Here is a 144,179-nt window from a genome sequence, read left to right on the forward strand (position 1 = left end):
CTCATTTTTACAAAGTAAACATTACTTGATGGATGCCGGCTATCTAAAACCAAATAGATACCTTAGACTATATAGGCGAGAACGCTACTATCTTTTTGATTTTATAAAATCAACTAGTTTTGCAAATAGCAATGAGGCCTTCAATTATTTTCATTCAATTTTACGATGCACAATAAAAAAAACATTTAAGTTCAGAAGAATAGGTTTTTAATTTTACACAATATGCCTAGCTTTAACTATGATATATCAGTTCAAATCATTATTACAACAATGACAATACATAGTTTCATTAGAAAACAATCTAATTCTAATTTTATGCGTTATAAAAGGGAAGATCAAATAGAACATAAGGAAAATTATCACGTTGATGAATGCTCGTCCTTACCATCGTCCACAATATCTTCATCAGATATGGCTTATATTTATAATGTCATTAGAAATTAACTTGTATATTATCAACCAAATCTTTAGTTATTGTAAAATTGATGTTTTGCATTTGAAAATTATATCTTTCTCTTTTATTAAATGTGTTTGAAATTAATATATTGATTTCTTTATTTACATAAATTAAATTATTAATATTAATATAATTTAAATTTATATACTTAATCATATATATAAGTTAAATAATATATTTTACTCGTTAAATAAAGTTTACCAAATTTAATAATATTATATATAACTTTATCAATAATTTAATTCTGAAAAGCAATGTTCTTTATGGTAATTTTTACATCTAAAATTATTTCTAACTAAATCATAAAACATATTCAATTTTATTAAAATTAATTTAAAAAATAATATCCAAATAAATTGCATTATAATTAAAATTAATCATATTAATTAATTAATTTTATAAATAATTATATTCAACTAAAACTCAAACAGGCATATTTAAATTAATTAAATCCCAACTCAAGAGAATCCCTTTCCCTTTCTCCCACTTTAATAGCTTACTCGATAGCTATTGCTTGTTTTTGCTCTGCCTTCTTCCCTTCAATGAGCACTATTCCTTACCTCCTCTTGCCACTGGAGACCTTGCATGCCAACAAGGCTACTGCAAATCCTGCTACTATTGAGAAATAATTGATGAAGGTGGCCAAGGGATCATTGAGGAATAATTGGTGGAGGTAGCCAAAGAAGGTTTAATTCCATAACCCCTTAGTCACTTAAAAAGCTTGATAGTCACCAAGCTATCTCAATCATACATGGATAAAAATAATTTATGTAGTAGTCTAAACTTCTAACCCCCAAACTTCTACAAGTGTTAGTTATTTATCAACAAGTATTTATTCAAATTTTAACAATAAGTCATTCATAATTAATAATAGTCCACTCAAGCTTTAAATAGTTAGAAAAACTGATAGAATATGTTTAATTGTACAAGTGTTAATCATTCATCAACAAATATTTATTCAAATTTTGACAAAATTTTATTCAAAATTAACAACAATCTATTCATGTTTTAATAAGTTAGGAAAACTGATAGGATAGGCTTAATTGTATAAGCGCTAGTTTTTTTTATTAACAAATATTCATTCAAATTTTAACACTAACATGTTTAAAATTAATAACAATCCATTCAGGTTTTAATGAGTTAGAAAAACTGATGGAATGTGCTTAATTTAACAAGTGTTAGTCATTTATCGATAAGTATTCATTCATGTTTTGATAACAACTTAACTAAAATTAACAATAATACATTTAAGTTTTAACAAGTTAGAAAAACTAATAGGATGATTTTAATTATAAAAGTATTAATCATTTATCAACAAGTATTTCAGGGTTTGACAATAAATTATTCAAAATTAACAATAATCCATTCATGTTTTAAGAAGTTAGAAAAATTAATAGAATGAGTTTAATTGTATAATTGCTATTTTTTTATCAATAAGTATATGTTTGAGCTTTAACAATAACAAATTTAAAATTAATAACAATCCATTCAGGCTTTAACAAGTGAGAAAAATTGACAAGAAACGTTTAATTGTACAAGCACTAGTTTTTAGCTTATTAAAACTCAAATGAATTATTGTTAATTTTGAATGAGTTGCTCAAAATTTGAATGGACACTTGTTAATAAATAATTAATACTTGCACAATTAAGTCATCCTTTTAGTTTTTCTAACTTGTTAAAGGTTGAATGGATTGTTATTAATTGTGAATGAGTTGTTGTTAAAACCTAAATGGATAATTGTTGACAAAGAACTAACGCTTATACTATTAAGCTCATCTTATTAGTTTTTCTAATTTGTTAAAACATGAATGAATTGTTATTAATTTTGAATAAGTTGTTGTCAAAACATGGACGAATACTTGTTGACGAATGACTGACACTTGTCCAGTTAAGCTTATCTTATTAGTTTTTCTAACATGTTAAAACTCAAATGAATTGTTATTAATTTCAAACGTGTTGTTATTAAAACTTAAATGAATGTCTATTGATGAAAAACAAACATTTATAGAAGCTTGGGCTATAAGTTTGAGTTACTATATATATATTATTTTTTGCCATACATGATTACCATAAAAGGATCATGGGATCAAACTCATATTTGGCTACCTTCACTAATTATTCCTCAATAAATTGTCACCAGTGCCAAAGTTCCGACAACCCACATGGCGATAGAGTCTCTAGCTATGGCCAATGTTAATGATAGTGGGGTGACCTTTTTAAAATTATTTTTAATTTTAGGAACAATTCAGTCATTTCATATAAAGATTAATGATCTATAATGCAGTTTTAAAATTTAAATGATATAATTTTTTTTCAACAGTCCTTAGTTGATATCTTTCCTTAAAAAAATCAAGATTACTATATTAAGCCAGAAACATCATGCTTGCAAAATCCTCGAAAGGTATAGTCATCAATTGCCCGTAATTATGCACATTTTCTCCGAATGGCGTCACCAAAAAGGTGCAAAATCCTCAACATGTAGAAGCCAACTCTGTTCTGATTGGTTAATAATCCAGAGCATGAATGTCTCGAAATGGAAATGACAACAAGCAGGGAAATGGAGAGGGAGAGAGAGAGAGTATACCGACGAGATGGGAAGATACGGAGAACCTCCTGACCCAACTGGGTCCTCCTCTGGTTAATACTAACGGACGTTTTCAGTATTCAGTGGCAGAGGCTAATTTGCCCTGTCTTAATTACTTTAAAAATAAAATTACTTCAATTAATAGTTTTGGGTAGAGGGTGTTCTTTCACAAATACTTTAACAATAAAAATAGGCCTATAATTTTTCTTTGGACAAGATGATTGGAGAATAGCCTGTATCTATTACAGGTCTATTTGATACATCTTTCCTTTTTATGTAAGGAACAGGAGTCATTATCATTCACAGAATCACAGTTCATAATTTTAGATTGTTTTATAATACCTCTGAAATGTAATCTGCTTTAGGTTTTTCTTTTCCAAAAAAAAATATATATATATGGCTTTTGGACCACATACCCAACTAGTTTGGGGAAATTTTTTTGTTACTCTTGAAAATATGTAGACAAATTTTACAGTTCAGCATTCCACTGTTAACTCTTCCAAGTTACACACACACTCTTCATAATTACTATGAATTTTACACCAAATAGGCAAATAATTGAATTGCAGCATCTCTGTTTCTGACCTGACCAGTCGCTCAGCAAGACAGCAAGTATAGTGGGACTTGAAGGGAATTGTTTCCCCCGTATTCAAACATAAGATTAAGAAAATTTGCATGTGACGGAGAAGAGCAGAAGAAAAGGGAATCAGGAAATTCTATTTCCCTCGCAAGTAGGACAGAGGCAAGGATTAATGGCAATAGGGTCGTACAAAGGCGACCATTCTATGGTGGAATTTCCTTTGCACAACTTGCCTCTACAAGCCATGCATGGCAATGCAACCTTTTTCCGTTTCTTCTCAGATACAAAACAAGATGAAGGGTCTCGAGAGTAACAGTACAAGCCAGGTTGAGAGTGACAATCCCATCCAAGACGACTCCACTTCCCATCACCTACGTTCGCAATGACCTATGATTCATATCTCTGGCAATTTCTCAAACGAAATAGACAATCCAAATCCCTGCGTATGTCAGCAATTGACTCTATTCTGCAGGGCTCAATGTCAAGTGCTCGCTTAAAAGAAATGATACGAAACCCAATTCAGCTCAATTTCTCCGGTTTTTGTCTGCTCTTGACAGCGTTCAATTTCTCTCCGCCCCGCCATTGGTCAACTGAGCACAAAACGACATTGTCGCATCTGAGCGGGTCCTCCTTTTCCCTCCTCGCCTTCCATGACCTGGCACTCATCTCAATCCCTTCTGCTTCCCCGCAAATGACAAAGCATTTATCAATTGTCACAATGCTGCAAATCTGAATTCCGCTTCTGCAAAATCGAGATTCTCAAATTTTTAACGCACAACTCTTCATAATTTTTGTGCCTAATCGAGTTCTGTGTTAAAAAATTTTCTTCCCGTGACGACATAGCACGAACGAGTGCTCCATTGCTCCGGCGACCTTCCCTTCTATCTTTCCTTCCCAACCAAATCTCTCCCTCCAATTTTTGTTACTCTTGTAAATACATCATAGTCGCAATAACGGTAATGACTTGTTCAAATTTTTTAAAAAAAAAAAACTTCAAAATTCTTGATTTTTACTCAAATTTTACTGTAACAAATTATGCATAATTTTAACTTAAAAACATTTTATTATATAAAATTTGTAAATGAAGAAAAAGTTAAACGAGCTGTCAACAATACTCGACCTAATGATGGATAGTTACATAAAAAATGAAGGGGAACGGTACTTGATGGCCATTGTTTTAACAAAGAAGAAATATCCCTCGTAGCTTGCAAGTGACTTTATGAATATAATATTATAAAAATGATCAATAAAGTAGGGTATAGAGCAATATTTAATATTAAAGATACATTAAAATCCAGAAGTGCACCAATGTAATTATTACTTTTATTATTAATTTAATGATAGATCTCCACAGGGTGCCCCATCTCAATGTTTTTTTTTTTTTAAAAATCTTTGGCAGAAAAATAATCACCACAGGAAAAAGGAAAAAGAAGAGCGCCCCACCCCACTCGTTCTGTTTTTTTTTTTTTGTTGACGTGATGAAAGGGAAAGCATATTCCATTGATGAGCTGGCCCTCGCAAACATGAAATCTTGCCCCCACCCCTTCTCATCTCATCCGCTCGTTATTAGCACTGCACATCACCCCAGCCTAATATCTGGCCACATCATTTAAAAAATATAATTATTATCATTTAAAATATATTTTTTATAAAATTAATTTTATAATTAAAAGTGATTAAAAAAATGAAAATGAAAATAGATCTGTTTTATATTTTTAGATACATTTTATTTTTTTAAATCTTTTTTCATATACTAAACATACAGTTAATTTGCTCACATCCCAGCCCCTGACATCCACTTTTCTCGTAATATCTCTTTTAAAATTCAATGCCAAAAATAATTTTAACTCCATCCTTTTAGTTTTCTCCCACATTCTTCCTTTATATGTACATATAGTTCGACTCTAATTTTTTTTTTTAAAAAAAAACTCTCCTTCGGTCCTTTCCTCCCTAATTTTAAAAACTTTGAATTGCATTGGACTTGAATGAGTGAAAACTGAAAATCATATAAGGTGCATATATAGGCTTACCTTTGTAGTAGTAGTATATGCTTTATCTCTTAAAAAATTTAAGACATTTTTAATTAAATCTTATCCTTAATAAAGTAATTATTTGTTTTCAAACTAATACTATCTTTCTATATTTGCTCTTATATAATAGAATATCTCACTTCAAAATAAATATAAAATGTCTTATATTTTTAAATGGATAAATTATATATGTGACGGATTATTCCATATGATATATAGGCTCATCTTTGCAGTAGTATTATATGCTTCACTGTTAAAAAATTTAAGTCATTCTTAATTAAATTTTATCTTTAATAAAGTAATTATTTATTTTCAAACTAATACTAGCTTTTCATATTTACTTCTATATAATATAATATTTTATTTTAAAATGAATATAAAATACTTCATGTTTTTAAACGAGGAAGTAAGTCTGTGACAGATTATTCCCGAAATGGGATACAACGTACTATAAAGTAGAAGCTGTAATGAATGTATGATGGATGTGATAATGGGTGGCTGCGAAGAGAAAAAGAGAAAAGAAATCTGCGAAGTGTTTGGTGGATTATATAATATAATGAGATGCAAGAAATGTATGCTTGTCATTCACACTCCTCCTGTCCACAAAATCCTTTATTATATATTGAAAATTGTCGTCATCTCCATTTGATATGCATACCTTTCATCGTCACCATGCTCCATTTATTTTTACGACTCCAATATCTTCACTTCTTGAACCCAAATATCCATATTTCTAGACGCAACTGTGCGTTGCAGATAACGTAACACGTGCTTTTCACTTTCTTATAATCCTCACTGGCTAACGTCTGCACTCTATTTCGTTTTATTTATTTATTTGAACGCTTTGCTTGCTCTTGATCATACTTGGTAATTAATCATGTGAATGTTTCTGCTACTTATCTTAAATTGAGGCTGTTACGTTGATGCCGTTTCTGTTTTGTTTCTCAATAAGTCATGCAACATGTTTCTTTGCGAGGTGTTGCAATTTCAATATTTGTCATCAGTCTGTGTAAGCATAGTGATTTATGCCTAATTTCTTATTATCAGAACAAACGTCACACGTAATGAACATGTTGAATTGTTCGTTTCATTTCATGACATTAACTATTAACAGCCGTCTCCACATTTTTGGAATATTATATCGTTGAATCTTCATCTGATCTTTTTTTTTTTTGGCATATGGAGTAGAAATTAAACTGTATACCCGGCCCCACTATATACATTATTGGCATAGACTCTATTCCATATTCATATTATGATTGGGCAATTTAGTAACACAGTCAATTACATCAGGTGACTCAATAAAGGCCCAATGAAAGCAAATAAGCACTGTGACGCCAACCACGTTAGAAAAATGAGAACAACACGATAGAGTACCTTTGACATGGCGCATGTTTTTTGACTTTTCCAAATCGATCAAGTGTTTTAATCAAGTACGTGCATGTTTCGCCGGGTCAAGTTTAATATTAACACCTCAAGAAATGATCAACTAACATTCAAACGCTGAGATTTTTTAGGGAGATTGATCTTATAGTTGCCAACTGTAAGTATATCTTGGGGGGGGGGGGAATGCACACGTATATTATCCATTACCAAAGAGCCTAATTATTGAAATATGAAACCTGAAATAAATCTCACGAGTCAGGGCTAACAAATCGGTGATAAACAAGATCATTCTATATCTTTTAATTCAATGACTCTTCATTAATATTCTCTTTATATTTAAGGAGAATATCAATGAAAGAACCTTAAAAGAATTTAATATTTAACGAGGATTTTGAATAGATTAGATATTGTTAAAATAGTAATTTCACTTGTTAATTTATTGATGTTTACTTGTTTGAAATTCTTATTAGATATTAAATTCTTTCAAGGTCCTTTATTGATATTCTCCCAATGATATATATATATTAACTTAATAAGTTCTGATATTTACATATTAGGTACAAATAAATTTCACCCGTTAAGGATTTTTCCTCTTCGAATTTTGTTTGGCGTGGCCGAAGTGAAACATATCTAAACGCTGTCATCATTTGTAAAATGAATTCTTTTTGGATCTTCAATATGCACCGATTTCGTAATGGAGTAATACAACATATATAAGCCAACGTAACCATGTGCTGAAAGTAATTACTTAATTAAGGACGTTATTCACTGCAAAAACCTCATGTTATCTTATCCCCAGAAAAAGAAACAAATCCAATATGAAAGTTATATATGACCAAAAATGAGTTAAAGTCACTAATTGATATATAGTTTCATAATATGATTAAGTTACTTGTTATGTCAATATGATGAAATAATTATCTAAGTTCTCCTAAAACATAAATTGCATGCTTCATAGAATTAACATTCAAATTCGATTGTCTTTCTCCATTGATTTGATGTTCTTGGTTATACATGACTGGTAGCTAGCTGTGTTAAGTCTGCAAATGAACCAGTAGGTAAGAGTCTATTCTTTGTTATAGTCAATACTTGCGCACGCTAAATTGATTAATTTTGGCAGAGAGACACTGGAATCAAAAATTAAAACCATGTCCGATCTTGCCATCCTCTTGTATATTTCCAGTAATTTGGATATATATTGGAGTTTCCGTGAACTTGTTGAACAGATACTTGAATAAGCTTGGGATCGATATAGGTAGATCATTAATTAAAAATTGTAAGTTATTCAAACAACACAGTACGTATTCATGTTAGAAATATTAATTTAATGTATTTTCCGGTTGAATAATATTGATATTATATTGAAATTAATAAGGACATTAGGATATTTTGTTGAGAAAAAACATTGAATCTAAATTGCAGATTGGGATATATTTTGTTATAATCATCATATCTAAGAAAGGAGAGAGTGCTATATAATTTCCAGCAGCTCGGTAATTGCGTGGATATGGTAATTAATTAATGTAATTAATTACCATGTGTAAGAAAATAATCATGTGTCCTTCACGTTTTATTTTATTAAAAAGGTTTAACGTTAATATTAATCAGCAGATTTCAGTTTTGTTTTGAAGTGAATGTATATAATACTATTTATAATAAGGGTGTAATTTCAATCTTAGTTTCCAGATCCAGGGCCAAGCCAGAAAATTTTATTAGGAAAGTCAAGATGACAAAACCTACGTAATAATCAAAGTGAAGTAATAGATGTAATATCATTAATATAGTATAAATATTTCGATGTTTGTATTTATATTCAACTTTACAAATATATAACAAAAATAAATATATACTTTCATTTTTAAATTTTGTTTATTGGTTTTTTATAGTATAAGAATAATTAATTATTATGTGTATGATAAACTTTTCAGCAATTTCCTTCTTGATATAAATATAAATTATATTATTAAATTGGTAAATATTTCAACTTCTCCATGGTCATTAAATGATTTAAATACATCATTGGAATTTAAAATTATACTCAATCTAATAAGCTCTATTAGTGAATACATATATTAACACAATAATGGTGCTCAATTGTTAGAAATTCTTTATTTCAATAAGATCTAATTATATTATAGTACAAATCATTCATATAATAAATTTTTATAGCTTAGTTTATTATAGAAAAAAGTAATTTATTTCTAAAAAAATATATCTTAACTATAACCTCAATATATCTTGAAATTTTTCTTGGAATGCTTGATAAAGTTTGTTAGTAATAATTTTAATAATTTATTTTATCAAATATAAAATAAGTGTAGCATTAACGCTTTAAGAGCAAATGTAATACTATCTTGTTGAGAATAAATGGATCTCATGACAAATATATCTCCAAGCTATTGAAACAGTTGGACTATATATATGTAAAAGACTACATATAAAATTGAAATGAGAATTTTATATAATGTTTTAAGGTTTTTATAATGTACTAATTTAGAAGGCTGAAGATATATAATTCCTACATCTTATTAAAAAAAATTAAAAAGTCAAGTGGGGTTGTGGCTCCTATTTATCCCCTTGTTTCTGCGCCTATAATGTAAGTTATTTGAAAAGGATAAATATTCTCTATGAAACTGGTGCGATAGAATTTTGTTCAACTAAATGAATTAATCAAAATTTGACGAAATTGATATTATATGAGTGATGTCAATACAAAATGATCAGTGACACGAGAAGCTAGCTAGTTAGTTAGGAAAGCAATGGGTCAGAACCAATAATTTAAAAACCGAACCAAACAATGAATCAAATAGAATAGTAAGTTATTAGTCTTATGGTTTAACTGATTAGATTGATAATTAAACCAATGACATAATAATTAAATAAAAATAATATATATATATATATATAAAAATGGGTCAAAATGATTTAACAGCTCTGGCTTTTCAAAAACTGCCAAGTTAAAGTGAATCAATTGCTAAAACGAATTAAAAAGTTAAAATAATTTCTTTTTTAGTGATAATTTGACTAGTCCAACCATTTGGGTCCAAAAACAATGGTGCGAAGAGCATTGATGCATGCATGGGGATATGTACAACATCATCAGCTTTTGGCATTACTCCAACACGCCTCGTACATATATAGAATCATAGAATAATCATATAAGGAAATCTTTATCTCAGAATAGTAATTTATAAATCACCAAAACTTGTATCTAATTAGATTAAATAGTTCGTCCAAAAAATAAATAGATTAAATAGTTTTTTTTAAAGAATTTTTTTAGGAACTCGAGATATGTACGTATGACTCGTATTTTGATTGGTTTTTCATGATGTTTGGAATAATAATAATCATGATAATAATTGGTGTCCTTGTATTGACCTTTTGCTCCCTTCTTCAAACCAAAAAAAAAAAAGAAAAATTAAAATAATGCGATATATATTGACTCTACGTCACCTAACATTCTAGGATGTTAATTTGTTGCTGAGACCAAGTCATGAATATAGCGGGGAGTTTGTCGTAGAGACTTGGAATCGTATTCGTGATCTTCCTTGGCTCATTGAATGTTATTATATATTAAAATATAGAGAGTGATCGATTCAAAAAGTCGATCACAATATATAATAATTAATTAGCCGATGAGCTTGGATATTCAGAATGATCAAATCAAAGACCGTTACATTGCATGCACTTCCATAAAGAAAAAATTAGAGACCTTCGCCGCCTCTTCCTCTTCCTCTTCCTCTATAAAACCCCGACCATATGCCTCAAACACGAACCCATAATAACGTAGCCATCTCCGTAATAACGACATGGCTTCATCGTCCTCAACCTCCCAAACCCTAACCAGCAAGACATTTACCGGACTAGGTAACCTCATCAAGCTCCTCCCCACCGGCACCGTCTTCCTCTTCCAGTTCTTCAATCCCGTTGTCACCGACGCCGGCCACTGCACCACCGCCACCAATAAGATTCTCACTACTGCCCTCTTAGTCGCCTGCGCCTTCAACTGCTGCTTCGCCTGCTTCACCGACAGCTACATGGGCTCCGACAAACAACGACACTACGGCATCGTCACCATCAAGGGGCTGTGGCCGGCGCCGGCGTCCGACAAGGTCGACATGGCCAAGTATAAGCTCAGGGTGGGGGACTTCGCGCATGCTTTATTGGGGTTGATCGTGTTCGCTGTTCTGGCGCTTCTGGACGCCAACACGGTGAGCTGCTTCTACCGGCGGTTTGAGTCGGCACAGAAGATTCTGATTCAGGTGATTCCGCCGGTGATCGGGGTGGCGGCCGGCGCTGTGTTCATGCTATTCCCTAACACTCGCCATGGAATTGGGTACCCTTTCACATCCGGTGTCGAGAATAACAATGATAATAGCAAGGACAAGAAAGAGACCACAAATAACACCAAGCGTGCTGGAGTATAGCAAAAATAAATTAATATTAGGGAACATTCGTATATTAGCTAGTTGTGTTCTGGGACACTTCATTAACAGTTGAGATTGAAGAATTCGTGTGTGACAAGTCCAATTAAGTGTTATGTTTAACCAGAGCCTATACGTACAGTATGCAGGAATTGATCATCGCGCTCGCGCATCAATTATTTATTTCTCTTGTTTATATTTTCTAGAACATTAATTAATTTGTCTATTGAAGTCAGATTTATCTGTTTCGTTTTCAAGTGTTGTTTTTCCTAGTTGATAGATATGGATGGTTCCCGCATTATGACATTAAATTTTTGACCCCATATATACATCTATATATGAAAAATAAGACTGCATAACTGCATGTGTCTATATATATGAGAGAGAAATTTAATTTGACGCAGAATCACCATAGATTTGCGATAAACATACGATTTTTGCATTAATGACTTTTCTATTATTGTTTATTACTAATTTTTAATTTAGGGACCTTCACCACCAATGAAGAGGTGATTAGTCCAATCCATTTACTAGTGGTGGTATTTCACGTATAAGCATGTTTTGCAAAAAAAAAAAAAAAGAATGGGGTAAAGTATGCAAATAGGTTGCTTAATCGCATCGAACATGCTATTTTTCAACCTATTATTTAGTAATAATCATGGTACCATATATTGGTTTTATAATGGTCCGTTTCCTCATGAAGTGTTCTTTTCCGAAATGTTGGATTTTACAAAAAAGAGAATCACATTCAAAGACCTCCCAAAAAGAATTATTTATAGACAAAGGTTAATGCAAAATTATTTATTATTAAAATAAAAATAGTGACTTGTTTAATTTTCACAAATGATGACATGTTATAAGTCATTTTTTGTGAATAATTCTCTCAAGAGTTGTTTGATTGTAATTTTATCTTTTACAAACTAGGTATTAATGTATACCAACTTAGTGAGATCATCTTAATAAAACCAACTCCTCAGCATATTTAATAGATTTTTTTATTTTAACAAGTGAATTCTTAACAACTTCATCCTTATCAAACGAAGTTGATGAACAAACATGTTTATGTAAAGGTGGTGCTCTTAACAAGTAGACCAATAGTCTAAGTCTATAACTCTTGCTATTTATTTAAAAATAAGATTCAAATTTGATTAACTTGATAGTAAGTAACAAATTTGGCACCTTCTTGATCCTATGCAACAGTAAACAATGAATTCTTTAATAGATTTTGAAATTAAGCTTCTTCAAATGAAGATCTCTTTTATAATTTTCAACCTAATATAAATAATTTGTCTTATAATGTTTTGGACACTAGATTATTAGGCATCCAGTTCAAATATGAATTGAGAACTTTATCAAAAGAATTCTAATAAAATATATTCAATGTCACCATACCTATAGGGTATAAGAAACAACCAGACATTAAAAACTCTTATTTGCAAAATTGTCAAATAAATGTCCAACTACCAACAATGGTAATCTTTCATTTACAGATAGGATCCTTAATCAATAGTATTTACAAATAATTTTAAAATTTTAAACACAAATTACATTAACAATGACATGTCTATGGGGTAAAATTTATTGTCAACAAAACATTTTCAAATATAATTACAAATGATACACTATCATAATTTGATCTACTATGGGTGAGCACGCAATTACTAAGTGTAAATGACTCTTTCAATATCCCAAAAATATATCACTAATTTATTTATAAATGTCCTTAGCATATGGATGAAAATGAAAATTCTAAATATCTGTAATTTATTCATTCATCTAATGAAGCTAGATTATTAATGGCAAAACATTATATATAGGGCTTACAATATAATAGATTTTACATGCTCAAATTATCAAGAGCTCATATAAGTTTAGAATTGTATAAGCCCATAAAAGGACAATAGTCTAGCAACTCCACTTAAATGAACCTTAACTTCTAAAGTTGTTCCAAAATTTGAAACATTTCATCCCTCAAATTAGAAGTTATCATGGGCTACTATTAATATTGCATAATCCTTTAATCTCTCCCCTTTCTTAGGTGAAGTAAGAAGATGTCAATAATTTATAATTAGGTTGTAATAATTTTATAAATCAAGAAATACTCCAAGGTCAACCCCATACAAGTTCAAGACATATCTCCTTTAACACCAAATGTCTCATTATAACTAAGTACTATCAAGCATCACATAATATATTTCACCAAAAATGTTGTCCCCAATTCCTTTCCTTAATGGCGAATTCAATCATCGTCAAAGAAATATGGTTAGACTTATACCGTTATTTATTATAGGCCTTGTTAAGAGCATTGGACTATAAAGAAAGATCCTCTGGTTTGGATTCTCTTAAAGCCAACTAATTCTCAAAGTGGTAAGGTACATATTTAAAGACTCTCTCAAATGATCACAATGAGTCCCATAAAGAGCCTTTTACAAAAAATGATTGCTCAAAACAAAAACTAAAATTGCAAAACAAAATATGAGAGATAATAATTATGCATACAAAACATAATTATAGTGTAGAATTTCCAACAAGCGAATTTTAATTATGCAACTATTATCATGCATTAAAAAGTCTCATAAAGGACCTTAACAAAAGATAGTTGCTCAAAATATAAAAATTGAAATTGCAAAACAGAATATGAAAAATAATAATTATACGTGCATAACATAATTATAGTATAGAATTTTCAACAAGCAAATTTTAGTTATGTAACTATTATCGTGCACCAAGAAGGCTCTCATAGCACACAAATTTGGCTCACACAGAAGTCCATATTGAAAAATGCATTAAATATTTTTATGCTTATGGGGTATAACAAAGATCTAATACATCAATATATCAAAAGGTGCTATCCTCAAATCCAACAATAAAAAACGCATTAATAATGTCACACTATGGAGCATATCTATTACTAATGTTACAAGATCTTAAGTGTCACCAATAATTCAAAAAATTATAAGGTTTATGACCTTAGGACAAAACAAAATAATTTCAAAAGTCATTAGGGCTTTTTAGGCATTAGAGAACAAATTTGAGACTTAACTGAAATTTTGAAAGTATCTAGAGGCAAATGGTAATTCTGGAAGAGATTTGGGTCTAGAATGCAGTTATGAAATTTAAGGGACCAACATATAATTTCCAGAAATTTCTTGGGGTCGCGACGAAATTTTATAAATTATGGGAAGTTACGGTGAATAAAACTAGGGTATTCTCTGCAATTTACGAAAACGAAGTTTTTTTTTTTTTTTCAGGGTCTAAAACCTTGGCCCACATCACTGATACACTCACTAGTCGGGTCCCTATGACTTTATTCGACTACCTTCTTGACCCAACTTGTTGGGCCTTCAAGTAGCTGCAAAACAGATGAAGGCGATATGAACGGGGACGACTTCTGGGGACTAACAGCTATGGCAAAGATAGCAGCTTCCAATAAACACACCAGTGGCCATCTCTGTCGACTCAATGCCAACAATCTCAGCAGAAACTGTGTTTGACAACACGACCACAACAACCGTATCAGGCAAATTTGCACCCTTCTTCGGCGTCCTCGACAATGAACAACGACAGCTGTTGTGACACTCTGAACCAAGGTTCTAATTGGCGGTCCCAATTACTGAATGTATTTTTCGATGATATAGGCAACTAAATACTTAGATGACGTCACCATCTTATGATTATAATATTCATTCAGTTAATCATGATTCACAAAGATGAAAATAAAAAAAAATATTCTTGATTTTACACATGTCTGGAATCGATTAGAAACATGATGATAGGAGACAAAACATTATTGGCATCAAAGACATTGTCACATTAATATAAATCATAAAGATATGGAAATTCAAGAAAATGTCAATAGAAGTCTAGATCATCAAATTTAAAACATCAAGGAACAAGTCAGTGACTACATAATTTACGCTCATCATACTAAAAATTGTGGTTATATTTTCATCTAACGCGTGGAATATATATTTAATTGAGATACTTTAAATTTAGTACCTGTAATCAAGCTTTGATGTCGCGTGTTAATATTAGTATCTTAATTCATATAAATCAAATAAGATTTAAGTAAAGTATTATGTGTACCTAAAGAATTTATAATTGATTATAATAACTCAATTACATCAAGTATAGATAGACACACAACCTATTAAACCTTTGTAGTTTTTCAATGAGTACAAAGATAATGAAAAAGATGGAAACGAATCGTATATATTAGTTATTGATTGATCACATTATATGGATCACATCAAAAAACTGCCTTAATAATTAATTAATTAAATAATAAAATTTTATATTATTCTTGACTCAATCAGTTATGAGATAAAAAATAATTGACGGTTATAAGGTTGTAGGTTGGGCCTTTGTCCATTTGACTCACTTGTATAATTTACCTATCACGATCCACACAAGATCATAAAGACCAATCTGTTTAAACTTAATTAATTAATGTAAATCCATAATATTTATAAATATTCCAACAAATAATTCTCTCGAGAGGTCTTTGAATTTACAAACTTCTCATTTTGTATATCCAATTATATTATGAATGTGTGATTTATATGAAGTTTAAGATAGTACGATTTTCTATAAATTTTATCAAATATAGACGATGACATAACAATTATATATATATATATATATATAAAAGAAGCATGTATTAAGCCTTAAAAGTAAATATAACAATTTTTTTATGAATTTAAAATGATAAAACTTAAATTAATAAATCTGAAGCTGGTAAATACACTGATACTAAATAAATTAAAGCCACACCCAAAAACACAGTTATTTTTGCGTATATTATATTAAAAAAAAAGAAAAAGAAAAACAATATATATATATATATATATATATCCCACTTTCCACATAAGATTCGACTTAGTTTATAATATTAAAGAGAACTTAAAGTCCAATTTGACTCCTTACCTTCGTCTGGTTAACAGTTTAATTATAGATATATAATTACATGCAGTCAGGTCACAAGTCCCACATTGAAGACTAAAAGAAGATAATTAAGGTCACGAGACAAACAGTATAAATGATTAGTAACATTGGGGTAAGCTCATCTTTTATTTCACTAATAATAATGATCAAATTACCAACTACCAAGAGGAATTAGATTTAACATAAAGAATTAGTTCCTCACAAATTAACTAATCAATGTTCGAGGTTTTTCTAAGAAATTGATCATACTTTGAATAGAATTACTTTCAATAAAAAAATATTTTTAAGTAACAAAAAAAAATGATGAAAGGGTGCATCGCGATTTAAATAATAAACTATTGTCTATAAATTTTCTCAATTATTAATAAACCATGTGCGCCAGGGATGTTGTACGGTACGTCATAATACAAAACGTTTAAGGGATCTTACTACACATTTAATTTTAATGCTAACTAGTTGCGTCAAGTTTAGATGTTCTCTACGATTCTCTCACTAATTGTTTGAATTGGTGTATGATGTATGCAATGAGTCGCGTTTGAAATTGTCATAGAAAGGGAACCACTAATTCTCACAATTACACCAAACATGGCCTCATTTATTGTACTACTTCGATGGAAATTCATTGCTTGAAGGCCAACTGGTGAAATAAGTTCTCTTGCATAACTAGAAATGAGAGTGAAGGAGACAGGAGGTAGGTGCAATTTTGAAATTTTAAAAGGGTATTGTGGACAATATCATTTTAAGAATATATAACCTTTCGTTAAGGAACTCTCTCGTTCAATGGAACGATTGTAATTAGAATCAATTCTGATAGCTAGCCGGGTTGAAAATAAGGGGCAGAATAATGAACCAAACATGTCATTGAAAGCCCCCATGCAAATTTGAACAGTAAATATCACTTTTTACAGAACGTGGCATGAAATTGACCCCGGTTATCGGAAATTTTGCTTTTATTATCTAACGTGGGTATGATTTTTAATTTACATCTAACAAAAATTTATTTAAAAAATTTAATTATTTATTGAATTTGATAAAAGTACATTCTAAATATAATTTAAATGTGCTTTTGAGGGTTATCTAAATAAGCCCTTAATGCAACCTTGATCCAAGCTTTTGACCAAAAAAAAAAAACTTGATCCAAGCTAGATATATTTGACCCTGGATACATATTGACTTTCAATATATATTTTGATTAAAAATTACTCTCCCCTACCAAGTTATTAACAATTTAATATAAGATTAAGCATACAAATACAGCTCAATAATGATCACACTTTACAAACTTATTTTTTTCAAAATAGATTTATAAACTTTAAAAAATGTCTCTATATAATTATATCTAATCATTATACTATAATATAATTTTAATTTTCTCTCTACTTAAAAGGTAATATTAAAAATATATTATTAATGAAACTTTATTTTTTTTAATTATTTTATATTTTAAAATAATAAATTTTTTTTAAAATTATCATATAATTTGAAATCGAGGGAGTAACTAATTAAAGAAGAACGACATTCATGTCTAAAAGTTTTTTATTTCGTTTTTCGACCAACTCTTAATCGTTAGTATACGTTTTCTCTGGCCAATAAATCATTAATGCACATTATAGTTTCATACAAACCTGCAACGAAGAAAATGTCAGAAGTACGATTTATATATATATATATATATTTATATAAATATAAAAGATACTATTGTATATTTTTTATATGTATGATGTGGCAAGCCTTTATCTGTCTTCAATGTTATCTCGCCGTAAACTAATCAATTAGCTAAACTACAGAATAAAGAGTTTAACGACTTAATTATACTAGCAATAACAAATTTTAGAAATCTCTAAGACCATGTCCAAGTAAAACCAAACTGAAAGGAACACATCACATTTTTTAAATAAAAATACGCATAAGCAACCGATATGTATCCTCTTCGAACTTTTCTTAACTAATATTTTTTTAAATTCAAAATATAAGACATTTTTTTACCAACTACTGTATATATGCTAGTCTAAAATGTAAAGCACTTTGTAAAAAATCAATAACATTAAATTATTCATTTTTACGAATGTTTTTATTGATATTGTAGTGTAGAGAGAGATTTTTTTTAAAAAGGTAATTAAGATAATGATTTTAATTGGAATATAATCTTAAAAAAGTAATGATATATTTTTTTTGCCTATTTAAAGATACAATCCACTTTCAACTATTTTTAAATTTTTTATAACAAAAAATTTAGTTTCTAATAGCTCACCAGGGGTATGATATACATTTAGATTTAGAGCGCTATTTTTTAATTTTTTGTAAATACAGATAATTAAAATCAAACTGTCTTAGCTTGTATTCCCTCCATCTCAAATTATATGACACTTTTGAAAGAGTTTCTCTATCTCAAAATATAAGATATTTTGAGTAGATTAAAGTTTTATTAAATGCACCAATTTTAATATTACTTTTTTCTCTATATAATTAATTTTTATTATTTTTTTAATATGTTAAATGATGAGTATTTTTAAAAATTTATATTTTTATTTTAAAAAGATAAATTATTAATTATATTTAATAAATTTTATTGATACGTGAAATTTTATTTAAAAATATTTTATAATTTGAGATAGAAAGAGTATTTTAAATGGGAGAATAATTGAATCATTTTAACTTTCGCGTATAAATAAGCAAACAAGAAGATTATTATCATACAATAAACCCATACCTGAAGGATAATGGAATCAAGCAGCTTATTGGGAAATATGAGTAACAACACGGAGAAGCAAAACAAGAACGCCACAGAAAGCTTATTCTCAGGACTCAGCAGCCTCATCAGTCTTCTCCCCACAGGCACCGTATTCCTCTTCCAATTCCTCAATCCCGTCGCCACCAACTCCGGCGTCTGCCAACCCTTCCACAAGTACCTCTCCGCCGCATTCCTCACCGTCTGCTCCTTTAACTGCTGCTTCGCCACATTCACAGACAGCTACACCGGCTCCGACGGCAGAAGGCACTACGGCGTCGCCACCACGAAAGGGCTTTGGCCGGCGCCTTCCTCCGAGTCGATGGACTTGTCGGCGTACAGGCTGCGAGTGAGGGACTTCGTGCATGCCTTGTTGTCGTTGGGCGTTTTTGGAGTGCTAGGGTTTCTGGACAAGAATACTGTGAATTGCTTGTACCCGGAGATGGATGCGTACAACGATATTCTGTTGAAGGCGTTGCCGCCGATCATGGGGCTGGTTTCTGGAACCTTCTTTTCCATCTTCCCGTGGAAGCGCCATGGAATTGGGTACTACCCTGTTACTGACACCTCCAAGAACGGCATCTCAGTTAGTTGAAAGATAATGTGAAAGTAAATATTACACAGAAAGTCAACATCAATGACTTGTTTCGCTTATTTTTCTGTGCATGATATGTACGATCTAATGTTTGGAAGGATTGTGCTTGTTTTCCCAAAAAAAAAAAAAAAAAAGACTGGCCTATATCTCGTTGTACGTTTGTGATTTCGTTCAAGTTATGTTGAATAAACTTGCTAATAAAAGGAATATATTTATTATGATTTAACTACTAATAGCCTGTTTGGTTACACACACACACACATATATATATATATATGTTGAATCTGGGCGCCACATGATTCGTTCTATGCTATATATATATATATATTATGTTGAATCTGGGCGCCACATGATTCGTTCTATGCTGCCTTTTGTGAGAAGCAAACCGATATATGTTAATTTATAATTATTATATTTGTCAAGTATTAAATTAAAATTTGATCCCTCGACATGTTAATGAAGATTTGGTCTGAAAGTTTGTTAGAGGGTTTTTTCTGAACCTCACTTTAACATATTGCATAACATGTGTACGTTGGGGATATTGGTTTGTTTTGTCCTTTTAAAAGGAACACGTATATTTACTGTATGTGACGGCCAAAAAGTAATTATTCGGGATTTGACCTTTTTCTCCACTGATTAAACATTGTAAATCTCTTGGTAAGAATTTATATAACTCAAACCAACAAGAAGCGTATTTGATATATATATATATATATATATCTTACTTAGAGGCGTAAGCATTAATGACATGAAATTATAAGTGAAATTCTACTTACACGAAATCTTTTATACTACTAAATCACAAGGGCATTATTGGCTTCACGTCGCGCTATTCTTGAGTGAAACTAAAAGAGGAAAGAATATGTTGCTCCGTGCTCACCCCACGGCTTCACGCTTTGATTATTCCGTGACCATATCCACCATGCACTCATGTTCGGTGTGGGACTTGATTGATCTTCGCTGTGTATGGGTAGCTCAGATCTAACTGAATTTAAAGGGATCGAATCTTCATTGTGCAGATTAATTAGTATATTACAAACCGCTCTAGCTTTAAGTACATAGTACCCAAGCCAAGTTATCCTCCAAAAATCAGCATCTCAAGCAGAAACAAACCCTTTCTCCATAACCTCGTTTTTAATAACTTGAATTAAATTGAGCAGAGTTCTGTCGAATAAGATTAAGGATAGCATAAGTTGATCTATCTCACAACTGCTTTGAATGGTTTACAATAATGAAGTTTAGAGCTTTATAATGCTCGCCACAGTCTAAGCATACTTGGTCTATATCATAATTTTGCATTATTAGTTCTTGCAAACAACTTCCTTACCCTGATGGAGAAGATCATTGAACAAAAGGGACAAGCTGAAGTCGCTATTAATTATTGGGCAGTACGAATATATGACAGTTAATAAGAGGAAGACCCCGTGGCCTAAACTTTTCTATATATCAAATACATCATATCATATTCTATAATATCAAATTTTTGGGAGGTGGGGTTAGTTCCCAGACATTTGATGCAGAACAAGGTGGAGCTATTCTCTTCACTTTCTGTTTCAGTTTCCTGCATCTTCTCATGACATTTTTCTGCGCAGCTTCTGCACCTTTTACTTTCACTACATCCACCTTCACTATGTGGTGATCTGAAGTGCCTTTAGAAGAAATGACTGAGTATGACCCGGGAACAAATTCATAGGGCGAGTCCGGTGAGCTCAAAATGTAGTCCACCCTCGTCCCATACTTGCAAGTCCCCTGTACATCTGATTTTAGAATTTTCATTATTTTCTCAACTGAAATAAAACAAGCAGAAATAACAAGTATGCTAGCTGAGGAGTAAATTTTGAGAACAATTTATAGTTACTTTGGCCTTTGGTCATGATGACTATGGGCTCGCATTCTCCAGCATAATCCTTTGCATCAACATAGTCTTTTGATTTCATGTAGTTCATCACTTCGGTCTTAGGCCTGGGCTTTCCCAGTTTCTCATAATACTGCAACAATGGCAAAGTGTCAGAGAAGTCCCAATGGCAAAATTATATTGACAGGCAAAATAAACTTGGGTCGACTGTTAGGCTTTTGCTTATGGGCTCAAGTTATTCCCCGACATTCAATAACGGGCCTAACTCCTGAGCCCAACAACTAAAAGCATGCATGACTTTTAGATTGGAGAAACATTATTGATTTCATGATTTGTTGTGTGAGAGAACTATACCTTAACAATGTCTGTCCATCTCTCTGCTGAGTAATCTGCTCCGTCCAGAGAATTGAGACCTCCTGCTAAGATGTGAGGAGGGTCAATGTGTCTGATTATTGCGTTGACCTGCTTCATTCTCCAATTCTCATCCAAATGATCAAGTTGAGTTGAGTGAAAATTAATCTCTCCTGCCCAAGGCACATCAATTGTGGCCTTCAAAACATTCCTGCATCACACAAAATGGATGTAATCGCATTCTAGCCACAGAAAATATAAGCTTCTGATTAATGGCTTTTGGATCGACAGAATAATTAATCTGATGCATCTTGATAGCTTATAACACCAGACATCCTGAATATCCGTGTGTGTACTGAACAGGCATTTTAGGTTTTTGGGAAGGTGAAAAGGCACCTGAAATCATCAACATCAGCAATTTTCTGAACCTTCCATCTCTTAATTGGCCATTTTGATAAAATAGCATTTCCATATTCTGGAGCCCAGCTCTCAGCAAACACAAATTTCATTCCCAAGGCAGCTGCCAAATCTGATAGAGGCTTCATACTCTTTTCTTCCTCTGCCTTCACATCCTGCAGCGCCAGCACATCAGCATCTATCTCCCTTAGAACTTCTAGGATGCTTCTGCTGTTCATAAATCTCTCGCTGCTTCCACAGTAGTAATTCATAATGGGAGAAAAGCATACTGGGGACCTTGCTGGGACTTGGCTTCTTCTTCTTGATGTGCCTCCTTCAACTTCATTATCATCCATGGAAGCAAGCAGCTTACTATTGGCTCTTGAAATCTCATTTTCAGGAAGATTGATGGAAACCTTCAAGTTGGATCGAGGGAGAATCTTGGAGTTAGAGAGATCCTGAACTTTACTTAAAGAGGCATGCAATGGAGAGTGCTTTAATATACTTTTGGGATAAGATACCTTCATAGAAGAACTCTTGTTATTACTGTAAGACCCCAATTCATCAGCTTCTGAAACAGCTGGCGCAAGGGAGAACATGGCAACATTGAAAGTAGCAATCCTAATAGGCTTCACAGAATCAGAATTACTTGCAGTTTTAATGAAGCCAGACTGTTGTGGTCTGGAGTGATCTTTGGGGCTCAACTTTCTGAACCTTCTGATCACAACTTTACACCTTGGTCGCTTCCATAGCAACCAACTTATCCTTGAATAGAGGAACCTGAGTTTTCTTCTGAGCAAACTCCACATCTTGTAACACAGAATCTAACAGGCTATTATTGTGGGGAAGAGTATATGTTGGGGGTATCTGGTTTTATGTGAAGCTCGAAGTTTATTTAATCACCATGATTTGTGATACAGGAAGAAAGGATACGAGTCAACGTAGGCAAATAATAGAGCCAAAGGTAGGTGCTAACTAATCCACGGAGTGAGTGAGACAGAGCTTGGACGATTGACAATGGAGCGATATTGTTGAGCCTCTTTGCCCACACAACAAAATAAAGGCCAACTGCTACCAATCCAATGACAGTATCAAGCATGATTCCTGCTTTTACTTTCTCTCTTCCTTATTTTTTTCCAGACTAAATCTCTATTCTGAACCATCTTAAAGTAATGTTTTTCCCCCGTATTTGCTGCATTTTAAATTTATTTCTCATATAATATACTTCTCAGAATTATTAAGCCAAAATTGATTTTTCTTAAAAAAAAAATAGCATTGTTTACAAATTAAACCTGTAAAAGTTGACTTCTTTTTGTTAATAATTACTAAAAAAATTAATTCTTTAAATATGATATTTCCTACCATGTCCATTATAGGATGCTTTTTTAAAAAATTATTTAATCATTATTATAAAATATTTGATGAGATTTTAATTACTTTTTTCAATATTATCTCTATTTAAATTCATTAACTATAAGATAGAATATAATATAAATTAAAAAAATTCATTTAAATAGAGATAAAACTGAAAATTTATTTTATTTTAAAACAAAATTAATGCCACTTTTCCTTAATTCCAGCGCAATAATAAAAAATGTGTTATGACAAAAACAAAATAGAGTACAGGTTATGTCATTGGGAAGTTGCCTGATACATATTTTAAAACACTTGAAATATTGCATCTTTTGTATTTTCAAGAGAAATAATTTAGTTGGCCATTTCTACCAGTGGTAGCTGTCGAAGCTAGGATTCCGAACATGATGAAGTCAACAATGTGGGCAGAGAAGGTAAGATATATATATATATATATATATATTTTTTTTCCAGATAAGATAAATTTAATAGATAACCGCAATAACACTAATGTGAAGGTAAGGGGCTAAAAAAGCATTATATCAGTTGATTTAACAATTAAGTATGAAGCCGATAGAATTGTGATCTGTTACAACAGTAGTTAATCCAGGAGAACTGGATTTGACTTCAAAATATGTCCCTCCGCCAAAGGTAGTTGCAACACTCTCAACTGGTAAACTGCAAGTTTACAATTACACCTAATGCAGGTCCAATCCTTCCTCAGCAAAAATGAGATCCTTTTTCGAAAGCTAGATATTAAATATAGCATTCTCCATCAACCACTTAGGTTGCTCTGGTTCCTGTTCCAAGGTGGCTCAAGAATTTAAGCCATCAAACCAGATTCTCAAAATCTGATGTGCCCAAAATGTCAAGGCATCTTCCATCATTCATTGACAAATAATGCATCCAGGAGGTTAGAAGATGCATTTCCATTCTCAGCCTCATCAAAGAAACCATTAGCAGCATTTTCCCTCCTTCCTTTACGCTCTTCCGCGATACTATCTTCTGTTTCAGCACAGTAGTTTCGCCGACCCTGTTTTATAGGTTTCTCAGCAACAATGAATTTGTTTCCATCACGAGATCTTTCTGCAAAACCTGCCCAGACTGATGAAATTCATAGATCAGAAATTACAGCTCCTTACAGATAGATAAATGACAATTCAAAACTAATTAACCAACAAAAGAAGAATGAATTGAGGTAGCATCATGGTGAAAATGAAATGCAGTTGCGAAAGCTTTATACCTGTCTTCACCATAAGCAAATGTTCGGAATTGAAATTTTTCAGAAAGAATTGTTAAAGTACAATTTTGCAAAGGCAGCTGAAACACGGGAACCATCAATAGGATACAACTTCTTTAAGCATCCAAGTAGAACGTAAAATACTATTGAGAAAAATGAATTGGAATAGATATGAAGATATCCTTCAGACTTGAAAACAGCCAGTGAGGCATGCATCTATTCTTCATTAACATAAGCTTCATGGCCCCATTAGGGTTACAAGCCTGCGTTACTCAACATAGATCTATTCTAATCTAATGCTTTTCCTAAGTTATGATGAGGCCAAAACGCATGAAAGAGAACAACCTTGGTTCACTTATATGCATATCCTACTAGAACTTAGATGATGACAGCAGGAGGTTAGAAAAAGGGTCAAAAGTAGCAACATGAGTGCCAGACAACAATAGATAAGGACACGTTTGTTGACTTCCCAGGAAGGATTTAAACTTCAGGATAAAGATATGCAATCATGAAAAAAATATCATTATCACATTAGCCCGCATGTAAATCGCATTCGAAATAGCATATTCTTGTAAAGGAGATATATATTTAATGTCAGGACTCAGGACCTAAGGGTAGCGTAAACTGCAACATTTCAAATTCAGTAATAGAATACCTCCAAAGTGATGAAGTACGATTGAAGCTGCTACAGTAACATTCAATGAAGCAGTGCCACCCCCATATTGTGGGATATAAACAAAAAAGTCACATATCTCACATTCCTTAGCGGAAAGGCCCGTACCCTACACAGAAATATTTGGAGGAATCACATAATTTAGCTCAATAGAAAAATAATCACGACTCTGGCTTTTAGTGAGCTTCATTTCAATGACAGAAGATTTCTAGGTGATACTCCTTGGTTGCTTTTAACGGTAATGAGTTTCTTTGTGATATTTCCTGAATCATCCATGACAAGCTCGATACCACCAACCCAGGGAAACTACTATTTGAATTAAGGAACTATTGAGTATAGCACCCATCATAGACAAGGTAATTTATACAATAGAATGTCAAACTCATCAGCTACTAGCCATAGACAGCAATTGTATGTCAAAGAAGGTAGATAAATCTCGCCTGAGCACTAGCAGAGTGTTAGAGCAAACACAAAGGTTCCCAATATATCTTTAAGCATCTATCAATTAACGGTTCAAATTCACTTGTCCAGATTACAGGCAAATAAATGATTGGTCTATCACTAAGGAAAACATATAATTTTCAGCTGGACTAGAAAAGATTCACAATATATGTAAAAAGCGTATGGAACAAAAAAAGGAAACAGCATTAATTATGATCAAAGCAAGTCAATCTGGAACTGGGCAACCTTACCGGAGAACAAGTCTCTGGACAACACCAAACGATACTTTAATATAAACCGAATGAAAATACCTCGTTCCCAAGAAGGAAAGCCGTGCTTCTCTTGAAGGGATGCTGATTGACGGGTTTGGCATCGTCCGTGATCTCCACGCCACAAATATCACAGTCCTTCTCCTGTGAGAGCAATCATTGACCCGAATTTACACTTTGGGGATGCACAATTTTAACGTCACGAGAGAAAGTATGCATAGAAAAACAAAGTCGAGACCTTTAGGAAGTGGCGAGCATCTTGGAGGGAGTGAAAGTGACGGAAACGGAGGTGAGAGGTGGAGCCATGGCTGCCGAATGAGTTAAAATCTCTGCGGCCAACGAGTATGAGCTCGGTTACTCCAAAAGCCGTGGCGCTTCGTGCAAGGGTCCCAACGTTGTGCCTTTTGGCTATATTATGAACTACCACGTAGCTCTCCAACCCCATTTCGCCTCAAGTTCGGAAACTGAAATTTTGGGGCCACCACACAGGTCGAGCATGAACCAGTAGGGGGTTTTGGGTTTTGCTCTTGAACCCACTTCTTGAGCAAGAGGCAGACTGCGTCGTGTGAATTCGATCTTCTTCGCGCAACAGTTACACAACGGCAAAAGCCGCAAGATCTCTCCAGAGAACTGAGAACTTCAGTGCAGTCTCAAGTCTCAAACTTTCCCTCTCTCCCAGCATAGGGTACTGCCTTTGGCCTGTCCCAAATCCCAGTTGGCAACTTCAGTCTTCTTTGATTAATTTATGAAATTAAGGTATTGGTTGGTTTTTTTTTCCCCTTTATATGGAATGGAATGGCTAAAATTTTTTATATTATTATTTGAGAAAATTTTAAAAAAAAAGTTTTAATGATTTGGAGTGGCTTTTCTAAGCCATTCGAAGCTCATTTATTGTACTTTTAATCTCGGGTTGAGGATAAAGTAATTTAATATAAATAATATTATTATAAAATTATTCTTATTTTTTTTATCCCTCCCACTCTTTCATTCTCTCTCACCCTAATATTAAAATCATAATTATATTTAATGATATATTAATTTTATAATAATTTTTAAAGAACTATTAAATAAAATATTGCATTCCTCTGATAGATTTTCAAATAATGAAATATTCCAACTTTTTTTTCTTTTATTGAAGAAGTTTTTGTTTTCATTATTTAGGTTAATCTCATTCTAAGTTTTAAATAGTGTGGCGCACAAGTTCAAAATGACTAGTTTCATTTTAAAATTTAAAATTGTGTACAATTATGCATTTTTTTAACATAGTCTTTTTTGGAACAGAAACTTCTCTTTTCTCAAATATGTGAGCCTACAAACAAGTAAAAAAATAAGATTATAGTTTTAGTCTTTATTTTACAAGAGTTATGCCTAAATTTTGAAAATAGCTAAGCCCGCACAATTTAACAAAGATCCATATAAGCTTCAAAATAAAGATAGAAAGTTCATAGTATATTTTTGCTAAAGTTAAGAAAAATATTAACTTTCAATGATTTCATTGGAGCAAAAAAGCACACTTTTTTTTTTGAGTATTTTCTATACAAACTAGAATCTAAAATCATGTGTTTAGGTATTTATAGTTCACAACGATTATAATTTTGTAATACTCGTGTCATATCTAATATAAGAGGAATTGCATGAAAGTTTGTCTGATTATTAAATCTATTATCTCTATTATCAGACAATTTTTGCTAGTAATGTAATGTTTGTTTAATCAATATCATCATCCTTTTGCCCAATATGTGTTTTTCTTCTAATCTTATCTGTCTATGGTTCGGTTCAAACATAATATTGAAGAATATAATATATACACATATACAAAAACAAACATTAAATATTTGCCAATTTCTCATCATTGCATACTTATTCCCACAAATGTGAAAAAAAAAACCAAAATAAAAACACGCAACATTATAATTTATAACTAAACAACAATTTTCTAGTTTTCCAAAACCTTACTGTGCTTAGACTTTAGACGAAGAAAACATCAACATTTTATCCAAAGGAGAATGAATGAATGAATATATGTATGTATGTACATCCAATAAATGTGACACTATTAACAATACACGGGAAAAAAGGAAAATGACAAGTAAGAACTCTTAAGAACATTAATCTCAATTAAAAACTATAAATATTCAAATCCAAAGGATAAAAAATGTATCTAACTTTATAAAATTGCCTTTTACTAAATACTAAAAGATAGTAGCTTATATTTGTGTTCTCTATTTTTCTTTTTAGGTGCAAGAAATCTGCTCTCATATGTGAAAAATCTAGACAAAAAATTAGTAAAAGGGATCATTATCTAGGTCATCACGTTCTCCCCTTTTGATCTTGATAATAGGTAATTATATGCATTACTTCTTTTACATTTTCTCCCACTCTCATGTGTAAAAAATCTATAGTTTTTTCTTCTTTATCTCTTACATCTCCTCTGTCATGCACAAAAGAATTTTTATATCTTTATAAATGTTACTTTACACCATTTCTCTTGTATAGCTAAGAAAAAAAGTAATTTTCTTAATAATTATATAAATTACACACACTTACACACAAAAGAAATATTTTATAAGACCGATAGTGTTGAAAAAATTTGAGTGAAAAAAAGAAAAGATATAACATGGATACTAAATTTTTTTTGTTTTGTAATAAAAAGTATGCTAATGTTTAAAAATGCAACATATATGCTGAATTATTGTGATTATGGTTGGGATTATAGGAAGCATAATTATGAAGTAATAAATTTTTATGTTACTTCTAGTTATTTTAGGTTTATCTTAATATTTGATCTCTATTTCATGCTTATGACAATTATTGGGTAAATACTGGTTAACACTCCACACTTACCCCTTCCTTGCTTCTCATCATGCTTTCCCCTCACTCCTTTCATCTAATTCTAGTGGAGGGTTAATGACCAAGTCATAATTGATGACCAGACTTCCATGGGTTCCCTGACATTAGAAGCTATACCTTCCCAAACTCTACTTCAATTCTGGATGTAGAAGCATAAATTTTTGATTTCTTTTCCTCCCATATTATTGCTTCCTTATTGCTTAATACTTGTTGATTATGATATGATTAGGATATGATTTGATTGTATACTATTAGGATTAATTGTACATTAATTAGAAAATAATTTTTTAATTATTAATCATTAATGCATTGTCTTTTATCCTCACTATAAATAAGATACTCATATAGATTAATACTCTCTCATTTTTTACCAGACATGTAAATTATTGGGAGCATGACAAGTAAAGACCTTAAAGAAGATAAATATGAAATTAATATTTCTTCAATACCAAAGCTCCTAAATTCAATATTGCTTCTCCTATGTTTTAGCATTGAACTGATATCGTCCTTAGATTTTAATACTCGATGGCTATACTTCTCTTGTTCTCTCTATCCCTTTTTCTTATGTCCTATATCCTCCTCTCCCTCTTAGTGATTGTCAAGTGAGATAAGCATGCATACGTTAGCATTGAAAATACTAGTATTGTGGATGTTAGGGGAAAGCTGATCTAAAAGGGAGAGTTTGAAAGATTTCAAATATGATGGTGTAGATATGGTTGGTTTGATGCATTTTCTAGAGATGATCTCAGTTTTGATCTTAGCACATATTTTCTAAGCAGTTCTTCCAATGAGTTTATATTTTTTCTTTTCTGTAGGCTTTGAGATTAATGTGTGTGTGTGTGTGTAGCTCTTGTGATTGACTCATTTTCTTAAAGTACTTGAATATTGAGCCTACAAGTATACAGTAATTTCAAATAAAATTTTCATGTGTCACAATTTTGCATCTTCTTTGTTTGTTAATTGACTTGCTCTAATTGTGTAGGGACAATTGAATAAAATGAGGGCTAGGCTATTGTATTGGCTGGTGACTCATCCACACAATAGAGTAGCCTCACAAATGATGACATCTATTTTAAATGTCAGGCATGGAGGACCAAAAAGATTGAAAGCATGGATTAGACAACTATGGTATGCACTTTCACGAGTTATGGTTTGGTTATATGTATGATGTAAATTAAAACTTTATGTACTTAAGCGTTTTTTGTGGCTCAATATATATGATACAACAGTTAACCCTAAGTATTTTTTGCTAAATGTACAAGAAATTAGACATGCCATTGGTTAATTATCTTGACTAATGTTAGTGAATTCTTAGGTCACGTTTGTGAAATCTCAATTTAGATAAGTCATTTTTTATTAAACAATCTAATCTTAAGTGAGTTTCATATTTTTACAGTATACGATAACAATATTTTCATGCAACGTTAATATATTCATAAGTGACCTTGTAACATTTCAAAAGTTTTCATATTGAAAAACAATTTATTCTTGAGTAGGGTTTTATATTTTTACAAGATACGATAGTAATATTCCTATGTCACATTAGTGAATTCCTAGTAGATCTAACTATTCATTGACAAGCATAAATTTTGACATGTCATTGGTGAATTATCTTGACTAATGTTAGTGAACTTTCAAGCCACTTTAATATATTCATAAGTGACATTGGAGCTTTTCAAAACTCAGTTTTTGAAATTATAGGAAATAATCTTTTTTCAAGTGGGATTTTATATTTTCATAATATATAATAGCAATATTCTCAAGCCACATTAATATATTCTTAACTGGTCTTAACTATATATTGACAAGCATAAAACTTGACAAGTCACTTTTGTATTCATATTCTTTACTGAAGTGAGTGAATTCTCAAATCATGTTTGTATTTTCATAAGTACCACTTGAAAAATTTGAAAAGTGAATTTTATGTTATGACAACTTTTTACACTTCAAAAGTCTGAAATATTAGGAAAAAAAATCTATTCCCAAGTAGGGTTTTAAGTTTTCACAATTTACAATAATAGTATTTCCATGCTACGTCAGTAATTTCAATAGTATTATATTATAACAACAATTACACTTGCACATATTTAAACCTGAAATAAACATCAGCATTATATTACATTTATTTCAATACATATATACCATATTTACATCCCTTCCTACACACAAAATATTTCATCTACTTAAATGATACTTTTATAGTCTACTTCTTAAAAAACAACATCGACTGCAAATCTATTTACATAACTTGTCACCACATCAGCATTGCATTTGAAAATCATTTTCTTAAGGCTATTTGTTACAAATATGTATCTAAATTTATGAGCAAGGTTGTACTTATATATAATGTTTTTATGAGTTGCATTGTTAAAGGTCTACCCAATCATATAAATAAATTTTTTATTTTACTGAATTAACCTCAGAGAGTGGTGCAAGGGCATTTTATGTTGAACATGACAAATAGAGTGATATACCTTCAAGCAAGGAAATCTTGATAGTGACCATGTTAAGAAATGCTCCATCTTACATTCACAATTACTCACAGGTTAATAGAAATTGTGATTAAATTAATTAAAACTATAAATAATTAAGAACAACAACTTACTTTATTGAATAATTTATGCTCCATATATTTCATTATTATTTTTCTTAATATACACATGTGCAAACTCATCATTATACTTTATCAAATGTTGTACTCCCTCATCATCTAACAGATCTATGTATGTAATCTCACTATACTTCACTATAAATTTCAAGTTAGCGACAATATTTCCAACTCCTATCATTAAGGATACCATTGTTAATGGCTCTTCATGATTTATACCTTCTACAATCAACTTAGAAATCGATCTCCCATTTCATAGGTCATCTTTCCTTGTAAATCTTTTACAAAATATCCTTTAACATGAAAATAGGAAAATATTTTTTTTGCTGAAATACTTACCATATGAGAAATAAACCTAAAACAACTAAAAGAAATATACAAATTTATTACTTTATAACTATCATTCCCATAATCTCAATCATGACTACAACAATTCAGCATTCATGTTGCATTTTTTAACATTAGCTCATTTTTCATCATAGAACAAAAAAATTCAACATTCATATTATATCTTTCTTTTTTTTGTTGAAGTTTTTTTCAATACTATCATTCTTATAAATCATTTCCTTTGTGTGTGTGTGTAATTTATATAATCATTAACAATGTTACTATTTTTCTTAGTTATAGTCCTCTGATGCTATTTATAAGTCACTTTCAATATATTTTATTAGTATCAAGAAAAATTTTAAAACTCATTAACTTTATCTTAAAATTTAATAAGTTTTTAACTTTACCCCTATTAAATATACATATTTTAATAATATATTTTCTCTATTCAATATTCAATGGAGGGTAAAAGAAGAAATTTATGATGAACATTTAATAATATGACTTATAAATAAGACCGAAAAAATTCTTCTTTCTCTACCCTATAAATAAGATCAGAGGGAGTAAAATACAAACGGTGTAAAATAACATTTATAAAGATATAAAAGTTTATCTTTCATACATGACAGATGAGAAGATGTCAAAGATAGAGAAGAGAAAAATATGAAATTATAGATTTTTCACACACGAGAGGGGAGAAGATGTAAAAGAAAAAATGCATATAATTACCTATTACTAATAAGGGAGAAGATGATGATCGACTTTACTAATTTTTCGCCCCAATTGTTTGCATATAACAACACATGAGAGCAGATTTTTCGCATTCAAAAATAACAGAGAACACAAACATAATCTGTCATTTATTAGTGTTTTTGTGAAGGGTAATTTTATAAAGTTAGGCATGTTTTTTATTCTAATTAGAATTTTAATATTTTATGATCCTTAATTGGGATTAATGCTCTTAAGAGGTCCTTAATTATCATTTTTCCAAAGTTATAAAGAGTAAATATTATAAGATAACATGGACATTTATAATTTAAGATAATAATAATTTAAAGAATTAATTTTCATTTTTACCTTTTCGTACAAGCACCTAGTGTCTTAAACTATTTTTTGTAATAATGTCACCTTATAGTAATTAAATTATAGCAATATTGCCTTTCAAAGTTATATGGGGAACATTGATGGTTAAGGTTGCCAACTCATAAATAAGTTTGACTTAAAATTTAGCATTTTTTTCCTTAAAGAAATTAAATCTTAGCAATATTGCCATTAATTTTAAGTCTGAGCAGCAAATTTAATGGCCAAAAATTTCCTATTTAACTTTAGGAATAACATTATTATGATGTAATTACTTCAAGAAAAACATTGCCATGGCAAAAAATTTAGAATACTTGGTGCTTCTAAATAAATAGTTCAAGGGAAAAAATAAACTTAATCCTAACTTAAAATATAATTCAAATATTCATTAAAAAATATATAAGTCAAATAGTTTTTTCCCATAGCAAGTAATATATATATATTTTGACATGAATGTTGATGTAGAAAACTAATCCGCAAGTCCTTATAGTTTTTCTTAAGTTTAAATTAGGATCCTATAATTTTTTTATTTTAATCAAGTTCTTATAGTTTGATATATTAAATATGTTAATCATTGAAAATTAAAATTAAAAATTAATTATTAAATTTCCAAAACAAAAATACATTTTGAGTTCATAAAAAATTTTAATTTGATATTTTTAGCCAAAATAAAAAAACAAAAGAAAATTTGATTTTATACACTATTACCATTTTTATTATTTTTGAAAAAATTAATCTTTTAGTCATTCAACTTTTAACTCACTTGTAACTCAATTTCTCAACTATAACTCACTGCGATTCAGTCTCTCATTTTTAACTCACCTATGAATTAGTCCTTTAGCTTTTGTTAGCTGTATTTTTTTATGTTGGCTTAAACCCCACATCAAAAAGCAAGATGAGGGTATTTTAGAACAAGATATAAGTATTTTTTTAGCCTTTTTATTTGATAAGAATAATCTTTTAAGAAAATTTAAAAAATAAGGATTAAGTTATAAGTGAGTCAAAAGTGAAGAGATTGAGTTGCAGAAAGTCATAGCTGAGAGATTGAGTTACAAGTGAGTTAAAAATTGAAGGACTAAAAAATTAATTTTTTATTATTTTTTATGAAAATTCTATAAGTGTTAAAACTATTTAAAAGTTAACCTAATTATATAAATTTTTTGTTATAAAAATTATGTAATTGATTCTAAACTTATATAATTCTTTAATAAAAATATAAAAGTTTTTAATTTTATTTTTAAATAAAAATTCAAGGATTTTGATTTTTAGGAATTAAAAAAATTATTTGATTAAACTATAAGAATTCAATTAAAATAAAATAAGTTGTAGAGACCTAATTCAAAATTATAAAAATTATAAGAACTTGCAAATATATTTTTTCATTAAAAATTAAATAATCACCATGCATTATATGAAATTCAAAAATTATATAGTTAACATGCAAAAATACCCTTGAAGTATCGGGTGATGGGCGTTTGGTATCCTTAAGAATGTAATTTTATATTTATGACTAATTTGATTTGCTATATGACACACATATCTATAATATGATTAATGTGATTTGTCGTAACACACACATACACATATAGTATAACTATAAAATTATAATACTTTTTTAATTGAAATATAAATTTTAAATGCATTCACGTAATTATTCTAGCTTAGAATTAAGTTTTAAATATGATTATTTTTAATAAGAATATACTTATGTTTCACACCAATAATTTATATGAGAATTAAACAAATTTTAAACTATAAGTGCATAGCACATGTAAGGATTCGACCAAACATGATTAGCCACTGAAAGCGTAGTCTAAAGATGCCATGAGTTAAAATTTTCAACCAGAGCCTTTCCTTAGACCGAGACCTATTGAGAGGAAAATGATAAAAAATTATTTAAGGTGATTTGAATATGTATAAAAAAGATTGTGAGAGACATAAATGAAAAGAGTTGAATAGATAATTTTATGTTCTATTAAAAAGAGTAAAGGAAAGTTAAAAAGAATACTTATAGAAGTTATTAATCGAGAACTCTAAATTAACAACATTCTTAAAAACTTGATAAATGATAGAGTATAATAGTGTAATAAATTCATATAACTGATCTCATTTAATGAGATAAAACTTATTGTTATTGCTCCTGTAGTTGTTAGCCTTCCATTAGACTAGCCCGGTCAGTCACCTTGAACTAGACGGAATCTATCATACAGCTCCAGAAAAATTCATGCATGAAATCCCAAATATACCCAAGGTAACTAGCATGAAGTTCCCTCGTTCGAAGGCAGCCATATTAAAATTTCAAGATTTTTTTTTTTTTGAGTGGTTGCAACGGAAAACCAAGCACCAACCTCCCCCTCTTCCTCACAAGATGCTCAATTTTTATGGAAAAGGATGATAACATATAGAATTCTCCATAGAGCTTTCCTTGGAATGATATAAATATAATGTAATGTATTACATGCAAAATTAACAATGAATTTTATGAGATATGGATATTATTAGATGATACATTCCATAACTGTATAGTGACATCCTATGTTTCATTTATAAAGACACGCTGATACCATGCAATATCAATCAATACACATAATCTTTTTCCTTTGTTTTTTTTCACCAAGATTTTGTATTAATCGGTGTGCTGTGTTATAATATGTATGTTAGTGGCCTTCCTTTGTCTGGCGTCCGAATAAGCTTCCGTATCTGATGTACAAGGGCTTGAGAACCACATTTATTTACAGCTGTACATAGCCATGCACTTCACAGAAGGTAGTCAATTCAATCTTCTCGAAGCAACATATTGTGTTTTAAACAGCAACTTGAGCTGCTGCGAGCCTAGCAATAGGAATCCTGCAAATGAACATTGAGATTCTCAGTTTTATAGCTAAAGTCATATGTCCTGAATCGCATTTTCACATGATATGAAATGCAAATGCGTTCAGGTCAAAAAAAAAAAAAAAAGCAAATGTTGACCTGAATGGCGAACAAGAAACGTAGTCAAGTCCAATGTGAGCGAAAAATGAAACAGAAGAAGGCTCCCCACCATGCTCTCCACATATTCCAACCTGTTCATCTTAGATATTAATTGCAGAAGCTATGGAGTAGAAGAAACTGATCTTTAGGACTCATATTTAATATAGTGCTATGACGTCTAATTTTTGGAACCTAGTAACTGATGAAAGCACTTCGGAGAAACATCAATATGGATTCTGCAAAAAGGTTTGAAGCTACTAATTGCAACCTTAAACATTTACATGCGCAGAAGTCCTTAGCAATACCTTTAGATGATCTTAACATCTTATCTGTGACCCAAAACCAATATTATCATGTTAAATAAATTTCCATTACTAAGTTACTCCTACCTTTAAGTTAGGTCTTGCAGCACGACCCTTTTCAGTGCAAATCCTGATGAGTTCACCAACACCTCTTTGGTCAAGAACCTATAGTTGTGTTCAACAATCCAAGTTTAGCAATCATTCTTGAGATTTCTTCAAAAAGAGAATGAACCTGAACACAAATAACCTCAAATGGATCGTTCTTTAGTATGCCATTTGATAGGTAAACGGGAAGGAATTTGCCAACATCATCTCTGCTGTATCCAAAAGTCATTTGCGTAAGGTCATTGGTTCCAAATGAAAAGAATTCTGCTTCCTTTGCAATCTGCCAAGTGAATAACAAAACTAATAGTTAGCAAGTGACGACTTCTACACTGCAAGAGGTAATGTTGCCCCAAATTTCAAACTGAATAAAAGATGAGTGAGATGGGATCAGGGAGAGGAGATTGGATGTTTCTTTTATATAGATTCTTAATACAATTTCATTTTATGCTAGAATCATAATATAATTCTTCATTACATTAGGAAATAATTGTACCTCATCTGCAACTAAAGCCGCTCTTGGAACTTCAATCATGGTTCCAACCTTATAGCTTAGGGAGGAACCCATCTCAGAGAAGACTTTCTCAGCAACACTTCTGATCAATCTCACTTGATGCCTTAATTCCTGGAGTTTAAACTGTCAGTACCTTAAATGGGAAAAACAAATCCCAGCCTATATCATATGATTGTTAGGTCAGAAAGGCTTCATCCATATGAACTGATAGAATCCTTGAAATTATATTTATTTTTAAGTGAATATAAGGCAGTGCCTTGAAAAGTGATATAAAACCAACATTCTTGTGCAAATATAATGCATATTTTGAAAAAAAAAAAAAAAACACAAACGACCGGAGAGAAGTAAGGGAGAAGGGGGTCATGCCTGAGGTGTACCGATAAGTGGAACCATGATCTCTGGAAGAACGGTAATACCATGGTTACTCATGGAAACAGCAGCCTGAAAAATTGCACGTGCTTGCATCTCTGTCAGTTCCGGGTATGAAATCCCAAGCCTGTTGACAGAGTTTCAACTTGCACATATTAGTAATTGTGGTCCAAATAGGATAGTTCAATTATTTAGCAATAACAAGAGGTTCAAATTGTCCTATAAAAAGGAATGGCAAAGAAAATGCGGTCAATCTCTGTGTACACTCTCACAAGAAGAGCATTTGAACCTGCAACCACGAAAACCGAGCATAGGATTCACTTCCGATAGTTTTTCAATTCTCGAGAAGATTTCTTCTTCCTTCATGCCTGTCTCAGAAGTCAGTTCACTGACAATTTGTTCAAGATCACCTTCTGGAAGAAATTCATGAAGTGGAGGATCTAGCAACCGGATTGTTACAGGAAAACCTGAAATTCCCAGGTTAAACAAAATAAAAGAAAAATAAATTTTCAATGAACATGCCAGCTCAAGGCACAACATGAATAGAAGGTATCATGTGATGATTTATGATTCTGATATCTGTTTAGCGTATGCAGAGAATTCATGTCTCAGCAATGATAAGTACCGTGCCATGACAAAGGCAAGCAATGATTCTCAAAGCATACAATTACGAGGTATGCAGAACAAGTGTCATGATGATTTAATAAAGTGTTGCACTTTTCGCCAAGAGCCTCTTGATTCAATGGCACCCCACACCCTATTAAAAGAGAGGTTTTGGGTTCTATACCTCATGTGGTTAAGGGGTGGGTGTTTGTGAGTGCGAGTGTGAGTGTCACTCTACCCTTTGAGGGAAGGGGGAGACGGGGGAGAAGGGTTAGATATGTAGGTGTGTGGGGGGTAAAAAAACAAAAAAAAAAGACTCGCACTCTTCCCGTTTACCAAAAAAAAATTATGTAACCAGCTGACTTTTGCCTTTGTGGTTCATTGCTTGACGGTGAAACACTTGGACATGGGTTCAAACGCCGGAAGCCAAAAGGAAAGGAAAAAACAAAACTATGTAAACTCTAAATTTTGCGACAGACAAAGAGAAGGTACCATCCATTGCACGGAATATTCCCTCAAAGTCAGATCTTTGATAAGGTAGTAACAGGTCAAGTGCGACTTTCCTTTGTTCAGGTGTAATTGCCATTATCATCTTTCTTACAGCCTTTATTCTCTCATCTGAAGCAAAAAACTGAAACATAACAAAACATGTAAATAATCATGAAAGCGTGCAATTTTTGCGTCAATCAATAACAGTGCGCGCATAAAAAACACAAGAGGGTTTAGGTGTTTCACTCACAAATGTAATATTATTTTTAATAAGTAACACAAATTAATTTTTCAAACCAATTCCAACCACAGGTTTTAAGAAATACGCTACATAAGAGTAATGCTTGCATGCCATAGTTATAACAAGGAGCCCGATAAAAATCAGTACCATGTGTTCTGTCCTACAAAGCCCAATTCCCTGGGCACCATTGTTTCTGGCTGCTATTGCATCTTCAGGTGTGTCAGCATTTGCCATAACCTGAATGATAATGACAATATAAGATATTTCCAAAAAAAATCATATTTTGATTCAGACCAACGAATATAATGCAACACATGCAGACCTTGAGATGCCTTATTTCATCAGCCCAAGACATGAAGGTTTCCAAATCATCACTCATAGCTGGAGGAGAAAGTGGCTGTTTTCCCAGAATCACCTCACCAGTGGATCCATTCAATGAGATCCATTCTCCTTCACTAATCATCTTATCCCCAGCTATAAGCACCTACATAATCAATTGAGATCATACACGTAGCAAGGTGGTCTTTACTGATATATCTGCAACACAAAAAGGGGAAAAGTTTTCTAGTTTACCTTCTCATGGTCATTTACAAAGATGTCAGAGCACCCAGATACACAACACTTCCCCCATCCACGGGCCACAACAGCAGCATGAGATGTCATACCACCCCTGGCTGTCAAGATCCCGGTGGCTGCATGCATACCCCCAACATCTTCGGGACTTGTCTCCGTCCTTACCTTCAACAATGTCCAATCAAAAGAAATAGTGGATTATTAGCATTGCATCCTTTTTGGAGTAAGATCACATGTAACAAATTACTTTCTTGAGTGCTAGGGGCATCATAATAAGGTATAAAAGAGAGTAAGTTAACACTTGAGGGACCCCTAAGGCATCACTTAACAGGCATCATGTTCATTTCCTGACAAAAATCACCCCTGTCCGGCACAAGCATTTCAGTTAAAGCACCCAGATTTTTCTTACTAAAACTGGATACGTTTATTCAGGTATGAATCAATAGGAGAATGAAAAAGATATAAATGAAATATTAGCTTAATTTTAACAAGCATACCAAGATGACATTTTTTCCTTGTGCATGCCATGCTTCAGCATCCTCAGCAGTGAACACAATCTGCCCTACTGCAGCTCCAGGGGATGCGGGCAAACCCATGGCAATTACATTGTCTTTATAAGCAGATGGATCCTCGAACTAGAGAGACAATAATCGACGAAGTTATTGACACATGCTCATCTTGCATGTGAGTTAGATAATTTGATGGACACATAAATGCCAAGACATTTACATGGTATTTTGAACACATTCTGATATTCAAATGATCAACATCAATGGAAATGAAAATGATCCAACCAAACTATGTTAATTTATAAAGCATATACTCCTATAAAAGCACTATTGCAGAAGGTTAGTAGTTTTATCTTCTTGCTGTTTTAGGTTTCAATACTTAAATGGTTACATTCCATTTTAAAGTTCACTTTATCTGGATATCTATATACAAATACTGCAAGGTACTTATTGCTTTAAGTCGCTCTGATCAATGCAGAAGCTTAGGGCACATCGCACAGTGAAGTGCATACCTGCGGATGGAGAAGTTGATCAAGATGTTGAGGCTCAACCATCTTGATTGCAGAACGAATATCAACAAGCCCCTCATTAACCATATCTACAGATATCTTGACTGCACTTTTGCCAGTACGCTTCCCACTCCTACATTGCAACATCCACAGTCTATTTTCTTGAACGGTGAACTCAATGTCCTGCACATTAATAATTTTGTTGGACAGTCTATCCATGGAGTGGTATTTTGTTTCGCGAAGGGGTGAAGAGATACAGAGAAATAGACTCTGGTCGATCTGTACAAATAATTTTTTTTAAGAATAAAAATTAAAAAATTCAACGAAAATTGAAATTTACCATCATATCCTTATAATGTTTCTCTAGAATTTCACAATTCTCCTCAAGTTCCTTGTAAGCTTCTGGCATGCATCTTTTCATAGCCTCCAAATCTTCAGGGGTCCTGATTCCAGCAACCACATCCTCTCCCTATATAAAGCCATTTCAGATCTTCTTAGAAACATCAATATAAAATACTAATTGCTAACCTGGTGAACATAATAAGGGCCCAGAAACTCAATTGCAATTAGTTTAAGTAACCTGAGCATTGATCAAGAACTCCCCGTAAAGTTTCTTTTCCCCAGTACTCGGATTTCTAGTGAACAAGACACCAGTTCCTGAAGTGCTTCCCATATTGCCAAATACCATGGTTTGAATGTTTACAGCGGTTCCCTTTAACCCAGTTATCTGATTAATGTCCCGATACTTAATAGCTCTTGGGCTGTCCCATGAATTGAAAACAGCTTTCACAGATAACTCCAACTGCTTCTTTGGATCTGTCAACATTCAAAGAACATATGTAGGAACCTTTTATTAGAAAAGAACAAAAGTAGAAACCTTTTATTTTCTGTCTTTTTTCTTTTTTGCTTGGATGAAAATGGAAACTTTTTCTTGTAACAATCTTGAAAACCATGGTGGGGATGGATTTAGGGTCAGGAGCATGAAAATTATAAGCAATAAATAGTTGGTGGATCCAGCACCTGAGGGAAAGGTTTCTCCACTAGCTTCCTGGTAGGCGTTCTCATACTGCTTAACAAGCTCTTTGAGGTCAGAGGCTGTTAAATCAGTGTCAAGTTCAACGCCTTTTGATGCTTTTAGCTTCTCTAACTTCTCCTCGAATAATGAGTGTGGAATGCCCATTACCTCCATATGACAAAAAGAGCATTCAGAACAGAAACAATGGCAATAATACTTTATTCCACATTCTGAGAAAGAGATTAAGGGTGTGTTTGGTTGGAGGGGAGGGGAGGGGAGCCCCCTCCCCTCTCCTGCCCTCCTTTGGTTAGGTGGAGGGGAGCCCCTCCCCTCCCCTCCCCTCCAAATTGGGGGTAGCCCCCCTCCCCTCCCCTTCCCCTCCTCCCCCTCCCCCTCCCTTCCCTCACCTCCCCTTCCCCTCCTCCCCCTCCCCCTCCCTTCCCTCACCTCCCCTCCCCTCCCCTCCCCTTGAACCAAATAGACCCTAACAGATTGCATCCAATAATTGAACCGAGCTTCGAATTGGACTCGTGTTGGATAGGAAAAGTCAACACTAAGCAACCAGGAATCAACTTAATGTATACAGGTTGTAAGATCTACTCACAACATCTCCAAACATGTCTAAGAAACGTCTGTATGAATCATAAGCAAAGCGTTCGCCACATTTTGCAGCCAGGCCAGCAACCACTTCATCGTTCAGTCCAAGGTTGAGAATCGTGTCCATCATGCCAGGCATTGAAATCTTGAAATATGAAGGCAAAAGATTAGTTTCTGTTATGAGCACTTTCAATGTTTGATGGCAGGGAGTCAAACTTAAACTGAAGCGAAAATATGATATAAATGCAGCAGCATGTTTTAATGACCATTAGTTATCCACAAGGAACTAAATTCATTACTTGAGTTTAAAAACCTTAGACTATATGCTTATCAAAGTAACTATAAAAGGTTAAAAGAAAGCATCATTGCTGTCAATCTAGCATCATCAACTTTCCTTCTATGCAAACAGACTTTTCACTTGCCATTTGTCATCCTTTCCTTTCCTAGTCCTAGGTATGCCCTATCATCATGTTTCCAGCAAGTCTATTTTCATATAAAAAGTGCCGTGCAATAATGGTAAAAACATTAAGCTTCGACCAAAATACAAAAACAAAAAACAAAAAAGTGACATAAAACAAAGAAAAATAAAAATTTAAAAAGTTCCATACCGCAGCACCAGATCGAACTGACAGGAGGAGAGGATTTGAAGGATTCCCAAGAAAGGCACCGATTTCCTTTTCCACAACGCGCAGGCCTTCCAGTATCTCCTCCCAAAGGTCATCTGGTAGCTTCTTTCCATTCAGTTGATACTCTTGACATGCTTCTGTTGATATTGTGAGTCCAGGAGGCACTGATAATCCAATGGTTGCCATTTCTGCCAGATTTGCCCCCTTTCCCCCCAACTGTAATGCAAATACATGCAGCCAGTTGTTCATCAATTTGAAAGCTGAATACCCATGACAATACAATCATATGCCCCTTTTCCCTTAACGTAGCTTTTTTACAAAGATCTTGTCATACCTTAATGACCACTTAAAATTAATAATCAATAAGAACCTTAAGAATGCTTACCAAGGACTTCATGCCCCTGTTGCCTTCACTTTTTCCTTTGCCAAAAGTAAACACACGCTGTTGGAGGAAAAAAAATAGAGAAGAGTTTCAGCAGAAATGTTAAGATTGAAAAAGCTTCCAGGAAGTGGTAGTTGCTCACCAATTTTACTTACCAGCAACACTCATGTCAACTTTTGAGGAGAGTTTGGCAAATTATTGAAAGTTGGACTGTGCTTGGTATTTAATGGCTTGGAAGTCGGGTGAAAAAAATGTAAAACACTGCGACCCAGGCTATCCCCCATGTACCTCAGCAGTAGATGTCATATCATATTTAAAAACAAAACAAAATTGCGAGTTTAATTTTCATCTAATTCTGTTGTTTAATTGGGTTAAGAAGTACTTTCTGATCCCATTTATAAATTATATTTTAAAAAATTTATTTAATTTTATTTATAAATTATGATATTATTTTTTAAATAATATTTAAAAAATATTTTTAAGATTATTTTTTATAAAAAATAATATAATATTATTTTTTAAATTTATTATGTAAGGATATATTTAAAATTTTATATTTTATATTTTTATTTTTTTAACATTGATATTGATGAAATTAATAAAAATAATTTATAAAAAAATTTAAAAAAATTATTTTAATGATTTGTTTGTAAAAAGTTATTTTTGGACACAAGTGACGTAACTTTTTTTTTTTTTTTCGGGTGGACTAGCGTCAGTACCATATATAGTCCACACCTGGCGCCTTTTATCAAATTCTACTACTTAGGTTTGTAATCAAACATTCCTTATGTTAAAGAAAAAAATATTCCTTTGCGTCGGGTCCCTTGGATTAGGTGTGTATTTGAATTAAAAAATTATAATTAAAATTAACAAATCAAGGTTAAAAAAATATTTGTAATTATAACATAATTTATGTTTAAATACATTTTTTATTTAAAAATCAGTTAGACCCTAAAATTTATTTAAATTATTTAATTCAAAAGCCAATTGAAATATGTAATTATAAAAATAAATGTGAATTTTGTTCTATATATTTTTATGTCTAATATAATATTTTTTAAAAAATTAAAATTAAAATTACAAGTATAAAATATTTAGTTATGGTACTTTTATGAATATTAATATATTTGTATGAGTATAACATTTTGTTCCAAACTTGTTGGTTAAAAAACATGAAAAGAAAATATAAATTTGGATCCTTGCATTTAACTCAAATTTTGTTATATATTCTTACATTTTTTTTTATATTTTAAGTTCCTCTATGAGCGATATTATATAGATCTAGAACACTTGAAACAATGTAAGAACATAGAATATTAAAAAAAAGTACAATAATCTATAACAAAATATAAATAAAGTACGGGATTTAAAGTTATATTTTCTTAAAAAATATATTAAACTAAATTATGAGTGATGCCATTTTATTTTAATTTATTGTCATATATAGTAAATGTGATTTGTATTGGGTTTTGTCAGCGTATTTATTTTCAATGTGCATCTTTTATCATCTGAAAAATGTTTTATTCAATGAATTAATTGTAAAAGATGAGAAAACTCATGGGGCATGTTAGAAGTGTTTGAACGGCAAAATCATCGTGGTGAGAAACAGGAGACACGTGCCAAATAGTAGATAAAAGTTGAAAAAAAATAGTCAAAAAAGGGAATGAAAAGCAATGAAGAGAGAGAAGATAAGATGATTGAAAGGGAAGACACTCATTTCTGTGAACGCTCGGTTAAAAAGTCACCTCATCTGGCTTTGTTGTAAACGCTCGTTCAATTTTTTTGTCAATCCAAAATTTATGAAGTTTTAACATCTTAACTTAAATTTGAATCACCCCAAGTTGAAAGATAATTCAAAAATACCCTAAGTCTCTACGCCATACTGTCTAGGTCGCGTTTTCGTTCCCCGCTCAATATTGGGCTCTGTAGAATAGTTGGGCTTCTAGTCAATGGCTCAGATGCGTTAGGAGTTGTTTTTGGTGAGATACATTTGGATTTAACTTCATCAGCAAAAACTAAAAAAATAAAAACATAAAATAAAACTTCACCAGCAAAAAGAAATTTGCTTCTGACCGAAAGAGTGTTGGCCGAAAATGAGCTATGCTCTTAAGAATGAGTCACGTGCTTACGTCTCAGAATGATATTACTTTATGATGAGTTATATAGTTAGTAAAGGTAAATAATTGTTTCGATGACATTTTTGATAATTTTGTGTTGGAGTTTCGAGATAAGATAGAAAATTCCATTCTTTTGATTTTGTAGGCGTATACTGTAACAAGAATTTAGCTGATAAAATAAGTCTCGAAATGCATCTTGAGATTCGTATAATTTTTTTTTTTAAACAATTAAGATGGATCGAATATATCAAATTCTCCCAGACATATCCAAAAATATGAAATTCAAGGCCCTTACTAGTATTTTCTGCTGATTGAGAGAGAAGAATATGAAAAGGAAGAAGGAAAGAGGGGCAATGTATGTGAAGAAAGGACGTACCTTTTTGGTGGCAGGTGTTGTGGGAGGGGTCAGGATGGCTTGACCCCGTACGAGAGCCTCATATCTCCTGCTTCTGTAATTCATGATCCTCTTTGATGTGTTGATGTTATGAACATGAAGCTTGATGCCTCCTCCAAGTCCGCCCCACTGCTCGCTCAACCACCCCCTGCAACGCTGCGTTTCTTGCTGCCCATTCAACACCCTCTGGTACTTATTACAAACATCTGGCGTGGTCCTTGTCAGCATCCCTTTCGCCATCGAAGACGACATTCCTGCTTTCCCCAGCGATCTTCTGCCACTTCAATGTCGATTTCCTCCTCTACACCCAACCCAAACTATCTCGTCAAAATTAACTCAACTCTTCTGCTTGTATTGTATATATATGTGCAATCATCGATTAAAACTGTGTCAGATTTGATAACTTTATGAAACGGTATAGGGATCAAAGGGGTTCAGTTTTCTATATCGATCGATACACAAGAAGGGAAGTTAGAAAGATCATCCAGTTCAGTAAGAAATCCGTCTTGCGTGACCCTGTGGGAAATATCCGCAAACACCTAGTAATCGAGAAACAGCAACTCAATCATAATTTTCACGTCATGATCGCGCACATACATACAGTTCAGCGTTCAAATTTGGCAAGAAAAGAGAAATCAAGTTTACGTACCCGGATCTTGAAAAAGGAACGTAAAGCTAAATGAAGGGAGACTTGCTTCTCAAAACAAAATAGATAGGCGCGGGAGTGATTTTCTCGCCTTATTTAATATTCAGTTTTTCTTATGCGTCTATCAGTTGTTTCCGTGCTTGAAATCAGAGTTTGGTTCCACAGACCTCAACAATAAAATAAAATAAAGTAAAGTAAATGGGTGCGATGAGATATGAGTGGACGAAATTACAATTAACGGAGCAGGGTGATACCTTTATCAACCAAAATTTGACTCCATCATCATAATATGCCAACGTCATGGGAATAATATGGGAAAGCTTTGGTTTTTTTTTTTTTTGCCCCCAAGTTATTACTTTCTGACGAGTTCTCTCTCCCTCACGAGGATAAGGGTTTGTGGCACACAATTTAATGCTCGCAAAACTTCTGAATCATATAACATATATTGAATACAACTTCACACATGACATTTCATCAGATTTTATTTTATTTTATTTTTTTGGTGCGAAAGGATGTGAAATCTGAATTAGTTTGAAGATATATAACAACATCTTCCCTTTGATTATCCCTCTTTGATGATAAAACTTCCATAATTTGGATGAGCAGGAAGAAAAAATGGTGCAAATTAGATATAGCAAAAGGCATTCAAATAGTAATTTAGTTTGAATTGAATTGGGGTGTGGATGAAAGAATCTCTCCAATCACTTCAGAAGTAGACGGGAGAATCTTCTAGATAGTTATCCTCTATTCGTTCCTTTGGATAATTTCCATCCACACACGTTCTTTTGTAATTTGATTATAATTTCTCACCAGCAAAACAAGACAAGCCAACCTAATTTTTGTTCGAATATGTGTATATATAAACTTTTAAAAAAATGTGCAAGGAATTATTTATGATAATTTTTAGATTATGTATTTAGGAATAATCACTTCATTTGAAATTTCGGAACAAATTATGATGAATCTGCGAAGTGCAAACCATCGGAATATACTTTGGATCCACCCAAACCATGACACGTGGCTTTATCATACACACGTAAATCAAGAATTATTGCCACCCATCATTTTCGTTCTATTATCACCATATTTTTGTTTCATTTATTTGTTGAATACTATCTCCATCTTATTTTCCACACATGGTCCATTTTCAATTACCAGAGTTAGTAAGAATGAAAATAAACAAATTTTAAATATAAAGTGTGTCGTCTATAAATAAGTAGTTTTAAAATTTTATCGATATCTCCAAAATTAATTTTTTTAATTATTTAATTTTAATTCACCTAGATTGATTTTACAGTGACTGAGTAAGAACATTTGATTAGCGGGAGAAAAAATAATTTCCTATATTTTTTAACATTTTATTAAAATTAATTTTATGATATATTTTAAATTTTTAGGTTAAGTAAAATAAAAAAAAATTCTTTGAATTTTGAACTATCTTCGAGAAGCCATGTGTTCAGTTCTTTAAGACTTCCAAGTGAATGAGAGATATATTTTTATTTATTTTCATCTCCTTCTAATGTTTCTATTAGTTTCATAATATAAATGAACAAATAGCTTGTGCTTTTTTTTCTCTCCCTGAAACGTGTGATTTTGTTTAAGTAAAAAAAAAAAAGGATAAGCTGGCCCAAAAAAAAATAAGAAGATAAAAACGGTTGATTTATTGATTGAAAAATAGAAATAGTACCCTTTTTTTTCCTTCAAAATTTTGCTTATATAAGTGGAGAGAAAATATTGCAGAGGTAAGATGCGAGAAGGGAAAAATTTAGGAAGAATGGCACTTGAGTTTAAATCATTTTATTTTAATAAAGTCCCGATGAATTTTTTCCACCTAAAAGGTTCCAAAGAATTTTAAAATGTAAATGAAGTTCCCTTAGATACTTAATTAATCTCTTAACAAGATTTTTAACTTGCAAATTTGCTACTCCATCTTCTTTGATGATTTGCAAATTTATAAAATTATTTATTCAACTCTAAATATTTGTAACTTACTCTCACAGATTTGCAGCTTTTATCTACTGTAATTTGCAACTCTATATCTCAATTTTATTTATGAATATAATTTTAATATTTATTTTTCTCACAATAAATTATTTGTTCAATTTCAAGAATTTGAAATTGATAAATTTTATTTATAAATTTATAAATAAAATTTCTAAAAATAAGATTAATATTGATATTTTGTGTTTATAAATAAAATTGGGATATAAAGTTACAAATCATGGCAAATGAAGTTGCAAATATAAGAAAATAAGTTGCAAACACCTATAGCTAACAAAATAATATCATAAATTCAAAGTTGAAATCCTGAATTTTTAAATAAAATTTGGAACTTGAGTTGCAAACTAAGGTAAACGGAATTACAAAATATAGAGAGTAACTTGCAAATTTTTGGAATTGAATAAGTAATTTTTCACGAGAAAAATAAATATTGAGATTATGTTCATAAATAAAATTGGGATACAAAGTTGGAAATCATAATAGATAAAGTTGCAAATATAAGAGAGTAAGCTGTACAATTCTAGGAGCCAAATAAATGATCTTATAGAATTCAATGTTAAAATTTTGTGTTTTTTATAAAAATATTGTGTTCTTAAATTAAATTAGGAAATGGAGTTGCAAATTTCAGAAAATAGGTTGTAAATTTATAAGTTTATAATTTTGTCAAAAGATCAATTAATAATCAAGAAATTTTATTTATATTTTGAAATTCATTGAGACTGTAACTAAGATGAAATGACTATTTTGAGACTTAAATGTCATTTTTCCAAATATTTATCATAGCGGCCAAAATAAAATATTAAAAATAGACACAATACGACGTAAAAGCCTAGTGGAGGAAGAAAGATAAGATTAATGGAAACAGGAAAGAATGAGTGAACAGAAAGGAGAGCATATATAAGAACAAGAAGAAAAAGAAAAACTATTTTGTAAAATTTGCAAAAAAAATATGAAAGAAGCAGAGTAAGTTGAATACAATTATAACTAAATAAAGGAATTTGTAATTGATTAATTTATTAAAAAAATGTCATCATAGTTATTTGCAGCAAGAGAAAAGTTGCTACAAGGCTGGATTAATCACGGCCACATTAAATGGGTTGTTAAACAAATTCTCAACAAGCCATTATATTCATAACTTTAAGGGAAACCAGAGCAAAAGAACATTGACCCTACAATTCTATTTCTTCTCATTAAACTTCTTCAAATATTTGAGAATAAACAAAAAGGTTTTTAGAATTGAAGAACCCATCCATGCTAGTTGCTCAAGCACTGGCACAGTTGGATTGACAACTGAATTTTAGTGTTGAGAGTTCACATGACTGTATCAAAAGGAAGAGGATGCTTGTTGCTTGAGTCATGAAGTTGGCACGTGTGGTTGGGTTTCTCATGTAACGCAAGCAAGGGCATTGTTCATGTTCTTTGAATAGTCCAGCTCTTGTTTAACTTAAGAACTACTACTTTGAAACTAGAAGCAGGAAATATATACTCTTGCTGTTCAACGAGGAGACAAGCATCATAACTCACAAACCAACCAGAGGGAACCTTAGAATATTTTTCAAGAGATTAAAGACCTATTTGATTTTTATTCTCATTTATTGTTTTTAAAAATTATTTTGTAATACAATTTTTAAAATTGTTTTTCAAAATAAAATGAAATAAAAATGCTTATGATTATGTTAATAAAAAAAAGTTATAAAATTAAAAAATAGACTGATAATGATTATTATAAATAGTTAATGGTGATGATTAATAATAGAAATTAATTAAGATAATTATAATTTTTAATGATCAAAGGTAATGTAATTTAAAAACATGAAAAATAAAACTAAAACAACTTGAATGTTTTTTATTTTTTATTTAAAAAAATGAAAACAGTTTTGCAAATAATTAAATAAAAAACACTAATTAAAATAAATTTTTAATTTTTTAAAAATAATTTTTTAAAATAAAAAACAAAGAGACTCTAAGATTTTCTATCATTGAATGAAGCTCGAAATTCTAGTCTAGTTCATTTGTTGAATTATAAAATAAAATAACGGGAGAGAGCTCAACTTTCAAGGAAGTTTTCCAAAGAATCACCATTACTTCTTCAATGCATGGTTTCTAAGTTGCAGATGGATCAAGAATAACTGCCTTGCCATTTGATAAGTTGCTTGTGCAAAAGGGTTTGCAACAAAATGTTTTGGAGCTTACTCAAGTACCAAGTTATATAAACTTGTGAACAAGAAACTGTCCCTCGAATGCTCGATTACTTCTACCATAACAGCAACTGTGTATATGTCCATTAAATATTATTCTGAAATTCATAGTTGTTCCTTTTGAGAAGTCAACATGATAGAATTTCAGTGTATGAGATCAAAAGAAGAAGGAAGGGGGGGGGGGCAGCCGGTGGCTAAGGAACACCCTTAGCATTGGAAACCACTTGAGTGTAACCAAACTCTGAGAATTTGGCCAAAATAAGTATAAAAAAGAAAAAAAACTGAGAGGGGCATGATTTTTTGGCCAGAGAGAGAGGCATGATTTAAATGCAGTATTCATTGCAAGGAGTCCCACGGGCATTATTCCGAACGAACGACTCACTCAAGTAAATATATTACTTGTGAAAGTAACGCACAGAAATACGCTGCTTGATGGGGCTCCTGCAAGAGGGGCAATCTTTCATACCCTGTTTTTCATGGAGCTCATTGCATGTTGTGCAAACCACCTGATGAGCACACGGAAGGAATACAATAGACATCTCCTCTGAAAGACACATTACACATTCTCGTTCACGTTTTACGCCTCCGACCACAGAGTAGTTATTTAAAGTTGTGACCACTTCTGACATGGAAAAGGTCCGTGATTCCTGCAGAGCAACACCATCTTTCTTGTTGTCCATACATCTGATGGCGTAGCTTCCATCAATGCCCCTCCTCAGTGCAGCAATTTTTGAAGAATCAGTCTTCTGTCTCAGTTGCGCAATTTCTTTCTCAAGTTTCTGTATATCATGTGTGTACCGCTGCAGATTCTTTTCTGCATTTGATTTGATCATGTCTTCCTCGGATTTTGCTAAAACTTCAATTTGTTCTCTTTCTTTTCTTATGGAACTAGCCTGTAGGAGGATTTCTTCCTTTGCCTTTACTTCTTGTTGCAATCTAGCCTGTGATAGTTTCCTTTACAATGAGAACAGACCCGGTAATAAAATTCATTTAGCCCCAATGGACAGAAGATGATTGCATGCGTGGAATTTCACAAGGGGTGCAAGGATACCAAGACCATTTTCACCTTTTAACTCTAACCATACTTAGCCGTTTCTGATTTAATAATTTACTTCAAGTACGTGTGTTGAAACCATCAAAATGAATAGAACCTTACAAAGTCAAAAGAAAAGAAAAAATGGCCAAAGAAGGAAGGTGAGCAAAAGTTTTGCAAGGCGCAGCAGCATAGTCTATCAGAATAAATAGTAACGCCATGAGATTAAGAAAATGTAATGTGTATTCACACCTCATGCGACCATAGAAACATAGCACATATAAACACAAAAACTCACACCTGAACTAGAAAACATTCAGCAATATATCAGTAACTTATTTTCTTACCTCTTTTTTTTTTTCAATTGAGGGGGTGTATGCCCCACGCAGGGGATCTTGACTATTAAAAAGGTAAAGCTGATGTTAAACATATATTATTATTGTGGCAATTTTACAATATTAACCACCCATTGTAAATGCTAAAGGTCATGTGATGCATAGAAATGGATAGCAAATAGTTCGGTTGGGTATTTAAGAAACTCAAGCAACATGAAATACGAATAACTTGGAATATGCAAGGCTCAAAGTAGCATACCTCAACTTGCTCCTGTTGCACTTTAGCTTGCTCTAATTCCTGCAGCAGCAGCGCCAATTTACGCTTTTCTGTCATTAGCTCTTCCTGAAATGAGGCTCTCTGCTTTTCCCATGACTGAAACTTCATAAGGGCATTCTTTTCCCTCCTTGAGACCTCTTGACAGCTTGCTGCTGATTCTGCAGCACGTAACTTAGCATCCTTCATTTCTCTCCTCAATGCTGCATTCTCCGCCTCAAGCTTCCGGACAGCAGCATTAGCTCGCTCCACCTGTCCACTAGCTTTACACAAGGCATTTTCCATCTCTGACAGCTTCTTCATAGTGTTTTCCTCAAGAGTTTTCTTCTCTTTCTTAAGACGTTCAACTTCCTCTTTCTCCTGCCTTAGTGTCTTAAGTTCAGCCTTGTCCTTACTCAGCCTACGAGCAGCCTGCATAACCTTTTGATTAGCCCACTCAGTCCATTCTTGAAGCTGATTTTGGAGCTCTTGTACCCGAGGAACCAATTTCAAAATCATCTCATCCTTTCTATCCTGGAGTGGCTGCCCCAAGGACTTCTCATAAGTTATCCCCATACAAGTATTATGCAATGCATCAGCATTGCAGTTGGCAGGCATTGTAAAAGATTCGCTTGTTGAAGACAACGAAAGAGAAAGATCAGGATCAGTAGCTAATAATGTAGTTGGGCTACCCGAGGCAGGTAAAATATTGACTGCTTGCTGCGATGAAGTATTGGACTTGGGGGAACCAGAAATGGCATCAGGAGAATCGACACTAAATGCAGTAGAGGTAGATGGTCCAGAATTAGGTGACAAATTAGGGCAAAGATTGTCTTGAGTCGCATCAACTACCATTGCCTTGCTTATCTTTAAAGATGCACTCTTCAAGCTAATGGTAGTAGAGTCTGACACAGATTTCAGTTTTCTATCCAAGATTAAACCACTCAACTTCCCTCCTCTTGAAGATGCTTTAGATCCATATGTACGATTACTTAATGATTTCTGTCGAAAAATGTAATCCCTTTTGATGCTACCAGAATGAACTTTTCTAATACTTCCTAACTTTTCTTCCACCATTGGAGATTGGGAAGATCCAGCACTACAGAGTCCCTTATCAATAGAATCAGACCTTGAATCAGTGCCCTCTTTCTCTGAGAATCCACCTAGATTTGAAGAATTCTTCAAGTTGTTCACACCAGGAACTCCTGCTACAAATAATGTCTCAGATTGAGAATTATGAGAACCTGATGAAACTGGATTACTGGGAGTCGGAAGACTCAATTGAGGGCATTTTATTTCAGATTTTAACTGTGAATCTGTTTGGATAGGGGTACACCCACAAGCAGTGCCATCACTAACAAAGATACTCAAAGGATCACCATCCATTGCACATGCATGTGACACATTCATGTCACAGATTAACAAACACCACAATGCATCCCCAGTACTGAAGAATGGCCTGACCTCTCGAAGAACACAAACCAATTCAGCCAAGATATACTTCTCAAGCTGCAGTAAATCTTCAAAACAGTGCTCTCTTGAAGGATCAATCTCTTGTTCATTCCTAAGAAATGCTAAAGTATTATCAACTACATTGGACACTGCATCTTTGCTTCCATAACAAATGCCAGACCTTAAAATGGACTTTGCAGCAACTTCTTCAGTGTAGCCACACGCAACAATTCTTTTTGTTGCACTCTTGAAAATGGTGTCCAAATTGCTCAAAGCAAGTTCTTCCAACTGAGCTTCTGTAAGATCACTCCAATCAGCCTCATGGAACTCCTCTGCCTCCAGTTCCTCCTTGGATTGGCCAGGCCCAGCATTAGATGAACCTACAGGACTAGACAATCCAAGGTCAAGTTTCAGTCCATCAGAAATCTTGATTCAATCTACACAGGCCACAAGCACTGACTTGCCCATGACCTTGGGTTATTTCAAGTTTCTCAGCTGAAAATTCATAATTGAGACATTCATTTTGAGGTGAGGGCATAATCTTATTTTGTTCCGCTAACGGTAGATCAGCCCTAAATTTTCTCTTATTCCTACTTCCCTTGTCTTGCATAGAAACTGAAGGGGAGATTTGATTGCTCCCAGTGGCAACCAATGATGCCATTTTAGCTGCAAAAAAGAAACAGAAAAATCTGTGAATAAATATATCAATTTTTATAACATCTATTCACAAGCACAAATTATTATTCAATACCCAAAACAAGTTCCCACATCCATGATTTTCAGTAGAAGGCCAAATTTTCATTTTTATGTTTGCTCAATAGAGCACAATAGTCGGCAAACTTTCGAATAGAATAGTTTGTCCTCTGCTTACTAGAAGAAAATAATCACAGGTGGCTTAATGGACGTTATTAGGCATCTGTATCGTCTGCATAGTTATGATTTGTCTTTTCTTAATCTTAAAATTGTAGGGACAACGATCTAATGGAAGATCAAACGAACAAAATTATAATAAATTAGCGAGACAAGATCAGTTGCACTGATTAATAAACTAGCAGAACAACATTGTTTTGATGCGCAAATGAGATGGAGCAAAACTGAAATTACGGCCAAAAAGAATAACAGGGTAATGAAGATTAACATTGATCGGTCCATTCAGAAGAAAGCCAACAACATTACCCAATATGATGAATAGAAGAAGTGAAAAACACTCAATTTAAGGGCATTGCATGCACCAAAGAAGACAAATCATTTTACCTTTAAATTTTAGTATTGAAATTTACGATATCCAGCTTCCTGAGGCGTTCAAATGAATAAAATAAATATTAAATCAGAGAACCAATAACAATAAGCCCACTAACCAGAACAGAAACATGTCCAGTAATTTAAGCGGTGAGAGCATACACAGTTTACACAAAATTAAGTTTAAGAGCATCAAAACGAATACAATTCCAGCACAGAATCCAAACTCCAAACGCAACCACAGATCAGAAAAGTGATCCAAGCAAAATATGTTTTCATTGATATCAGAACATACGCAGAAGATCCAATATAGGAGTGGAAGAAGCCGAGAGTTATGATCAGTATCAAACGATCGAAGCTATCCGATTACAGCGATTGTTTGAGCAATCAAAGAGGATCTATATTGCAAATTTAGAGCATCGGACGGTCAGATAATATATCTTTCTTGTGCAGTTGTGCTGAATTCCGGCTCTCAAGAGGCTGTGCCTGAATGAGGGGAAAAGATCCCTAAAGCGTCATTAGTAGAATGTCAGCCGTCAGATCAAACAAAACTAGAAGATCATGCCGCGTGTCAAACTCTGGCCGTTCATTTCTTTAATGAACCAGGGTACATTACAAAATCCCTATTCGAGTATTATAGTATTTTTAATTTTTATTTTTTGTCCACGTATTTTTTAAAATTATTTAATTAAAATTATTTTATATCTTTAATTATATATAATATTATTTTTATAAATGCTGTCATATTTTGACATCCACGGATTGACATATATATTGAGTTATTAATTAATAATCTTGCTTATACTTATTTACTTTGTCTTTCATTCATGAATCTAAGTATCAAAACATTTGCACCTACAAAATATATGCATTCTTTTGTTTAAAAGAATGCACATTATAATAAAAGAATGAGTACATTTAACTCTTTATTAAAGCATTTTACACGCATGTGAATTAAGAGTGAATTAAAAGTATCTTCCCATATTTCTCATATCTAAATTAATAATTTTATTACATATTTTTTTGTTACAATTGATTTATATTTATTTTAAAATAAAATATTATATTAAATAAGTGTAAATATAAAATATTATGTTAGTTTAAAAATAATTAAATATTTTATTAATAGGCGAGTTTGTACATGAATTGTACTGCAGGCTTTTTTGTTATACAATGTCCTTAAAGTTCATTGATTTGATATTTGATAATTTAATTTCATTAAAAGAAGTAATAAATTAAATGAGTTTTAAAATATAAAAGAGATCACATTACAAATTGCCATCATCAATATTACTCATTTAATATCAATATCAATATTATCACACACACAAGCATACACATATATACATTCTTATAACGTCACGCCCCTCATAATTTTTGTGTGTTCCATTATACTGGTTATAATTCATGTACAAACTCATTTCTGAGATGAAATGTAATATGCATAAAAAATTTATAAAAAGAAATGATGCTGTTTATAACAATAAATAGTACAATTCGTTCGGCATTTTTTGCATGAACTATAAAGCATGAAAAACTGTGTTTTGGTTGACTTGATCAGTCTATTTAAAAGAGAAATTATTTTCCTTCAATTTATCACGATTTAAAAATTTTAAAAATATAAATTACATTATTTTGATTGATTTCTCCTTCATAATAATTCATAATTTCACACATTGATCTTGGATGGTAAATTTAACATTAATTTAATATAATATACTCTCTCCATTTAAAAATATAAAATATTTTTAATTAAATCTCACATTTTAATAAAATAATTATTTATTTTTAAATTAAACATATTTTTTTATATTTATTTTTATTTAATAGAATATATTTTAACGTACTTATATCACGTATTCCGACCAAAAAAGGTATATCGGCGTTCATATCATACCGCACAAAGAAAGAAAATCACTTCGGGCTATCAATCGCTTTGGGCTGAAGGGCAGAGCCGGGCGGCGACATGGATCAAATTCAATCTGCACCAAACCGGGGAAAAGCCCCTCTGCCGCAACCACTTCACCAGAGTGATGCAGACGAAGAAGATGAGAACGTGAAGCAGCTGAATGACTGCGCTTCCTACTATCTTTCAATGCAGGTTCTCTGCAATCTCTTTTGATCATGTCTTCCCCCCCCCCCCTTTTTTGTTACTTTCCATAAAACCCTAAACCCTGATTTTGGGATCGATCAGACTGGTTTTTTGACAAAAATATCGTCCTTAATTCGCAGGAATGTCTCGTTAACTCAAACAGGGATTGGAAAGCCTGCCAAGCGGGTATCCCTTGCCGACTCTTTACGTTCGGTTGGCTGATTTTCGCAGCATCGCTTCGCTTGAATTCAGATAATATTAAATTATCATACGAAAATTATTTTTTAATCATTCCATAATGCCAAACTATTTGTGTCTATCACTGCGACCTGCCGAGCTTTTGATTCTTCTTGATAAAACACGAGCTTTTGATTCTCTTGACCTATTTTTCAGCTCCACTGCGTGGATAGTTTAGTCAACCGAAGAGTAAAGATAGATGCATTGATTTAATCAAATGTTTAACCATCTACACTTGAATCGCGGTTTATAGGATGTTTGTGTTTAAATCACATTTTTTTCCTGTAGAAAATCAGCCTGTCTTGCTCCCGGTACTTAAGTTTTATGAAGTTGTTGAATGTTTGTTCCCTCTCCACAGAAGTACAAGCTTTGAAGGCGTGCATAGAAAAGAGAGAGAATAACAAATAGAGATAAGAATTCTGCAGAGAAGGCATTCTGGCGGGCGTCATCTGCTCTGCGTCCTGGATAAACGTGGGAATAAAATGTGAAAAATGGAATCTTTGTACTTTTCAAAGATCTTGACCTCGTAATTGCATCCGTAACCTTGCCCTATTATTATGATTCAACAAAAGGCTGTTTCGCCTCGCATTTGATTGCTGCAAATGAGCTGTGCCCCCAGCCCACTGTGAAAATGAGACGAATCTAGAGACATTACCAAATTTTAGCGTCAGAGATGAGTCATTATGCATAATTCATTTATTGCTTTTATAAAAAATGAACAGATTGTTACTAGAGATGGATTTTTAAATTTATTTTAATCTTAAATATGACATCTTAATTTTTTTTTCTTGTTTCTCACCTTTTTTGTAGTGGTCCCCAAGTAGTGATTGTAGCAAGGAAGAAAAAGAATACTAAAATTTCTGAACATGGTTCAACTAATAAAAAAGGTGTGCTCTCAAATTCAAGTTTTAGAAATGTAGTAGTGTTGGTAGGAAAGTTTCCATCTAAGAAGATTCCGTCATTAGTCTAAGCTCTGGATTAAGTTCTGCCATAAAAAAGAAAAAAGCTGAAACATTGAGCGGCTGAGTGCCATCCCAAACATGTGTTTAGTGTCTTCTAAGTTGGAACGTGCATGCCTAGTCAAAAAATTCACATTGCGCACTCGTCTCTTTCTCGCCTCCATCGTAATTCAGAAGTAGAATAATTGTCATTTTGCTTTTACAACCCCCTGGGCTGTTGATATTATAATTACAGGCATCCTACACTTGATGATGGTCTGAATGAAGCCAAAACATTTCTCCCATACAACAACCCACATTGATACGAGAGAACCATGTAAAGATAACAAAATTACGAAAGATTACACGCAACGCGTCCCACTTGGAGTCACCCTGATCAACATGACACAAAAATAAGCAATTCACACCACCATCTTTACTTCTCAAGAAAAAAGACGAGAAAAAGAAAACCTAGCACCATTGTTCGAGAGACAATACAAATCCCTTAACCCTCTCTCATACAAGACTGGGAAAACCACAAACGTAGATCTTGAGAGGAATAAGGCTTCCATGAAGGAAGAGCGTGAAGTGGCTCAATGAGAGAGAAAGCGAGAAGAACGAGCGGCAAGGATTTGAATCAATAAACTAAGCCTTCTTAGATGGCCAGATATTCCCTATTATTGCGCATTACTGAATTCTAACCTGTGTTCTACACAATCCGGTCAAGGGAAAGGGAAAAAAAGACAACGACAGCTGAAAAACAGGTAGGTATCAGCACGATAATTGCCAAAAACCAACATGAAAAGGGAAATAATTACAATAAACAGTACAAGCACTACGGCGACCCTTATGACTTATTTTCGCATTTAACACTGCCACCAACGAGGAAGAGACTTCTTAGAAGCTAAATTGCTAGAGACATCGTCAAGAGGAGGTGCTGAGAAGCCCTGAGCAGAAATACGACCTAAACTTTCAGCATTTGCTGCTTCCATATTATACTCTCTGCTTTGATCAGCATTCAGCTGCAAAGTTGGTTAAAATACAGCAAGTAAGATCGAAGAAATACTCATCATAGTTTAAGAACCTGGAAGATAGCATTCGATGGGATGAGAACTGACTATTTGGTAGACAACTCGTTGACCATAGAATGGAGTTGAGTTGAATCCGGCAGGCTGGTTGGGCAACGTTCCCAAGCTTACACACTCAATATTCCCCCCTTCAGCCGCAGCGCTCTTCGCATATTTTTTATGGCCAGGCTCCCTACATGAGAGATAAGCAATATCTATTTCTATGTCTAAAATGAGCACAATATGACTGGTGAGTTGAGAGATAACATTTGAATGACGGCTTCAATGCAAATCTGGATGTTTGTTTGCCACCAGGTTTTCCAACAAAAAATGACACATGGATAATTTTTTATCGCTCATCAATATGATGACCACCTTTATCGGAGAAACTTATAACAAACATTTCACATTTTACTCAAAGTTTTGTGCATGTTTAAACTGTATGGCATGCAAACTTATTCATGAAACAATTAATTTGACATTTAATTAGAATTATGACGCATCATCCCGTCACAGAACAAGGAATCAGAAATATCAGCAAGTGAGGCCACTAAAACAAAGATAGCAGAGCATGAGCAAGAAAATAAATTGCAGCTTAAAAACTATAAGGAACCGCGCTAAAAAATTTTACCAACTAAAAGCTATGGATCAGATTTTTTTCCGTATGTACTATGCACAGAAGGACTACATACTAGATGTTACTTTATAATAATAACCAATTATGACGTTTACTAAAACACTGAATACAAGCATCATTGAGTTAGCTCCAGCTACAAAATCATCATGTGGTATTAATTCATGCCAGTTTAGCAGATAGGTTAGATTGAATGAGCACCGACAGACAGCAAAGCTTTCGCCAGAGATCATGTGACAAACCAATAACAATCAGGAGTTAAACGAAAAAATCACAATCACCTTTGAACTGGCAATCCCTTGGGAACACTATCAAGAGTTGAGTTGACTCCGGCCACCTCATAATTTGATGTTTCAAAATTAGCAGCATATTCAGCAGTCCCTTCAGCTAATGACTTCGCATATTCTTTACTGCCTTGCACCCTACGTGAAAGGCAGGCAAGGTAGTTCTATGATTTTATCTCTATATAGAGTACAGCATGACTGCTGACTTGCAATAGTCAATACAATATTTAGAGGACATAAATTTAGTGCAAACTTTAAGGTGTTTGTTTGCTATTGCATACTATGATAAATGTGATATTTCTTTTTAACAGCTCATAATCACATTTTCATCCACATGTATGGAATGCACATTTTGTCATGAAACAACTGGTGTGTTACTTCATAAGAACTATGCCACATCATCCTGTTACAGAGCATCATTGGAATACAAGAAATGGAAGTATTTCTAGAGGCATTATGCATAATTTATAAGATGAAGACTAAATAAGAAATCTAAGACAAAGAAGAAAGTGAAAAAAATATGGCAGAGGATGAGCAGGAAAATTAATGGTCATATAAGAGCTACGAGAATTGATTTATAGGGTGATACGCACGCATAAGAGTACCTCATTGATTATCACCATCCACTTTTCACGAGTTATTATTTTACAGCAGTTATGTTGTTCACTAAACCAGCCCAAAACAAGAATCTGTTTGATGGCAGATTCTGAACAATAAGCTGGATTCAAAAAATGCTATAAGTTATGTTTAGGTCTTGGACACAACATTTTCACAGCAACATCATGTGTAGATTCAAAATCATCATGTCATTCGAAGTTAGGGTGTTAGGGTTAACCAGCTGACCACTGTTAGACAGCAGAACTTTTTCCATATACTCTCTCCATTTCTAATTGTAAGAGAAACTATTACTTTTCACTTTTTTTTTATATAAGCAAAATCACTTATTTCAATAAACATTTATTATATATTTTTTAAATCATCCCTCATAATTTATATTAACGAAAAATAATTAATGCATGCTTATATGTTGATTAACATAAGACATTTCAGTCCAATTTTTTTATTTTCAAATATAATTATTATAGTAAATTAATTTTTTAAATTGTGTGATACAGTTTTCTCTTATGTATAGAAATAGAGGAAGCATCACGTAAGCAAGGTGATAACATTTAAAAGATGAGTTGAAAAAAATTATCAGAATTACCTTTGCACGAGCTCTCCCTTGGCAACATGATATAGTGAGACCAAGCTTGGAGTGAGAGCAATTGAATTAAATTCGTGACGAGTGTGGGTAACTCTAGTACGCCGCAATCTTTTTGTCCCTGTGTTATAACAAAGAACTTCTGAGTCGTTGTACAACATCAGGATTTCCCCATTGCCCATAAACTTTACCGGCTCATAAAAGTCAGAGTGGGATTTTCTAGGATATAAATTTTCAATCACAAACTGCTTGGTCCAAGACTCCTTCACCCCATACTCTTTCATAACCCAAATATCAAATTTTCTACTATCCCCGAAGACACATACAAAGAGACAACCTTCAACCACCCCCAACCTGAGATCATTAGAAATTTTCCTTTTAGTTCCATCAAGGCATGGAGGTGGAGGAACCGACCCAAATTCCTCAGTCTCAAAATTGAAAGAATATATATATTCAGAACTGCTACCTGCACTTGGAACCCAATGAAGAGAACCACGTAAGAAGGAATTAAAAGATGGCGCAACAAGAGCACAGGGTGCATACCCAATGCTTTTCCAAGTTCCTGTATCCATGTGATATATTTCAGCATCCAGATAGTCATTCCCTGACCACTTAACCTTCGGATGAAAAGTTTGTAGCACCTTATACCGATTTGTCACAGCACAAAATCCAAGTCCAATGAAAGAACCCATACTCCTACCTTCACTTGCTGGAGGAATAGTGACATACTCTCCCAAAATGGGATTGCATACCCAAATGGGGTCATCTTTTTCAACGCCAGATAAGCAGAGCAAGCCATTACATGAATTCAAGAGGCCGAATTTCGAGCAGGGCAGGTTAATCTTGGGAGTGAGCATCAATTTATCAAAGCGATAGGGATCGCGACCCCGTTGGTCGACATGGGTAAGGATGATTTTGCGCGATTCGGAGAGGGAAGGTATCGTTTTGATAAGTATGGAAGTGGAAGATCTTGCAAGTTGAAGTTCGACAAAGCGAGGATGCGAGATTAGACGAAGCCAAGCTTTGCAGGCCCGTTTGCAGCTGAGAATAGACTTAATTGGAAGTCTTGAGAGAATGTCGATGATAATGTTCGGAGGTAAAGTTTGGATTTTGCACTGACCCGTCCATAGCAGTACCGGTGCCGTCTCTTTCAAACTGCTGCTCCCTAAATTGCTCGCTCCTCTTTTCTTCTTGCGATTCATTGGGGTTTCTGCTCTTCGTCTTTCCACGAGGATGAGTTCAGTTGAGATTGTTAAAAACTCACCAAAAAATGATTATTATTAAGAGTAAATTAATATTATGCCCTAAAGTTTTATACTTTGCCACTTTATACCCCTTTTTTGATTTCAGTGAAAAAATATCAACCAATGATCATTGAAAAAAATTTATATTAATAAAAAATTATTTATTATTAAAATTTAAATGAATAATTATTAATTTAAGTTAATCTTTTATTAATAAATATTTATTTATATTTTAACGATAACTTATTTTAAATTAACAATAATTTATTTTAACATTTTTTATTTAAATTTTGATAACAATTAATTTTTGATTGATATAAATTTCTTTCAATAATCCTTCATCGCTATTTTTCCTTTAATGTTTCGCATTCTCTCTTTCAATTAGGGTGACTTTTTTTTTTCATAAAGTTCCATCCACTGTTGCTATTATTCTTTAAAAGCAAAATGAAGTAAAATTGGTTTTTTTAAGGGAAAATGACCATTAAGGACCCCCTAAAGTTGTTAATTTTAATTGAGGATCATAAAATATTAAAATATAATTAAGGACCATGGTCCTTCCTTGGAATTTAAAAGAATGTAAATTGTCTTAAATGTCCTCAGAGCCGGTAATTTGGACTAAACCCGACGAGCCAACCGAATTGCCTGAAAATATTAAGGCTTAGCCCGAATAAAAAAATATTTTTTTAATGTTCGAGCTTATTCGAGCAGCTCGAATGAGTCCAACAAAATTTGGGCCAAGCTTGAATAGGTTTGGGCTTAGCTCGAATACCCGCATCACCATCTTTTTTTTTTAGTTGCTCTTAATCAAACAGTCAGTCACTACTTAGTCAGCTCATTGCTGAAGACTCAAGTGCTCAGTGCCTCAGTCACACTCGCGGGAAAAGAAAAAAATAGAGAACTTGAGAAGTGAGAAGTACACATAGTCACACACAGCTAGCTAGAAGCACTGAAGCAGAGCAAGCACCAAGTAGAGACGAATGAGAGATTATAAACAATAGCACGACATAGACCCTCGGTGGCTTAGATTGAGTAACTTAGACGAATGAGTGATGTAGACGATCGAGACAGCTAAAGCCACCACCGCCAAGCCTCTCACTGTGACTCAGACACTCGGAGACGACACAAACTAGAGACAATGCAGATCTATCAATCGTGACTTTATGACTCTCCTCCTTTCATCTCAAAAGACTCGTCCCTCTCCAGTGAGTTCAGTGACTCTCCTTTCTCTCGACTTGTCTTGATCGCAATTCTCCTCGCATCATATTGTCACAAATCTCATATCCCCTTGCTTCGTTGTTGCCCTCTTTTCCTTCTAGTTTTGGCTTTGCACTCTTTCAAGCATATCTCCCTGACGTCACCGCCAGCTATCCTTGGGAGCACAGGTGAGCTTTCATTGTCTAATTTTTTAAATTTTTTTGTTTTCATCTCATGGATTGATCAGTCTGTGATTCTCGATAGGATTCAAACAACATAAAATCTTTTGATTAATCAATTATGATTAACTATTTCCTGCTACATTTAGTGTCCTTGGCAGATTAGAAATTTTAATCCTTACTGATGCTTTAATTTAAGTTGCAGTGACTTGACTTTTCCAACTAAGTTATAATTTGATGTTTGATTATCGAAAAAATGTGGATTGATAATAATTATGTTCTATATAAATTGATTACTAGTATAGAAATTGTAATTGTTTGTTGAGGTTAAGCTGTGATTAGATTGATGATAGGAATTTGAATGAAATGTTTTCTTTTCATGCTCTCTCTTTAACTTGTTTAATGGACTAATGGTGGCTAATTAATTTTATTTAATTGTCTTGTATGTCCCATTATACGTAGTAAACAATATCTTTTAGGCAAACGAAACATATTAAAATTGAGGGTTTTGCCAGTAATAGAAATGTGGCTGCTAGTGGTAGCAAGGTGGGTGATAATTTGCGTAATGTTGCGATTGTGTTTGCATCCCAGAATAAGAAGGAAAAATTTGTTTGTTCTAGTAAAAGAATAGCTTTTGAATAAGGAGGGAACCTTTCTGGAAGTAAAAAAGTTAAAACTTGCACGTTTGATATTTGAAAGTCTTTTTCTAAAATTATAATTGATGAAAAAATAAAGGCTAGATGTAATGGTTGCAATAAAGATTTAGCACGATCTAGAGCTGATAGCACATCTCATCTAGCACGGCATGCTAAGAATTGTCCTCAATTAGCTAAGTATCATGATGTAAGGCTAATATTGATGGATTAAAAAGGAAAATTGAGGTCTAGGAAACTTGATGAAAAGGAGGCGTGGCATTCTTTATCTATAATGATAATTGAACATGATTTGTCTTATTCTATTGTTGAATATAAATGGTTTAGTCATTATTCTACTATCTTGAATCCTAGTGTGAAGTGCATTACTAGAAAAACAGCAGTAAATAATGTCATGAAAGTATATGATGGGCACAAAGAAGCCTTGAAACAAAAATAGTTAAATAGCATTGGAAGAATTTCCTTGACATTTGATTGTTGGACAACTATAACCTTTGAAGGTTATTCATGTTTAACTGCTCATTTTGTTGATGAAAAGTAAATGTTAAATAGTAAAATATTTTCTTTTTGTCACATGGAACCCCTAGATTCTAGAGTAGAATTGGCTAGAAAAGTATATAATTGTTTGGTGGAGTGAGGGATCATAAGAAAGTATTTTCTATCACTTTAAATTTGCAGGAGAAATTGAAAGAAAGGCTAGCTTTACAAGATAGTGCAAACTTGATTTGTGAAGGGGAGTTTTTTCATATAAGGTGCTGTACCTATATCTTAAACTTGATAGTTCAAGAGGGTTTGAAAGTGATGAATATTACTTTAAACAAGGTTAGGGGCAGCATTAAGTATGTGAGAAATCATAGGCAAGGATAATTGCTTTCAAGCAATATGTTGGAGAAGTTAGTGGAATTGATTGCTCAATGGGCTTGCAAATGGACATGCCCACTAGATGGAATTTAACTTTTGCAATGCTTGAAAGTGCATTAAAATATTATCGTGCTTTTACTAACTTATTTTGCCATGATACAAGTTTCACATCTTACCCAACACATGAAGAGTGGACGAGAGGAGAGGAAATGTGCAATTTCTTGAGGCCATTTGATATTACGTCAAGGTTGATATCTGGGTTATCTTATCCCACTTCAAATTTGTATTTCTCTTAAGTGTTAAAAATTCGACTCTTGTTGGATGAAAATATGTTCAATGGTGATCTTGTGATTTGTGAAATGGCCAAAAGAATGAAAGACAAGTTTGATAAGTATTGAAATGATTATAGCAATATCCTTGCAATTGCAGCTGTGCTTGATCCACGAATGAAGCTTCAAATGATACAGTATATGTATGCCAAAATTGATAATATAAGTTGCCATGCCAAGATTGGGAATATCCAAAGCAAATTGAAATATATTTTTAATCAGTATAAAGAGATGACTTCTATTTCTAATGTTGGGGCTGGATCAAGTTCAACAATGCCAACACATAGATATCAAGCTCAATCCTCCATTACTTCTAATGTTTCAACAAAAACAAGTAATATTCAAGAGATTTTAGATGTAAGTTTTTTTTATTTTAATCTTATTTTAATTTTTTAAGACATATATTACTTAAAATTTTTGCATGATGCAGGATTAGATTAGTTATACAAGTATAAATTTTATGTCTGTTGGCAAGTCTGAGCTTGAATTTTATCTGGATGAAGCAATACTTCAGCCTCACGTATATTAAGAGTTAGATATCCTTAATTAGTGGAATACTAATAAAGGTAGATTTCCAATTCTTTCAAAGATGGTAGCTGATATACTTGGCATTTCAATCACTACAGTTGCAAGTGAATCTGTAGTCAACATTGGTTCACATGTTCTTACAAAATATCATAGCACTCTTCTTCCTGATAATTTTCATGCTCTTATTTGCACCTGTAACTAGTTGTATGGTTTCAAAATAATGGTAATATATGATTATTTTTATATATTTTTTCTTTCTTGATTAGAAGCAAATTTCACTAAATTATATTACTAAACTTGTTTATTTATTGCATATAATGAAATAGTGATTGAAAATGAGAGGAAATTATTTGAAGAAATTTCACCCATTAACATGCCCACTGAGAGTTCAAATGTAGCTTTGGATGATAATGACAATGTCAATTAAAAGAGTCAAGAGGAATAGGGAATAAGAGGAAATTGACAGTATGGTGTTTTAAGCATAATGTTTTGAATTTTATTGTGAAATTTTTATCTTTGTTGTGAAGGGATTATGCAATTATGTATTATTAAACTCTTATTTTCAAGTTATTTAAACCCTTACAAGCTTTATTAGTACTTAATAGCATGCCTTTGTTGTTAAATTAAGCAATTAACTTTTCAAATGTTGTTATTAATATTAATATTAATGTATTTTTTATGATTTATTACATGTATTTTACTAATCTAGAATGTGTTGTTATGTTTATATTATTTGGAAAAAAAATTAACTTGTAAATTTTAAATTTAAATTAGTTCAAAAAAAAGGTTAAAAAAATATTTTTTAAAAGTTTTAGGTATTTGAGCCAGCCCGAATAAGACTGAAGCCCAAAGATATTAAGGCTAAGCTTGACTATATGAGGTTTTTTAAAGGGTACGATACTTAAACCCTGATCGGAATAAGCTCAGTCCAAATTGAGCCTAGCTCATTCCCACTCTCTAAATGTCCCTGATGAAAACAATCACTAAGTGAACTTATTAAATTTCCAAGTCAATTTTATGTATTAATAAGTGACCTTAAAACGTTTTAAAAGTGAGTTTATTTCATATTGGAAAACAATTTATTCCTAAATATGGTTCCTTATTTTTCAACTGATATTAATAATATTATTATGCTATGATAGTGATTTCAACAATGCCATGTCTTTATTTTTAAGTAGTATACAAATAAGCATGAAATTTTCACAAGTCATTGGATTCATATTCTTAAGTGGAATTAATAAATTTTTGAGTTACTTTTGTATATTAATAAGTGATATTGAAACGTTTCAAAAATGAGTTTCTTTCGTATTAGGAAACAATATATTTTTGAGTGTGATGTCTTGTTTTTCCAACTAACGATAACAATATTCTCATACTACAATAATGATTGAAGCATTGTTATGTACATTTTAGTATTTAGTAGAAATTAATTTTGTAAGGTTATGTATGTTTTTTATTCTAAGTAAGGACCATGATCCTTAATGGAAATTAAAACCTTAATTGTCATTTTTCCCTTTTTAAAGTGAACTTAGCCATAGTAATACATACAAATCCAATCATCAATTTATTGGTATAAAAATTATTGTTTCTTTACAAAGTAATTGAAAGTTTTATTCTCTATTTTATAATAAAAAGTGATTATTATTTATCTTTTAAAATTAATTTTTACTATACAATTCTTAACGCAATATAATTTATTCATATTCTTTGCCTAATATTTTCTAAGAGAAAACACCTTAAATACCTTTTTTGGATAAAAGAGGAGTAGCCAACCTACCTAAATTCTCCTAATACAAGCCTAATTAACCCCATCAAAATCAATAATTCTAATGAGAGCATTCATGGGTTCAAGAATCAACTACAAACCAAGTCCTATAACAAGTCCTTGCTTAGCGAGGTAATCCGCTGCTCAATTTCATTCTCTATGAGTATGTTATAGATGGATCTCCCAATCAATTTAATAAATTGGTGCACCTTATGCAACAAAATATAGTCAAGGTAATCCACATTAGGTTCCATAATATCTAGTTCCAAGGCATTCGTAAAGTCAGTCTGAAGAATTATTTTTTTGAAACCCACATCCCACATTTTTTTAAGTCCAACTAAAATTGACCATAATTCTATATTCAGGCTATCACCTCCTTCAATTTGACATATGAACCTAGAGAAAAAGCTACTACTCTCATTTCGCAACAATCCCCTGTAAGCAGTGATGTTTTCAGTGAAAACATAGGCTCCATTAACATTGAGTTTCAACCACCCCTCCTCTAGCGAACTTCATCCCATCACATTTGTGATCATCAAGGAATTACCTAAAGAATGCTTAAGTACCTTTTGTCATGCCTTACTTGATGACACAATCATCACTTAAGCTCGTGAAATAATCTCATCTACAGTTACAAATTTGCCTTCAAAAATAAAAGTGTTCTGACATTTCTAAAGGCCATGGCAAATAATAATGAACAATGAACTCTAATCCACCTCAAAGTTTGTTGGTCTCTCAAAAACATTACTCATAATCCAATCCTTCAAGCTGAAGTTCATAAAATAATGCCAAGCAAAGCAAGAAAAAGCTTGCGCCATACTATTTGCCAATAAACACAATGTCGAAGGACATGCAAAACCTCTTTAAAGCCATCATGACACAATGGGCAATAATCATCAATACTTAACCCACGCATCTTTCTTATAGAGTTTGTAAGGAGGCTACCTCTATAAGTCAACTAAAGGAACGGGTGATAACATTAAGGAGCTTTCACCCCCTGGTCCCGCCCTCTTTTTGATTGCTACCCTATGTTCAAGAGCATATTATATGCCGATTTAATATACAATAATCCATCCTTTTTCCCCACACCATCTCACAATATCACTATTAGTTACATGCTCAAACCATTTTTTAACTTTCTCCCAAGTGGCTTTAATTCCTACCCAAACATGAGATCCTAAGTGCTTAGCAACAATCTTAAGAATCAAATCCTCACCACATCTGTACTTATCTCTTACCACCTAATTAACCCATTTGTCTTTTAATATCATAATGAAATAAGTTTTTTTTGGTACAATTTTTAAACTAATACGTACTCCCTGCGAACTACAAAGTTACCTAATATCCTTTGTTTTAAACTAAGCAAGGTTTCTAAAAGAAACCCTATATTGTGATCCAAAGTGATTACAACATTCAACTTATTAAAGATACCCATAATTAATTACTCAATAAAAGGTATAATTGGAAAAAATGTAAAGCATATCTAATGTCCTATATTTTGAATCAATCAAAACTTTAAAAAAAACAACTTATATTATTTTCTAAAGGGAGTATAAGTTAAATGATTCATATTCTTAGCCTTGATTTTTCAAAGAAAATACATATAATAGATAACATATAGATGACAAGAAAATGAACGACACAATTAACTACTGTTGTAACTAAAAGGAAACTATATATCTTTCAAAAGAAGCATCCCAGATTCCCCTAGCCAATATTTTGAAGGTTTGATTTCCTAAACAACTTTCTTCTACTTTATTATCAAGATTTCTTTTTCAAATATAAAGAGCTCAATCATTAATCTTTACAAGGCAGAGGAATATACTTTCATATAAGAAGAAAGAGGGTGAACACAGATGGAATATACTTCCATATAAGAAGAAAATGGCTAAATAAGAATAAAAACCTGCTCCTATATATTTGCATCAAATAACTCTACTTGGTTAAATATACTAGAACCTATAACTAACCCAGGAAAAGTGATAAAGCAAAAAGAAAAAAGAAAAAGAGAAAAAAAAATATAGCATTGGCTACAGTACTCATGCTTTTAATCCTTTGATCAGCATTCTGTTGTAAAATTGGACAATATGAAATGAGGATAAAGAAACTGAGCAATAAGAATATTAATTTTTTAAAAAATTAAACAAAGAACATAACATGAGATTAAACAAAAAACTTTGCACTTTCTTTACTAATTTGCACCCTCTTTATAGAGCATTACTGGTTTAAATGACATACCAGCTTCTAAATTGATCTATTTCATAATGATTAATCATATGTGATAAATTTATCATATTTTTTTAGATTAAAATAAAAAATGAAATCAAAATATGGACCCAATGGCATTTTTATGGCTTGGCTAATTAAAAATATAGGCTCAAACGCAAACTTGTTACTACTTAAGATAATCTTTACAGGAGAGAAAATTGTCCAAATTTATGATAATAATCTAGAGAATTATTGTAATCAATTATGAATGTCTGGAGAAAAAAATGTGGCTTAATTTCAAGTCAGAAATCAAAATCATTTAAGAAATCATATAAGACTAGTCAACTTAATTATTTTTCTAGCAAAAAAGAAACCTAATCATTCATTTCATCGGCTCAGTACAACTTCCTTTAATCCTTAACCCAAATAAAACAATATTAAAAAAATGACTACTTGGAAGTAAAAAAGTGGATTCATTAGCATCATCAAGTAGCATGTGTATACATGACAATTAAGGGCTTGTTTGGTAACATGTTCTGAGAATAATTTTTTTTTCTCTAAAACAAAAAAAATTGATAACATTTTCTTAGAAAGTGTTTTGAAAAACATAAAAACTAAATACTATTTTATAGAATAGAAAAATGGAAATATTTTTTAAGTGTTCTGAAATTATTATTTTGAAAAATAAGAGAGAATGTAAAAAAACACTTGTTTTCATTATTTTATATTTTCAAAACATAACAGACCATTCCTCAAAACAATAAAATAAAAGTAGTTTCAAACAACCCTTAAGTATGAACATATTGTAGAAACCCCAACATAATATATTGGAGCATTCTTTTAAAACTAAAATCTACTAATGTATCATAAGTTTAATGTGAACCATAAGCATTTGCTAGAACAAATTCAACAGAGATACTATTGACACAGTGGTGTTCATCAATGGGTGTCTTGAACCCTTTGCCTATAAAAACATGGCCCAATTACCTGTCATAGGCTGCCCATGTTATTGCAGTCCTCCCACCATCAGGGTTTAGCTAAAAATTTATATTTCAAGAATGCTAAAAATTTATATTTCAAGAATTACAATACAGTTATAACAAAGGGTGAAAAATAAATAGTAGGAAAAAAAAGGAAGAAGCAAGTGAGCAATAAATACTCACTGAGCGAATTATGAAACCAAGAAGACCCTCAAAGAAAGCAGGCCAACCTCAACTAGAATCCAATTTGGTAGTAGACTTGTAAGGACGAGTTCCACAACCAGCACAATTGTAAATTACTTCTTCATAAAACTTGTTATATTCTTTAATGCCCCTCAATCTGTAAACAATCAAAACTTAACAAGCTGCAATGCCTATGGTTATAAGATCTATAAACTTAAAGGTCTAGCCTATCAAAGGATACATCCATTGTAAATGTTTAAGTTGACAAAGATTCTATTTAAGTCCTCAATTGTCTTTATAGATGGTCTTGAAATCAAAGTCCAAGGCTAGTTATCTCAAAGATTTTTTTTATAAGACTTCAATTTTAAAGGAATTATGGTTATGGTAAACAAATTTCCAATAAGGAAACATTAAGTAGAGGCTAACAATTTTCAAAGAGTACCAGATGTTAAATATATTTTCAACTGATGTTTGCATATTGACTAGTTTGTTCCTAAGCCTCGATATTCCTAAGAAAAAATACATATGAGGGAGATACATCACTAGTAGATGCATATAGTGATAGTAAATCTCAAGTAGAGCAATAAACTTGGATTCCCTACCTATTGAACAATGTCATGGAATATTAGTACCAATATTAAAATAAATAGCTCACAGCAATGCATTATGCACTTTCTCTTTGTTCTTATTAAAAGCTATCAGCTTATAAAAAAACTTACCTAATTTTTTCACATAAAGGGAAAACCAAAAGCTTGGATAGCATACTATTATTTAGCTAAAGTGCAACCACCCCCTCCCATAGTTTTCTTTACACGAGCATGAAGACATGAGAAAGAAGATTCCAATTACTCAAGTAATAATGAGTTTAGATTTCAAACTATATGTCACTGTCAACGTGCAAGTGAACTAGCAGAAACTTAAATTGGGCATGTGTAAAATCAAGCAAACAAATTAAATTCAAATAAAAAAGAAATCTATTTAAAGAGAGTCAGTATCATATTTGATACAGTCAATAAGAGAGGGGATATACTCTGTTCCTTTCTAATAAAGGATCCTAAACTACTTTGGGAGAGGATGGCCCTCCATTCATCCGTTAATTTCAGGATCGATGATGGATCATCCATTGCTCAGTGTTCTCAAGACACACTTTGTTCGAAAAGTGGCCATCAAAGGTATGATATATCACTGCACTCGATTTACAATTGCGATTGCTCTAGGCCCACATATACTCTAATTTATAGGAAAAATGAACTTGGATAAAAAGTTGGCTTTAGAGTCATTTATTTCGGCCACACTATTGTGGTTATAAAATCAATACGTTGCCTTTTTTTAAGTCCATTTTTTCTTGTATTTTTATTTAAGGATAATTGAATATCTAGTACTAATAAGTGAATTTTTTTTTCCTAAATCATTTTTTAAAGAAGTAAAAGTTAGTTGTGAACTTAGATGTTATCTAATGACATGATAGTGAGAAGATCTGACTAACCCCATTTTTGGTTATAAGAGAAAACAAAATGCATGTTCCTTCTTTTTCTTGACCAAGAAAAAAATAGGGCATCGATTGTCTCTTGTTAAGAAAATCTTGATCCTCTTCTTGCCTTCACAAGAGTAAGGTTGGATAAAAAATGCTTTACCCTTGAGAGAGCAAGACAATGACTAGGACTTCTCACCAAAGAAGTGTCCATGTCCAAAAGATACATGTTCATTTTTTACCTCTTTAATAATAAAAATGTCTAGTATTAAAAATGAAATTATCTAAATGTGATAAATATAAAAGTAACAAAATCATAGAGAATAAACTAGTTATGAAATATTAAAATTAGAAAGATTGATTGAATAAAATAATTGTGGAATAAATATTTTTATCATATAAAGCATTGATTGAAGCACGTTAATATTGCTGAAGCCTTAAAGGTAAAAGAGTGGAATAATATATAGTTAAGGGGCAAAAATATCTAAAAAAATTTCCTAAAGGAGCACTCAACAATTAAAGTCTGGGTTTAGTTTTGAAAAAAAAATGAACCAAAACAAATCAATCAATTCATTAAAGCTTAAAACCTATTCAGTTTTTCTCTCTAATCAATTTAGTTTAGTTTTTTTGAACAGTTTGGTTCGACTTGGTTTAGGTTTGGTTCAAGTTTTTTTAATGAAATATTTTTTTCATAATCAATATATCTACATATTTACTGATAATTTTTAACTATTAATTACTATTTTCAACAAAAAAATTCTTAAGGATAATAGAACACTTATTTTAACAATTAATTAGCACATTTAACTATTGAAAGCTAATATATTATTTTTGAATACTTGATTATAAATTTAAAAAATTATCATATATATTTGGTTAATTGTAATAGATTTTTTTATTAATGATTTACAAATAACTAAACTTAAGAAAGAGAAAAAACTTAGACAAATTTATAAAAAATATAAAATAAATATAACAAAGTTTGGTTTAGTTTTATTCATGTTTCAAGAGATAAAAACTTGAATCAAACTAAACCAATTAGTTTTGTCAAAAGAAAAACTAAACCAAACCCTATCTATAATCGGTTTTGATCAATTTATGTTAGTTTGATTTGTTGTAATCAATTTGAATCAGTTGTAAATACCCTTACTCATTACCATTACCTTTTAGAAGGATTAATATTGCTTGGAAGTATTAAATTATAGCAATGATGCTTTTTTCCAACTTCTGATCAACGTTTGACTCTCGATTGAGTAAAAGACAACTAATGTGGTCATCATCTCACACTTAACCTCTCACAACTTGCTATTACTCTCAATCCATCCTAATAAAATGGCTCACGTTCCACTTTTTGTGGTCGAAAATTCTATGAGGCCACACCATCTTCTCCTACCTTTCTTGTTGAAAAAATTATTCACTTCCTTAACCATGTCCAAACAAGTATCTGTAATCGTTGTGCTCAACCACATCTTAATGTTGCCAATCTTAGTCGGTGTTGGAATCTTTTTGTCACCTCTTTTGAATTTTGGTGATGAAAGTGAGTCGTTGAGCTAATCGACCACATCTTTAAGAACATTTCTACAAACACTGAGGCGATCTGTATATTATGGTCTTTTACATTGCTTTTGAGCTTCATTAGGTAGCCTGTAAGCTTCAAAAGCTTGTCAATGGAAATTTGAATAGAGAGCTTAAAGAGCAATTCAAGGTCGATGGTTTTGGAGTATGTGGGGAAAGAGGAGATACATGAGTTAGGATACCAAGTCACGTCACAAATGGCTTTGATTAAAGTTTCTAAAGTTAACCTAGCAAATTGAAGTCATGTGGCAAAGCCAGGTGTTGTGTCATTATACTCAATTAGTCAATGTTAGTCAAGCATCAGAAAAGGATGACATTTCTCACCTTTTAACACTTATAAGGTAACATTACTCCTTTTAAAAAGTAAAGGTCTTGGGTGCTCATTTGAAAAATTTTTTAAGATATTTTTGCCCATTAACCTAATAATTATAATATAGTTCATAATGGAACGAAGTTAACTTGAACACGAGTGATTTGAGAGATGCTCAAAATAATAACATGAGGTGCCTAATAGATGCCACAAACACAGCGTCGCTTGCATGGATTAAAATCTTAGCAAGTTAACATAGTTTTATTTTTTTAAAATATAACGACTAACAATTTAAATGATTAAAATTGTGACAAAGCTATAGAGATTGAATAATATAGAATTATCAAAAGTCACAAACTGGATTTTAAGTTTAAACTAAGTTAAATTATGAAGACCAAACAATTAATTTTTTCTATTGGCATTCACAATTGGGTACATCAATATTATTTTCTACTCTTTGACATGTAAAATGATTATACTTATAGGCATAAATTTTATGTCTATACATATTGAGTTGAGGGAACTTTCTATTTCATATTTGAGTTATTTCCATTTAATATTAAAACATAATAATTAGTCAATGAAAAGAATATTCCATTAAAGAAATTATGACTTATTAGTTATAATAAACAAGTATGTGGTCGAATAACATCAAGTTCTTGAGATAGAATATTGAATTAGAAATATAATTGCACATGAAACTTTGATACATACACTGAGTGTAACAGGATGAGGATTAACCATTTACAATATTGTGTTGTGATCTTCTTTCTCATTTGACTAGAGGCTACCTACCTACCTTATAGTCATTCATCAATTAGTCACCCATTGAATTAAATCTACACCTTTACTCGAGCTGTCATTTCCTCAATAGGTTCTGTATCATTTAATGATTCATATGTCAGTTCAATTACCTAAAAATTGGGACCACTCAATACTCTACAGTTCAGAGAACCACATTCTCATGATGTTCCTCATAATTGGGATCATAATATCAAACTAGCAACTTTAGGCAGCCTAATAAAAGTTCCTCTGTTCTGATTCAGTGATCAATGAAGAGGGAGAGAGATAAGAATTTTTGTGCTTAACAAGTAAACAAATGATATAGTTTATGTGTTTGAGAATGTTAATTGAACAAGTTTAAAGAAAAAACCCAACCCAAAAGACTAGTCTATTAGATGAGAAAACCCTTTTGAACTTACATACCCTACTTATAAGGCTCCCTGATGTAGGACTCACAATTGGGTGAGAGAGAGGTTGAAAAGAAAGTAAATCGGGTCTCATACTCTCTTGTGTCCCTCAATCCTAAAGGTATGGTACATGGTAGAGAATATTGATTCAAGAATGACTAATAAGCCTACAATAACAATGTAAAGGGCTTAAAAAGAATAGATTAGAGAAAAGTACCCTTTAGGAGAAATTGCAAAGAGGCATGGTGAAGCTTCCATCGAGCCTCCCTCTTCATTTACTATTAAAGAAGAAAACCTCAATTTCATGACCATAAAATTCAAAAGAAAAATAGATTGAAAGGCCTACCCAGAGATGGGACTACTGTTGCTATACTTCTCATGGAGACTAGATGTTAACAAGTCATCTCCCACAAAATGATGAACATTAGATGTGGTTGGAGATATCTCAAGGGTTCCTTTCTTAGTCCTTGCTAAAGCACTAACATTGATCTCACTTGATGCCACACGTGTAATTGACTACAAGATCAAAATTAAAGACATTATAAATAGTTAATAAATAATGAACAAAATCAAATGATTAAGCTACCAGTATCAAGTAAGACATATATTGATGTTGGCAAAAAAAAGACATGTATTAATGAGATTTTGTATATTTAATTAATAGTTTTTTACTAGGTGAGTACATAATAATGGCAATCACAAGCAACCAAAGCTAACTAAAACTCATCATTTTAGAGACCCAATAAATGCATCAATATAAATGAAAATTAAAGTCAATAATTAATAATAATCATCGTATATATAGAATAAGCTTAAAATAACTCCCTGTTTGCCCTCCCCTTCGTCAAGGGTAAACCCCAAGTATCCTTAGTAGGGTGGAGAGTAGGACCCTCTCGAGCCCATTTGCTCAAGCAAGGGTACGTGATAGCACATTATCCTTATACCTTCCCAATGATCAAATTCCTAAGGACTTGGCGTAATATACACCCTTAGGGTTTGATCTCACAACCTCTTCTACTTAACGAAGAAGTAGGAAATATAATATTAGTACCACTGAGCTATAAAAAAATGACATTTGTGGTACTAATTTCATGTTACCCCCTTCAATCCCACAACGTCTCCTACTTAACGAAGAAAATGACACTTTGAGGATTACCCTTGAAGAAGGTGAAAGGCAAACACTCTACTTAGGTCATTTTCTTACCATCTAATAAGTTGTAAAAAAAATTGATTGCCTATTAATTTAAAATCCTTAAATAACAGGCCTTAATAAACAAGTTTTAAGAAAATAAATCCAAATAAATATCCTATTTATCCTTACATTAGACAAGCCTTTGATATGAACGATGATAATTGTAATATCATCTGTTCGGACATCATGATCTAACCATTGTTTATATGATTCTTCAATAATTGCAGCACATGCGTCACGGGGATCCGTATAGCTTGCTGCCTACATCATAATAGAAAACATAGAACTTATCAAGCGAAGGACAACATTCATAACATAATGGGTATTTTGCCCACTTTTACATTATGACCATAATAAGTTAGGTTCGATCTAACAGAATTAAAAGTATCAATTGCTCAAATAAGAAATGCTGATCTGTGCAAGAATTGTTACAAATAATAACCAAGAAGTAAGTTTCCAGATATCAATAACAATGCTACATACAGTAATACACCATGTTAGATATCATCAGTTGATTGAAAGTAATGAAAGATCATGTAAGAATATTATCAGATAGTATCCTACTGCTTGAACTACATAGAAATGTTGTTTAGAAGTTTATAGAATTGTAGCTAGTGGCACATTTAATAAGCAAATAGATATGCACATAAAAAAATCAAAGATAAGAAATTTATAGTAAACATTTTATCGTTTGAATTTTGATACGCCAATCTTACATAAGAAAAAATTGGCACATAAAAGTTTTAAATCTAAATAAGAGGAATTATCATTGAAGTCTAATGATGGAGACAATACATGCTAAAAAAATAGAATAATACTAATAAGAAAGACAGTTATGTATAGACATAACTGAGCATTAATTGATAAATGATATAAATAACAATTACAGTATGATTAAACATAGCAAAGAGAGATGTGCATTATGCCAAGCAAAATATATCACAATTTGAAATGGTAGTTTATATTTATGAAACAATAGTAATTTCAAACAACCTATGGTTGCTAAATTCCTTTAACAAGGGGCTATTGCCGTGAAAATCTAGTATTATTCTAAGAGTGTTTGTCCTAGTATACCTACTTCCTTCTATAGATAAGCATCTATAGAAATTTTGCAACACTATGGAGCCATTAACATGACCACCTATGAAAAGTATAGCATAGCTGTTCTAGTCAAAAATGAAAAAAATAGAGCATAAATCTTCATGTTTAAGTCTTTTATTATAAGGGATATATCTTTTTGTCAATAAAGAGAAAATTTAGAGATAAAAAAGATTTGCACAATAGGAGAAGATGTAATAAGTCAAAATCTAATGGTTAATCAAATTTTTCTTCCAACAAAAACAATGACTATATAATTAAATCAATACAAGTAGAGAAATCACTAAGAAAGTAAATGGAACAAGTGTCATACCACATCAATAACAGTTTGGCTAGATAGGAACTCAAACACACCATCACTTGCAATAACAAAAAATATATTATTAGGTGTAAGCCGAACCACTGACACTCTGGAATAGTGATGACACCAATAGTCTCTGCTAAACTATCCCCTACACTCCTTGTAAATGCAACTCCAGGATTCATGTTATCTGGAAGCCACAACCATGGAGGATCATCACACTTGATCTCTTCATCGCCCCAAGTCTGAATATTTGGATCCTTAAGCCCTTCCACTTGCCCAAAACTTAACACCCTGGCTCCACAAAGCTTTACTCTCTCATATTCATCTCTTCTAAATGGTGTTTGATCATAGGACAAATCCTCAGCAACAATGCGATTCCCATCCTTCACAGCTAGAACTGCTCGCGAATCACCAACATTAGCAACATATAAAATGTCTCCAATAATGAGCGCTGTAATTGCAGTAGTACCGCTCATGGAATCATCAATGTTAGAATTACGCAATTCTTGATTAGTTGATATAAAGGCTGAAGTATATGCTTTTACAGGGTCATCCAATAATGTGAGATCATTTGATAATGTCTCTATCAACTTATTTTTAGCAAAGTTCGAACATCGGCTACCATATTGGCCGTGCCCATCATAGACACCAAAGAAATGTATACTTGGGTTGCCTTGAATTTGTGTCCTAATGCAATAACTATCTTGGTTTTCTTTAGTTGGACTATCATGGTAATATCCTCTCTGTGTAAGAACTGAGTATTCCAAGGTGAAGTTGTGGGATGGAATGGGAATAGACTTCAATGATTTTTGGGTGAGTATGTGTTTCTGCTGGGAATAGGAAGGACTAAGTTCTTGATGGTTTATGGAGCCACCCTCTGATGGCGACCAATGGCGGCTACAATACTTGCCATGGACACAACCCATTTTGGGAAGAAGGGGAGCTATGATATTGGGAAGAAGACTTAAAGGAACCTTAAATAGCTTATCAACAACCTTCCTGTTTACATTAGCATTTATTGGTGGCGAGAGGTAGTAGCAAATAATGAATTATAGGTAGAAAAAGTAGAGTGGTTGCTTCTATAGCTTCACATTATGGCTACTAATGTACTACTCTTAGTTTTTCATGAAACAAAGGTTATGAGAAAGATGGGGAAACCTTAGAAGCAAAATCAATCGAAAACCAAGAGAGAATTGAAGATTCTAAATTGGAAATTGAAGGAGACCAATGTTATTTACCTTACGAAATGAACAATAGAAGAAACGAGTTGGAAGAAAGAACTCACAAATCAAAAGGTTGAGAAAACCTAAAGGGAATAGGCTCACAAATAGTAGAGAAAGAAAAGGCAGAAACATTTAAGGTGTAGAGGAAAGAGAAGGCTTCTTTTAGAATAGAAGGAGTATTAAGGTTGTCAAAAAGGAAAAAAGAATTGTACTTTTCTTTAGGCAATGAGTCTGAGCATAAAAGAAAACCCCAAATGAAAGAAGAGTCTAAAGGGAAGGGGTCACAAGAATGTGTTTGCTCTAAAAGGAATGAGAGAGACAAAGAAGTAGATTTAAGATTCTATGTGTGCATGATTGGTTTTATCTTTTATGAAGCCCTCGTCCCAAGAAAACACCATTATCCACAACACGCAATGCATTGAAATAGACAAGTCTAAGGTTAGAAGAAGTGAAAAAGAATTTTCTTGACATTTATAATTATTTACATGAAAAGATAAAACAATAGTAGTAATATGATTTCAAGATAAAAGAAAATCTATTTAATTATATGAAATTGAAAATAATTTTAAAGTTAAAAAACCAAACAATCAACTATGGTTAATAATAATAGTTTATGGTGATGGTTAATTATGACTGACGATAATTTTCAACTAATATAGTTGACAATAATCATAAATATTATTTAATAATTTTAATGGGGTTCTCAACAATGGTAACTAGAGCTGGCAAATAGTGATAACAATCAACAGTGATAATTAATAGTGGTTAGCAATAAGGAATAGTAGTTGCCAATGATAATTAGTTGATAACCGCTACTAGTACTAAACTAGTGGTAGTTGGAAGTAGCAGTAAGCTGATGGCAACATCAATGGTGGCAATTGGTGATGATGGGTGACAATTGAAGGTGATGGAAAATAGTAACAACCAACGAGAATTGGCAATGTTTGCTAATGACAGTGGTTCACAATAGAAATTAATATTGGTAAACAAATAATGTGTAGAGACAATATATACTATACTAGTGTAGTTGTCAACAGCTAAATATAATTTAAAAAAATAAGATGGAAACGACACTAAATGTTTCTTTATTTTTAAAATAAAAATATTTTAAAGAAAATAATTTAAATGCAAAACAAAAACAAGTTCTTATGTTTTCTATAATACTTTTTTGGTTTAAGGTGAAATAGTTGAGATATTTTATTCTTATAAATTTTGCTCTTTGTTGAGTCAACAAATATATAACTTACTAAAAAATTGCACTGCAACTCCTTTTGTAAGTTTAATTAAACTGCAAATCTATTCATGCAACAGTTAAAAGAGTATTGGATTGATAAGTTTATTACAAGATGATTGGGGTGACCTTAAGCTTTGTCCTACTAAGATTCTATAGTTTTTTCCTTCTTGCTCTTCACAATTACATGAGCAAGTTATTCATTGAGTGGTTTAGAAGATATTCCATTCTTGTATGGAATTTCTTTTACTTCTCTATCGCTTCTTCTTGTGTAAATCCTTACATTGTTTTTTAGTAGAAATTCAAGCTCAAAACATGTAGAATATACTCTACCTAATTTTGGCCTCCCTACCATAACTTAGCCTTTCACTAATTTCATTTCCAATTCAAGTGGTCAACAGTCAACATCAAATTATTTCTTCTAGTAATCTATATTAATTGATTTTGGAATAATTAAGTAATGTCTTTCTTTTAAACATTAACGATGTTTTTGATGATCAATATCTCCATATCAAGTAGAATATAGTATTTTCAGTCAAACTTTGATACCTATTCTTTTTCTGGACATCTCAAGTCAGTATTTGGATAAGATTATTGCTTTAGCTTCCTCAATAAATATGCATATCAGAATCACTTGTTCAAATAAAACAAGTTTGATATTATATCATAAGATAGTTCTATTCCCAGGATATGATTTAAATAAGCATAAGCCATGATATCATTAATTACTGGTATCATTTCAACCAAATCCAGGAAAGTACCTTCCTTGATCTTGTAATCACTACTAAAAAAAATGCTTTTAATGACACCTTTTAAACCAGCCAATATAATTTTCATAAATCAAAGGAAAAATAGAAAAAAATAATGATGCTTGGAAGAAATACTAAGAAAAGCAACATTAAAAGGCATTGTTAAAAATAATGCCGACTCAATATTGGCATGTTTAATTGCCGTTGTGTAAAGGAAACTCTAGTCATCGTCGATTCAATGTTGGCACAAAAGAAGCATCCTCTCTTATATATGGAATTCTTCATGTCTATGGCGTATTGCACACTTTCTCATTCAACATGAGCTCTTTTTTGACAATGTAAGCACTAATGTCCTCTCTCTCGCTCTTCTTTTCTATCTTGCCTTTACGGTTTTTGGAAATTTTGTAGGAAAAGTTAAGTCTTTTTATTTGGGGGCATAAATTTTTTTTTTCCCATTGGAACCGTAGCTTATGTTTTGCTCACTAATATCCAATAGGAACTGTGTTGCACAATTTTATTTTATTGCCATTTGTCTCATTTTTGTTAATTTACTTCTTATAATCTCACAAAATGTAGGTTTTGCTATTGATCACTATTGTTACTGAATAAAAGAGAAGATCAGGTTTAGTTGAGGTCAAACTGTGCATAGCTAGAAAAATTAAAATTTTTTTATAGTGAAAAATGCAATCAATTACTCAAAATAGAATCAAGGACAAATAGTATTAAAAAAAAATGAAGAGCAAGTCTTCTTTGAACTCTTGTTTTAAGAAAACCCCTTCTGAGAGTAGAAATTCTGGTTCACTGCTAGGAACCATCACTAACAAAAAGGAAGAGGAAACTCATAAAGCTTTTTCAGGATAAAGATGAGGCTAAAGATAAGAAGAACACCTTTAAGCCCAAAACATAGGCGATGAAAATGAAGGAAAAAACCTTCTTACATGAATAGGAGTCAAAATGTTACCCAATCCCCTCGTTGTAGAAGAAAAATATATGACTTTGATTGCTTCTTTTTAGTCTTTTTTTCAATAATAGGAAGGGCCTTTGTTTTTTTTTTTTTACCAAAACAGCAACGTTGCCTTAAGTTATTGTGTTTTAATTATAGATTTGTTGATCGGTTAATATGAAGGAAATAGAGAGGAAAAAGAGAATAAAAAAAATAGGAACATATGCCCCTTACCAGAACACTTTCTTTCCTAACTAATGCAACAATGTAATGCCTAACAGGCTTGAGTGAATTTCCATTACTTAAAATCTTGAACTTTCCATCCAAGAAAAAGATATCTTTTTTTACGTGATGTTAAATTAAGTTATATTTTGAGAATAAAAGGCAATATTTTTAAAACTAGACTGAACGATAAATTGAAAATATCAGCGGGTTACAATTGTCATGATTTAACTGGTTAGATTAAGGGCCAAACTAGTGACATAATAATTAAATAAAAATAATATTTAAATGAAAAAAATGTGTTAAAATGATCCAACTACTCTGGATCTCGAGTTTTTATCCTAGTCTTCAAAAACCACTCAGGTCAAAATGGGTTAGTTGTCAGAATAAGCCAAATGATTAAATCAAACCGCTATCTTTTTTGGGTGACAGTTTGATCATCCAAGTTGGTCCAGGTCTGAAAACATGGGTAAAAAGTAAAAACTATGAATCTTATGTCCAAAATTATTTGGGCTTGGAGCTGCGAATCATAGAATCATGACCCAATAGTTTTAGTTGGGTTGAGAGACAAAGTTGTCATAAAAATAAAAAGCCAATGAGAAGTGGGCCCAATGAGTTTAGGAGCCCAAAATTTTTTTAAAAAATTTTAAAATAAAATTAAAGTAATGAAAGTGCTGGCTGTGGGGTTCGAACCCACGCGCACTTGTGTGCAGAAGATCTTAAGTCTTCCCCCTTAACCTCTCGGGCAAACCAGCTGCATGACTGTGGGTGGAACAATATTTACTAATGGTAAAATAATATTTCTCAGAGCTTACGCTTTTCCATTTGCAATTTTTTTAGAAACATCGACGGAGTGGAATTCTTTATGCACACATAACACGTTATGAGTGGTTGATTTCAGAAATCCTCTGGTTATTTTATTATTACGAAAACGGTAAACCATGAATTCGGAACAGACTAGTCTCTGTTTTCTTTTAAACCTATATGCGTCGTCTCACCCAAATTCATTTTGGATCACTGTCCCTTTTCTTTTATTTCAGATTTTCTAGAGAACCATAACGCATGTCGAAGGCAGCTAATGGAGGAGCGGGACCTGGGATCCCTCACATTCCACCACTTGGCGGGAAATACTTCTCATGGATATAGGTGGACAGCGCCTGAACAAGGACTGGTACGGTTGGATGTGGATGCATCACTTAGCCACAGCAATAATGCAGCGTCTGGTGGATTGGCTAGGAATTCCAAGGGATAATGGCTAGGAGGCTTTCTCTGCAATCTAGGTAACATGCCTATCACCATAGCTAAGATCAAAGCCACTGGTTATGGTGTGGAACTCAGCAGGATGAAGAATCTAGCAAGGGTAAGGATATACTAGGACTCACTCGATGCAGTGAATCTCATATTCCGAGGGGTATATAGCTCCCATCTATTTTATGCAGAAATTACTGTAGTGCAAGGTATGATTTTTGCACAAGAAGACTCCAAGCTTCTCCGCACTCCTCTTGAAGTGAGGAACTGTGCAGATCATTTGGTCAGATTAGCTCAATAATCTAGTAATGAACGGACTCAACTTGAGGCCATGCCTAGGAAATGCGAACATCTGCTTCATTTTGATATTAGTGGGAATATGTTCCACAGTGTTTAGTTTGTCTGTATTTTCATTTTTTCGTCCATGCTAGCCTTTTCCAATTAAAAAAAAAAAGGATTTTCTAGAGAATCAGAAAAGGTAATTTATAAACATTCTCTTCAATTTTTATTTTAATTGAAAGATATTACAAAGAACTGTTGGCTTTCCGAATTTATATTCTTTTGTTCAATTCAAATCCTTAATAGCACTAATGGATGATATGCCATCTTAAAATATTTAAATTATCATGCATCACACTCTCACAACTCTGCGGTCCAAATTTCATGTCTTGAAGGTGCTTTTTATTTTATTTTTAAAAAAGTTTGGAGGGCAGAATTTTGATGATGTTCTGTCGCAGGCTGTCATGTGACAGATATTATCTATGAGATTATTAATAAAAACTGGATTGACACATACAAGTCCAAAAGATGACCACAAAGAATGCCAATTTTAAATTTCAATAGTTGAAAGAATAAAAGATGTGTGTGTAAACCCAGTCCAACTTTTATCGTATTATCATTTTTAGACTTGATTGAACTACTAGGGAAGAGTTAATATTGGAAATATTATACTTTTAGTGTTCTTAAATCGCATGCATATAATCCTTTTGGCCGAAAAAGATTAATTATAACAATTTTACAACAGCTGAGTGGTGTGTCTACACAAAACAATATTTTGATAGGAAAAAGAGAGAAGAGAAACCACACCACCACGCCTTGTTACAGTTCCTTTACGATTCTGACACTGGTAATGCATCATGCAATTATATTCATGCCCATTTTCATTGTCAAACAGTGACATTTACTGAAGAGTAACCATAACCAGCTGATAAAAAAATATGCCAAAACTGAGAATATTTGCTTGCTTTAATCATGAAGAAACAACGGATCAAGGTGAGAGAAAGGCAATAGGGAAGGAAGAAAGACATAAGAAGAAAGAGGGTTCAATATAACCCAAAACAAGAGAGCACTTTTACACCCACCAGTAGTAGTAGACAAGAAATCAAAAATCTTAGGCGTGACAAGCCTAAGTGGGGTGCATTATCATGATCATCCCAGTATCCCCCCACCCTAACTTCCCATTTTTCATACTATTCCAAAATCCATCCCTAACCTCTTCCACTTTCTTCACCCACTTCTTTTATCTTTATCAATAAGTTAATTATCTCCGAAAATTTCCAGGTAAACCCAATCACAAAAATAGACTAAATCAATGAACAAACACGTGAATATTTATCCATATCTTTCCCTCTGATTTTGCTCCATATTCACATGCTCATCCGTTGGTTCACTCCACAACATTCATCATCCACTGTAACCAATCAATCACATTTAGCCATGTCATTACCCTTCATTCTCTCCTAAAATTTTCAACTAACTCTAACTTCCTAAGCTACAATCCATCTCTCTTTCTTTCCCTCCCCTGCCCTCACCACCGGTTTCTTTATCTTCTCTGGCCTTAAGTACTTTTCCGGCGAGCTGTAAATGTTTGAAAGACAACACTACCTGCTGCTGGAAACTGGTCCATTGCACAACTCCGGTATTTCAATCCCAGAGGCTCCACTGCTCCCATCACATGCGTCCACAACTCATTACTGTAGCCACTGGATGACGTTGTGGCGACTGACATGGTCGCTGGCCGGAATATCTGAACCACCTTCCTCAACACGTGGACTAAATCGTCATTGATGGAACCCACGCATTCGAAGCTTGCATAACTGTAGCCATCCTCTGGGGTGACGTGAATGGTGGAGTACCAATCGCCATCTATGCCATTCATCGAATATCCACATGGATCAAATGCAAAATCACAAATATAAGCTTCTAGGTTGATTTCATTGATGCCCGTGAGCTCCGTCATCTCTTTCCCAGCCGAGTCGCCAGTTTTTCCATCTCCAGGACGCCGGAAAAACTTGCGGGCAAGGACGGGGTCAAGCCCAGTCATACAGATCTCCATAGTGAACAATTCATTTCCAAAGTCACAGGGTATGTGGGATTCATCACTAGCAGTGAAAACATGCCAAGAATGAGATGATTTAGAGGGCATGATCGAAGCTTTTCTATAGCAGAGATTGGCTGGGATGGTTTGTTCCAAGTAGGCGACTTCATCTTTGAAGCTAGTGTGAGGGAAAGGCTGTGACTTTGGGAAGATGAAGCTGCCTCTGGTGTAGCGGCAGGAGCACAGAGTGAGGCCTAGATGATGGTGAGCATAGTAGATCAAGGGAAGAATGGATTTGAGAAGTTGGGTGGTCCCACAAGTCTTGATGATGATCTTCGTTGGGTAGACAAAGAGGCTAGATTCTGATAGAACATAGGCATCAAAGTAAGAGTTGCCAACAGCTGAAACCACCGTGCATTGAACAGCTTGCAGGATTTCTTGTAGTGATTCAAAATCAAGTTTTCTAAGACCCATTTGAAGGAAAGCCGGATCATCACCAAAAAAATGGAGCTCCAGGCGTTTCTCGAAGCCTTCAAAACCAGAGACAGCCATTGGTAGGTGAGAAAGGATGTAATGGAACAGAGCAAAACAGAGTACTGTCAGGGGATAGGGGGATTAAGGCTGCTAATAAGAGAAAGATTTGATTAGAGTGTGGAAGTAAAGGTGATAGAAAGGATAGGCGGTCGATGGAATTTATAGGTGTGTGATTGTGAGCGAGAGTGAGAGTGAGAGAGTGAGTGTGTGGGAACTAGTGAGGGTTTAGAAGAGAGCATGCGGGTCATGGAACCAAGAATCATGATTGTAGGCATAATGAAGTGAATTATGATGATATGCAACAATTTTGTAGTATTTTAAATTTCTGCGAAATCTTCCTCTTCCCAGAGACAGCAACAGGAAACGGAATTTATGCCCACGCTCATCAATTCCTTTGTTTTTACTGTCACTGCCTATTCTACACGTCTATTTTCCACTCACCTCAATTACTTTTTATAACCTTCTAGCTAGCATCCAATAACACTTCACAGTCTCCTTTCCTTTAATGAATATTGGAATAAGGGATTTAAAAACACATCCATCAGTTTTCCAACTCAAATTTATAATATATAGTAATAGAAGTTGAGCAATAACTGATTTAAATGCTTACGAAAAAAAAGTGGCATGTAAAGTAACTCCTCTCTATTGCTTTTAAGAACTTAATCATGGAAAATTTTGATTTATGTCGAAGGAAAGGTTTTACTTTTAGTTAAGAGTATTTAGTCAACCAAATGCAGAGAAATGACAGGCAAAATTTTGTTGAAACCATATCATAAACTTTTTTCTTTTCACTATCACAATATATTGAAATCTCATCAAGCGTCAAACGGGGTTCAATGAGCCAAAATTCTGTGTTTCAACAATAGTATTTGAATGATGGTACTAATAAAAGAAAAAAACATAATCATAGACAAGGGCTAGATGTTTTTTTTACAAGACAACAATTATCATCGTTGACCGTCACAATTAAGGCTACATTACTGGCAATGGAGGTTAAAAACACAGCACAAGTGAGTCATTTTGTAATTTAAAAGTAAAACCATAAGTGAAAGACCCAATCACCCGAGGCTATGTGCTATGAACACATCCTAATATTGATAATGGCTACTGCATAATGGAAAGGTGAAAACAACTCAGTTGATGGAGACAGCATTGTCTATTCCCAGGAGAGCAGGTGCTAATTAACAAAACCTTGACGTGCCCAAAATGTCATCCATATTTTGGGTTAGAATAATAATGATCGTTATGCAGAAGAAAAAACTATGGGGAAATAACAAAAGGAATCAGGCGTGGCAAGTAAATAATGAGAATATCCTTAAATTAGGGAGTCCCGTACGTGAAATGAAAAGCACTCAACATCATTTTTAGTCTTCATGCAATTTCATGTACCTAGGTGGCATTATCATTATTTTATTTATTTTATTAACTTGTTGCCTATGTTTTTTTCCCCAAAACATGGATGCATACTTGTTAAGTGCATCAGCTTTCAAGTTTAAAAGGATTCTCTTTGTCAGCCAAGTGATAGTCTTAAAAGCTTGGGGTTAAAACAATCGAGTAACGTTTACCATTGTGCTGGCCTGAAAGTTGAACTTCCTAAAGATGAAAATTAATTTTGTATTCTGATATTTATGCCATAATTCGAATTGATATGCAGTTCATTTTGCATTTTCTTTTGACCAAACCTGAATTTAAACATGATAACTCTGTTCTAACTTGATCCGACATAAAGTTGATTTGGATCATAATATTTAGCTAGTTTCATATGGGAAGGAACAGTGAATTTGAAGTAAAAGGGAGTAATTAGTGCTTCCTGGTCTTTTAGAGGAAGTTTTTGAAGTTGGTCTGCCTCTGCCCGCATCTAAAACTACCATGCTCATCATGTGTGGTCTCCTTGACTTTCAATTTAAGAGTATTGTCAAGATTATATCAATAATTCGGCAGAAGCTTCTCCTCAACTAGCATAGATAGGGAGAAAAGAGTGATTTTAAAAAAGAAAAAGAAAGGGAAAAGCCAGTATAGTAGCAATAAATGGCAGAAGGGGAGTGAATAAATTAAATTTGGGGTAAAAGTGAAGAGAAAGGCTGGGAAAGGCAATGATGAAAATTTGTGAGTTCAGAATCAAAATTTTCAGTTTTAAGAGGTAGAAATGATGCAGAATGTATGGCGTCATGAATAAAACTTATGGGGTGTGGCTGGCAGCCTCCATTATGACCACAATCCACCTCTCTTTGTAATGCACGCGCACCACCAAACTCAAACACTATCTTCTAAGCCCACACTCTCGCTCTCTCACTCTCACACGCAAGCCAAGCCACAACATTCCAATAAAGACATAAAACACGCACACATTTGAAATCCAATCACAAAAAAAATGGTCAACCATTAGAATCAAATCTTACTTTAAAAGACCCGAACAAACTCTTAACGAAATCCCACTTTTTTCATCAAAAGTTTCAAGCAATATCTTGCCCTCCTAGGATTAATTGTTTGGGAAGGACTTTGGTAATTTGAAGAGAAAAAGGAAAGGATTTTCAGATAGAAGGAAAAAGTCTGAAGTCAGAAACCCGGTCTAATCCTAAACTTTGGTCCCACTAAAAGTAGTACCCTTTCTAAACCCCCGCAAGCCTGAAGCTGAAAGGCGCATCTTCGTCTTCATTCCTTAGCCAAAACCACAATAATGTAATGCAACCCCAAACCCCATGATTGGTCCCACTAATGGAGCCGTACGTGGCCCCCCTTCACCCCAGACAGCCACCGTGGATGACCCCACAGGGCTACACATCATCTAGCATGTGTCCCAACTTGATAGCACTGTAGGGTCCATCTTTGTTTGAGGCTTTAATTGGATTTGAGGGGCATGTTGTCCCCACACTGCCCTTGGCTGCAAGACAATGGCATAAGTTGGTATGGAAGCAAGCAGGCTTTAGCCGCCATACCTGCTTGCATGCGCATATTTTGGCACACATGTGGCCTAATGGGCACTACATGGGTCAGTCAGTATGGAAATTTATTTTAGGGTGCACTAATGAGAGTCCCAGAAGTGCTACTGTACCATGCGCACAAAACTTGGCAAAATTGCCAGGAGGGAGCCCACTGCCTGCACATTAAATTTTGGAAAAGGGTTCTGTATTATGTCTTTCGTACGAGTGTATGAGATAGTGATCAGAAGTCCCGGAAAAATTTGGCTTCTTTTAATCTTTTTAGATGGCATAAATCTATATCCATTTCAATCTCTCCGGAAGCGGAGTTCTTTGGCAAATTTAATTAGAGCACTCGGGGATAGTTAATCCGAGGAAAATGAACAAAGGTGTGGCGGGCAGCAAAACATTTCTGAACCCCGGACGATATTCATCCAGTCTATTTAATTCTATTAATGTGAGAGCGAACTCGGTCCAAATAGAATCTTGATGATTATAAGAACACGCTTAAGAAGATCTTAGAAGGATTAGCCATGCAAATAAAATAAAGAGGTTTATTCCTAATTGGGTCAGTCTAGGTTATTTTATCCATTTTAAAATGAGAACTTGCTTTGCAGACTATAATTGTCCATATAGGATTGAAAAGGAATAATATTAAGAAAGAATGGTAATCTAGAACTAGAAAAGATGGATCCCACTAGAATCACGAGTCATAGGTATGTTCAGATTTTTTTAGGCAAACAAGACATGTTCCGGACTTTTAAGTGGCCAATCTATTGGAAAGTTCTCACAGTCACAGGAAAAAAGAAATTAGGGGAGAGAGAAGAGGAAGAGAACACTTACCCCAAGACTGCAGGTGAAGGTGACCAAATAATTTGAGGTTGTATAGAGAATTAGTGTGTCACCTCGAGCCCTGCCAATGCCAGAACTGAAATCAATCTCGAAAATGGAGATCATGGATTGAGAAAGCACCAGACATCATTTCCCTCATGCTTTAGCCCAATCCTCTCTCTCTCTCTCTCTGTGAATAATACAAACATATGCGCAAGAGTGTGTGTGATCTTGTTGCAAAATTGGAATCTCTCTTGATTGCTCCACGCAAGCATCATTCTGCTGTGTGGCCATGTAACTATCTCTTCATCCGGTTCTCTGTCTTATTCGTTTATTTTTGCCGTACGATGCAATTCTGGTGTACAGAGAAATTGCACTCAATCATCACCCCCACTTTCATTGCTTTCAAGTTTCCCTCTTTTTTTTCTTTTTTTTTGCCAAAGTTTCAAGCTTTCTTGTACTCAAAATGCATACGGAAAGAAATTTTTTCCCAGTTTCTTCTGTCCCCCCGGAGACTCCCCCATCTCCATATTGCCCAATTGCACAGAGAAAAATAAGGAATTAATATAAAGTAATTCATCAAAACAGACAAAAATTAGTAACACTTTTCAAAATTAACAAACCTATGAAGTAGACAAAAATTACAAAGAAAAACAATTAATATTCGAACTATTAATCTCACTGATCTTGATTATAATATAAGATAAGGTTTTTTAATCAATAATTATAAGACAACGTTAACCAATTTTACAATTTTTAAGAAATGATAGTTAATGTTTTTAATACTCTTTATTACAACTAATGATCACAATAATGATAGTTCAATTCCTAGAGGTATATATGGAGAGTATCACTTATGAAAAGATAACTCTTCAAATAGTATTCAAATTTCTTGAGTGATTAATTTTATGACTATAGACTATGTAATGATCATGTAGGAATTACAATTTAGTACAATTAAGAAGAAGCAATATCTGAAAAAAAAAATTAACCGCTATATTTTTGCTCTATATTTAAGATCAAGTAGAACTTTAAAATTTTGCCCTATAATTAAGATAGAGTACCAAACTTAACTCATATTTTGGATTAAAATTTAAAGAAAAATACAAATTTTTAATTGAAAAACATTTTTAATTTTAACATAAGGAGTTAGATAATCCCGTAACATAATTGTGTAAACCAAAATAGCTTATTTTTAAAAGAAATTGGTGAGAAAACATTTATGCTTGAAAACAAAATGAAAAGGTATTTTCAGTCGTCTAAGTTCTAACTTTACATAAAATTTTAATTTGATACAATAATTATACAAAGTATTTTTCATTTTTAACTCTATCATTATTAATTTTATCAATAAAAAATGTTTAAAATGTTGATCAAGAATTATCAAATTATGATACTCCTTCCGTTCAAAAATATAATGCATTTTTAATCGAATCTCACTTTCCAATAAAGTAGTTATCTATTTTTAAACTAACCTTATTTTTTACATTTATCCTTATTAAACACCCTATAATAAATATAAAGTTATTATCAATAACGATACTTTTTTAAAAAAAATAATTACATTTTTAAATATTAAAAATATTTTATATTTTTGAATATCCAACTATTTCAAAAATGTATTATATTTTTTAATAGAGGGAGTAGTTTTTAAAAACATTCTAAATTTTTAAAATTAAATTCAATGCCAACTTTTTTGTCAATAAGACAAATAGTGTTAAAAGTAAATGACTGAAGAAATATTTTATAAAATTAAAATATTTAATTAATTTTTATGTAAAATTAAAAGATTAAAGCTACGTTTATACCAATAAATAAATAAAGCTACGCTATTACCTTAAAAAACTGACTGAAAGTATGCATTGAAAAAACCGAGTAAAGGGATCCAATTTCTCAGTTGTAGCGATAGTAAAATTCAAAAGAAATTCAAAAGCTAATTAATAATTATTGCCTCCTGACGCCTTCATCAGTCACATTGTGAAATTATGTCGAGTCAATTAAAAAAAAAAAAGGCCGTAAAATATACCATTCTAAGCGACATATATTAAAAAAAATGAATATATTATTAACCCCCTTTTTCATCACTCTCTCTCCAATATGCATGGAAAATTAGTGCCTGGTTCTGGTCTTTAATTTCAAAAACTAGTTTGCTTACTGTTAAGAACTAATCTAATAATTTATTACCCCAAAACCATAAACTAATTAATTATTAACCATTTTATAAATGTGCCACTCAATGGTGAGTTGCTGAGAAACTGCTGATGTAAACATGTTGTCATCAACTTATTTTAGAAAGGAAAACGAATTACATCTTATTATACAATAGTAAACAACTTATTTCTTTTCGCTACGATTTTGAATGGGCATAATAACTTTGAGTTGCATGTAAACAAATTTTTGGTTGTGTATATCTAAATTTAACAAATAATAATTATATAAAAGGTGAGTATATATTTTAATATTTATTAAAAGAAATGAATTGTTTAGTGAATAACAAGATAAAGATAAACTATTCTTCCATGTAGAATGAAAGCAAAGAGATCAATGGGAACAAAACAACTATATATTTAAATAATTATTTAAAAATAAAATTTTATTTTACATTACAAGTTATTTTGTCAATACAAGTTCATAAAAATTCATAAATTTGATAACTTAATATGTTTATAAGTATCTAAATATTTTGAGTTATGACTCTTGTGATCACTTAAACTCAACTTATTTAAACTTTTCACATATAAAAGTAATTAAAAGTTGTCTATTAAAATTTTTGTGTCGCGGACACGCAAGGTTTTTTATTAATTTTTTAAAGGTATAGTTGGCAATTGGCATGGTTATTCATGGGGGCCATCATGTTTCCTCTGCTTCTTACCATCTTTGCTCCTCAAAAAGTTAACATGATTAATATTATATAATACTATTATTTTATTATTCCAAGTTTTTTTGTGACTTTGTCCCCGACCAATTCCTAGCTTTCCTAAAATCAAATCTCTTGAACACTGATAAAGCTTGTAATCAAATTGATAAGGTTACTTGGTAAAAATTCCTTCCTTTTTTTGTTTTACTTTTCTAAATTTTAAAATGAGAAAAGAAACAATGACTTGCTTAATCATACTTTTCAGATGAGAAAATTAGATAGCTCCACCCCGATACCATAAGAACAGTTAAATGGCATGTTCTTTAAGAAAACAAAATTTATCTTTTAAGCCTCTCAAATATTTGATTTACCTCTATTGCGCCAAAAAAAAAAGAATATATATATATATATATATATCGTTTCTGAGGAACATGAAAATAATTCTTTTAAAAAAATTAATACCACATTAATCCTTTTTTTGTTTTGGATGCACCATCTTGCTAGCTAGGCACGCGCGTATTATCAGACAAAGTCATAAAATCCACCCCAAATCTCAGTGTTTGGTTGTTTATTTTTTCTTCATATCTGTCTTTAGATATAATATTTGAATCTACTTAATTTGCACTTTTACATTAGAGAAAAAGACGTGAAATAAACATTAAAATTTTTTATACGATTTAACCATTATGCCACATAAGGGAACGCGAATCTCTGGACGCATGACGTGCCTTAAAAATTGTGACCTTTCCACTGAACTTTGTCTCTGCTATAATCTTTTAGTGTCTTTAAAAGATCATAGAGAACATGATTTGGCTTAATAAAAATATATTATGGGTAATTAATAATTGAACGTGAAGGGAGACGAGAATCTTCTAGTATGTCATTAGAGAATTGTTTTAGGACTGAGACAGAGATTATGAAAAGAAATGAATACCTATGTTAATTATGCAATGATTATAATAATAATATTAATAATAATAATGTGCTATGACTATGAGTGGATTACATATGCATAACGTGAAGTCAATGATACTGGGCAGGTCACAGACTCTTCTTGTAACGTTGGAGTAGTTAAGATAATCATAAAATTAATCCCCCAATTAGGCTTCTTGTTTTAATTAATATCACCCTTACCCTCTTATTTATACGAGAGGCATAGTTGAGAGAATAGACAGAAATTTTGAGGAAATTATATTTTGATCACTCAAGGGATTTGCATACATTTTTTTGGTCCCACTGAAGTGGCATGCTGCCTGTTTTGGGGGTAAGATAGCGATGTAGGTCCTGAGTTTATTTATTCATTATGTTTTGATTGATGACAATTTCAATTAAAAAGTAGATTTAATTTATTTCTGTAATTCTTCCATGATTATTCATATCCGAACAATTATGTCTTTTATTGGAAGTTTCAATTAAGTTAAAAGGTCAATATTTACCTTAAAATAAAATTATATTAAAATAAAAGTTAGATGAATTGAATTCTATATTTCTGACTAGGTTATAATTTTACAACCTATTATCAATGAGTGTATTGATTTGAGCCCTCCCTTTGCGGGTTCTACGTGGCAATGACTCATCACTTTTTCATGATTTTAGAGTATGCGTATGTTATGCTTCCTCAGATCTTCATTATTATGATTGTTTGATGAAAAATAAATAAAAAAAGGAAAACTCCATGCAAATGAAAAGAAGAAAAAAACTTTTTTGTTTTTGCTTTTAGCCAAACTACGCGAGCGCGTGTTTGGTTTCATGTTTAAAATATAATTTTGATGGTTTCACCAAAATGATAGTGCTATTAATTTCTAAAAAATATATTTAATTTAATTCCAAATACTTCAAGTAATCTCATGGAGCATCTCAACTTTTGCTCAATAATAATGCACCTGCGTGAGCATGCATTCTTTTTGTTAGAAGTTTCAATTATATAAAAGGAAAAAAAAACTGTTTTAACATTGAAAATTATAATAAGAAACCACATCCATGCCGTATTTATTAGGGGTGTTCAGTCTGAACCCGTCCCGACTGGCTCGGTATCGTCCCGATCATATCGGAACGGGTCTTGTCCCGGCTCGAAAATAATCGGGACGGGACTTTACAGGATGGAACAAGAAGGGATTCGGGACGGGACGGGACACGGGATTACTATCGAGACGTCCCGTCCCGTCCCGAATATTATATATATTATTTTTTATTTTAAATATATTGATTATATTAATATAATTTATACTTATATCAATTATAATTTTAATACTTGCAATTCTTATTTAAAACTAAATTTTTTTTATATTGATAATTTTAATGGCATGGAGTAAACATGGTGATACCTTTCTTTATAATATATTAATTATATTAATATAATTTATTCTTATATCTATCTATTTAATAAATTTTATTTATAATATATTTCTTGCTTATTTTTAAAAGAGTAATTAGCTTAGTACATCTTCATTAAAATAGAAAAACAATGATTTGATGTTGTGTTTGACTTGCCTGTTGTTGCTAATCTTATAGCATAAAGATCACTTGTATTTGTTATTATAATATGTAGTTGTGATTAATATAATTCAATAACTAATTTTAAATTATTGTTATTTATGTGCTTGTGTTGTTTTGATTTTAAACTTAATAAATTATATGATTTAAAACTTTAATGAACATTATTGTTCAGATCTTTTTTTGATATTATTCCATTTATCGGGATGGCGGGACGTCTCGATCTTGTCCCAGTCCCATCTCGACTCTTAACAGGACGGGACGACTTTCGGGACGGGACGGGACACGGGACCAAAATTCAGTCCCAATCTTTTTTTTAGGACGGGACACGGGATGGGGGTGTCCCGATCCCGTCCCGTGAGCACCCCTAGTATTTATCTTCATCAGAAAGCAGGCAGGAGATTTTACAGAGTTCATGTTGGCAGAGATGCTGCAAATGAAGGAATTGATTTCACTGTAGCCTATGGGGGAACAAAACCCTGCTGCTACAGAAAATCACTCAGCTCATGTAGAGACAGCAATGTCTATTTCACTTCATTCCACATCTTGATACATGAAGCATTCAACAAGCTCAGTACAATGATCTTACAAATATCAGAAAATCATACAGAAAATAAGGTTGCTACCACTACAACAACACAACAACAACAAGCCTTTATCCCACTAGGTGGGGTCGGCTACATGGATTGCAAGACGCCATTGTGCTCTATCATTTATTAAGCTTTTAGAAATATTATTAATTAAGAGATCACGTTCAACAACTTCCAAGAGTGTTCTCTTAGGCCTTCCTCTACCTCTCTTAATCGGACTCAAAGTTATATGTTCCACTCTTCTCACTGGTGCCTCCCTTGGTCTTCTTTGTACATGCCCAAACCATCTCAACCGATTTTCTACCATTTTTTCCTCAATAGGTGCCACCCTCACTTTTTCACGTATGTGCTCATTTCGAATTTTATCTTTACGTGTATGTCCGCACATCCATCGTAACATTCTCATCTCTGCTACTCCAACTTTATGCTCTTGCTGTCCCGTTAGAGCCCAGCATTCACTACTATATAACATTGCCGGTCTGATAGCAGTACGATAAAACTTTCCTTTAAGTTTATTAGGCACCTTACGGTCACAAATAACTCCTTTAGCTTTTCTCCAATTAAACCACCCAGCTTGAATTCTATGTGAAATATCTCCACTGATTTCGCCATCATTTTGGATAATGGCTCCCAAATATCTAAACTTTTCCACTTGAGGTATAATTTGATCTCCCAATTTCACTTCCAAATTATTTTCGAATAGTCCTTTATCAAATTTACAATATAAATATTCCGTCTTACTTCTACTCAGACGAAAACCTTTCGACTCCAATGTCCTCCTCCATAACTCAAGTTTGCAATTAACCTCTTCTCTTGTCTCTGCTATAAGAACTATATCATCCGCGAAGAGCATACATTTCGGGATTTCCTCTTGAATATGTTCCGTCAAAACATTTAAAATCAAGTTGAACAAATAAGGACTCAGAGATGATCCCTGATGTAGCCCGATCTTTATAGGAAAATCCTTTGTTTGACCACTAGGCGTTCTTATACTAGTTTTTACCCCCTCATACATATCTTGTATGGCTTTAATATAAGCAATCCGTACTCCCTTTTTTTCCAACGCTTTCCAAAGCACTTCTCTTGGTATACGGTCATAAGCTTTTTCCAAATCAATAAAAACCATGTGTAGATCTTTATCTTTACAACGATACTTTTCCATTAATCCCCTTAGTAGATAAATCGCCTCTGTAGTTGATCTACCTGGCATAAAACCAAATTGATTCTCAGAAATACTTGTCTCCAATCTCAACCTGTGCTCAATTACTTTCTCCCACAATTTCATTGTGTGGCTCATGAGTTTAATCCCTCTATAGTTAGTACAATTCTGAATATCTCCTTTATTTTTATAAATAGGAATTAATGTACTTCTCCTCCACTCATCAGGCATTTTCTTGGACCGTAAAATCACATTAAAAAACTTAGTTAACCATCTCACCCCTTCTTCACCTAAACATTTCCACGCTTCGATAGATATACAATCAGGTCCGTTAGCTCTACCATTTGCCATTTTCTTAAGAGCTTCCTTTACCTCCTTATCACGTATTTTTCGATAGAATGACAAATTTTGTTCTCCTTCACCAGTTACTAAATCCTCCAAGTTACTAGATGAATCCTCTCCATCATTGAAAAGTTTAGAAAAATAAGTCTCCCATCTATTTTTAATTTCATCATCTGTAACTAAAATTCTTCCCTCTTCATCCTTAATACACCTTACCTGTTCTAGATCTCTTGATTTTCTTTCCCTACTCTTGGCAATCTTATAAATATTTTGCTCTCCTTCCTTCGTCTCAAGGTTCTTATAAAATTCTTCAAAAGCTTTAGAACGAGCTTCACCCACAGCTCTCTTAGTTTCCTTCTTAGCCATACGGTACCTCTCCCAATTTTCCTCATTGTTACACAAATGTATGGCTTTAAAACAGTTCTTCTTATACTTGATTTTGTCCTGTACACTATTATTCCACCACCAAGACTCCTTATCTCTCGGACCAGGACCTTTCGATTCTCCCAAAACTACTTTTGCAACCTCCCGTATCTTTTTAGCCATATCCTCCCATATGATGTTAGCACTTCCCTGAGAATCCCAAATTCCTTTATCCAAAAGATTTCGCTTGAAAATATCTTGCTTCTCACCTTTTAATTGCCACCACCTAATCCTTGGTGTTACTACTTGTCGACGTTTTTGGATTTTACTCATAATACACACATCAAGGACTAGGACCCTATGTTGTGTCGTTACAGCATCTCCAGGGATCACCTTACAATTTTTACAAAGTTTTCTATCTGTGTTCCTAACCAAAAGAAAATCAATCTGCGACCTTGAGGCTCCACTTTTGTAGGTGATGAGATGCTCATCTCTCTTCTTGAAACAAGTGTTGGCAATCTTAAAATCATACGCCAATGAGAAATCAAGAAGAGTTTGCCCTTCATTGTTTAGCTCTCCAAAACCAAAACCACCATGCACCCTCGCATACTGACCAGCTTCCCTCCCGACATGCCCATTAAAGTCTCCTCCAATAAAAATCTTTTCACTCTGTGGTATGTGTCGAATCAACCCCTCCAGATCCTCCCAAAATAATTCCTTAAGACTGGCTTCTGTCCTGACTTGCGGCGCATAAGCGCTAACAATATTAACAGTCTCACGTCCAATTATCATTTTTAAAGAAATAATTCTGTCTCCAATTCTGCTAACTTCTACAACGTTCTTCTTCCACTCCTTATCTATAATGATGCCTACTCCATTGCGTGCACTTACTTTTCCTGTATACCAAAGTTTGAAACCTTGAATATCCTTAGCTTCTTCTCCACGCCATTTTGTTTCTTGCAAGCAAAGGATATTGATTTTCCTTTGAATCATAACCCCTACAACCTCTACAGATTTACAATTTAATGTCCCAACATTCCAAGTACCAAATCTAATTTTGCTCTTATAGACTAACTTCTTTAGCCGCGTGCGTCCAGAATGACGCGGTAGCCCTTGCTCATTTAACACTACATCCGGGCGCCGATGCAGCGGCTCTAACTCACTTATCACTGTACTCGAGCCATGCAGCGCGTTACTTACGGGCAACGACCTAGCATTAACATTATAACGTCTATTGTCCATGTTCATGATAGATTCAACAAATTTTTACATTGGCTGTTGATGGCCTAACACAACCCTCCTCCTTTACCCGGGCTTGGGACCGGCTATAAACATAGGCGGAGTTAAGGTTGCTACCACTGTTGTAAGGATAACATTTCTCCATCCATTGAGCGACCAGAAAAAGATTTAAGCCCTGCAATGGTATACTAATGGTAAACATCAGGAAAGCCTAACATGAGATAGTCCCAATCAATGTGATCCACAGAAAAACTCTGTTGCAAATGGAAAATCAATCTGTCTACTACAAGTAATACAAGTTCAATCAATTCCTCACTTAGACTAATGTTTCTCGATTCAATCCACAACAAAAATTTCGGCACATCATGCCACACGACACAAATAGGGCCATCATATGTCTGAACATGGCAACAATAGACTGTCATCAAATTACTCAGCTGATGCCAGTTCAGATGTTCCATCACACATCCGATGGAATCCTTGCTATTAGTTGCAAAAGCTCATGTATTGCCATTCATACTCCTGTACTCACATTTTTTCTGCGGCAACGTATGGACACTTGCCAAGAGTATTCCACAAAATATAGTCCCCAGAAATAACCTGGTTTTGACAAAGATAATAATAAAAGGTAAGCATGAACGAATGTATCGCCCGATCCTATGAATATACACCAATAATGTAAAAGAATACCTGAGTTGAAAATTCCACAGGTGCTTTGACAGCTGGGTAGATGCTTACCTGCACAAGGGGCAGACTATCAGATAGATTGCAAAAGAGGACAAAGGGAAGGGGTATATCACCACAAGTTTCTAAAATTAAGAACATTCCACGGAGTAGCAAGGGCGAGGTGTATTGTTTGACTACAGTCTACAGAATAAGGCATAGAAGTGTAATCAAACAAAAGGTCAGAAAGCCATGCCAATGAAGCATATATTTCAACATTTGTGAAACTGAAACTAAATTAAAGGGCCCTAAAACTTGATCCCAGAATGTTCTTTTAGCCAAAATAGACCCGACTTACAGATCTAGGATCAATGGTAATTCCAGTTAGTGAACCATTCGCAATCCTGAAGGAAACCTGTAATGAGGAGTTATAAAAATAAAATGCATCAGAAAATTGAATCTTTTTTATTAAGAGAATCTGAACGTCCACTTTCAAAGACATGATCCAAAACAAATATATATTCATTATAATTTATTTCCATGATTGAATACCTTAACACAGATAATAAAAACATGGCCAATTTCCTCAAAAGCTTAAGTTGGAAGAAATGAAGCCCATTTATTCCTCAACATGTTACTTAACTACTCATCAGATCGCATAGAATAGGAAAAATTAGAATCTAGAACAATGACATAAAATTGGACCAAAGGATTAGTCTCCCTGACTTAAAGAACTAGATCTTGTCTCTGCCACCAGCCCAGTGTTTAGTATAGTCATGTGGAACGTTATGACTCCGGCAGGACAACATTTCCAACCACAATGCCAAAGAGAAAGTCTGAATGAAAATTCACAAATTCATTTTCGTACACTGAACACTTCTTTCCCATAATCCATTTGAGATTTCTTTTTCCCACCAAAAAAATAGAGTATATTATTCGCAAACTAATTATGAAATATAACCTTGCAGTAATCAACTGGAAGCACATCCAAGATGAGGAATTCAAATAACCAAAGGAAAGGTAATACAATTTTCAAATCCCATACAGGAGCGTTCACATGCTAAACATAAGGAAGGCCACGTGATAGGAATTACCAAAAGCAAAACCTACCCCCGAACAAATGTAAACAACAATGAAGAAAAACCCCATAAACAAAGAAAAGCATAACTTCAGAAATCATACTTTAGCATAATTGTATGCCTGCCAGCAAAATGGCTCCTCAAGATCAACTGGAGGAAGATCCTTGTTCATTTTCTCCATCAAGTGTTCTTCATTTACCATGTTGCTAGCATTTTCTGTCTCACTGTCACTATCCTCATCAATACTGCTTACATAGGATGAAACTGACGAAGAAATCCTCTGGTGTTGCCATGGAGCAAACTTGATTGTTCCAGGGAAAGTCACCTCAATACTTTTCCCATACAGTCCCCGTCCACTAGTCACAATTCTCCACTCAACAGAGTGATCAGAAGTTGAGACTGTTCCTACAGAAGGAGTCCCATCCAAAGACAAAATCCTCCTCCTAGGAAAGGGCATAGTCACATTACAGAACTCCATTGTCAAGGGAGCCTTGTAGCCTTCCATCAAATGCAACTTAAAAAGAAAGGCACCTTTATCCTCAGAGACCATTGACAACTGGTAAAATCCCTTTAAGGGTGGTCCAGGTGCACTAGTTGCCAGATAACGCATTAACACAAAATTCCCTAATGGTGGAGAAAACATCACAACCTGCTTATCTGCACCTTGTTCTCGAACTTGAGTGCAAGGATGATATGACAAAAACTCAACTTTTGTGGCGTTCAATCCAGCCAAGGGAAGCGATACATCCGGCATTCCTTCTAGTTCAGCTCGACAATTTATTTGACCAGAAACCGATATATTATCTGGAATCTCATCTCTATCATACAGAGCTGCATTAACAGTTTCATGAATCGTAAATAGGATTCTTTGCTTTCCTTTGTAAAGATATGGCTTCCAGGCTGGTTGCTTCTGGTCTGTAGAAGGCACATCTGATGCTGAAAAGCCATTGGCCTTGATAGTAAAAAGGTTGGGATAATTAAGGTCTAATGGTGTACCTGAATATTAAATAAAACAATGTTTTGCAAGAATCATGCAAATGCCAGCTCAATCATAAAAAAACAGTTAAAATAACGAGATGGGAAATACCATAATAAAAAGTACCAACCAAAGGGCATTGAACTACTGATAAATGTTCGCAGTGCATCTTTATCAAAAAGCTTGGACCCAAGTTTCAGAGTATCTGCCATAACTGTTCCAGATGCAGCTGTGCTTGCAGGGGAGGAAGATGCGATGGATGGAGCCACAGGTTTTGCCCTGGAAGAGATGCCTGATATCCCTATACTACCAGTTAGTGAATCAAACAACCCTCCAACAGAGGGAGCTGTACTCGCAACCACTTCAGGTTCTACTGTGTCGCCAGTAATTATGTCACCAATAACATGTGCTACCATAAATCCCCTGTGAAGTGAAAGGCAAAGTTTTTATCCAAATAACACACCTTATTCCAATTAAGTACCAACATCAACACTAAACAAAGGTAAAAAGAAGCTCTTTCAAGGACTATGGAGGTGAAATCAATTCAGAATTTTTATAGAAAGAAAGGTGCACATAAAATGCGATGAAGAAAGTGCACCAAGTGAAATATACCTACATAGATACAGAGACAGTGAAATGATTGCACACTTTTGACAACCATTTAAATCCAAAATGGTGAAAACCAAGAAGTAACCCTTACCTAGTTACCCATGATATGCAATTGAGCTATGAAATATAAATATATGACCAAGAAGGGGGGAATAGATTGTTTGTATTTTATCACATATACACTATTCTAAACCCTGACAGAAAAAAAGGAAAGAAAATATAAAAGGAAGACAATGAGTGAGTGGTATAAAGAAAATTTTGTGTTGATAAGTTCACAAGCTTTAAATTTGTGGCATTCTATGTTGAACTGCTACTCCATATGGTATGGTGCTTTATATATGTATATGATGAGATATTATGACATGCAATATCCATGATATGCAGCTCACTTTGCACCTAGGTAATGGGAGCCATTTAAGGACTCCAAGAACCTTCTTACACAAAGAAGCGCTAACAATAAAATGCATATAAATTATTCACTATCTGTAAAGTTATCGTAAAGGAACACTATATAAAAACTATTGCAAAGCTAAACCATGCATAAAGAAGGCAAAAAATTGGAGCATGATGCTGATGCCATTCAGAAATAAATGATTGCAACAGTTTATCGTGAGTCCTGAAAATCAATTTACCCCTGGTTATGTCAACGTTACTATTGATTATTTCCTCTAATAAGTGCCTGTTAGTCATTAATACCATTACCAATTGAAAACGGAAATACTTTTGTTGTATTCTATAGCAAAATGAAGTAGCGTTCTCTTATAAGGGAGATCCAATTTACCACCATCCTCAGCACACAAGGAGTCAATTATAACTAGCGTTCAATTTTTTTTAAAACTAAAAATTAATACAGCAAACATTTTCATCCAAATTATACACACTAATTTCCAATAATAAAACTAAACAGCAGCTGCGGGAGCAATAACGAAACTAAGCAACTGTTAAAAAAAAAAAATACTGAACCTGAAGCTGTATATGCAAAATATAGTCATCTGGTATGTTGCGATTCCTCAATGTACGAGCAATTTGCAAGTAACTTACCATACCCTGTGATCGATGGAAGATCAAGCAAGAGCGAAGACAAACTATCATCCACCCCAAGAGCATTTCCACAATCAGGTCTTTTACATAACTTTGCATATCCTTTCAAATGCCTAGGCTCCACCAGCGGCAGAACAAGTATAACGTAATGCCCTTTTAAGTGCAAGATTAACGGCCATAAGAGATTTTTATCTCCCTCTTGTTCTTTGTTAATGTAAAGGCCTATGATATAACGTGTAATGGGATCATCAACCCAAGAATCCGATCCGGGAGATGATTGGCTTAAGCGCATGCCAAACCCACGCGCAGATCCTTCCCTACACAAAATCAGTAGAATCACCAGCTGACAAGCAACTCCCATGGTGCATCCATGAACAGCAAGAAAAATTAAAATAGAAAAGAAAAAAAGATAAGATACAACGGCCCTCAAATTTCCAACAGCTAACCTATCCTTTCTTTCTAGAAATGCAGCAGCGAGCTCGGAGTCGCTGGGTAACATGGAATACACACTGGCACTTGAATTCAACTCATCCCCACTTGATTTATCATTCTCGCTCTTGCAAGCAGATCGCCAACGCTTCTCTACAACCGGAAATCTCCTGATATAAACAATGGGAAAACGAAGGGGGAAAAACTTGAAATTGAGAATTTCAATCTATAAATAGCCCATGAAAATGGCCAAGGAAGTAACAACATATACAAAAGCAAATCCAACGAAGACAATCGAATAGTGTGTTTATAGTTGAAAGGGGCAGGACGATAATTGGAGAAGCTTGTGATAAGAGGGTTCAATCAACTTTTGAAGGGGAATAGGGATGAGGAAAGGAATACCTGGAGAAAACAACAGCATCGAGGTTGTTGAGAATCCAGATTGCTCTGACACTACAACCTGCGGGCATGGCTGGCCGGCTACAACTCCGATGACGCAGGTGGTAAACAGTGAAAGCCAAGCCTAAGCAGTTCTGAATCTGTAAATTATGTCCAGAATCCTGCTAACGCACCGTTCATCCGCACTCGTGTTCGTGGAACCCGGGGACGAATCCGTCTCGTTATTTGTTTCTGTTAGGACACAGAGGTTCCTAATTCAAATTAAGTTCTGCCTGCACAACTCTAACAATTTATAAGTTTAGTTTTTAATTTTATAATTTTTTATGATAAATTTATAATTTATATTTTAAATTTTAATAAAAATAAACTTATTTATTTTTTAATCATATTAAAACTTAAAAAATAAATTATAAATTCATAATAATAAAATTACAAAATGAAAGAAACAAACTTATATAGAGTTTAGATATTTGGAATTTAATTTAAAATAATTAATTGTATTAGGACCTATCTATCATTCTTTTTTTTATTATTGTATTACTTTTACTTCTTTGATTAAAAAATAAAAAAAATATCAACCAATGACTACTTTAATATATTTATATCAGTCAAAAATTAATAAATTTTAAAATTTTACTAAAGTTCTTTATTAATTTTTCTACATGAAATGATCAAATTATTCCTAAAATATAAAATAGTAAAAAAGCCATCCCTTTGTCTCCAACGTTGGCCACCCAACCCCAACTAGAGACCTTATTGTTGGTGAGGTTGCTAGACCCCTTGTCACCTATAAGATCATTGAAACTCTGATACTAATGACACTTTTATTTTATTTTTTTTAATTGGCAAAGGTGACCAAGGGTTTTGATCCCATAACTCTTTAGCCACCTAACCAAGCCCATTAATATATATAGCAAAATATATATATATATATATGTATATATATATATGTAGTAACCAAGTTTTTAAATCACTTTTAAATTATAATATAATGGTGTGTTGTTAATTTGAGAATAACACTTATTGTTTTACTAATGTTACTTGTTAATTTAACATGGTCAATTATATATTGGGAGCTTTAAGGCTCCATACATTTTACTTATTAAAATATAAATGTATTATTGTTAATGAAATGATTATTGTCAAAATGTAAATAAATACTTGTCGATAGATTACTAACACTTGTATAATTAAGTCCATCCTGTCAACTTTTTGTTAAAATTCGAATGAATTATTGTTAATTTCAAATAAGTTGTTGCAAAAGCTTGAATGGATATTTATTGATGAAGGACTAACATTTGTACCATTAGGCCTATCCTATCCATTTTTCTAACTTATTAAAGCCCGAATGAATTATTGTTAATTTTAAGTGAGTTGTTGTTAAACTCAAATAGATATTTATTGATGAATGACTAACACTTGTATAAGTAAGCACATCCTATCAGTGTTTTGTTAAAATATGAATGAATCGTTATTAATGTCGAACAAGTTGTTGTTAAAAGCTTGAATGAATACTTGTTGATGAAGGACTAACGCTTGTATAATTAAGCCTATCCTATCTATTTTTCTAATTTATTAATTTCGAATGAATTATCATCAAAACTCAAATAAATACTTGTTAATGATTGAAAGCATGGGTCTAATGAAACAAGTATATAAACAACAAGTCATTCAAATTTTGACAAAAACGCATTCAAAATTAATAACGATCCATTATAAATAGTCATCCTTGTTGTCTTATCTACTCTAATACCATAGCCAACTACATTTCTAGACCTATCGATAATACTAGAGCGAGTCCTTCTCCGAGATTGCTAAGTGACTTTACTATATTATGTCTGAGTCATCATTTGTTCTTGTTGAGTGGCCTCATCATGTATTTTAATGCTTGATCCTTCTTGTTAAGTAGCTTTATGTTTTCCTCTTTTCCTCCCTTTTGTCTTACTTGTCCCCGGAGCTGCTTACAGAATAAGCAATAAAAGTAAACAATTTGAACAATTAAAGCAATATTTAACTATTAGAACAAGTATAGGAGATAACTTGTTTACACGAACTCTTATTATGACCTTGTTGTTTGCACATAGTACATTTCATTGGAGTCCTCTTTTTGATAAGTTATCAATCACAGTTGAAGGGACATCACAACAGGTAATAACAAATTGTCTTGTAGTTTCTCTCACCAATCTCCTCATGCTTTCTTCTATTCTTTGTCTTTTTTTTTCTTTGGCCTTCTTGGTAATTTTTCTATTGGGGGTGGCTCAATAGGTTAAAATATATCAAACTTCCAAAATTTATCCCCTTGCAAGTTCAAATTTGGTCCTATATGAAGCCCTATATGCTTCTTTATGGAAACAACAAGAAATGTAAGTATTGGTGTTAACATTTGCATGGAATATTGTGCAAATACCATGCTGACATAGGATTCTAGTCAGCTTCCATGCTTTATATATACATCATCTTTGCTCTGATAACACATTATGTTTATCTAGGCTATCACTAACCTCATAACTTTTGTCTCCATTAAAAGCAACATTACATTTGATTGCCAATAACCTATTGTTTTCAAACAATTCTAAACACTTAAAGCTATAGTTTTCCTTCCATCTCCTAACAATTTTGCCACTTTCAACTGACTTAATCATTAGCTTTAACTTAATGCCTTCACACATTCTAATGACAGGTAAATAACAATATTCATCTATCTAAGCATTAAAGCTATTACTAATATTGTTGTCTACCACTTAAGACTAGCACCTAGGTGTGAAATAGGCCCTAACCCAATACTTGACTAGGTAACTTATCATTGCCTTTATAGCATGCTTACTAATGCGTCCAATCTCCTTTAAATTGTCATGGAATTCCTCTTTATATGTACTTCAAGCTATGGTAAAGAATTTTCTCTTTAATTCGTTTTCCTTTCACTTCTTGCTCCAATTAGCATATATGTAACTTACATATAACCTTTGCTTGGCTTCGAAGAGAACAATTCTTACTACAATGTTTAGCCCCTATGATGAAAAGAAGAATTGGCTATTAACATTTTGCATAACATCTGGCTATTAACATTTTGCATAACATCTTTTATATATATATATATATATATATATATTACCAAGATTTTTAAAATCAACAAAATTAAAACAAACCCTTTGCATGTCAGACATAATAATAACCCTTGATCTATTACCAAGTCTTAAGGAATTCCTAAGCAATTCTAAAAACTAAGTCTAATTGATAGTATTTTCTTTTTATGTCAAGCTAATTGTAATAGGGAAAAGTGAATCATCTACATAAATTCCAATGGCAGTAGAAAGGATCCCTTTTTCATTCCCCTTAAAAAAAGTGCCATTAAGACTAATAAATGGCCTACAACTCAACCTTTTCCAAGAAAAACATTATTCAGATAGTTTTCCAGCATATATTAGTCACAAATAGCAACATGTTAAAAAAACTAGTTTACCTTACATGCATTCTATAAATTTGCTAAACACCCTTTTCCCTTATTGCAAAGCTTCTTTACTCAGTTATATGCTTACATCACTCTCAGGATCTGAATGTCTAAGTTTATGGCAACAAGCTTTCAATTTCCCAAACTCATCATTGTAAATACCTTTCAACTCTTCTATGATAATCTTTTAGGCCTTATACACTTGTATACACTAACACTCACCTTTAAATTGTGTTCAAATATCTTCTTTATGTTCGTCACTTTAAATTTGGGGCACTCATGCACTCTACCTTTAAAAATGTCAATTGTCTATCTAGCAGAAGCCTTATGGTTCTTAACTCTAATGCACCTATGCTCCATGCATAAGGTTTGAATTTCTAATCCAAGCTTGGATTTTGTAAAGGTTGCATACAAAAGAAAAGGGCATCCTACTTGACATTTGCCCCTTAATTTACAAGCTCAGATTTAATGCAATTCAAATTCACTCTAACATTGATAAAATATGTGTCCAAAGCCTTCCTAAGTGCTGTTAGGTTAGGAAAAGTCATACCAACTACAAAGTGGGCCACTTTGATATGTTGGACCTCTACTTTCCTCCAAAGGCCCATCATCCCCATATGGATCCAACTATGGTCCATTATAACCATCTTCCTCTTTGTAATCCTTTTTACTATCACTAACACCTTCATCTTCCTACACAAGGTCATAGTAGTCACTTTCTTCGCTGTCATCTTTACTACTATTTTCACTACCCTCTTGCTCCTCATATACATGCTCATTCTCTTTCCTATTATCATTTCCTATGCCAGTATAACAATCATGAAGATATTATTTTGTATCAATACCCCCATCATCATTCTCACTTATACCACCATTAATCCTTTCAAATGCATTCAACATAAAATTCTCTACGCATATCACCTCTTCATCTTGTGTTTTCTCACTCTCACAACGCACTACTTGTTCCTTATTTTCCTCTTTATTTATACCAAATATTCTTATGTCCCCAAACAATCTACGTGAATTTCATATCCATATCTCCTTAGTATTTTCTATAGTAAAGCATACTTGGGTTAAGATTTCACCTACTCCTATTGCATTGCCATTCTCTTCACTGTTACTATCTTCTTCCACCACGTCCTTCTCACTATTGTCATCATGCTCGACGACATCCATTACACTGCCATCACTGTCTTCCTCCTCAATGAAGTTAACGATACCATCATGGTCATTGTCACTATCCAACGTACCTAAAAAAATACAAAATACACAAGGGCAATAAGGTGATTTCACTGTGACCTGAATCACCCAAGTTTAGAATACCAAAATCCACTATCAAACTCACATCTGGTTCGCTCCAGACTAAAATTGCAAGGTCGAGTCAATCACATTCCTTTAAAAATTTAGTTCCTCGATTGTGGGTTCCTCTGCAAATCACAAGGTAGGGTTTACTCATTTCAAAAGCAAAAGAAATTGCATCATTTCACCACCAAATTTAAGGGACAATGATCAACATGCCCTTCAACTTATCCTAGTAATTCACATATGGCATGTCACCTAGGTAACTTTTGGTCAAACCTTCTCCATAAGGGTCAACATTCTATTGATAAATGGCTCGGGGTAATTTGCTCAAAATTTAGAAATTTAGGATATATTTTGCATATTTCAAGAGTTCAAGATTTATAATGCTTTTTCATGTAATATTTTTCATACATGTCATAGTCTAATCCATTGTGTTAACGCAAATTTGTGAATAGATCTCTTACAAATTTTACATATATCTTATAAATTTTGTTGGTAAAAAAATTGTAAACTTTGTATTTTATATGAACAACATTGATAATTTCTGTTAGTTATAAACATGATTATACTAAAAAATAAAAGGAGATTCATATCCAATGACCTCCCATGAAAATTGTTTGCATACAAGAACCAACAACAAGTCAATATTCAAGAAAAAACAAGTTTCTATTATCATTTTAATAATAAACAATTGTGTATTGATTCTTATATGTGAATAATTCTCCTTGAAGGTTCTTGGATGTAATTCTCTCTAAAATAAAAGGTATATGCTTGTAGATGTTAAGTGAATGTAATTATGAGGAAAATATTTTAAAAAAAAAAAAAACAAAGAGACTGATGTTCAATTGATATCAAAGCAAGTGCAATACACAAGGCATATTACTTATTTTGGTTCGTTTTACTTTGTGAAATTTGGAAAATATCATCATTTCAAGTATGAAGCTTATTTGGCAACCTGCTTTGAAAATAATTTTCCATACTACAAAACAAAAAAAAATAAAAATATCTATTTAAAAAAATATTTTCAAAAAGTGTTTTAAAAAAATCAAATATTATTCTAAAAATTAAAAAAAAACAAAAACATTTTTAAGGGCCCTAAAACTACTGTTCTAAAGAGCAAGAGAGAATGCAAAAAATACATGTTTTCATTATTTTTTTTTGTTCTTAAAACATTTTCTACAAAATATCAAGTCTCATATCAATAAAATAAAAATAATTTCAAACAAATTCTAAAATGCCTCGCCAAGTTGAAATAGTAACATAAAATTTTTACTTGCCATAGAAAACTTGTCAAGTAGTTTTGATTTTGATAACTTCTTTTTTTCTTTTGCCAAAGAATTTGAAAACTATTTTAATTCACAAAACATTTAGAGTATTAAATTAAGAAATTTTACTTTTAAAAAATAAACCAACAGAAAGCATTTCTTCAAAAATTTGAATATTAATTTCTTCGGTCAAATAATATACTAAACATATTATCATAATATATTAAATAATTAATTATGTTCAAAATAAATAATGCATTACACGATGAGAATGGTTTTTTTGGTCGCATTATTGTGAGTGCGTCAGTGTGTGTGATCGCAGCAATCTGATAGAAGCAAATCTTTCATCTCCATAACAAGATTTGTCTGTGATAATAATCTAGTGAGTTGTGGCTACTATATCTACAGATATGAACACTTATTTATCAAAGGCAACCAACCAGGCACTGCAATTTTCATACAACCTAATTGAAAGCCAAGACATAAGCTCAAACCGCCAAGGGGCAACAGCTTTTCATGTCAGGAAGATACATATACATATCGCTAGCTATGGAATGTACAAGAGACAGCGGAGAAGGTGTGAAATGTCTAGAGCTCGACACAGAGGTAGGAAATGACAGAGCGTGCACGACGCTCGGTCCGCTGGCTAACCTTCCACTTCTCAACCAGCACCTTCTTTATGTTAGGACAGCTGGAAACCACAGTGGCCACTCCAACTGAAGTTATGGCAGGGCAATAAACCAAGTGGCAGGACTCCAGCTTGGTGCAATTTCTCACCAGATGGGAAATACCAGCATCTGTTATTTGACGGCAGTGTGAGAGCACTATTTCCTTCAGCATTGGACAGTGCTCCCCCAACTCAGCCATTGACATGTCACTCAAATCCTGCCATTGTGTAAAATGATATAGAAAACAAACTTCAGCTAAAACACGGTAGCAGTAAAACTTTAAAAGAAAACGTCCATCAGCTCAGACAAGTCTAATTAACTCCCGAATGCATGTTCCACGTAAGCATTACATAAACATAATGATACACCATGTTCACGCTTTAAATATGGGGGGAAAAAACTCAATCAAATGGGAATGCTGTCTACCAATCAAATGAGAATGAATAAAAGTACCAATAGCAGGATGGAGAGGGATGAAAAGAGACAGAGTGGGGGGAGAGATGAGTACACACCTGTAGCACACTCACATCTAAATAACAAAGTTGAGGGCACCCTCTTGCAATAGCTATTACTCCAGCATCTCCAATTTGAACGCAACCACTAACATTCAGATTATGAAGGGAACAGCCCTCAGCTATTGCAATAAGGGCCTCATCCCCCACCCTAAAAATTTAATAAGGATGTTAAAGTGGACATTTTCCATAATTATATCATCTATATTCTTAAGCAACCTACAGTTCGCTTATGGGAGAGAAAAAAGACTCAGAAAACATTATATGAAGTCTCGACATAAAATTGCATGAATAAAACTAAGAATTTCAGTGGAGCAAGGGAAAACAAAAGCTGTGGCTAAAGTTTTACCTGTCACAAAATCGAATGCTAAGATCTGTTAGAAACTTGCAATGCTGACCAACAGCAATGATTCCCCTGTTCCCAATCTAAAAGAGAGAGAGAGAGAGAAAGCAACATATGACTGTCTGTCATATAATTAATTAGTCAATTAGATTATTAGAAAATGTAGCTTTGTATTGTTTCTCATATCATAGTTTCTCACAAGTGTCTAAGGTGGAAATTCTTCTAAAAGTTATAATGCGTTAAATAATATAAATATTCCTCACTTTCTCTTTCTTAGGAGAGAAGACATAAGCGACTTCTTAAAAACTTGTAAGAATTAATAACTTAAGTAAATATGAGGGACCCCCAGTTGATAACACAGTAAATAAATAAATAAATAAAATAGCACAAGACAGTAGTTAGGTCAAAAGCCAAAAAAGTGAGGCGCACCGCACTACCTATTTGCCTTAATATGAAGGAGAAAGCAATGGAGAAGATCAGTAAACACCATAACTCGGGCAGTTCATAACATCTTTACAATAGGAAGGAGGCAACTTATGCCAACTTTTCATAAGCTACAGAAGTCCTATAATCTATCGACATAATAACTTGCCTAGACTCTATAAAAGAGGAGAAATGTAAGTGTTCAACATATGTTTGGCATTCATACTAAACACAACATGGCACTTCAAATTACACCTGGACAGTCAATATTTCATCATGAAAACATATCTCATTGCTGTTAGGCTATAAATCCTAGAATCATCAATGCGTAATCTAACCCTATCCTTCTTTAAAGCAACCTCCAAACACTGATTCGAAATCCAATAAAAAGACAAGGAATCATGACAACAACTATGTGACTGAAAGAGAAGCAAGAAACAAAGGAAGTTCCTCTCTTTACTTTGCTTCTTCTTTTGCTTTTGCTTTTTTTTTTTTCCCAAGTGGATGACAGAGGGAGAGAGAGACTGACTACCTCATAACATCGACGGATATGTAGCTTCTCTAAATTCCCGCAACCACTAGCTATACCACACATGGCTGCATCTCCAATGCTCGAGCAATCTACCAAGTGAAGAGCTTGCAAGAATTTGCAGCCCTGCCCAACCTCAAGAAGGGCATCATTACCAATCCTTTGGCAGTAAAGCAATGCCAACTCAGTGAGATTACTGTTCATTCACAAAGCTGAAGTTAACATCATGTGTGGAAGAGCAATAGAAATAACTCAGCAGTATTAGAACTTGTGCCAGAAAGTATAATGTCCACACCATGAACAGATTGCTTGGCATCACTAATTTCACTTGACACAGGAAAATCATCAACTGGTATTTCTCATAATGGCTATATAAAATTATTTTATATAGTGACTGAATGTGCTTTTTTCCTCACAAACTTTCATGAAACATGGATAATAAATACAGTGGACATGAAAATGAAGATAAAAGCTTGCATCTTCTGTAAACATAGTCACTCGCCAAGAACTGACAGAAATCAGACCCCCAAAGCTCTACTGACTAAACAGCAGGCCATCAGTAAATGCATGCCGCGGCCAACTACTAACAGACACAGTCCCCAAACAAAATAAGTATCAAAACCTTTCACAATGCTTTATTCAATGATTAAAAAAGCGTTCAAATGATCTTAGGGCAACTATCCACCAGAAGAAATTAGTTGGCATCCACAAACTTCAATTTCTTCGTTCCAACCCTGTTAGTTGACTTTGTTGCAGACACGTGACTCCCAGTTCAATGCATCCAGTATATTTTTACACATAAAAGAGCTTAAAGAAAAGCATACTGGCAAGATTTTCCAATTGATTCTATTCCCATAGTTCCAATGTTGTGGCACCCATTGACTTCAAGATGTGTAAGTTCCTGACAACCGGCAGCAATTGCTTCCAAACCCTTATCACTAAGGAAATAGCAATCGCTTAAAGTCAAGTTCTTCAACTTCTTACATCCGCTCCCAATTGCACCTAAACCCCTGAAGGTAAGACAGCAGAAAATGTAAAAAATAACAACGTACCAATCCATCTCAAAAGATAAGAGAATGCGTAGTTAATTATCAGACACATGATAATGGATTATGACGCTAAAAGAAAATTGCAGTTCGTACTTCCTTAATCGTTGTATAAACAGACAAGGTCAAAGTACAATTGCTAGAATACAGCTTCCTCCTCTTAAATTTAGCCTAACCAAGGAATGGTCAACAGAGTCACAACTCTATAACAGTGCTTGCAAGATTGCAATATGGATTTAACCCAGTGCGTCTCATAATAATAAAATACTTGCATAAGAAATTAGATTAACATGTTATTCTTGAGTGTTTTTAACCACTGTCATATGAAGTGAGTTCAAGAGGAAGGAATTTGTGGGAAGCAACTTACTTATCAGTAAATTTCTGAAAACTATAGAGAGCTAATAAATCCAAAGACAGACAACGATTTCCTACAGCGTTCAAAGCATCATCTGTGACATAGATGCATTGCAGCTTCAGAACTTTCAAATGGGGACATCCTTCAGCCACAGCAAGCACCCCTTTATTGTTGATGTACTCAGAGTCCAACGACAATGTCTCAAGGGATCTACAGTGTGTTCCTACTGCTTCCATTGAGATGTCAGTTATTTTGGCACAAGCTGCCACACCCAGAGATTTTAAGGATTTTTTCACGCCCAAGGCTAATTCAACCAAACCCTTGTCAGTCAAGCCTTCGCAGAAACGCAGATTCAAGTCTTCAAGATGCTTGCAACACCGCCCAACAGCAGCCAGACCTTGATCTCCAACATAACAGCCCTAGAGAAAAATATAGGGTTATAATCATAGTTATAAGCATGCATTATTGTTAAATATTGATAGCGATAAGGAGACAACACATCGACAGGGAAAATTAGTGTTAGTATCAAGGCTAAAGAGGACATAAACTTAGTCTCTAGGTGGCAAATTAACTTCAATAGCAATGTTTACTAGGGCGCAATAGAAATTATGGAACGGAGCAAAATATGGCCACTTGATCGCAGTAAAACGAGAACTGAGGCTCTATCCTCTATAAATATATGTCACGTGCATTAAATTCAATTATGTGTGTGCCCTCAAACAAATTAGCTTGTCTATAGAGTCGCAGGTCCAATAAACACAAAAAAGAATACCTGTAAATCCAACGCTTTCAGGCAACTACACTTATGAGCTAGGGATATTAATCCCTCACTGGAGACATTAGAACACCAGATTAAGCTCAACTTCTCCAGCTTCGGAAAGCCTTTACCTAGAGCGGCCAACCCAGCATCTGATAAACATATCGAATCAAAGTCGCTATCCTCACTTCCACTTTTTTCAGTCACAAAACGCAGCTTAAGCGATGAAACCGTAGAATTATCGGTTGCCCGCCTCCTCCCCTACTCAAACCAATGGAAAGAAATCAAACAAATTCACAGATAATTTCCACCAATCAAATTTCCCGAACTCCAAATCCGTGTAATCTCATCGAATCAAAAATTACATTGTATTTGTAATAAGCTAGAGCCAACTATTCAAATCCAGAAACATAGATGAAAATACAGTTGATATCAGAATCAGGTGACTCACGAGCTGAACAGGCAGAGAAATCGACAAGCGTTCATCAATGTGGATATTCTTGACATCGGAGAAACGGCTTGCCAGGAGGCTGACGAATAGGTCGGGCGAACCGGTAGCACCGATCCGGATAGTTGCTCGGCTGAGGCGCTCAAGGCGGAGCCAGCGCTTGCAGGCGAGGGAGCAGGCATCGCGGGAGGACTTGGAATCAAGGCGGCGGAAGATCTCAACGATGAGCTCGTCCGGAAGACAGGTGTTAATCCGATCATGGCCTCGCATCGCTAGGAAAGCAAAATAGATGGGAAGTTGAAAACAGATGCTGAAGATCGATAGGAGAAAGAAACAAGGCAGGGAGACTTTTTTTTTTTTTTTTTTCTATTTTGGGGGAGTTGCGGGAGGGGGGGGGGGGGGAAGCAATCGGTGGGAGAGGCTGAGTCGGCGGGTCAGTGAGTTGGTATTCGGAAACTGTGAGGAGCATTACCAGCAATGCCCCTGGTTTTCTTCTTTCTAGCGTCACTACCATGCAATTGCAAATGAAGGTGCTGCTATTATAAACGAGCGAGTTTAAAAATGAAAATACCATTTATAATCTTATTTTTAAATTATAGTATAAAAATTATTATTGATGAATTGCGTGCGATATATACGATTTATTCATAAATATTGCATTATTTATTTATGAAATATCATTTGCAGTTCTATATCGAGTGAATAATGTATTCGGTGTATGGTTTTTATAAGTATTTACATTATATTGTACTGGCTTTTAACTAAGTCATACATGTGTTTATTATTGTTGTTCACCACATATGATTGACTCTGCATTCTAGCTTGTTAGGCCTGGGTATACTTAAAGGCCCATTTGATTGGATCACATGTAATCAATTTTCATTTGTAAACCGTTTGGTTGCTATTTTATCCGTGAAGGCCATTTCCAATCACATCATGTGGTAATTGAGATTGCCAAAAAAAAAAAAAAAATGTAATCCTCACTCCCTTCCCTTCCATCAATTTAATCAAACACCTCTCCATCTCCTTCATTTTCACATTTATTCTGCCTAAACCTCATCACCACCTCCTTCCTCCCTCTGCTTGTCACCACCGTCTCCCCCTTCTGCATTCACTAAAAAATCATGCATTCTCAATATTTTCCATTCAATTATTACATGGCTCTTACGAGAATGAGAAGTGGCGAGATGAAAACTTACATTTGTCTTGCAAGCTCACAACTTGTCACGCTATCATATAAGCCAACATGAATGATAAATTGCTAACAAATTAGCATGCTTCTCTGCTATCTTGAAAATAAAACACTTCTACTTATTTCATAAGAATTATAGAGAGATAGTTAAATTATTTTCATATATAAAAAAGGATATTTAATTAACATCAATAAACATATTAAAAACAAAGTATCTAACATAGAAGCCAAATAGATAAGACCGTTTAGTCAACTTTTTCTAAAGAAAAAGAAATAGAGGAAAAAGAATAAAATAAAGATGCAAGGTCTTCGGCTATCACATGTAAAGAAGTATCCTCTGAGTCACTAAAAAAAACTTGTTTGAGATATGTAAATTATAGCAATCGATGATGCTTCTGGAGGAAATCTTGACTTCATGCTGCCAATCCAATTCAAGGCTCGTCAAATGCAGTCCAAAGTGAAGCTCTATTTATTCATTCTAGATGCTCTGTTTATAACCCAAGACAAAGTTTGCATGTAGTAATTTATGTAGGAAAAAGCAATCTGGACCATCAATTCTTCCTTTTTCTTTTGTTTCTTACACAGTAGATGCCGGTTTACCAAATGAATGGGTTGTGATGATGAAACGATATCCCTAAAAGATAGATGCTCTAAAATTGAAGTTACCATCTCCCTTGAAAGGAATTAGGTCGCATGTATATGCCAAGTAGGTTAATTTATTCTCTATCTTTGACAATTCTATTTGGCATAGGGTTAGTACCATTATGTAGGACTAAGTTCCTGTTATCCCATATCGAATCGATGATTAATATGACTTTCAAGAACATTATGTTGTCATTGCCTTGTAAAAAGAAGAAAAGTAGGTTCTTGGCCTTTCTTAGAGATTCAGATGGAGCAATAGAATTAATAGATAAAGCACCAAATGATATTGCTCTTAAAAAGGTCATTCTAAGAAAAGGTGTTGAATACTCTTTAGTTGACGGCATCTAAACACACAAGATTTATTGCTAATTAGATTATGAGTAAATAGTAACATCTAAGGATGGGATGACTCTGTAAGTAGCTTCCGCACAAAAATCAGCCTTTTCATTTGAGAGCTCAAGCTTCCAAAGGAATTTCCAGAAAGAGTCGAATTGTTGATAACCATAAGAAAGGATCTTGAAATAATATCTAGCTGTGTAAGAGCTTGACTTGGCTGACCATACTAATTTGTCCATACTTTCCTTAAATGAAATGGGGATTGACAAGGATTGATGCAAGTTGAGTCTATTTGAGAAACTAGTGATTAGACTAACATTCCATTCCATTGGCTTTAATAGATTTGAAAAGTAAGCCATAAGATCTGAAACTCTAACGTTAGTGTAATTTCCATAAAGTTTTTGCTCACTGGGGGTCCAAAAAGGGGAACTCATTGGAACAGATTTTCCATTACCTATTATCCACTTTAATTTAGAGGCAACAAGATAAAAACAGCTCAAAATTCCTTTCCATATCCAAGAAGTGCTATGTGATTGTTTGACTACTTTTGGGGAAGTTAAATCCAAGTATTTGCTCCTGAGTATGGGATGAATAAGGGAATTTGCCTCAACGGATAACACTCCAAAATCTATTTGGCCAACAAAGCTTGGTTTACCAAATTCATTCTTGTAAGCCCCAGACCCTCTTCTTTTAGGCTTTTGAAGTGAATGTTTTGATTGTAGAGATGCATCCATTTTTCTATCTAGTAACCCTCTTCTTTTCAGAGATAGGTAAGGTCCCATTTGATTACTAAAAAAAAAATGAAATGACATATATTAAAAAATTAAAGATAAAAGTGCACTACATCACCCTCTTCTTCTCACGGTAAACATGATAAAATTCATTAATATATATTACAAATGTGAGAATTTTTACACCCTTAGAAAATTTCATGAATCATGATTTACAATCTCATAAATTAAATTATCCTTGTCCTTTTATGCATGTTTTCACTTATCTCTTTTAATCATCTTATTTTTACCTTTATTTTTTTTAATAAATTCAATTTAATTTCATTCCTTTCTAGTAACTAAACGTGACCTAAATTATTGAAATAGTCCAAGAATGAAATGACTTTTTATATTTATCTATATTTATTAACATAAATTTTAAAAGAAAAAATTTAAGGAATTGTAAATAGAAGTGATTTTTTGAAAAATATAAAATAAAAATTAAGTTACTTGCATGACACGACACATGACGGAACATGTAACTTTGGATCGAGTCATTGGCTGAGACGGAGAATAGCATATCCCAAGTAATTATCAAAAGCAAATAAACCAGACCAACTGCATTAATATCTCTAGTCCTTGCACGTCGGGGGAACCCTTGTCCAAAAAGGAGGACCGGAGTCAAAAATCCCAGGTTTCGAAAAAGCTGCCTTTCACTTGTATTGAGAAAATTAATGTTTGAGGAACGAATGGCACTTTAGCCATACCTACAAACATGTGTTTTCTGGAAAATTAATTTTGCAAGCTAATATTTGGAGGCTCTAACGGAAAAGCCAAACAAAATCCAAGCATACTTTAGTTAGTGTAGATGTTGTATATTACACAAAATCTCATATCTTGTATTGTATAATAGTAAAGCGGATCTACAGTAATTTGGCATTTATTTTTTAAAAAAATTATATATTAATATTTATTTCTTTAGTTTTTATATATGGAAGGATCATATGAAATCTGCGCTAAATAAATCATATATATTTGTATAGTATATCAAATTCATCTACAGCTAGATCAACAGTAATTTGAAATTTATTTTTTCAAAAAAATTATATATGAATATTTATATGTTTAGTTTTTATATATGGAAACATCACATGGCACACACCCTAATAAATATGTGGAACCTACCGGTAAAAGCTAAGTAGTGGTATATATAAGAATTACAGTAAAAATGATGGGTACGACAAATGTAATAACATTACAAATTTAATTTATATAAAGTATAAAGAAGAGTAAATATGCAACCCACTAATTTTTTATGAGATTTAATTTACATGAAACAACATATTTTAAATAAATTAATTTTTTGCTTACATTTTTTTATACACAAGATGATAAATTAGAGAGTAAAATATAAAGCTAAATAAACATTAAAAAAATAATCTATTGTTTGCATTTTCATGTGTGCAAGATGAAAAATTAATTTTAATTTAAATGGGAAACATATATGCTAGAATAATAAATTATTTTTTATGTTTTTAATAATGGGGATAATATTTTTTATATTTTTTAATATACACATGGTATATTATTTATGTTTTTAGTGTGCACTGGTAAAAAAATTTAAAAATGAAATAAGTTGTTGTATATATTGTTAATACGTACAAGGCTTAGCAAATTCTAAATTAGAATATGTTATTTTTAAAATTCTAATTTATTCATATATAACATATAAATTTTAAAATTAAAAATTAAAAATTATGAGATAGAACAGGCTTTAATTTTTTTTATTATTTTTGGATAATAATACACTGGCTTTAACTGTGAGATAGAACATGCGTTAATTTTTTTGGATAACCGAGCAATCATTAATTTTAATTTATGTGCAAATAATACATTATTGAAAAACAAATTATTCTTTATATTTGTTATATACACAGGGTAACAAATTATAAAATAATTCATATGCAAATGAAACAAGTTAATTGTTTATACTTTTGACATGCATGATGCGGGAAATCTATTACTTATTTTTAATACATAAAAGTAGAAACACAACTTGAAAGTCTAAAGGAAGTATTATGATAATTATATACTTCTGAATTAATTATATAATATTGATGAATTTATCTTGGACTGTACATTTCATAAACTTTTCATGATCATTGCTTTACTTGACATAGGTACACATATGCTTGATAAATAGTGCTATAATATTGATATGGATTATATTATTTGCTTAATTTAAAATTATTATTTCATGCAAAAATATTTCTTGTTGATTTTTATTTTGACTATAGCGTGATTTTATAAATAATATTATGGCCAGAATTATAGTATATGGTTTATTATAATACATATTTCATTTTAAAGAATTGTTTCTATAATTTGTTTAATTTATATAAGGGAAACATATTGTTTTAATTAATTCCTACCAATCGGAGTCTTTATGTGAGCTTCGAAAAGAAACGGATATCCATGTACTCTCTTTTTAAATTTTATCTTTCATTTAAGACTTCAGTAAAAATATAATTAATATGATAAAAAACGAATGATGTGCGAGATAAAAAAACACAATTAATTCATTAAACTATATTTATTTCCCGTGCACGGGATATTTTGAAATTTAAAATATAAAAATAAAATAAAAATTTAAAAACAATAATTTATTTTAGTGTATATAAAGTTTTTTATTTTATGTAAACTAAAATTTGTTTCGTTCATACATATTAAAAAATAAATAACAAGTTTAGGAAAATATAAATAATAAATTAGTTTATTTAAAAATGTTATTCCTATATAAATTAAAATTTAAATAACAATTTTAAGAAAATATAAGTAATAAATTATTTTATTTTTAAATAAACTTATTCCTGTATAAATTAAAATATAACTAACAATTTTTATAAATAATAAATTATTTTTCTACATATTTTTTATAAATATTATTACGCTAGAATAATTTATATAATTAAGTATTATATATTAGGGATATCAATGACATTTAACGATTAAAAATTATGTTTATTTCTTTTCTTTTTTTTTTTTATTTCACACATGTATCTTTTTACCAAAAACAGTCCTCTTCGAGACGCGGCTCTGCACTACACCTTCATTATACCCAATTTCCCTTAGAGCTTGTTTGGATATGACAGACTAATTGACTCTACCCCCCAAACCATGTGTGGCTTGCGAATTCAAAACCTCCAGCGTCTCCATCATCTGGAACTCAAACTCTGACTGGGTCCACATCTTCCCTTAGTAGCTGGTGTTCGAGTACGACCTCCATCTTTGATCCACTGCAACCGTCGTCTATAATCTCCAACATACTCCTCCTTGACCTACAACATCCTCTTACTTAGTTGCTAGTGTCCTCTTTTGTCTGCCTCAAAAGCTTCCTTCCGTGTCTTCTTCTCTCTATTCTGTCCTCTTGCTATGAAGCCCTCTCCTTGGATGTGCATTGATGGCTATAGTAATACTATTGTTCCATTTTGAAAATGGGTACTAAAAGAAGAAGATAAAGATAAATTCTTTCTCCTGTTCTTATTGACCTATATTTTATCTTTTATATGCACTCATATATATATATTGATCTATTTTTAAAATTGATTAAATTATAAATTATAAATATTATAGTATAATTTGAACGTCTATAGTTAATTAGTAGATATATGAAATAACTATATAAATATTATACATGTTTTATTTGTTAAAAGAGAAATTCTTAGGCGCACCTTGTGCACCGTGTCACTTATGTTCTCTCAAATAAAATTAAGGGGCTGTCACATAAAATTAAAATAATGTGACTTGGTGTATTTTGTTTGAAGAGAAGGTAAGTGTCATGTAAAAATTCATCCTCTTGAGTAGAATTCAATAACTTTATTAGTATTATACTATAAAAATGAATATCCTTTATTATAATTTGTACATTTAAAAGTAATTTTAAAAATCATTCAAACATATTCAGTTTTATCAAAATTAATTTTAGAAAATAACATCCAAATATAGTCTTATTATGTTATAATAATCAACTATTTTCAAAAATAATTTTACCTAATTAAAACCCAAACCCATTATTTTTATTTTATGTTTGGATGTATGTGGATTTGAATTTGATTAAAATTCATTGTTTGGATAATTAAAAATTCAAATCCTACCTCAATCCTTTTGTAATTTCAAATCATTTCTAAACTTTTATTATTTTAAATTTTAATGAAAGCTTTTCTCTTTTTTCGAGTCTGTTTGTCGGCCTTGCTACTTTCTCGACTTTGACATTATTGCCTCTAGCCAATATTTTTAGAAATTTTACTCATCTAATCAAAAAAAAAATGTTAGAGCCAACTGGGACCAGACTGTAGCATCAAGCGGTAACCAATAGTCGACATTGACAGGGACCAAACTGTTGGCATCATCAAGATTATACGGTAAATTTTGACTTAGATCACATGGATGACACCAACTAGGATCGAACTGCGATGCCAAATGGGACCAACTTGCTAACGCTGACCTGGACATGCTATGATGGGATTAGATTGTTGGCTATGATTGAGAATAGACCATTAGTGCTAACTACGATCGAACCATTGGCTATACCTGGGACCAAACTGCTGGCTTCAACTAAGATGTGAAAGCAAGGGCGAACTAGTACAAAATCACCAGTGCTGATCAAGACCGAAGCACTAACATTGACCGAGACCACCCTTCTCCACCACCCGATGATGGTTTGTTATCTTAATTGTCATTTAATGCCAATTTAGTGTCATCATCCAATGTTGGTCTGCTACTATCGTTCGGTAATGTTCTGTCACATTCAACCTATGTCAGTTTGTCGCCTCCATCGCTGTTCAGGACAAGTCTATGATCACCTCTTCGATTCATCCACCTTCATTGTTTGATGCTGAACATTGCCGTTGACAAGGAATGTTTTGATGTTGTCATTCAAGTTCAATCCACAACCCTCGAATTGCTATAACCGTCTTAGGCTAATTCATAGGCACTGTTTGGGATCATATCACCGATGTCGACCACGACTAGATTGCTATTGTCGATTGGGATTAGTTTTGAGTTTGGACAGCTGAAGTCGACCGAGATTGGGTTGCCACCCTTGATCAAAACCAGACTATCGACATCATCCGAGTTGCCTATAAATTCAAACTTAAAAATTCAAAATTTGAAATTTTATTTAAAATCTAAGCAAAGTATTTTAATATTATAATTTAAAATTTTTATATCGTTTAAATAAAAAAATTTAAAACCTATGAATTTTAAATCCAGATTCTCAACCCAAGTCTACCCATTCAAACACAACCTTAGCCTTTTCATCTCATTTTTTTAACCTCAAAGTGACTCATCTTAATAAGTTACTTCATAAAATAATACTCACTTCACTTAAAGGAAAATAATACTCTCTCCATTAAAAAATGTAAAGCATTTTTAACTGAACTTCAACCTCAATAAAGTAAGTATTTATCTTTAAATTAACCTTATCTTTTCACATTCATCCCTATTTGATAGAGTGTTTCACCTTAAAATAAATATAAAGTTATTTATTTATAAGAGCGCTTTAAAAAAAGATATAATAATTATACTTAACAGATTAAAATGTCTTATATGTTTAAACATCTATCTTCTAAAAAAATACTTTATATTTTTAAATGGAGAGAGTACTATAACTTATTAGCCTGATGGGTGAGGGTCAATGACCAAGCATATTATGTAAATGTGAGTGTGAGGTAAGGACAAGGTGACTCAAGTTGACAAGATAATCTTTACTGTCATTATTTCTTCTATCTATCTCATGTGATAAGGGGGACTAGGGGTCTCTATTTCTCTCATTCTTTTTCCTTCACTTCCCCAATCATCACCATCCACATTATTTTATTAAATAAGTTTTTAAAATTATAAAATTAATGAAGGGTGAAGATTGAAAAAGTGAAGGGAAAAGAGGGGAAAAAATGCAAAGATTTCCTTCCCATGGTAAGGGTATCTACAGGCTATCATCAGTCATCATATCATAGACATGCATGGGTTCATTTGATTTTGCATAAAAATCATAATTGAAGGAAATATTTTTATAAATTAATACTCACCAGTCTCAAATTATAAAATAATTTAAAATAAAATTACTCATACAAGTAAAATATAATAATAATATTTTATAAATTTAGTTTTAAAAAATAAAGTTATAAATTTAAGAGCTTTTTGCATATATAACTTATGTTAAAAGATTAAAACAAGCAAACAATTTAGCATTTATTATTTACAATACAGTTGGTTTATTATATTTGTTGATATATCATTGTAAATTAATGATAAATTTTTTATAAATTTTTGTATAACAATATAACTTTCTTGTACATATATTCTTAAATTTTTTAAAAATTAATTCATATTTTCTAACCACAACATTTTTTCAAAAAGTGGAGCAATTTATCTTATAAAAAAATCTTAAAAAATGTCTTTACACTTTTAATTATTATACTATAATATTATTTTAATTTTATGTCAATTTAAAAAATAATATTAGTAAAATACTTCATTTGTTATAAAAATATAAGATATTTTTTAAAAGGTTGGATATTAAAAAATGTAATATATTTTTAAATTTTTAAGGTATACTTATTATTTTTTTTAAAGTGCGCTTATTGAATAAAGAACTTTATATGTATTTTAGGATAAAACATTATATTAAATAAGAATAAATATAAAAAAATATGATTAGTTTTAAGATAGATAATTATTTTATTAAGGATGATATTTAATTAAAATTGTTATGTTTTTAAGGGAGGCACTGTAGTTAACCAACCTTATTTTTTAAAAGTTGTTTTATATTTTGGACAGCGAAATTCGTTTACTGGTAAAGCGAGAAGAGAACTGTACACAGACAGATACAAGGACTCGGAGTGGAAATTCATCGACGAGCCGATCGCCATGTCGTTCTCCTTCTTCAAGATTCTGAGGCCTAAAACGCCACAGGAGGTGGCCAAGTCTCTCAAGGACAGTCTCGTGGCCCTTGATACCAAAACTGTTGTCGAAGTTAAAGCCCTTGAGAAGGTCTGTTTCTGCCTACTGCTTTCTCCTCTTGCTTCTTCTTCAGCTGCCTCTTTTCTCTGTTCATACATTTCCTGTGATTTTTTCATTTCTTCGGAGTTTGCATGATACTGAATCACTTCAATTGCATCCCCTTGATCCAAATTCTCAATGCTTTAGCTGGGCGATCCTTTGCACTTGATTGTGCGGCAATGCCAAAATTCTTGGATGGGTCTCGCAAATTTTATATTTTAGACAAATGGTTTATTTATTTTTAGTCCAGGAAGTGAACAGCTTGTTTACCTGAGTTTGATCGTCAAAGAATCACGTTGGAGTGGTCACAGTTGTTCTTCTCTTTCATGCTTGCTTTTAATTGGTGAGAACCAAAAGCAAGAGAGTTTGTTCTAGAGATGCTAAATTGCTTTGATGAGCTGCAGTTGCTATAATTTAGGTAATTGATTCTTCTCGATCTATTTTTTTTTCTTTGGCTTTATCATAGGCTTTAGAGGAAGTTGAGAAGAATTTCGTGACCATGAAATGCATGCTCTCTGGAGATGGGGAGTCAGAACCAAATATGGATCAGGTTTCACAGCTAGTGGAGGAAGTATGCAAAGAGGATGTTGTTGCTCTTCTAATCCACAAGTTGCCTATACTGGGATGGGAAGTAAGATTTAGATTGCTACCAAGCACAAGAATCTACGGTTGGTTTAACTGGTCGCTCATCACGGGTCTGTGAATTCTGACGCAGGCAAGAAAGAATTTAGTCCAATGTTGGTCCATATTGTTGAAACATAAAGTTGACTACAAGTACTGCTGTGTAGAATACATTGAACAACACTCTGAGTTACTAGACTTTCTCGTTGTATGGTAAGTTTTAAATTGCATGGCATTTTTTAATCTATTCCCTCTTTTCTCTATGACAAAGTGGATGGAATAGAAGATGCTTCCAGTCTTGATATAAATGATTTGCCCTTATTACGAGTATCTTCACTTAATTTCCCCTGCTGTTTTGAATAGAGATACAACATGCCGCAACTTCCCCATTTTCTGTTCAACATTGTAGTGATTTTCTTCTAGGAATCAAACAAAATAATTTCACTTACAACACTTAGATAATATCCTTAGACATTAATTGACTGTTTCAAGTATTCTTTCATAACAATGTTTGCAAAAGCGTTTTTCCCTACCTAAGGAATGTTTTTAAACGTTCTTCAATATTATTGGGGGCTCATAAACTCTATTTTTTTTTCCCAAACAGCTATGATAACAGAGAAATTGCGTTGAACTGTGGAATTATGTTGCGGGAATGCTTCAAATTTCCAACACTTGCAGAGTAAGATATTACCAGATTTTCTTTTTCACCCATTGCATATCTCTCAGGTCCACTGTAGGCTAAGATTGATCTTAATGGAGGTCGGTGTAAAATACTGCCTTTTCTACTTCTCTATCATCCAACCTAAAACTGCTCTAATGATGGATACCCAAGTGAGGCAAGGAAACTTCCCTGAAAAATTAATTTTTAAGGTCAGACTAGGAGAACCAACCCACTTAAGTCTCCTATAGAACATTTCATACTAAGTGTGAGATTTAGATATTCCATTCTACCTTAATCTCCATCAACCAATAGGAGAGATTTTTATATTTATTAGAAGAAAAATAAAGAGTACTTCTCTGAATTATAACTTAAAAATTTTGTTTTGGCATAAAAGTTGAATGGTCTAGGTTCTTAATATTGTATTGAGTATAAACCCAGTCTTGGTGATGGCTTCCTTTTTTGCCATATCCTTCACGTCTGTGATTCACTAAATTTATGTTCTTAGGGAATTGTTATCTTCTATTAATCTCTAGCCTCTAGCTTAAGGGTGGTGAAATTCATTCCTTTTGAACGTTCACAAACATATTCAGAGAGAGTGAATGCTATCAACAAAGGAGAGGGAGCTTATTGCATGCTACATTAGTTTCTCGTTTAAAGACCTAAGTATTTGAGAAGTCATGAAATGGTTCTGATATTAAGAAAATTACGTAACTATGACATTTTCTATTTGCTTAAAAAATGTGTTTCTCTCTCTCAAACTTGGGTCTTTAAAAGGATTTCCCAAATATGATTAACTATAAAAAGATTAGAGAAACAGAACTCTGGAGATCATCTCCCAAAATCCAAATGTTTAGCTTTTTTGTCAATGTATAGATAGTAAATTTAACAAATGATTGTCAATGTGCAATGGAGACTGGACCTTCTCATGTAGTCTTTCTAGAAGCAAGCCAGCTACATTTTTCATGTGTTTAATATTTTGTCTTTCCAGATACATTTTGGAGTCTCCAAGCTTTGAGTTGTTCTTTAAATTCGTAGAGTTGCCTAATTTTGATGTCGCTTCAGATGCATTTTCTACCTTTAAGGTCAGAATTCCCATATGTCCCCACCCCAACCCCACCCCCCAAGGGGGGGGGGGAGAAAAAGCTAATCATACTTCCTCTCTCTCTTCTCCCTTGCTGATTTTTAGACTTCCTTCTACCACTCCATTATAAGCTTCCGAAATGTTTTGCAGGATCTTCTTACTAAACATGGAAAACTGGTTGCCGAATTTTTGGAAGCTCATTATGATGAGGTTTGCTCCCTTCTTAGCTTGTCTTGCTTATCTGATTTGATCAAAAAATGACATCTTCAAAATATTTAAGCATGTATAAAAATTCAGTGGCCTCTCAGAGAAAATTTTACTGCATGAGTATTAAATAGGAGATAATTAAGTTCACTTCCCCCCCCCCCAATATCATTAAACATGTGTGCGGTGCAGATTTGATTATTGGGGTGTTTTAATCTTGCATGTTATTCTGGCTTTTCTAATAAGGCTTAATGTCACAGTTCTTTGATCTCTATGACAAACTTTTGACATCTTCTAATTATGTCACAAGGCGACAATCTTTAAAGGTTTGTTCTGGATACAAGTTTCCATAAATATTGTTTTTTGATATGTAGAATTGTTAACAAATTAACTGCGTGTGGCCTTTAGATTCTATCAGAATTTCTTTTGGAGGCTCCAAATTCCCATATAATGAAACGCTACATCCAAGAAGTACGTCACATGAAAGTCATGATGACATTGTTGAGGGTATAATTCCTCTTCATCCTGTCTCTTTTTGTGTGATATTCTACTTTTATTTTCCCGTGACAAATAAATATGATTTCTTGGTGCTTGGTCAATATTATACCCATTAAATTTAATTGGTGTGCTTACTTTATTTTCTGAAGTCACAAGTCATAGGATATTCATTGATTCAAACCCAAATGTATATTATACATAAGTTTATATTAACTCTTGGTTTAGTTTTTCTAATTGTTTGGTATTTATATTACTTAAAGGACAGTCATTTTCATGTTTGTTTTCCTAATTCTGATTAATTGGAAAATGTTTACTCTTCTTGGAACCCAACGCGTCAAACATTTTCTTGATATGTTGTTGACCACAATCTGCCGGCAGAGTCATCTTTGTGACATGAGTATTTTGCTTGATGACTTCTCTACTGTTTCTTTTGTTAGATGTTAGGCTTTGAATTTTAGTGCCGTGAAACTGGTACATTTCAACCTCTAGGGACCAAAAATGTCTGCGCCTAATTTGTTAGTAACTGCCCGCTGGGCATGTGATCCAGAATCTATAATACACTTGATTGATGTTTTATACATGCTAAAAACACTGTTATTGTTTTACCTTTTCTTTCTATCAGTTATTTAGTATACTCAACTATTCTTTTCATTGAGCAGGACGCAAGTAAAAATGTTCAGCTATCAGCTTTTCACATTTTCAAGGTGAATTTTCACGGTCCTACCATTAGAATAATTTGATAAGTTCTCCTGTGGTTGTATTGAAAATCCTCACTCAGGTTTCAGATAATCAAATTAAGCAGCGGCAATCTGAATAGCTTCTTGCTAAGTATTGCATTTATGATGCACACGTGTTTTTGTTCTGTTCGTTCAAAATGGATTATCTAAACCAAATGGTCATGGGTTTGGTCTTTGAGATAATCTTACTTGTTCTTATGGTTTATAGTAGACAGCCGATGGATATATAGTTAGGCAACGCTTATGAGCTTTTTGATTGGGTAGTCGTGTTTGCAAAAGTGATTTAACACTTGACAATTATTGGACAACTGAGGAAGGGGGAAGATCTGGCAGGATGCATGCTACAGAATTCATCGGTCCAATAGGGTTTTCAGAGACTGAGGGTTATTTATTGTATCGCTAAAGGAAGTTTTATTGAATTATACACTAAGTTAGATAAAATACATTGACGCCCTCTTGGATGCGTGCAGAAAGTTCCTGAAAACTGCTTTTGATGCACTTATTTCAAAATATTAAGTTCTGGCCATCCAATCCTTTGGATCCCCTGTTTTGTCTTTGAAGACATAAACCATAGGAAAATTTTGTTTTGTAAGTTTATGATCTGTGTTAGTCGTTATCATTTCCTCCCCTTATTTATGCAGGTTTTTGTTGCTAATCCTAACAAGCCACGGGATATAAAAATTATCCTGGCAAAAAATTTGTTTTGAAGTTTATGATCTGTATTAGTTGTCATCATTTCCTCCCCTTATTTATGCAGGTTTTTGTTGCTAATCCTAACAAGCCACGGGATATAAAAATTATCCTGGCAAAAAATTTGTTTTGAAGTTTATGATCTGTATTAGTTGTCATCATTTCCTCCCCTTATTTATGCAGGTTTTTGTTGCTAATCCTAACAAACCACGGGATATAAAAATTATCCTGGCAAAAAACCAAGAGAAGCTGCTAGAATTACTTCATAATCTGTCTCCCGCGAAAGGTTATAATAGTTTCAGTGGATTTATTTGAAAGCCACGCTTGTTCATATGAATTGTTGTCAATTTCATAATCTCTAGGAGGCGTAACGTTTTTAGATTCACATATCTTAGCTCTAGCACTAATTTCAGGTTCAGAAGATGAGCAATTTGAGGAGGAAAAGGAGCTTATCATCCAGGAAATTGAGAGTATCAGGTTAAACTAATAATTGATTGCTCTGCTATCATTCTTTGCTTGTGTAAAATTGTTGAGTTTTATGTCTTGTATATTCCTTCGTAATCTGATGTATAATATTTTCTAGTCGCTGTTTCCCAGAAACTGAACTAATAGCATGTATCTATGAATCAGATGAAGCACCGGGTATATGATGTTGAAAGAATAATTATGTAGTGAACAAAGAACCCTGCTGAGAAATGGACAAGTTCCATAGTTATAATTGAATTTCTAAACATGAGGATTTTCATTTTAACTCGACTTAGCCAAGTCTTCAGCCTCCCTAGCAGCAAACTAAAAATAACATTTATGCTTAGGCAATATTGTCTGTGGTTTTCTAGCTAATTCAAGGTGTTAACAACCCATTGTTTTCGTCCTAACCAGTCGCTAGGATCAGCTTGTGTTTCGTTGGACATAATTATTGGGCAATTTTTTAATCATTGCAACATGGTATCCATTTTTCCACTATGAGGGCGGAGAAAACTTCCAGTTGTTTGTTCAATTCACACACCACTGCAACTAACGCCATTGTTGACATTTCTTACTGCCAAACCCAAACGGCCAAACCCATTTCTCACTATTTATTTATTTGGTGAATAAAATCTTGGTAGTATGGTGAATAAAATCTTGACAGACAGATAACTTGTTTACGCATTGTTTGCTAATTTAACCAGACTTTCTTCGACTGATTTACCAAGAACAAGTTAAGTCTTGTAAATCCTTTAATAGATAATCCTTTTTCGTAATAAATTTGGGGTGATGACCGTGCTCTTCTCAATAACAGGACTCTCCTGGAAGTCTGGAACCGTGAAAAAAAAAATTGCTTCAATTAGACGAGACTAGACTAGACTAAAACAATATCTGAAATTTAATTAAACTTAATAAATAAAATGAAATACAATTCATAAACCAAGCATATGTTCTAGTCCAGTAATTTTCATTTATAATAAACTAAACGCCGAAACGAGTTATATAAAATATAAATACGTGACTTATGGAGTAAATAATATTATTTTTTTAACAGTAATATATGACATAGAAAAACTTAAAAAACAGGATACTTTGTTCTGATTCGTGAGAAATGCACAAAACTTTCACAATTATATATTTGATTGGCGATGATGATATCGACGATGATTGATAAAACAGAAAGAGAAAAACTTTCCGTGGGGTGTGCATCAAATTTAATTGAATGTTTTTTGGCCAAAAAATAATTGAATTAATCACCGATAAAGACGCAAAAGCCCCTTCAAGAAGGTAACGCATCATAAACGAGCGTCATCGGCGCATCCACCTTTCCTCCTATCCTCAATGGATTTCTTCAAGTCCGTGTTCTCCGACGATCCGCCGCCGCCGCCGCCATCCTCCTCCGTCTCTCATGGATCCGGAGAGCATGACCCTGACGAATCCGATCCGAGTCCCGCTCCGATCCAGAGTTCCAACTCTAACAGTGCCTGGAAATTCGGAGGTCTCTTACAGACCCTTGCTTCCAAATCCGAGTCCGTTATTGGCACCTACCGCCGCGATCTAGAGGAATTCAGTTCTGGGTTGAAGAAAGAGACAGCAATTATTCGAGAAGCTGCTTCACGCGCCGTCAAGGATCTCCCTGCTTCGCTCGATGTTGGCGCGTCGGTTGCTCAGGAGTCGCTTGAGTCCGTTGGCCAAGCCATAGACGATATCGGTAGCTCGGTTTGGAATTCAACGACCAAGATTATCTCTCAGGGTAGGGATTCTCTTTTAGCCGCTCATTCTGATTTCGATCCTTCTGATTACAACGATAATGGGAGGAACGTTATTGTGAAGCAGCGATTGAGTACTAGCAGTAATCAGAGTTCGGATGTCAAGCGATACAGTAGGTTCGATGCACTCGTGCGTGCTCTTCAGAATGATGTTAACACCTATGTGGAGGAACCCGAAGATGTGGAAAATTACAATGAGTGGAAATCAGGGTTTGAGTTGGACAAGGGGCCGGAGATTAAAGACTTGATTGCGGAGAATGAGGTGATTGAGGAGATATATGACGAGGTTGTCCCCAGTAGGACCGACCATGAAAGCTTCTGGAGCAGGTATTTTTATAGGATGCATAAACTAAAGCAGGCGGAGGATGCCAGAGCTAAGCTTGTGAAACGTGCGATTTCTGGCGACGAGGAGGAGGATTTGAGTTGGGATTTTGATGATGATGATGATGGGTATGAGCTAAAAGGTCATTCCGGTGGGGTGACGTTAGTGGAGGGGAAAATTCCTCCGAAGTTGCTGCAGATGGTGGTTCTATCGAGTGTCTTGAAACTAAGAAGGTGGATTCGGATACAGAAAATGGTGCGAAGGGTGTTGCTTCTGAATCTGAAACTGATGGCGGGGATAAGTGGGAGGCTAAGGATCATGAGCATGTGGCATCAAATGCTGCAGCTAGTGGAAGTGGAAATAAATTTGAAGCTAAATATCATGACCAAGCAGCATCAGAAGTTAAAACAGACAACAGTGAATCTTGCAAAGACAGTGATATTTCAGTTGTTTCAAGCCAACCATCGATGCCTGAGGAAGAAGACCTTGGTTGGGATGAGATTGAAGATAGTGGAAGCAATGATGAGAATAAAGGAGATACAGTCGGAACACCTAGTAGAATTGATCTGCGAAAGAGGTTGAGTTCAGCTGAGCAAGAGGAGGACCTCAGTTGGGATATTGAAGATGATGATGAGGCGGTCAAATCATGAGTAAATTTTATCTTCAGAATCATTACTGCTTTAATCCATTGACACATAAACTCTCCTCATCGTTCGGGTTGTATTGCAATTTGCAAATGCCTACCAAGGGTATTTTTTTTCCTGTAGCATAGCGTTGTAAACAAACTTTTTTTTTTCCGTGGCTTACACAAGTTTAGGTGTTCCCGTCCAGAATATATTCAGTTTTAGAAACAAATTTGTGTCAATAAAATCTTCATTTTCATAAATATATATATATATATATATATATATTTTGCCTCTAGTCCCAACTGTGAATACATTGCATGATGAGAGAGACATACGTTCATATAAATATTTAAATTTAATGCAAGAGGTAAAATGGAAAATTTTTTTACATATAATAAATTATTTATATTTTGAATCAAAATTACTTATAAAAAATGCTTGTATTTTGGAAGGAGTATTATTTAGTGTCAGAAAAACAGTTAAATTGATGTTGAGTTTGGAAGTTCAAGCGTAATTAGATGGGAAGAAAAGTTTTGTTGTTCTCATTTTTTCTTTATTTGGGGACGGCATTTTCATGTTAGACAGATCACCTACTGATTTGACTAAAATCTCGAATGCAGTTAGTTAGTTAATGATAAGGAAGCTGGACTTCCTCTAAATTTCAGTTTACTTTGCAGAAGTGGAGGCTCATGTATTCTGTATCCTTCTACTTTTTGTTGTTTCTTGGCAAAGTTATCGCTGGTTCTCCCCCTCCTTCGCTTTTCCATTCTAGATACTCAGGCAAGGCATCTTTGGGATTCATTCTAGAACTATGAAGATAAGAGCGATTCATTTTCCTTTACTCTTTTATTTATTTATTTATTTATTATTTTCTGTTTTTTAAATGGTACTCCTATATCAAATTATAAGACATGCATATCAATATAACAAAATAACAACATTTTATAAATTTATTTTTTAAATAAAAATATGAACTTTTAAAAATATTTCACATACTTAATTATTACACTATAACATCATTTTATTTTTTTTCACTTAAAGGATAATATTTAAAAAATATTATTAATAAAATCATATACTTTGTCAATTATTTTATATTTTGGAGCAATAAAATTCATTCAAAAAGTTTTCTTATAAAGTGAGGAGTAGCACAAACTAAAATAAGTTAAGAGTATCAGCTATTGATGGGAATGGCAGTAGTGAGTGCATTTATTGCGATTGTAAACTTCACAAAATCTGGCGATTGACTGCCAGATGTCCATGCCCTCTTATTTAATCTTCCAAGATGCAAATGCCCTCCTCTTCATTTACTGTTCATTTTTATTTTCACTAGAAACAGGGAATTATAACCTGATCATTTGGATCATTTGCTGTATAAGCATATCTTAGTATATGAAGGTTGCCCAGCCCCTCATTATATCTTATGTCAGGCTAACATAATTATGTTATAGTTAAATTAAATAAGCTAACGTGCAATTAAAAAATAAGTAATTTACAATGCATTTGATTTTTGTAAAACTTATCATTCTAGTGAAAAGCAAATCATTAGATAACAAGAAATTATTCATGCAATGATAAATCAATTACTCACTCCTATGAAAAATATAAAGCATTTCTTAAAAAATTGAATGTTAAAAGATATAAAATATTTTTAATCTTTTAAAATATAATTATTGCCCCTTTTCAAAAGTGTACTTATTAAATAAATTACTTTATATTTATTTTAAGGTGAACCATTCTATTGAATGGGATGAATATAGAAAAATAAAGTTAGTTTGAAGACAAGTAGTTACTTTATTAAAATGAGATTCAATTAAAAATGCCTTACATTTTTAGTGGAGATAGTGCTTCATACTTGACTCTTTTTCTTGGGCCAATATTCATACTTGACTAGTAATAAGTGAAAAGAGAATAAAATTTATAGAGGAAAAGGAGAATTGATCTGTGAAGGATTAGTGGTGAAATAAATGTAATTAACATAATTAAATTAAAAATAAAAATCAATCATCCATTATATTTCTCTAAGTTGGCATCTGTAACACACCAAATTTTTTTTTTTAAATAATTTAACTCAACCATAGTTGGGTTACAGCCACCCAACACATTTTTATATCAATAATTTCGATATAAAATATTTTATAATTGGCTTCAACTCACACACTATAACATTTCAGATAAATTTTTACCTCCCACATGCCATTAGGCTAAATCACATTTGTCCATCCTTATACTCCCAACAAGTAAACTAAATCACATTTGTCCATCCTTATACTCCCAACAAGTAAAATAAGCAATTTAATCAATTTTCAACACAAGCCAGTTATTTGGCCTTATAATCATGCCATTTTAACCAATCCAAAGTAAACCAAATATTAAAATTACAGTCATCCAAATTGTACCAAAAATAGAAATAGTTTGAAAGGCATGATTACATTTATATATTCATATAATTGACAATAAACAAAAAAAGTCCTAATATTGGCAATATAACACATTATAAATCATAAATTAAATACCAAAAGAGACAGTGGATCTATACCACTAAGCCTCTGGGACTCCTCCACGTGTCACTCGTGGCTCTTCTCCTGAAAATTGTTAACCACATAATGAGACTCAAAAGTCCCAGTAACCAAAGCCAATTTATGATAGTGTATACAAACAGTTAAGTGTGTGCTTACTAAGTGAGAATTAAAAATAATATAATTCCAACAAATATAAGAAATATTATAATAAACACAAACAACCATCCTTATATCCCTCCATTAACCTCGAGCCGTAGCCCTCACTCGGTGCTAAATTACCCGGCCAAAGGTAGATTAGCCCGAGCCCTTACAAACCACCTATTGAGCTCCAATAGGGGCGTACCACGTGGCACATAAATACAACAATAATAGCAAGTCTCCCAACACCTCCCACAATAATTAAACAAATTCATAATAATATTGCACAATTATACAATATTACAAAATTCATAATTTTCTCAATAATCACCCAATTAACAAGAAGTAACACTAATCACAAATTAAAAGCATGGTTACCTTGTGGCTTTTTCAATAAATTATTCCTTAAAATTTCTCTCTCTCCACAATCTTCACCAGTAATACAATCTACAAATAACATATTATTTATAAATATTAGTTTCAATTTTTGAAACTAATAAAATAATTCTAATAATAGAATTAAAAATATAACATAATTTCTAATCTCAATCTTAATACAAATCTATAGTTAATACTATTAAGTAAAATTTTTAACTCCTCTTTTAATTATCAATAAACATTAATAATCTAAAAATCAACTTTTAAACTAATTTCTATTATCAAAATTTTCTTTTTATTTTATAAATTCGTACCTAAAATACCCAAAAATTAAAAATTGAGTCTCTAGCTTAGAATCATAATCCTATAACCATAATAATTCATTTCTCATCCCAAATAATCATCTAAACCTCAATAAATCAACATATATTTTCAGATCTAGTTTAGAATTTGATCCATAAGCCACAGATTCAAAGATCATCAATAAATTTATACTCTAGAACATTTATTATACTACTGACAACCTCAAAAATCATATTTATTCAACATAAATTCATCCCTCTTCCAGATCTTAAATTTTCTACCACTACAAACTCAGAAACTAAATAAGAAGGATGACTAAGAAAAATTTTTAGAACACTTACTTAGTCTTGAAAAGCTTAAAATCACACCCTAAATATCCTATTAAAAACTCTTACCTTAAAAATTTAGATATTTCGCACCGGCAACTCGCTTCTCTCCGCCTCAGCTCGCGCGCAGAATGAATGAGGAAATGAAGGAAGGTGAGTTTTTATAAAAATTCAGTGGGTCCCACACATTTTTTTTTATTATTATTTCTTCTTCTCTCTCTTCCCCCCTTTTTTTTTATTATTATTTTATACTTACTATTCATGCGGCGCCGAAAGCAAATTCGTTTTCTCTTCTTCTTCCTTTTTTTTTTTTTTTTTTTCATACCTTTTCCCTTTTTTTTATTATAATAATAATTTAATAATTAATTTTTTTTAATTAATTTTTTTAATAATTTTATTTTTTTTTAATTTTTTTTTAATTTAGAATTATATCCTAAATTAGATTTAATAATCATTTTCTACTAATTTTCTTACCTCTAATATTATTTTTTTTAAAAATTCTATTAACCTAAATTAACTATTAAAATTTAAATTGGGATGTTACAATTCTCCCCTCCTTTTAGAAATTTTGTCCTCAAAATTTAAAATTAATAACTATTAACTACTCACTTAATCAAAAAGACGAGGATAATCACGTCGCATACTGTCCTCGGTCTCCCACGTAGCATCACCTGGAGTTGTGCTCTTCCAGATTACTTTAACCAATCTAATGGTCTTGTTTCTTAATTGCTTGTCCTTATAATCCACAATCCTTTCTGGTTCAGCTTTGAATGTTAAATTCTCCCTGAGTTCAATTTCCTCGGGTTCAATTATATGGGAAGGATCTGGTTGATACTTTTTCAGTTGTGACACATGGAATACGTTGTGTATTCCAGCAATTTGGGGTGGTAATGCTACTTGGTACGCTACTGGTCCAACTCGTTTTAAGATCTCAAAAGGCCCCATAAACCTTGGTGTCAACTTCTTAGCCTTAATAGCTCTTCCAACACCAGTTACTGGAGAGATTTTCAAAAATACATGGTCACCTACTTCAAACTCAAGCGGTCTTCTCCTCTTATCCGCATAACTCTTTTGTCTACTTTGAGCTGTGAGTAATTTTTGCTTGATTAAAGCAATCTTTTGGGTAGTCTCATCAACAATGTCTGGCCCCAAAACAGTTCTCTCACTTAATTCTGTCCAACACAGTGGCGATCTACATTTTCTTCCATACAATGCCTCATAAGGTGCCATCTGAATGCTAGAATGAAAACTATTATTGTAGGCAAATTCAGCTAATGGCAAGTGACTATCCCAATTACCTCTAAGCTCAATGGCACACGCTCTTAACATGTCTTCAAGAGTTTGTATGGTTCGTTCCGTTTGCCCATCGGTCTGGGGGTGGTAAGCGGTGCTAAAACTCAGACGAGTACCCATGGCTTCCTGTAATGACTTCCAAAAGTTTGATGTGAATCTCGGATCACGATCAGATACAATATTTGTCGGCACTCCATGCAATCTCACCACTTCTCTTATGTAGATTTCAGTTAATTTTTCGAGAGAATACTTGATATTAGTAGCCAGAAAATGAGCTGATTTGGTGAGTCGATCTACGATTACCCATATAGTGTCATGACCAGAAGATGTTCTAGGCAATCCTGTAATGAAGTCCATAGAAATGCTGTCCCATTTCCACTCTGGAATATCAAGAGACTGTAGCATCCCGGCTGGTTTCTGATGCTCAATTTTGACTTTCTGACAAGTCAAACAACGAGTTACATGTTCAGTTACATCTCTCTTCATCCTTGGCCACCACCAACCACGTCTTAAGTCATGATACATCTTAGTTGCTCCTGGGTGAATGGTATATTTACTCTGATGAGCCTCCTCAAGTAGGATATTTTTCAATCGAGTATCATTAGGCACACACACTCTACCTTTATATCTTACGACATCATCATCGGTCACATCAAAATGTTCAGCCTTTCCAGCCCCAATCTCTACCCTAATCTTATTCAAATAATCATCCTTCTGTTGCGCAATTCTAATTTCTTCCCAAAAATTATTCTCAAATTCAGTAATATGTAGAGCAGCCAAACGATTTTCGACTACTTCTACATTTACTGCATGAAAACTACTCCATAATTCATGTTCTCTGACCATCATGTGAGCAGTATGTACAAGCTTCCTGCTCAGAGCGTCGGCGACTACGTTAGCTTTCCCTGGATGATACTTCAACTCAAAGTCATAATCCTTCAAAAACTCAATCCATCTGCGCTGTCTCATGTTGAGCTCCTTTTGATCAAACAAATATTTTAAACTTTTATGATCACTGAAGACCTCAAAAGAAGAACCATAAAGATAGTGCCTCCAAATCTTCAAGGCAAATACCACAGCAGCAAGCTCCAAGTCATGAGTAGGGTAATTTTCCTCATGAGGTCTCAACTGTCGAGAGGCATAAGCCACTACTCGATCCTCCTGCATCAATACACAACCTAAACCTTTCTTAGAAGCATCAGTATATAAGGTATAAGGAGCAGTTGGAACAGGTAAGGTGAGCACCGGTGTGGTGGTCAACCTCTTTTTCAGCTCCTGGAAGGCAACTTCACACTCGTTCGTCCAAATAAATGGAGCATCTTTCCTGGTCAACTTAGTCAAGGGCATTGCAATTTGTGAAAAACCCTTAATGAAACGACGATAGTAGCCTGCAAGACCCAAGAAACTCCTAATCTCTGTCACACTTCGAGGTTGCTCCCATTTCATCACTGCATCTATCTTACTAGGGTCCACTGCTACCCCTTCTTCTGAAACAACATGGCCTAAGAATTTAACTTCTTTAAGCCAAAAATCACATTTGCTCAACTTGGCATAAGCTTGTGCTCTCTTAATATCTCCAAAACAATTTTAAGATGTCTAGCATGGTCCACCTCATCTCGAGAATAAATAAGTATGTCATCAATAAAGACTACAACAAATTCATCGAGATAAGGCCTGAAGATTCGATTCATATAATCCATGAAGACAGCTGGGGCATTTGTTAACCCAAACGGCATCACTAGGAACTCATAGTGCCCATATCTAGTCCTAAAAGCAGTTTTAGGGATATCCTCTGCTCTAACCCTCAATTGATGATACCCTGATCTTAGATCAATCTTAGAAAACACTGCTGAATTGACTAATTGGTCTAACAAATCATCAATTCGAGGTAAGGGGTACTTGTTCTTGATGGTTACCTTATTCAATTGTCTATAATCAATACACAATCTAAGGCTTCCATCTTTCTTTTTCACAAACAGTACCGGTGACCCCCATGGTGATACACTCGGTCTGATAAACCCCTTCTCTAACAACTCTTCAATTTGTCTCTTCAATTCAGCTAACTCCGATGGAGACATCCTATAGGGTGCCTTAGAAATAGGCCCCGTACCAGGTGCGAGTTCAATCGAGAACTCAACCTCTCGTTCTGGAGGCAAACCGATCACTTCAGTAGGAAAGACGTCAGGGAATTCTCTCACTACTGGAATCTGATCTACACCTTCTTCAATCTCTGCCTTGATTGAGAAGAAAATCATAAAAGCTTGACAGCCCTTTCTTATACACTGTTCTACTTGAGCTGCAGACAACAACATAGGACTTTGGGACTCTACAGGGGTTACAGTAAGAGCTGAGAGTGACACACTCTTTTTCTGACAATCAAGTACAGCTCCATTTGCAGACAACCAATCCATCCCCACAATAACATCAATCCCAGACAAAGACAAACAAATGAGGTCTATGGTGGTCTTTCGACCCTCATACTCAACCTCTACATTTAGACATGCCTTAGCAGTCCTTACAGTCAAACCAGCAGGAGTAGAAATCTTCACATCAAAAGGTAAGGTACACACAGGCAATTTACATCTTTTCATACATTCATCAGACACAAAAGAGTGTGTAGCACCCGAATCAAACAAAGCACAAACATCATTATCAAGGATTCGGATTATACCTCGGATAGCATTAGGGTTGTTAGCAGCCTCTGGCCCAGAGAGGGCATACACTCGTGCTGGTACTGTAGGTCTCTGATCATTACCCCTATTTTGGTTTTGATAGCAGAATCTAGCAATATGACCAGGCTTCTGACAGATGTAACAAACCCAACAATCACCAGAATGAAACTTCCCACACTTACTGCATGCTTGATTACTAGCAGCACTAGGAGTAGGATTAAAGGTAGCTGGGCTCCTATAGGACCCTTGACTTCCACTCTGATTCCCTCTGTAGCTCTGGCCCTTATGATAGTAGCCCTTCTTCTTCTGATTTCTAAAGCCTCCAAAGATTTGACTGCTCCTCTTCTCTACTCCACCAATGGGTCTGGGTGTGGATAGGGGGCTTCCCATGAGGTTCTTTCCTCCTCTCTCTATCAGCTTCTAATCTAGCCTCTCTCTTCCTCCGAGAAACTATTCGAAGCTTATTGCACATCTCACTGAATGTCTTGATCTCAAAAGGGGCTAACTGTTCCCTTAGATCAGGCCTCGCCTTCTCTAGTAATCGTTCAGCCATCCACTCCGTGTCTTCATGTTTCTGGAGGTAAGTAGAGTATTTAGATAATTCTGAGAATTGTTCAATAAATTCATCCTCATCTAAATCACCCTGACGGAATGCATGAAACTCAGCCTCCTTTTCTGCTCTCAGTGCAGTAGGAAAATAATTCTCGAACAATATGGCTTTAAAATCTTCCCAAGTAAGAGAGGAATCATCCTTCGGTCCTGATGTTTCCCACCATTTCTTAGCACTCTTCTGTAGTAGGAATATTGCCAGCTGCACCTTTTGATTAGAAGTGCACACAACCATACGAAAAATACTCTCCAATTGATCTATCCATTCTTCAACCACCGCCGGCTTAAGATTTCCATCGAAAGTAGGAGGATTAAACTTACGAAAAGTACTCCAGATCTTTGTGATCGTGGATGTCTGTTGCTCAGAGTGGAGACTCACATTCTTCGGACTAGTCTCATGGTGAGAATAGGGAGGTAAGCCTTCATCAGCAGATTGGCTCGCATTGAATACCTTGGTATGGCTTCCTTCTTGTTGGCCATTTCCCTCTCGGTTGTCATTCTCCTTATATTGTCTTAAAGCGGCCAACTCTTCTTCTTGTCTCTTCATGCGGTCACTAAGATTATATAGTAGATCCATCATTTGCCTCATAGTTGGCTCATCCTGCCTTAGTTGTGACTGTATGGGCTCGCCCTGCCCAATTTGTTGCTGTGTGGGCTCCGGTTGTGGCAGTGAAGGTATGTCATTTCCTATTGGCTCTATAGAATCACCGGTAATTTCGCCACCTCTCCTAGTTTTGGACACCATCTCTCCCCTCCTAAAGGATGGAAGTCACATAATTAAGTTAACACTAATCTCAAGACAAGAAAAATAATGGAGAAGTATTATGATTTACTAATGTATATTGCCAATAAACTAGGTTAATGTATAACAATTTCATAATTTATAAGAATTTGAAACATGTAGCTCTGATACCAAAATTTGTAACACACCAAATTTTTTTTTTTTAAATAATTTAACTCAACCATAGTTGGGTTACAGCCACCCAACACATTTTTATATCAATAATTTCGATATAAAATATTTTATAATTGGCTTCAACTCACACACTATAACATTTCAGATAAATTTTTACCTCCCACATGCCATTAGGCTAAATCACATTTGTCCATCCTTATACTCCCAACAAGTAAACTAAATCACATTTGTCCATCCTTATACTCCCAACAAGTAAAATAAGCAATTTAATCAATTTTCAACACAAGCCAGTTATTTGGCCTTATAATCATGCCATTTTAACCAATCCAAAGTAAACCAAATATTAAAATTACAGTCATCCAAATTGTACCAAAAATAGAAATAGTTTGAAAGGCATGATTACATTTATATATTCATATAATTGACAATAAACAAAAAGCCTAATATTGGCAATATAACACATTATAAATCATAAATTAAATACCCAAAAGAGACAGTGGATCTATACCACTAAGCCTCTGGGACTCCTCCACGTGTCACTCGTGGCTCTTCTCCTGAAAATTGTTAACCACATAATGAGACTCAAAAGTCCCAGTAACCAAAGCCAATTTATGATAGTGTATACAAACAGTTAAGTGTGTGCTTACTAAGTGAGAATTAAAAATAATATAATTCCAACAAATATAAGAAATATTATAATAAACACAAACAACCATCCTTATATCCCTCCATTAACCTCGAGCCGTAGCCCTCACTCGGTGCTAAATTACCCGGCCAAAGGTAGATTAGCCCGAGCCCTTACAAACCACCTATTGAGCTCCAATAGGGGCGTACCACGTGGCACATAAATACAACAATAATAGCAAGTCTCCCAACACCTCCCACAATAATTAAACAAATTCATAATAATATTGCACAATTATACAATATTACAAAATTCATAATTTTCTCAATAATCACCCAATTAACAAGAAGTAACACTAATCACAAATTAAAAGCATGGTTACCTTGTGGCTTTTTCAATAAATTATTCCTTAAAATTTCTCTCTCTCCACAATCTTCACCAGTAATACAATCTACAAATAACATATTATTTATAAATATTAGTTTCAATTTTTGAAACTAATAAAATAATTCTAATAATAGAATTAAAAATATAACATAATTCCTAATCTCAATCTTAATACAAATCTATAGTTAATACTATTAAGTAAAATTTTTAACTCCTCTTTTAATTATCAATAAACATTAATAATCTAAAAATCAAATTTTAAACTAATTTCTATTATCAAAATTTTCTTTTTTTATAAATTCGTACCTAAAATACCCAAAAATTAAAAATTGAGTCTCTAGCTTAGAATCATAATCCTATAACCATAATAATTCATTTCTCATCCCAAATAATCATCTAAACCTCAATAAATCAACATATATTTTCAGATCTAGTTTAGAATTTGATCCATAAGCCACAGATTCAAAGATCATCAATAAATTTATACTC

The 144,179-nt window shown here is 33.1% G+C and overlaps 12 protein-coding genes, 1 non-coding gene and 2 pseudogenes across 21 annotated transcripts; 5 read left to right on the forward strand and 10 right to left on the reverse strand.

Annotated features, from left to right (window-relative positions):
• Nucleotides 1–10,784: 10,784 nt before the first annotated feature.
• On the forward strand, nt 10,785–11,720 carry LOC129310110 (protein DMP2-like). The gene has a single exon (XM_054951964.1). It carries the CDS (start codon nt 10,847–10,849, stop codon nt 11,462–11,464), a length of 618 nt encoding a protein of 205 aa, XP_054807939.1. The 5' UTR covers nt 10,785–10,846; the 3' UTR covers nt 11,465–11,720.
• Nucleotides 11,721–19,072: 7,352 nt separating this feature from the next.
• Nucleotides 19,073–19,926, forward strand: LOC129307692 (protein DMP2-like). Its single transcript, XM_054948549.1, has one exon. It carries the CDS (start codon nt 19,126–19,128, stop codon nt 19,726–19,728), a length of 603 nt encoding a protein of 200 aa, XP_054804524.1. The 5' UTR covers nt 19,073–19,125; the 3' UTR covers nt 19,729–19,926.
• A 1,146-nt stretch (nt 19,927–21,072) lies between these two features.
• Nucleotides 21,073–23,355, reverse strand: LOC129309787 (uncharacterized). Of its 3 annotated transcripts, XM_054951501.1 has the most exons (5): nt 22,852–23,350; nt 22,331–22,746; nt 21,938–22,145; nt 21,587–21,716; nt 21,073–21,485 (listed from the first exon to the last, which is right to left on the reverse strand). In XM_054951501.1, exons 1-5 carry the CDS (start codon nt 23,137–23,139, stop codon nt 21,196–21,198), a joined length of 1,332 nt encoding a protein of 443 aa, XP_054807476.1. In that variant the 5' UTR covers nt 23,140–23,350; the 3' UTR covers nt 21,073–21,195. The 3 variants fall into 3 exon arrangements, with proteins under 3 accessions (XP_054807476.1, XP_054807475.1, XP_054807477.1); XM_054951500.1 differs by having other exon boundaries at nt 22,331–23,351; XM_054951502.1 differs by having other exon boundaries at nt 21,268–21,477; nt 22,331–23,355.
• Nucleotides 23,356–24,210: 855 nt separating this feature from the next.
• On the reverse strand, nt 24,211–27,038 carry LOC129309456 (uncharacterized). Its single transcript, XM_054951043.1, has 4 exons — nt 26,545–27,038; nt 26,349–26,450; nt 25,579–25,705; nt 24,211–24,787 (listed from the first exon to the last, which is right to left on the reverse strand). The coding sequence occupies exons 1-4, from the start codon at nt 26,749–26,751 to the stop codon at nt 24,567–24,569; spliced, it is 657 nt and encodes a 218-aa protein (XP_054807018.1). The 5' UTR covers nt 26,752–27,038; the 3' UTR covers nt 24,211–24,566.
• Nucleotides 27,039–35,571: 8,533 nt separating this feature from the next.
• LOC129308777 (pyruvate, phosphate dikinase, chloroplastic) lies at nt 35,572–46,519 on the reverse strand. Of its 4 annotated transcripts, XM_054950135.1 has the most exons (22): nt 46,133–46,296; nt 45,888–46,022; nt 45,466–45,784; nt 42,976–43,032; nt 42,573–42,806; nt 41,972–42,109; nt 41,373–41,535; nt 40,933–41,168; nt 40,693–40,821; nt 40,356–40,535; nt 39,832–39,969; nt 39,335–39,499; nt 39,084–39,245; nt 38,909–38,998; nt 38,524–38,662; nt 37,718–37,895; nt 37,431–37,555; nt 37,042–37,175; nt 36,691–36,828; nt 36,531–36,608; nt 36,142–36,233; nt 35,572–36,018 (listed from the first exon to the last, which is right to left on the reverse strand). In XM_054950135.1, exons 3-22 carry the CDS (start codon nt 45,733–45,735, stop codon nt 35,976–35,978), a joined length of 2,889 nt encoding a protein of 962 aa, XP_054806110.1. In that variant the 5' UTR covers nt 45,736–45,784; nt 45,888–46,022; nt 46,133–46,296; the 3' UTR covers nt 35,572–35,975. The 4 variants fall into 4 exon arrangements, with proteins under 4 accessions (XP_054806110.1, XP_054806111.1, XP_054806109.1 ...); XM_054950136.1 differs by lacking the exons at nt 45,888–46,022; nt 46,133–46,296 and adding an exon at nt 46,384–46,519; XM_054950134.1 differs by lacking the exon at nt 45,888–46,022.
• Nucleotides 46,520–50,362: 3,843 nt separating this feature from the next.
• LOC129309439 (putative E3 ubiquitin-protein ligase RF298) lies at nt 50,363–55,113 on the reverse strand. The gene is given in 4 exon segments (XM_054951018.1): nt 50,363–51,269; nt 51,956–53,828; nt 53,830–54,067; nt 54,936–55,113. Coding segments are annotated over 3 exon segments (2,652 nt in total). The 5' UTR covers nt 54,063–54,067; nt 54,936–55,113; the 3' UTR covers nt 50,363–50,723.
• A 1,420-nt stretch (nt 55,114–56,533) lies between these two features.
• LOC129310008 (uncharacterized) lies at nt 56,534–57,752 on the forward strand. The gene is made up of 3 exons (XM_054951813.1): nt 56,534–56,741; nt 56,873–56,918; nt 57,328–57,752. Exons 1-3 carry the CDS (start codon nt 56,607–56,609, stop codon nt 57,375–57,377), a joined length of 231 nt encoding a protein of 76 aa, XP_054807788.1. The 5' UTR covers nt 56,534–56,606; the 3' UTR covers nt 57,378–57,752.
• A 786-nt stretch (nt 57,753–58,538) lies between these two features.
• Nucleotides 58,539–62,337, reverse strand: LOC129309677 (F-box protein At3g07870-like). Of its 2 annotated transcripts, XM_054951343.1 has the most exons (5): nt 61,560–62,337; nt 61,097–61,214; nt 59,890–60,030; nt 59,026–59,167; nt 58,539–58,929 (listed from the first exon to the last, which is right to left on the reverse strand). In XM_054951343.1, the coding sequence occupies exons 1-5, from the start codon at nt 62,293–62,295 to the stop codon at nt 58,774–58,776; spliced, it is 1,293 nt and encodes a 430-aa protein (XP_054807318.1). In that variant the 5' UTR covers nt 62,296–62,337; the 3' UTR covers nt 58,539–58,773. The 2 variants fall into 2 exon arrangements, with proteins under 2 accessions (XP_054807318.1, XP_054807317.1); XM_054951342.1 differs by having other exon boundaries at nt 61,097–62,337.
• Nucleotides 62,338–75,219: 12,882 nt separating this feature from the next.
• On the reverse strand, nt 75,220–79,667 carry LOC129307710 (probable protein phosphatase 2C 35; annotated as a pseudogene).
• Nucleotides 79,668–83,397: 3,730 nt separating this feature from the next.
• Nucleotides 83,398–83,480, reverse strand: TRNAL-UAA (transfer RNA leucine (anticodon UAA)). The gene has a single exon. It is a non-coding gene; the product is annotated as a tRNA-Leu (tRNA).
• Nucleotides 83,481–85,144: 1,664 nt separating this feature from the next.
• On the reverse strand, nt 85,145–87,044 carry LOC129309957 (S-adenosylmethionine decarboxylase proenzyme 4-like). The gene has a single exon (XM_054951748.1). The coding sequence runs from the start codon at nt 86,840–86,842 to the stop codon at nt 85,811–85,813; it is 1,032 nt and encodes a 343-aa protein (XP_054807723.1). The 5' UTR covers nt 86,843–87,044; the 3' UTR covers nt 85,145–85,810.
• Nucleotides 87,045–99,811: 12,767 nt separating this feature from the next.
• On the reverse strand, nt 99,812–105,053 carry LOC129309310 (AP-5 complex subunit mu). The gene is made up of 8 exons (XM_054950841.1): nt 104,816–105,053; nt 104,431–104,583; nt 103,990–104,301; nt 102,465–102,757; nt 101,462–102,354; nt 100,638–100,694; nt 100,307–100,354; nt 99,812–100,216 (listed from the first exon to the last, which is right to left on the reverse strand). The coding sequence occupies exons 1-8, from the start codon at nt 104,881–104,883 to the stop codon at nt 100,145–100,147; spliced, it is 1,896 nt and encodes a 631-aa protein (XP_054806816.1). The 5' UTR covers nt 104,884–105,053; the 3' UTR covers nt 99,812–100,144.
• A 6,101-nt stretch (nt 105,054–111,154) lies between these two features.
• On the reverse strand, nt 111,155–116,311 carry LOC129309136 (F-box/LRR-repeat protein 4). The gene is made up of 8 exons (XM_054950535.1): nt 115,912–116,311; nt 115,476–115,721; nt 114,716–115,122; nt 114,127–114,312; nt 113,306–113,498; nt 112,357–112,433; nt 112,008–112,158; nt 111,155–111,712 (listed from the first exon to the last, which is right to left on the reverse strand). The coding sequence occupies exons 1-8, from the start codon at nt 116,176–116,178 to the stop codon at nt 111,416–111,418; spliced, it is 1,824 nt and encodes a 607-aa protein (XP_054806510.1). The 5' UTR covers nt 116,179–116,311; the 3' UTR covers nt 111,155–111,415.
• Nucleotides 116,312–125,652: 9,341 nt separating this feature from the next.
• Nucleotides 125,653–131,090, forward strand: LOC129308107 (uncharacterized). 3 transcript variants are annotated; one of them, XM_054949115.1, is made up of 12 exons: nt 125,653–125,838; nt 126,314–126,478; nt 126,563–126,681; nt 127,073–127,147; nt 128,118–128,211; nt 128,361–128,420; nt 128,675–128,740; nt 128,823–128,921; nt 129,572–129,616; nt 130,523–130,625; nt 130,753–130,816; nt 130,970–131,090. In XM_054949115.1, the coding sequence occupies exons 1-12, from the start codon at nt 125,716–125,718 to the stop codon at nt 130,971–130,973; spliced, it is 1,017 nt and encodes a 338-aa protein (XP_054805090.1). In that variant the 5' UTR covers nt 125,653–125,715; the 3' UTR covers nt 130,974–131,090. The 3 variants fall into 3 exon arrangements, with proteins under 3 accessions (XP_054805090.1, XP_054805089.1, XP_054805091.1); XM_054949114.1 differs by having other exon boundaries at nt 130,753–131,090; XM_054949116.1 differs by lacking the exons at nt 130,523–130,625; nt 130,753–130,816; nt 130,970–131,090 and adding an exon at nt 130,291–130,516.
• A 925-nt stretch (nt 131,091–132,015) lies between these two features.
• On the forward strand, nt 132,016–133,781 carry LOC129308129 (uncharacterized; annotated as a pseudogene).
• Nucleotides 133,782–144,179: the final 10,398 nt, after the last annotated feature.

This window comes from Prosopis cineraria, unplaced genomic scaffold, assembly GCF_029017545.1.
Source record: "Prosopis cineraria cultivar Desert tree isolate PC_DT_omini unplaced genomic scaffold, ASM2901754v1 PC4, whole genome shotgun sequence".
NCBI lineage: Eukaryota > Viridiplantae > Streptophyta > Magnoliopsida > Fabales > Fabaceae > Prosopis > Prosopis cineraria.

Excerpts from the sequence above, each read along its gene's own strand:
- LOC129308777 (XM_054950136.1), bottom strand. The coding sequence starts at position 45,735 with ATGTCGTCTTCGATGGCGAAAGGGATGCTGACAAGGACCACGCCAGAT. Across the intron at positions 41,536-41,971 it reads TAGACATGTTTGGAGATGTT|GTAATGGGCATTCCACACTC; the intron begins GTGAGTAGATCT and ends TGTCATATGGAG. Across the intron at positions 36,609-36,690 it reads TAAAGAACGATCCATTTGAG|GTTCTTGACCAAAGAGGTGT; the intron begins GTTATTTGTGTT and ends ACACAACTATAG.
- LOC129309957 (XM_054951748.1), bottom strand. The coding sequence starts at position 86,842 with ATGGCTGTCTCTGGTTTTGAAGGCTTCGAGAAACGCCTGGAGCTCCAT.
- LOC129309677 (XM_054951342.1), bottom strand. The coding sequence starts at position 62,295 with ATGAATCGCAAGAAGAAAAGAGGAGCGAGCAATTTAGGGAGCAGCAGT. Across the intron at positions 60,031-61,096 it reads AAGGGAGAGCTCGTGCAAAG|GGTGCAAGGCAGTAAAGAAT; the intron begins GTAATTCTGATA and ends CCTTTCACGTAG. Across the intron at positions 58,930-59,025 it reads AACGAGTTGTCTACCAAATA|CTGAATGCTGATCAAAGCAG; the intron begins GTCAGTTCTCAT and ends CCAACTTTGCAG.
- LOC129309456 (XM_054951043.1), bottom strand. The coding sequence starts at position 26,751 with ATGGGGTTGGAGAGCTACGTGGTAGTTCATAATATAGCCAAAAGGCAC. Across the intron at positions 26,451-26,544 it reads ATGCTCGCCACTTCCTAAAG|GAGAAGGACTGTGATATTTG; the intron begins GTCTCGACTTTG and ends TTGCTCTCACAG. Across the intron at positions 25,706-26,348 it reads CTTTCCTTCTTGGGAACGAG|GGTACGGGCCTTTCCGCTAA; the intron begins GTATTTTCATTC and ends ATTTCTGTGTAG.
- LOC129309310 (XM_054950841.1), bottom strand. The coding sequence starts at position 104,883 with ATGCCCGCAGGTTGTAGTGTCAGAGCAATCTGGATTCTCAACAACCTC. Across the intron at positions 104,302-104,430 it reads TTTCTAGAAAGAAAGGATAG|GGAAGGATCTGCGCGTGGGT; the intron begins GTTAGCTGTTGG and ends GATTTTGTGTAG. Across the intron at positions 102,758-103,989 it reads GATCTTCCATCGATCACAGG|GGGATTTATGGTAGCACATG; the intron begins GTATGGTAAGTT and ends TTCACTTCACAG.
- LOC129309787 (XM_054951500.1), bottom strand. The coding sequence starts at position 23,139 with ATGTGGAGTTTGCTCAGAAGAAAACTCAGGTTCCTCTATTCAAGGATA. Across the intron at positions 22,146-22,330 it reads GCTGATGTTGATGATTTCAG|GAATGTTTTGAAGGCCACAA; the intron begins GTGCCTTTTCAC and ends TGTGTGATGCAG. Across the intron at positions 21,717-21,937 it reads GATGGACAGACATTGTTAAG|TATTATGAGAAACTGGGAAA; the intron begins GTATAGTTCTCT and ends CCATTGTTGCAG.
- LOC129309136 (XM_054950535.1), bottom strand. The coding sequence starts at position 116,178 with ATGCGAGGCCATGATCGGATTAACACCTGTCTTCCGGACGAGCTCATC. Across the intron at positions 114,313-114,715 it reads TTTCAGAAATTTACTGATAA|GGGTTTAGGTGCAATTGGGA; the intron begins GTAAGTTGCTTC and ends TCTTACCTTCAG. Across the intron at positions 113,499-114,126 it reads TCAATTGGAAAATCTTGCCA|TAATCTCACTGAGTTGGCAT; the intron begins GTATGCTTTTCT and ends GTGAATGAACAG.
- LOC129310008 (XM_054951813.1), top strand. The coding sequence starts at position 56,607 with ATGGATCAAATTCAATCTGCACCAAACCGGGGAAAAGCCCCTCTGCCG. Across the intron at positions 56,742-56,872 it reads CCTACTATCTTTCAATGCAG|GAATGTCTCGTTAACTCAAA; the intron begins GTTCTCTGCAAT and ends CTTAATTCGCAG. Across the intron at positions 56,919-57,327 it reads TTGGAAAGCCTGCCAAGCGG|AAGTACAAGCTTTGAAGGCG; the intron begins GTATCCCTTGCC and ends CCCTCTCCACAG.
- LOC129307692 (XM_054948549.1), top strand. The coding sequence starts at position 19,126 with ATGGAATCAAGCAGCTTATTGGGAAATATGAGTAACAACACGGAGAAG.
- LOC129310110 (XM_054951964.1), top strand. The coding sequence starts at position 10,847 with ATGGCTTCATCGTCCTCAACCTCCCAAACCCTAACCAGCAAGACATTT.
- LOC129308107 (XM_054949114.1), top strand. The coding sequence starts at position 125,716 with ATGTCGTTCTCCTTCTTCAAGATTCTGAGGCCTAAAACGCCACAGGAG. Across the intron at positions 128,741-128,822 it reads CAAGGCGACAATCTTTAAAG|ATTCTATCAGAATTTCTTTT; the intron begins GTTTGTTCTGGA and ends TGTGGCCTTTAG. Across the intron at positions 128,922-129,571 it reads TCATGATGACATTGTTGAGG|GACGCAAGTAAAAATGTTCA; the intron begins GTATAATTCCTC and ends TTCATTGAGCAG.